This window comes from Barbus barbus (genome assembly GCF_936440315.1).
Source record: "Barbus barbus genome assembly, chromosome: 9".
Classification (NCBI taxonomy): Eukaryota; Metazoa; Chordata; class Actinopteri; order Cypriniformes; family Cyprinidae; genus Barbus; species Barbus barbus.
Window position 1 is genome coordinate 12,928,763 of NC_136737.1, and position 118,300 is coordinate 13,047,062.

General features: G+C 37.3%; 3 protein-coding genes across 5 annotated transcripts in view; 2 read left to right on the plus strand and 1 right to left on the minus strand.

The window, feature by feature from the left end:
- LOC306874531 (DENN domain-containing protein 1B-like) overlaps positions 1-12,435 on the minus strand; it is a 101,846-nt gene extending 89,411 nt beyond the window's left edge. For 2 of the 3 annotated variants that reach the window (XM_079424655.1, XM_079424653.1), the window contains exons 1-2: positions 12,162-12,422; positions 11,441-11,505 (exon numbers count right to left, since the gene is read on the minus strand). In XM_079424655.1, coding sequence (XP_079280781.1) covers positions 11,441-11,505; positions 12,162-12,178 — 82 coding nt within the window. In that variant the 5' untranslated portion in view covers positions 12,179-12,422. Of the gene's footprint in view, positions 1-11,440; positions 11,506-12,161 lie in introns of all 3 variants that reach the window. The other variant, XM_079424654.1, reaches the window with a different exon arrangement.
- A 12,022-nt stretch (positions 12,436-24,457) lies between these two features.
- On the plus strand, positions 24,458-32,140 carry LOC306875198 (LIM/homeobox protein Lhx9). Its single transcript, XM_079425656.1, has 5 exons — positions 24,458-24,918; positions 25,839-26,041; positions 26,735-27,090; positions 30,025-30,227; positions 30,640-32,140. The coding sequence occupies exons 1-5, from the start codon at positions 24,745-24,747 to the stop codon at positions 30,892-30,894; spliced, it is 1,191 nt and encodes a 396-aa protein (XP_079281782.1). The 5' UTR covers positions 24,458-24,744; the 3' UTR covers positions 30,895-32,140.
- A 9,773-nt stretch (positions 32,141-41,913) lies between these two features.
- LOC306874727 (serine/threonine-protein kinase Nek7-like) lies at positions 41,914-111,046 on the plus strand. Its single transcript, XM_079424945.1, has 10 exons — positions 41,914-42,141; positions 62,122-62,201; positions 68,658-68,795; positions 74,990-75,052; positions 80,302-80,412; positions 83,045-83,153; positions 86,430-86,537; positions 93,211-93,305; positions 105,783-105,896; positions 109,275-111,046. Exons 2-10 carry the CDS (start codon positions 62,148-62,150, stop codon positions 109,383-109,385), a joined length of 903 nt encoding a protein of 300 aa, XP_079281071.1. The 5' UTR covers positions 41,914-42,141; positions 62,122-62,147; the 3' UTR covers positions 109,386-111,046.
- Positions 111,047-118,300: the final 7,254 nt, after the last annotated feature.

Below are 118,300 nucleotides of genomic sequence, written 5' to 3' on the forward strand. Positions count from 1 at the left end.
CACACACACACACACACACACACACCGTGAACACACACCCGGAGCAGTGGGCAGCCATGCTGCAGCGCCCGGGGAGCAATTGGGGGTTCGGTGCCTTGCTCAAGGGCACCTCAGTCGTGGTATTGAGGGTGGAGAGAGCGCTGGACATTCCCTCCCCCCACCTACAATCCCTGCCGGCCGGGGGCTCGAACTCGCAACCTTTCGATTACTAGTCCGACTCTCTAACCATTAGGCCACGACTTCCCCCAAGGGGAAGGGGGAAAGGGACGTTCTCTGCATTTAACCCATCCAGGTACACCTGGAGCAGCGGGCAGCCATCAATGCGGCGCCCGGGGAGCAGTTGAGGGGTTCGGTGCCTTGCTCAAGGGTCTCACCTCAGTCGTGGTTGCCGGACCTGAGACTCGAACCCACGACCTTCGGGTTACAAGTCCAACTCTCTATCCATTAGGCCACGACTGCCCCCTAAATTTGACAATGTTGTGTACTCACACACACACATTATATTATAATATTAACAATTATTATTATTATTGTTGACATTATTAGTAATAATAACAACAACAATACATTTGGTTTAGTGCTGTCAAACGATTAATCGGGATTAATCGCATCCAAAATAATATTTTTTGTTTACATAATATATGTGTGTGTGTTGTGTGTATATATATATATATATACACACAAACACACATGCATGTATATTTTTCAAAGAAATGTTATGTTTGTAAATTAAATATATATATATATATATATATATATATATATATATATATATATATATATATATATATATATATATATATATATATATATATATATACAAATACAAATTATAAGAATATAAATAAATACATGTAAATATTTTCAAAATATATACAGCATGTGTGTGTGTTTATATATACATAATAAATATATACAGTACACACACATATATTATGTAAACAAAAACTTTTATTTTGGATGTGATTAATCGTTTGACAGCACTAGTTTGGTTACATTATGTGTGTGTGTGTGTGTGTGTGTGTGTGCGTGCATGTTTATGTGGTTTATGAGGACGCAAATTTGTATAATGACATGGGTATGACAGAGGTATTACAATATGAAGGTGGTTTATGAGGACACTGCCTATGTCCCCGTAATTCAAAAGGCTTAAAAAAAAAAAACATACTAAATGGTGTTTTTTTGAAAATCTAAAAATGCACAAAGTCTTCTGTGAGGGCTAAGTTTAGGTGTAGGGTTGGTGTAGGGCAATAGCACACACAGTTTGTTTGGTATAAAAACCATTACGCCTATGGAGAGTCCCCATAAACCACAAAAACCAACGTGTGTGTGTGTGTGTGTGTGTGTGTGAATAAATGTGTGTATAAATATCATATACTGTCACCCAAATCATTATTATATGTAAATAATTATCATTAGTAGTGTGTGATACCAAAATCACACAATTATCATTATTATTATTATTATTATTATTATACAATGCATTTTCTACTCAAAAAAGAAGCCTATAGAAGAACCTAAGCAACTTTTAGTACATCTTTGTTCAGAGTTGGCCTTTTCGGTATTTGGTGAAGTGAAGGCAAACTTCCTCCCACGGATCAGTTTCAAGCGTTTGAAATGGCATGATGCAAAAATCTAAATCAGCAGGATTAATTATTTACCACATCCTCACTTTTGATGTCATTACACAACCCCAAGAATAGACGTCTTTCCCAAGAAGTCTTTCCATGTTCTAGCAGACGGACTGCAACGCTGCACTTAACCCTCTGGGGTCTGAGGGTGTTTTGGGGGCCTGGAGAACTTTCAACATGCCCTGACATTTGTGCTTTTTTCAGTTGCTTATAAAAATATAAATGGCTAAAGTCTAATAACACTGTAAACGGCACAAACTGGGCTACAATAATATGTTAGCAGCATTTATGTACATGATTGTGTTTTTGAGAAATCAACGTTTATGCGTGGTTAGTGAAGAACTAAAATTTTGAAGTCACTGAAATAAGACCATAAAACACATACAGAACAATTGTTCACAAGACTTTTGAGAACTGGATCTTGTAGCCTAGAATTTTTGCTTCAAAATTATGTGAAAATCATCTTGTTTATTTGCTCACAGAAAACAATACATTGATTTAAAGTTTTAAAGACATGTTTTGTGATCGAAAGCCAATATGCGAGGGCGTGGTAATGTCCTTGAAGTGATTTTCACCTGAGAGACAAAGGGCCCTCCCCTAAAGCTGCTAATGGGCCATCAGTGTGACTGTGACTGAGGCAGGTAAGGGAGTGTGAGGAGACTGAAAAAATGGGTTTTTAAAATTATTTGTATTTTATTTACAACACAGTATAATCAAAACATACATAATGAAGGTCAAAGACACATTATTGTGCACACTGATCTAACCACAGAGATGTGAACAGACTTTGACTCGTTCCTGCAACAGATTCTGTTCAACAAGTGAAACAAATAAATCATACCTGACATTTACATGTTATTTAAGTGTTTCTGCTACTTTCCATGGATTCAAGAAGAAACTGTTGAACTTCTGATGTTGGTGCAGCACTCTCAGAGGAAAACAGTTGGAAGAGACTGAAAGTCAGCAGGATTCATCATCTGTGGTGCAGGTATCTGATTCAATAAAATACAAACAACCAAAAAAAAAAAAAAAAAAACATTTGTGAGCATGTTTATATCAGGAGCATCTATATATATATATATATATATATATATATATATATATATATATATATATATATATATATATATATATATATAGGTTTTGTAGTCATAGACTCATTCATGCTTTGTATTATCGTAAAAAAAGACATTTTATTTTTGAGAAACTAATTATTGTTTAGCACGCTATTAAAATCTATTTTTGAACAGAGTAGGCTATTAATAATAAACATACTTAAGACTCGTAGCATTCATCATGTTACAATGTACTCTCATATTACTTTTATTGTTTTATATAGAGCATGAAAACATCACCACGCTGTAAGAAATTTAAATACAATGAATTGCCCATCATATTCAAAATGTTTTAAAATGGATTTCAAACATTTTAGTCAGGAATTATAGTTTGGGAAAACCCAACTATGATTTTGTAGTCATATAGCCATCCTGAACATCATGTATGATTTTATAGTATAGAAGATATGATTCTGCAGTCATTGACTCACGCATGCTTTGTACTATAAAAGGATGTACTTCGTACTATAAAAAATATATTTTATATCTGAGAACTAATTGTTATCGTTTAGCACGCTATTAAAATCTATTTGTGAACAGATTATTAATAATAAACATGGTCTAAACTTTCTTAGATGCGTAGCATTTATCTTGTTGTAGTTTGGGAAAAACCCAGCCAGTAATGTGTTCAAGTTTATGTCACAATAACACAATAACTAATGCAGAAAATAAACATTACTTACTCATCAGATCGATCTTCTCTTCTGGATGAAATATTGTTCTTTTGAGGGAAATCCAGCCTTTACTCAGCGCGTCTTCTTCCAGACACTAACAGTATAGCAGCGATGAACTCTTCACTCCTGACTCTGTTTATGCTCCACGCGCGGGTCACGTGGTTATTTACATGTGACCGCGAGGGGGCGGGATCTCATTAGAAATAATGAGTTAGACTGGACAGACTGAACGTTGTGTTGGTTTCATACGGATTACTTCATCACAGAATATTTTTATATAGTTTTCGATATGACTTACTTCATTTGAAAGAAGACACTTCAGGCTTTCTATAGATATAACTCTCATGTCTCTGTGTTGAGTATTCGCTGAGTTACAGTTCATTTTAGTGACGCATTTCTGAAAACAGATCGCGGAGACAGAGAAGACCGAGAGCGCACCCTGTTTGTTTTCTTTATTCTTCAAAAGCACAAAGTTTAGTTGTTATTATGAGTGTATAAAAATAAAAGTAGACCCCTTACAGATTCGAATGGTGTATTGCTCTTATCTGAACGATCAAAAATGGCAGAGTAATTCAAGCTCATTTCTGCCTTGTCAGGAAAATCTGCCCCAAAACGCATATTCGCGTTTGTCGGGCTCAGAGGGTTAAACAAGGAAGTCTGGATGGCTGGGAGTGCTGCCTCTCAGATTACACCAATCAGCAGATTCGTCCACGCAAAACACCGGTCCCGTGTAGAGGGAGGCTGTGTGGGTCAAACCACCTGAGAAGAAACAGGCCGCCACCCTGCAGGGCCTGACTGTTCCTGTCACATCTGCTGATCTTCACTCGCCAGCACCGGACACTACATTACTGGCCTTGCCATCCAGCTGCAGTAAAAAATGCAGAGCACAAAACGCTAACATGTCAATCAAAATCAATCATTTGAGAAAAAAAAAAAAAAAAAAAACATTTTTGAGAAGGTTCTCCATTTGCGCGGCAACACGAAGGAGTTTAGGAATCAGTGACTGTCGAACCGTCCTGAGCTGGTGAATTTGGCAAAACTTCCATCGTAATCTTAAATTCATATATTCACAGCCCCAGCGGAACAGCTTCAGACTGTTCACAACTACCGAGACTCTTCAGCACAGCGAGACGAGAAAAAAAGCAGCATGAAGTGAAAATCTGTAACTTGCAGAACTGGAGGTCAATCTGAATTCACTTCTGAGCAGGGGTGGGTGGGATAACTTATTCCGTGGCTTCAAACTAAAGCTTTTCTCCATCATTAAGTTGTATTTTTGGGTGATGCTGGCAAAGGGGGACTGGGGAGGCTTGATTAAGTTGCCCAAGTATAATGAGGGCAGATCAAACCGAATTGAATCTGCATGAATGTAAAGTAAAAGAAAATCATGCGCAAACTAGCCTGTAGACGTTATGAGTAATGACCAATCAACACCATCTTAGGCACAGCGGCATTGTTAGTCTGACAGCGGAGCCCCACCAAAGTGTTAGCTGGCGCTGAACCCGAGACACAGCTGAGCGCCAATCAGGTTATTTAACAAGGTGGGGGTCAAATGGCAAAAAAAGACCCTTGGCTCGCAGACTTGTCAAAAGCTGGTTTGTGAAACTTGAGTCAGGGAAATAAATGTGCTAGGACACTCGTTTGAAGAAAAATAGCTACAGGTAGATTTTAAAAATATTTATTTAGATGACTCAAACTTCACATGACAAAGTCAAACAGGTTAATCTTGTAACCCACGAATGTAACCCGTCTCTAAAGGAAAAGTCAAAATTGGTACAGCTTCTTTTTTGACACCTTATTTTTACCTTACAATTAGAGATGTTTGCTAAAACAAGCTTCAATAATACTATTGCTCACTATTCTGAAAGTAAAGAAAACGAACCGTGATTATTCAACTTCATTTTGCATGTAACTCCCACACCATGTGTGCAAGTGACATAAATGATACACAAATTATACAGTTTGTCGAGTTCTGCGAAATTCTGTCATCCTCATTTTCCCTCACCTTTATGTTGTTCCAGTTCTTGTGTGAGTTTGTTTCTTCTGTTGAGCACACAATGTTGGTAACCATACAGTTGACTGTAGCCATTGACTTCCATAGCATGGCAAAAACTATAGAAGTCAATGGCTTCTGCCAACTACTCGGTTACCATTTTTCAAAATATCTTCTTTTGTGCTCAACAGAAGAAACAAACTCATACAGGTTGGGACCAACATGAGAATGGGTAATTAATGACAGAATTTTAATTTTTGGGTGAACTATCCCTATAAGGTGCTATCATTGCATTAGCAAAGTTTTGGCAAATTTCACAGGCAAAAATAGTCCAGTCAATTTTTGATAGTGTAGCAATGTATGAATCACAGCTCACACAAACCATTTTTAAACCAAGTAGCTTTCTGTTAGTCAACTTGAACCTGCTGCGAAAAAAAATGTTGTTCTTCCGTGAAATTCCTGATCAGGTTCATTTAAGCACTAAATTAAATTTACTGCTTAAATGAAAGCAGTAAAATGTACAGCACCTTTACTTTTTTTTATCCAAGTTGAATTTAAGGATCCCATATTTAGGGACCAGAATATCATAGAAACTTGGATTTATTGATTTTTTTTTTATTTTTGATTCTGACCAGTAAGCAATCACCTAGTAATGCCACATAACACCCTAGCATCCCTTGTCCACAAGCTCTTACATTTTCTAAAGAAAAAGTGGTTACACTTAATTTTGATAGTCCACTTTAGACATTCTACTAACTATAAGTAACTTTGTAGCTACATGTCTACTAACATTCAACTACATGTCAACTAATTCTCATTAATTTGCAACTACATGTCTACTAACTCTCAGAGTAGACTGTTAGGTTAGGTTAAGGGTTAGTAGAATAAGTTGACATACTTGCAAGTTTCTCATAGTCAGTATGTTGTCTGTTGTGGACCCATCAAAATATAGTGTTGGAAGATATTAAATAAATAAATAAGTGGTGTGTGGCCAAATATGGTGATCCATACTTGGAATTTGTGCTCTGCATTTAACCCATCCAAGTGTACACACAGTAGTGAACACCCGGACCAGTGGGCAGCCAATGGCACCCGGGGAGCAGTTGGGGGTTTGGTGCCTTGCTCAAGGGTCTCACCTCAGTCGTGGTATTGAGGGTGGAGAGAGTGTTGGTTATTCACTCGCCCCACCTACAATTCCTGCCAGACCTGAGACTCGAACCCACGACCTTCGGGTTACAAGTCCAACTCTCTATCCATTAGGCCAGACTGCCTCCCCTGACATGTAGTTGCAAAGTTACTTACTGTTAGTAAAATGTCTAAAGTGGACTATCGAAATAAAGTGTTACTGAAAAAGTAAAAAAATAAATAAATAAAAAAATTGTTTGGAAAAAATAACACTTTGTATAAATGTAACATTTTACATCAGGTGACAAATGAAAAAAAAAGTTTTAGCACCAACTTTACCACCTAGCCAAACTGGTCTTTAACACCAATGAAATACACGTGGCCTGTGCAAAAGAGAAATAAAGCTGTTGGTCATCGGTGGAAAATCACTTTGCTAATTGCAGCACAAGTGTAGTTGTAAATTTCAGGTCTATTATATTTTATTGCTTTATTACTGGGTGCAATCTGGATGAAAAGAGGCGGCAAGACAGGTAGCATCTGTCTCCACCTACTGCCTTGGCACAGTCAGCATCATCTGCTGGCTTTGGCACAGGGCATGAAAAACATCAATGCGGCTCACTAGTGCCAAGCACAAGCATGGCAGTCATGCTTAATCCATTCTGGCAAAATATTCATCTTCTAATGTTAGCTAAAATAAGTCACCTATACTCAGTCTCCGTGCCTGTCAACCCCAGACCTGTGTTGGAGAAAGAAACAATGACAGTATCCACTTGACCCTAAAAGTTTGGGGTAAGTAACATTTTTTTTTTTTTTAAGAAATTAATACCTTAGTATTTTTTTCAAAAGTGACAGTAGAGACTATTATGCTTTCATAAGAATTCATTTGCATTTTCTGATCATCAAAAAAATCCCCAAAAAAAAAAATGTATCATGGTTTCCTCTAAAATATTAAGAAGCATGGCTGTTTTTATCATTGATAATAAGAAATGTTTCCAAATCAGCACATGCAATCATGTGACACTGAAGACTGGAGTAACTATGCTGAAAATTCAGCTTTGCATCACACGAATAAATTACAACAGTTATTTTTAAATAGTAATAATATTTCGCAATATAACCGTTTTTACTGTATGTTTTCCATCTCAAACTTCAGCAATCAAAAACTGTTAGATGATGTGACAATTCGATGTTAGACAATTCAAACACATTGTTCATAGCAGGATGCTGAAAAAGTGCGAGATGCAACACAGTGGTTAAGTGAAGTGACATTCAGTGACATTCAGCCAAGTATGGTGACCCATACTCGGAATTCGTGCTCTGCATTTAACCCATCCAAAGTGCACACACACAGCAGTGAACACACACACACACCGTGAACACACACCCGGAGCAGTGGGCAGCCATTTTATGCTGCAGCGCCCGGGGAGCAGTTGGGGGTTCGGTGCCTTGCTCAAGGGCACCTCAGTCGTGGTATTGAGGGTGGAGAGAGCGCTGGACATTCACTCCCCCCACCTACAATCCCTGCCGGCCGGAGATTCGAACCCGCAACCTTTGGATCACGAGTCCAACTCTCTAACCATTAGGCCACGACTTCCCCACAGCGTAAGTGTTTTGTTGCAGTAGCGGTGCTTTAAAGGGAAATTTAATTTAAAGGCACACAGGTTTCACTGTACACACTGTCTAACAGCCTAACTAATACATGTCATCAAACTTTTATATGACTAGTTTTTTTCCAACCTTCGAAAAAAAACTCCCTATACAGGTAGCAAGACAACGTGATGTTGTGAAACTGAAATGCATCACTACTAGAAAATGCATTCCAGTGTAAACTAATGTGGACAAAGAGGGAAATGAAAGATGACACAAAAGCAGAGGGCGGTTTCCTCTAACCATGCTAGCATCTAGTAATAAACTGACCAACACTAACTGAACACCAAAAAAGACCCTACCACTTGCATTGGTCGCTGTAGCTCACTCCACAAGGTCAAGGGTTAGATTCCCACGAACTGATAAAATGAAATATGTAATGCAACTGAAATGTACATGTAGGTCCATTTGATTTGTCTGACTTCACTTTTCCTCTAGAGAAACTGAGCTGATCAAATATCAAATTAGGCCAAATGACACATGAGGTGAGTACAGAGGCAGAATGTCTGATGAGATGCAACGAATGCCCTTGAATGCTTCATGTTACCACAACTGCTCTAGAATCACCCCATTTAGCTACAGAAATAAGCAAACCAAGATGTTTGAACAGCATGAAACTCAAGAACTGGACAGAGTGCAGTCAATCACATGCTTCAATTGGAAACAGGAATAGATCTGTTATTGTGTAAACCACAGCATTAAAATTGTGACAAGATATTGTCTGCAGCTAAAAACCTGTCTGTTATCTCAGGTTGGAGTTGGTTTTGGTCCTTGACGAACTTCTGTTTGGCCCTAAAGCCACTTAACCCTTGTGCTGTTAAAAAAATTCCCAGTGTTCCCAGTCATAAATGGCTGGCCTTTTAAAAAATATCTTGAATCTCTCTCGTTACGCTATTTTATCACTAAATCTTTCAGTTAGCACAGGTTGTATTTCTTTTTGACACTGACTGATCATATGCCTCATTGAGCTGAGCTTATGTACCTACATTTTTGACTGAAAAAAGCATTATTTGTGGATAATTTTTGCAATATTTAATCAAAAACTGAGGAGCATAAGCTCTAGGGGTCAACCGATTATCGGCACCGATATCAAGCGTGTTTATGGTTATTAATATCGGTCATTTTCAAAACCTATTTGCTAATAAAATAAATTTACATTTTATCATTTAAAATATTTTTTATCAGAGCACTTGTTATTTTTACATTAATTTTAATTTTTACACTAGACATACCGTATATTGGTTCAAAATAGGGCTGGACAATAATTCAATATATATATATATATATATATATATATATATATATATATATATATATATATATATATATATATATATATATATATCACGATTAAAAGATTTTTTAAAAATTCAATAACGGTGATATGATTTTTAAACATTTCCGCATTTCGATATATTACTAGTGTTTCCTATATATTGATTTATTTGTGGCAGTTGACTTCCTTGAATTAACATGATCACTGCACATTTCAAAATCAAAACGTAAAGCGGCTGTTTTATATAAATAGCTATATCTCTGAAGATATTATCATAAGCAATTTTTGTAGGCATGCCATTTTTGACTGGGAAAACAAAGTGGTAAAAACAAATTATGAAGTCGTTATACCCTGTCTGAGCAAAGTCAGTAGGCTTTAGTCCAATGCAATAACAAAAATAAAATTTGGGTCAGAATGATGGGAACACAACATGAGGGTTAAAATGATGCTGTAATCCTGAGAGTCGGGGTCAGGAAATGAGACGATCGCCAACGTATGATGATGAGGGAAGCGGGTTATAGCTTATTTCAACTTTCACGTCAGCGGCTGGACCGGAAATATTTTCCTTTTTCGGTCAGAGCAACAGCTGCTTCTGTGAACCACCTGCTCCTCACCTCTTCAATGTCAAACAGAAAGATTAATGGTAGTTTCAGGGTAGGAACAAAAATGGGTGATATTAGATATGCTGAACATATAACAAGAAGTTTTTCATATCCATTTACCTCTTATTGAATCAAAACATGGGAATGTTTCTTTCATAATAGTCGCACTTCACAGCACAGCACAGCAGTCATTACTTGGTCCGTTAAAGCTGCGTGGTTTCTATTCAACCTTGCAGAGCTCAAAGCATACGAGGAGATTGACAAACCGAGATCGATATCACTACCATTCAACCTACTTCTTACACCAAACATCTGCAGGTTTTTCTAAAAGGTAAATGCAAACCATTAGAGTGCTGATCTAAAATGGAAACGCACCCAAGCCAGCCCATCAGAAGATCTGAAAATCAGATCTGGCCACTGTAAGAATCTACAGCAATAATTTCCTCCCTGTAAATCCCCTAGACACAAAACACGTCATATACTCATTCATTTCAAGCACGGAAAACAGCTAAGCACATCAGCCCAAAATTAGAGTTACACAAACAAAAGCTGTCAAAGTTTCACAATAAAGGCTTTTAGATGGTACAAAGTTTAGAGATATTTATTATAACTGATTATAAGCTTAAAACAATTAATTCAGAAAATACACTTTTTTAATCAGTGCTTTTTTATTTTTAGAAATGTTGTTTGTCTCATTTGCCTCATTTTAAGTGGTATTATATAAAATATATTGCCATAATGTTACAAAGATTTTCATGTTGATGTTACAAATATTTTTCATAATTGATGACAAGTTTTATGTGACTATTCTTAAAATTTGGATATTCTCTCTTTTTTGTTAATTTTCAGAAAATTGTTTCTAATAAAGCTTTTTATTTCAGAAATGTTGTTTATGCCTCATTTTGAGATGGTGTTATCTCATGTTTATTCAAATATTTGCTATTTTCATCTCTTTTTATGAATTTTCAGAAAATTTTATACATAATAATTGCTTTTTTTTATTATTTCAGAAGTGTTGTTTATGTCTCATTTGCCGCATTTTCAGACGGTATTGCATAATGTATATTGCCATAATATCATACTTCAGTCACCCTGATCTGTATATTATCACTGACACTAAACTTAAAAATTGTGAAAAACAGCAAAAACTGTCATACATCTTTCTAAAACACCACATATTGCTTAAAAGCCATGAAATATGAGCAGTGTTACACAAGCATGTATAAACATATCTTTCATGCCATTTCAAAGCATACTGACAGCAAGGAAGGTAAAGTTAGTAACTAAAAGAGAGGTCTCTATAGCATAACTGTTTATGAACTTTGAATCAAATTAACTATGCAAACAAAACAAATAACAAATTGAGAAATGAAGGCTCACCTTCATTTTCAGATGATGGACAAGCAACCTGAAGTGCCAAATCAAAAGTTCTCGCAGGTTTCTCGCTGAAAGAGGAAATACATGTCACTAACTTAGCAACTTAAAAACAACTATTTGAGACTGTTTGCACAAAAAAGTGAACATTTTGATATTATTTACTCTCTCGTGTTCTTCCAAACCAATGAGACGTTCATTCGTTTGTTAAAAACATAAAACAAGATGTTAAGCAAACTGAGTCTCAGTCCCCATTCAGTCTCATTGCATATTTTCCATACAACAAACAAGTTATATACGTTTAATTGTTCATTTCTGCGTGAACTAACTTACCCGGTTAAAAGCTCGACATGTCATTAGAGAATACAGTATGTAATCAGTATGCTCCTGATATAGTCTTTCAGTGTGCTATATTACACAACAAATTAATAAATGCTAATAGTGAGACATGTCTACGCCGTCTAATTCCTTCAAAATGAGATATGTGCAGCTGTCAAGTTTAAATGGCTGTAGAGGAATGCGGCTAGGCTAGTTAGCATGTCTGAGGTAAACAGCTAACCGGTCAGCTGGACCTGTCATCTCCTCTCATTAGCCAAATTAGCTATCTAACGGATTTACAATATCCGCTATCTTCATTCAACCACAGGAGAGGCTTTTATTACGGAAACTGATAACGCTTAGTGCCACAAACCAGAGAAATGTGTAAGGTAAACAAGTGTGGACTTACTTTATCCTGCTGTCCATGGCTAAAGCATCGCGTCAGCAGCAGCTCGCGCCGACGGCGGGAAAATAAAACACCGTCGCGCGCTGCCTGCGAACCTTCTAGTATTGCGGCTACCTGACGGAGGAGAGTCGCGGACACTGCTGCATTTCTCTATCTGTCGGCGACGCGCTGCTGACCGTTTCGGTTCCCCTGCCTGTGATCCTGCAATAAAACACCAGGAAGCACCTGGGTGGCGCGTGCGCGAGCGTGAGCGTGCGCGTGTATGTATTTCAGCACCATAGTACAAAAATTAAAATGTCGTCATTATTGACTCGCCCCCATGTTGTTTCATTTTGATGTGAAATAAGATGACAAGCAGAATGACAGTCCCAGTCTCCATTCACTTTCATTGAATGGCATAAGATGCAGTGGAAGTGAATGGTGACTGAGACTATCTAAAGTCTCTTTGTTTGTGTGTGTGTGTGTGTGAAACAAAGTCATTCAGGTTTGGAACAACATGAGGATCAGTAGATGTCATTTTTAATTGGCCTGTCAGAGCATTTCTTTCTCTTGCATGCATGCACAGGCATGTCTACTGATTCTGCCTTGCATGTTATGTAGGATTTTATGGTTTACAAATACCTTTTTTATTTATATATACACCCTCAAATGTGAGGAAGGTGAACACATCTATAGTGCTTAAAAATAGGTTTGTAAAAAACAAGGGCTGTTTAGAAGATAAACAGTTTCTGGCAAGGCAAAGGAAGTATAAATTCACACCGCCCACATGTTTAAAAAATAGCTTTTGTTTCTTATGGGTCAACGCCTAGTCAGTAAAACCTATTGCAATATGCGGACATGCGTTTGTATTTGCCTTTCTGTTTCCTGCGGAAAAATACTACGAGTTTAGTGTGAATGTGGTTAACGAAGGGAACTCTCGGTTGCCTACTTTACTTGTCACTGGTTTGTCATTTCAAAGCGAAATGAACCTGTTATTTTTGCAGATGTTGTAGTTACTTTTTTATTAATACATTGTTTATCCTCTCAAACACCACTTCAGTAAGCACATGAGCAATTTATTATATTCTACACTAAGGATTTAAATATGCTAGTCTGTAGGTTAATGCACAGGTGAGGGTCAACTATATATAATTGCCTGAACTATATTCTAAAAACAAAGATGTTTTTAAAAATGTCAGGTCAGCGCAAGTTAGGGCAAGTTGTCATGTGCTTTAAATGTCACATATATACTTTATATAATATGTAATTTATTTAAGTGAATTATTTATCATTCATTTTATTCATACAGTTATTAAGTACAACATTTGTTAGTCAAAAAAAATGGCATGGCTTTTGTTACCTTTAGATTTGCTGTGTCAAGAATTGTTTTGGATTTCATGATTGTTTAATCTATGTAGCATTTAATTTCACTAAAAAGGTTGAAATAGACCGATTTCATTTAATTTGTGTGTTGTCACAAGGTCAGTGTGTGTTCAATGAACAGTATTTTTGTAAATGTATAGTTGCAGTGGAAATGTTCAACACACTTTAAAGTGGGTGGCTTTACAGAAATTAGCTTAATAATTTAAGCATAATAATAATAAAAAATCATGCACTTAAATATTCGGTATGTATAGTCAAAAATGTGCCAACCCTCTCCCCTAAAAATGTACACTTTTTCCCCCTACTGCAATTCTACAGTCCAACAGAGGAGGCGCTTACATGCATCTTGTGCACGGCACAGAACATGAAAAGCACGTGAAGAAGAACACAGCGGCGATTTTATTTATTTATTGGTGGCAGAGGGCGAATATAGTTTTTCAAAAAACAACATATTATTTTTCTGTAGGCAGTGGTTGTGAGAACTGTTTCTAAACGTCTACGTACTGTCAGAAGTTTGCAAGGAACGTCGTGACAGGACATTTTAGTTTCACTTTTTAGCATGAGATATGCTGCTGCTCGGTTCAGGTAGACTTATAATATTAACACGTTTTAAACACAATCGAATGAATATAATAATGTCAAATGAGGTGTTCAATACGAGAACGCCGCGTTCACATTGCACTGTCGGCGAGAGCGAATCAATTTCGAATTCTCATAATAGAAACACAACCGCGTCACGTGACACGAGCACGCTCTCAGAGGAAGACAGATTCATTCATGAACTCCATATGGACGCGTGCAAGGTAAGAGCAAAACCAAACGCTTATAAACTACAAGTCTAGCAGCTGGTGTCACACTTAAAGAGACTCGTGTAGATAAGCTAGAGAGTCTAAATCAGTGACCTATGTGAGAAAACCTAAACAACATAGATGGTTCAGTAGTATTAGGCATTATTATGGAATTACACATCTAAGGGCATTTTTACATTCTTAAGTAACTAAAAAGAGCACACTAGACCTCTTATTTGCAGACTAGTCTGGCTACTTATGTATATGGAAGACTGGGTCATTTTTGAAAGTTCCTTTTGGCTGTCAGGAGCAATGTAGTTTGATGGCCGAGGGAAAGTTATGGAAGACCCGTAGAGTTGGAGGATGCACAGACAGTGTCAGCTTCACTATGGAGCCAAAGGATGGCATCTGAAATGGCATACCACAAAAAGTGCCTCGGGCCCTTTTGGCGTCGAAGGCTGTCATAAATGAAGCCGGTGCACTCAAACGGTGCACTCACACGTTTGTATTGTGTTTCCACTGTATTTTCATTAATGCTGGTTAAATTTCCAACTTTTTAAAACAATTGCCATCATAAAGTATATTTATTTATATTATACTCATGTAGAAGTTTGATATTTTACCCTGAAATATGTTCTTTACGGAACACTGAGCCTTATAAACAGTCTTATCATATTTTAACATTAAAAAACACATGATCATTTCCAAACTGCATCTGTTCACAGAATCAGAAAAGAACATACATTGACCCTATAACCGGCTACAATGTGTTCACCGAGTTTGCACATAGAAAAAGAGGAAGATGCTGCGGGAGTGCCTGTAGACATGTAAGCTTCATATTTTTCTGCTGTATATCTTTACAAGAGGGCTCAAAGCAAAGCCAGTATTTTATGTATTTTATAGTAAGCATTTTTTATTTAGAGTAAATTTAGTTGGATTTTTTAATGGATTACATGATGCTGAGAAAGGGGAGATCCATTCTGTCAGAAACCCGCAATACATAATAAAAGCAAACTGTCTACATGATGCTATTCTTTTTTAACTTTACAGTACCCATATGTTAACTCTAAACTTCTTGTTTTTCTCGACAGTGTCCATATGGGCAAATTAATGTGGAGGATCCTGCTAAGAAGAAAACTTTCAACTCTTTGTTTTATGTATAGGAGTAAATGTTAAGATCGGCTGAACGACTCATTTTGTGTGCTCCCATATTGAAGTTGGACTTCTTTTAATACACATTCGTCTTACACTCTGTTTAAAATGATGAAATGCGCTACACCAGATGTGCAACCCACACTCCAGGAAATGGTTTGAATAACATCTATCCACTGTGATTTGACTTACATGAGTTGGTGTGCTCCTCTGTCAGATGAATTCCAGTGATGAATATTCATACGGTTACAGGCGATCATAATTTTGACAGCTGTCAATTCAGACTACGTGCTTCCTCCCTGGTAAATGTACGACCAAGAAAACATCATGGAAAATGAAGTCTTCTCTTAAATGTGTGTTGACGTTAAATACATAGGCTTAGAAGGCTTCATTTCATGTTTAAAAAAATATATGCGGAATAAGACAGTGAAAGAGTTCACAGAAGTATTTATTATTTTATGAAACTTAAACTAATTAAAAAATACCTTTCTAAAAGTTCTCCTTGAATTGTTCCATGTTTATGTAAAAATGTATTTTGGTCTTGTACAATTTACATATGCTATATACAGGGTTGTTGTCAATGCCCTGTGTACAAAAGTCCTTAATGGCATACACTTTGAGCCATGAGGGTGCAGGAGATTAACCATAAAAAAATGGTCCTGGGCCCTTTCAGAAATGACTGAATGTTTTTGCGGTTTCGTGTGCATGTTTGTGTATTTCTGCATAAAGAATGGTTTAATTGCATATAAAGATTATTAATTCAAAGTACATCATATTCAGTTGTTAGTGTCTGCTACCTCCTGGCCATTATATGCATCTTCATATTTCCCTGTCTGATTCATATCTCCCTTTGGCTAACTGAGATTGATACTCTGGTCTATTCCATCCACTGAAACTGTGATTTCAGCGCAAACATTGTAAGTACACAGGTCACATACAGATTTTTAGAAATCTCTTCATTTCTAATCATGTGTAGTCATTGTATTTACATGATACTTTGTAGCTATGCAAAGCCAAGTAGGATTTTGCCCCAGGCACTGGCCATCCAACCTGTCACACAGCATTGCAGAGCAGGAACAAGGAAACGGTCTCTGAATGCGGGAATGTGTGTGTAGCAGAGCCCTGTCCCAGCTTTGCCGACTGGCGCCGAGCACGATATCAGGCGGCGGGAGGGTCCCAAGGCGGGCGCACATTTATCAGGAGCAAGGCCCTGTGAACGTCGACAAGGAGATTCATGATCTCAACAGTTCCAGGGAGGACAGGCAGGCCAGGGGCTTTTGGCATCGTTCGTCCGGATGAGAGGCAAATTTATTTGGATAAAACCTAAGATGAGGCAGCGGAGCGTACGGCAACAACATTTCCAGTGGAATGGCGAAGGTGTCACACTCATCAATTACCTGGGCATGCCTGCCACGGGTCTGCTTGTTTTGCCTAGGGACTTGTCTGTCACATTAAAGTAGATGCATTGCCATTCAAGACCCTTCGCAGTCCTAGTGCTTGACCATGAAATAGGCCAACTTTCAAGTCTGCCTTATTCCTCTGCATCTTATGACTTCAGAGATCGCATAGTGTTGTCGTTCTTTTTTTTCCTTTCTGTCCCTCCTTTCTCTGTTTCTCAGTATTTGGTGACTGAGACGCAAACGCTACACAACGCTCAGTCCCTCAGAGCACAGACAGATTTCAAGAAAACTTGCTTTAGCAAACAATTCACAAGCCATGCGCTCGCTAGTCTTGTCATGCGCTAGGATCAGGTGTGGGAATCATAACAACTGAACAAGAAAACATGCAAGTGAGGAAAGGGAAAATGAGTCTAAAGCCTCAAGGGACTACCTTGGAAAGAGAGGAAACTGGTTATGCTCGAGTAGCATCTCCATCCAGGAGATTCCTTTGGTATTGAAACTGAGCATCTGGTGAGATCTGTTTATTTCCTCTGTCAGTTAATTGTGCATACAAGTTGGCCGAAGGTTACAGACTTTATGTAAAATCTGTGGTTTATTGCATGAATCTTTCTTCCTGTATTAGTCATCTTGTTTTTTATATTGTCTTTCCACGCTTTGTTTCATCAGCAGGTCATTAAGGTCAGAAACACCTAGGTTCTGGCTTCAGTCACAGTAAGCTCTCTCACCTGTAATTCCCTCTGAATTGAAACCCACCCAAGCTGCCGTGGGGGCTACAGTTCCTGCATCTGCAGAGCTTTGGAGTCCGTCACCTGACCTTCAGCCAGAGCATATGCTACAGCAGAGTCCATGCACTGCCACTTTTCTAGAGCCATAGAGACAGTCTGCCTGGTCCAGCATCCAAACGTGTCACTGGTCCAGGCAAACCGTCCTTTCCAGCTCATGGGGACTGGGGGCAAACCCTTGCACCCTCAGCAGCATCACGGACTGCTGCTGTTCCTGCTATGCAAGTGCCCAGGCCAGGCAGAGGATGACACGCGTTGGCTGCGAGGAACGGATGTCAGCCGAGTGATGGCTGGAAAATCAGTTTCAGCATCTGGGCTGTCCCTCTGAGTGTGTGTGGGTGTGTCGTCCATAATGCCGTTGTTGGCAGTGTTTGTGTGTGTGTTGAATCAAACTGTAGTCGAGCAGCCCGTCTGGTCATGCAACAGAGACAATGTCATCCAGCCTTGGGGCTGAAGCCTTACCAAAGTGGTCAGATGGACAACCGGCTTCCCTGTGGTTGCACCAGTGCTCCTGAAAAAGCTCACCACATCTGACTGACAGTCACAGGGCCAGATTCCTTTGGACAGTACTGTAAATAGCTGCACAAAACAGTAGGGCATCTCCCCAAGACCTGTCCCAGTGTTCCAGCCACACCGTCTGGCCATATCATGCCATATGTGGCACCATTCAGGCTGGATCAGGTGGTCAACTCATTCAATGAGAAACCTTAACTTTACCTAATGCGAAAGGGTATGGAATGGTCTTGAGATCAGCCAGCTTGATCTCAGCAATGTGGTGTAGACACCTTCCATTCCCACTATGGCTTGGAGTGCCAGTTGTCCTGATTGCCCAATGCAATTAAAACCACTGAAAAATACCAATATGTAGTATGATGTGCTAAATGGTCTGTGCCAACAGGTAAGGGCAACTCTTTGAGGAACTCTTCTTTGCCAACAGAACTGGTAGCAGAAGTTTACTTTGATTGGAATCATTCCACAACAAAGTAAAATGTATCTTGTTGGTATAAGTTGTATACAACATCTCTAGCTATGTTGTAGACCAGTGATTATCAACCCTGTTCCTGGAGACCTCCTCCCCCAACTGCACATTTTGAATGTCTCCTTTGTCTTAAACACTAATTTAAGGTCTTGAATTCTTGAAGAAGCTGATGACCTGAATCAGGGGATTTATCAGGGAGACATTCAAAATGTGCAGTGTTGATTAGACTCCAGAAACAGGGTTGAGAACCATTTTTGTAAACTGTTACGCACATGATTTAGAGCACTGTTTCCCAGACTTGTTCTTAGAGTACCCTCAACGGTACACGTTTTGGATGTCTCCCTTAACTGACACACATTTCAGTTCATGGAGACTTTACTAATGAGCTGGTGGGTTGAATCAGGTGTGTTAGATTAGGGATACATCCAAAATATTCAGAGTGGGGAATCATAGTTCGCTGTCATGAATTTGTATTTTGTGAAAAGGAGTTTGGCCAATGAGAGTCTTGATCCACTAAACACTGGGACATTAATGAATAAAATGCCTACAAACGATTAAATGTACATACTTGAAAAAGTCACTTATGTGACTTGGTCCTGTATTATCATTTTGTATTTATTTATCTGTAATGTCTATTTACCAACAACATCACTGTATAATGTGTCAGAATTGATATCCTGCTCGTATGATTTTTGTTTATTGTGCATCTACAGTGACTCATGAAATGTGCTTGTCCTTTATTTTTGTCTGCTTTAGAGACTGAAGAAAATATGTCAGCATGACCAGGAAATGAACATATTAAGTACTTGCTCACTGGTTTTTATGGTGTATTGTGGGAAATTCTAGTAATCTAGCATTTCAGCATACTGGAGCAATGGGACCAGTCATGAAATGCCTGAAACACTGGCCAGTGCATCGATTACTGAACTATATAGCTAATGGAGATGCACCCTTAAATGTTGAAATTAAAAATTTGACTATCCTGAAAGGTGCTTCCAAGGCAGAAAAATTATGTTTTTTGGAGAATAAATGGGTTGGTTTAAAATTTAGGGTCTGGGATTTGGACGAAGACTTTTCAAGGATTATTAATACTGCCTGCAAGCACTGTAATAGAGGTGGCTAACTTCATTGGGTTTAGTATAGTGGTGCAGGAAGGGGGAAAAAACAAGAAAAGGAAGAGAAGCGAAAAAACTTGGTTAGGCAGCAGTTGGACTGTTGGGACGGGCTATGTGCTATGGAGCCATCCTCCATCTGTCAACACGGGGAGTTGTGATTCTTGCATCAGCAGAGCAGGGCTCAGCATCAAGAGAAAAGGGGTGAGGAGGGAGGGAAAGTGAGAGAGAGAGATTTTAACAGCAGCTAAATTCTCATCAGGCACGCTAGACTGAACGTCCCCTCTTCGAAGCAAAGCACGAAACACCGGTGAGCAGCATCTGCTCTGTGGCTTTGTTGCCTCTTTAAAAAAGTACACCGCGATGGCTCTGGAGAAATGGTTGTCCATCTTCAGTTTGCAAATATTTGTTTCATGATTCAGCCGTCACATATGGTTCATAAATGGACATGGTTACTGTGTAATTGTCTGTATCCCACCATAGTGTTTTTTAGACATTATGAATGAGACATGCTAAAGTATTATGATTATTCTAGATGATTATGGCTGGGGTATTTTTTACATTTGATTGATGTTAACGGATTTGCAGAAAGTGGTCAACAGCACCTGAGCCTGGGAAATTTAATAGTGTGCCTTTGGTAATGTTACAGCAGTTTTTTTTATTTTAAGGTCTATTTGTGTACTTATGCCTAAATCTCCTCCCCTTTGACTTGCCTGGCATGAAAGGTTGCCCACAAGCCAAACTCTCAAGATAAGATGGCTTTCTTCTTACATCAATCAAAACGCTTTCCATTTTCCATGTTTCTGAACGGTGTAAAAATTGATAAGTTGACTTAACTAAATAATAATAAAAAAAAAAAAAGTTAAGTGAATTGTCAAGTTCACTTAACTTATTTTTTTTAAATTATTATTTACTTGATCATTTTAAGGCAAGGGGTTTCCTCAATTTTTTTAAGTTAAGTCAACTTATCACTTTTTGGAGGGAGTCAGTGGACTCAGATTTGCAATATTTAGGATGTTATTGCATTGTATGTTATGGCTTTGATGGCTCCATAGCAAAAACCTTAGGTACTTTTGCCTTGTATTACAGATTTTCTAGAGTCAACAACCAAACGATTAGGTTAATCCTATTTATTTATTTTATTCAGTTGTTAAATAAATTACTCTGAACTGTTGCCACAAAGCTGTGCATTATATTACATTTGTGTTGTTGTCTATCTTTGGATGAACTAGGATGCACTTCCAGTTATACAGTATGCATTTTAAAATACATTTGCAATTTAATTACAAATGGTGCTTTTATAAATGTTCCATGTTTGTTCTGTGCATAGGGGAAACTATGAGTGTTGTAACACATTGTTTCAGTCAGTAACTTTTTTTTTTTTTTTTTTTTTTGTGCTGTGTCTCAAAATGTGATATTCCCATATTGGTCTTATACAATTTAAAGCCGTTTAGAAATATTATACCTCTTAAACTGTGTAAGTTAATGTCAAGTAGAAAGAAAAGTTACAACCGACCTCACTACCAGATGGGCTGTAACACTAATTGAAAACATGAACATCAGTTTTCAAATTTTGTGCATGAATTTATTGTGATTTGCTTGTTCAAAACAATCATGCAGTCCCCAATTTAATGCTAAACATTTTAATTCAAAATGGTAAATGTATAGGAAATATTTCAATTCAAAACACCAAATAAATATGACTGTTACAACTCTCTCTGTCTTTTTAGCAATGCTTTCTTTTTTTAGACGAAAAGCTTGCATAGATCTTGCATATCAAATTAATCGAGAACCTGCTGATTCAGATGATATCAGTTCACATTTCGCATGATCATAAATCTCATTATAAACCAGACGTCAAATTATACTTTCTCGCCTCAAATTTGTGTAAAAATATAAGAGAATTACAGGTCCAAAAAAGACAGTCTTACAACTTCAGATATTGATGATCATGTATGATGATGACTTCACCCCAGTGGCTCATTTCTAATTGGTTAAACTCATGTTGTTACAACTAACCCGTGTTAGAACACACCATGGACTATCTATCTATCTATCTATCTATCTATCTATCTATCTATCTATCTATCTATCTATCTATCTATCTATCTATCTATCTATCTATCTATATCTATCGAAACAGCCTCATGCGAGACGCCTCAAGGTAAGAAAACTGCGTTAACGCAAGTTAGTGATTTAACATTAAGAAAATTCACAGAGAAATGATGAATCTATCCGCCTCTAACAACTCTGGAAAGGGGCCTTGTGCATTAGACGATTGATGTATATTCAGCGCTCGCGCTGGATTTGTCGTAATTGACACTCACGCAAGAAACAAGGAACAGCCCCCATCTGCTGGTAGGATCGCTCGTGTGTCACCCTCACCCATCCCTCTCTCACCGCAGCACTGCTGGGGCTACAGGACGGCGCTCTGCGGCTCACGGTAAAATACCATTTCTATATTGCTTATGTACATGAATATACTGTTTTATCATAATAAACGATCAATTGAGTTGCTTTGCAGTTTCTAAAAGATTATTTATGCATAAAAGGCGAGGAGAGATCTTGAATTTGCACATGTAGACTAGGGCAGGTGAGACAGGTAAAAGTTATTGCAGGCGAAAAATGCAATGTAGATTGAAAATCGAATTCATTGTTAATGTATAGTTATATTGAAGCCTGATCCGGTGTGAAGAATATTTAGATGTTTCGCTATTCATTTAAAATTGACATCTCTTATTGTTAGATCAGTACAAATAAACCTAAATATTGCAGAAGGCTAATTATTAAACTGGTTTTCGTTTGGTAGAGACAAATTTGATGGTCTTTGGAAAAGAGTAGAGAGCAAATAACATCTTAATATCACGGAGGACAACCGGATTCGTTTCTGCTTGTAATAAAATAATACAATTTGCTCGCGTAGAGCTGTGGAACTTACTACTAGAGTAAAATAATTAGCCTAGTTGGTTATAAATATAACAAGTGAAAATTTAATTATTTTGTATAAGCAAAATAATCGTTTACAGTTGCAAATGCAAGGCATTAAACAAACTGACTGTAATCTGCTTCTTATGCAAAAGCAGCAGCTTGCTATAATGCGTTTTTTAATCATCACATTTTTATAAGATTTCATTTGAACCTAATGAACTCACATAAAGCTCATTTGGTGACTTGCAGACATAAAGAAATAAATCTTTTCCGTCGATTTTTTGAAGTGAACCGCACGGTTGTGAACTGTTAGGCTATAGGATATACCTCAAGATTAGGACGAATTTATTAACTTTATCTAATGCGTGAAATCATTTATGAAAATTATTTTAGAGTAGGGCATTGAAAAGACGAATATATTCCGAAGCTAATTAAAACAATGACCTATTTGGACTGACCATAAAGATAAAACGACAAAAGGAAGCGGCTGTCTGTCTGAACTACTTAGATGTTTTCCTGTAAATGACAGGCCAAAAATTAAAAAGATATAGGTCTAATGCTCACACTAATTTCAAATTAGGCCTATATGAATTAATGCATTTAATTAAAGTAATGTGATCATTATAAAATGTAGCGCTTGAGCAATAATTCATAAAACATATGAACGAAACGAGTGTTACGCTTTAAAAGCTACGTGTAAATAAAGAGATGCATGAATATCGCCTAATCCATGCTGCCTTTGATATCATTACTATCACAACTAATTGGATTTAGGTTGCTACCAAGGAGATAATTGTTATCATTTTCTAAAATGTAATTCTAGACCATTAATCGTATGTATTGGTACAGATGAGAAACTGTGGCAATGAGATTCATTTGACGTTTGACATCTGAAAATCAAAGAATGTAAACAACTGCTTATTCCTCCTCCCAACAGCATCGCTCCCTCCTTTCTCTCTTTCTCCCGCAAACACAGAAGAGAAAGAGACCATCACACACACACAAACACACACCTTGATAAAGCAGTCTGACAACTTTTTAAATTATGCCACCACTTTTCATTTAGTTCACTTTCATTTTACATGTCATACATTTTACTCAAACGATTGTTTTACAATTCAAGCATAAAATAGCTACATTATAGCCTACCGTAATTTATGCAGTGAAGATACAAAGTGCAGTGCAAATATATATATATATATATATATATATATATATATATATATATATATATATATATATATACACACTTCAAATCCATGCAAATACATAAACGAAAACATTAACATTAAAAAATGCATTTAGAGGTTTAATGAATAATTATAAGGTTTAATTATACATGACACAAACAGGCATTCAGGTGCACGTTTTGTCTGTAATTCTCGATAATAAACTAAACCAAACCAACTCTGCGATACAATTTTCCAATCAAAACCCAAATCTTACAGAGAGGTCAGATGACTTAGTGTTCAGTGATTCAACACCTAATTCAAACACTTTTGAACCATTCAGTTACACGCATTTGTAGAAGCATAAGCTAAAAGTGACAAGAAAAAAAGAAAGCCTCACAAAAAAGTGGCAAAACACCAGCTAAAAAGAAGTAAAAGGTCTATACCAAGTGCTTTCCATCAGGCTCGTGTTGCCCATCACCATCGGTTTGAAGAGAGAGTGACAGGTCTTTGTTGGTGAATAGAAATCAGTGGCATTGGAGAGAGGGAGGACTCCTCCTACCCAATTACCCAAGCTGGGCAGGCGTTTGCTCTCTTCACAAATAGGACACAGGATTTCTAACACACACAGTCCCAAACCTGACTTTCAAGCATTAGGATCCCCAGTAGGAGATTGGGACTATCTGAAAATCTACGTTTAAAACATCCTCCAGACTTCAGCTTTGCCTTATATCGTCCGGACTATACTTTTTTCTCCTGCCCAACAAGACGTTGGAGAAGTGGACTGGTTCTCCTGCCTGTTCCTGCGCCGTCCATCAAATCCCACCGGCTTTATTTTTAAAATATTGATTGCATTTGTGTGAATTTGTTGGTGTAGATCCATTCGGATGTTTTAAGGATCCGGAAAGCTGTATATGGAAGTTGTGGGGTGCAAGGCGAAAGAAAGCAGTTGCACATTGCGTCCAGCAGCCATGCTTTTCCACGGCATCTCTGGGGATCATATTCAAGGGATCATGGAGGAGATGGAGAGGAGATCTAAATCGGAGTCTCGTCTGGCTAAAACCGTTCAGATGAACGGACGAGAGACGGTAAGATTTGCATTTTAACGTGTGTTTTCCGTTGGAGCAAATCTCAGCACCCCAGAAATCTCGTCGCACACAGTTTGTAACCCACTTAAAAACACAGCGACGAAAATTAGTTTTTAACATACGATCCTCGTTTTGAGATATTAGCAGGCCTCGAGAAACACGAAAAGTAAAGTCATATTCAGACAGATGTCAAAAGTAGGCTATAGCATTTAGGCTATCTGGCGAGGCTACAATTATCATTTAAAGTAAGATGTATTTCATTAAAATGTAAAGGGAGGAACACATATGAAAAAACGTTTGTATGCCAACTTACTATTTTATATTTTAGAGCTATTTTTTTTTATCAATAGCCCTATTTTAAATTTTATTTGAGCAGTTTTTACAACACAACAGGATAATTGTTATATTTAATTGCCACGAAAGATAAAACTACTAAAAAGCAATAGCATTTGTATACTTTAGGCATATATATGATACTATTAAACAGGCAAAAACTGTAGTAGTAGTAGTAATAATAATAATAGTAATAATTGTTGCAAGTATTGTTATTATATTTACATGCTTTTAATGTGTAAGTGTAAAATTTAAAATAGAATAGGCGACAGTATTATATTGTTGTTATTATATTGGCATACTTTTAATGTGTACATTTTATCTTTTAGAATATACCACACAGCTACACGTCTTAGGAAACCCAAAACAAACGCTATATAACTTGTATAAACATCCATTAAAGCAATTTTGGCTTAATAAGTCGCTATTCACTTCGCACTCTGATTACATTTAATAGCCTAATTTTTTTATTTTTTAATTAACAATATTTTGTGCTATATATGTATATATTATTTAGTTGTAGTTATATCTGTTGAGCGCATAAACGTTCACTCACTCCATCTCTACATGTTTTATTTTGTTTGAAGACGATGCCCTCCATGAGCCCAGAGAAGCCTGCGCTGTGCGCCGGCTGCGGTGGGAAAATCTCCGACAGATACTACTTACTCGCCGTTGATAAACAGTGGCATTTAAGGTGTCTCAAGTGTTGTGAATGTAAACTGGCCCTTGAATCCGAGCTGACGTGTTTCGCGAAGGATGGCAGCATTTACTGCAAAGAGGATTACTACAGGTAAGCTTTCACTTAAATTTTAGGCATTAGGCCTTTTTTACTATAGGCCCTGCATTGTAATAAGCTATTTCTACCTGATTTAACTCATATAAATTAGTTCTGTTGGTATACATTTGTGTATATAGGTTGGCTCAACATGAGTTTATTTTTTCATTTTAATAAAACCAGTTAATTTAGATTTTCAATTTGGTTAGTAACTTCTTAAACACAAAAAGAACTGACATCAGAGGCAGCCATTGACCCATGTAGTGATATTTAGTGACTAACTGACATGCTTAAATTAATCTAACAAGTCTAATTAATTCATGCTGAATGCACGTCTAAAATGTGTTTTTGTTTCTAAGTTAAAAAATATTTTTGCCGTTCTTTTTGTTTTTTTAAGTTTTTACTGCCACCTTTAAGTTAAACTAGCAATTGTTTAATTTAGGCTATAAAGGAAATAGGAAATCATTTTGTTCTGGTTTCACTATAAACACATTCAACTTTGTTTATAAAGTTAAACAAAATGTTGCTTAACTGTCTTAATTTTTTAACAGATTGTTCGAAAATAATTATTTTAAGAATAGCTTCACTGATTATTTATTTCTATATGCACGCGCTTCTGATCTGTTCAGCGATGTTTGTAAATGACCTAATTAAGTTGTCACCAATCTAAGTGATTAGTTTGATTATAAATGACTTGTGCTGTTCCAGAAGGTTCTCCGTGCAGAGATGTGCCCGCTGCCACCTTGGCATCTCCGCCTCGGAAATGGTGATGCGCGCCAGGGACTCCGTGTACCATCTGAGCTGCTTCACCTGCACCACATGCAACAAAACACTGACAACGGGTGACCATTTCGGCATGAAAGACAACTTGGTTTACTGCCGGGTTCACTTTGAGACCCTTATTCAGGGAGAGTATCACCCTCAATTAAACTACGCTGAATTAGCGACCAAAGGCGGAGGGCTCGCGCTGCCTTACTTCAATGGCACCGGCACGGTGCAGAAAGGGAGGCCGCGGAAGAGGAAGAGTCCGGCGATGGGGATAGATATCGGCTCTTACAACTCAGGTGAGATGTGCATTAAGAGCTGCTCAAATGGACGCCTAATTTTTTTTTTTGTTGTTGTTGTTGCACTTTATATCTTTCATTGTTAATGTTGTAGGCACAGTTTAATTAACTAGCCTACATAAGGTGTTAATAATCGGGCTTTCGATAAACATTGCTTTGATTTTTACCATTAGAACTAAGGGGAAAATTGACAATGCGTTTAATTTAATTGCCGTTTATACATCAGCGGACAGCCAAATCCTAAAATCAGCAATAATTATCACAATAATATTTATAAATAATAATGCAATGCATTTATCAAATATATATTGCAAAATTGCATTGCATAATTAGCGAGGGTCTGTTTGAAGTGGGGTTTTCGTAGCGATCCAACAGAAGAACCATGTTTGGTTCCCAAAGAACCTTTCAGCAAACCGTTCTTAAAAGAACCATTTTTAAAGAAACGTTAAAAAAAAAAAAAAAAACAGTGTGAAGAATGTTTTAATCACCTGAAGAAACTTGTTCCACTATAAAGAACCTTAAGATTCCATCGATGTTTGAATGTTCTTCATGGAACCGTCAATGCCAATAAAGAACATTAATTTCAAAGAGCGTAGATAAAGTGGGACGGGGTCTTTCAGGGAAAGTGGGACACTTTTAAAACTTGTCCTGAGGGATTATAATCATTAGCCTACTCATCATACTGTTATGGGCTAACTTGGCATAAACCATGTCATACAAGGAGAAGAGCTTGCGTATTTCCTAGACTTGATAATGGCATAGACGTGAGATTACATATGCACTACTCCTCTGATTGTAGCTGTTGGTTGTTTCATGGTTTCAAATTGGACCATTCAGGTCCATTAGTTGGTCCAACTGGTCTAGATAATGAATCAGATGAATTATCAGGTGAAGCTTTTAGATCATCTTGAACGAACAAACCAGCTATGATGTTCTGATAACAATTTTGATTGCTATAAAGATATTATTTTTAAACTATAGCCTACTTTTAAAGTCACAGTCCCACTTTCAGTTCAAGGGAAAAGCAGTGTTTTTAGTGTTCAGATGCCTATTGTTATCACACACGAATACATTAAATATGGTTTTATTATATATTTATTTAGGATGCTTGTAGCATCAAAACTGCCAAGAGTAGCCTAAAATCTGTGCTCTATCGCGAATTTACCAAAAAATGCCATACATCTGCATAGTTCAGTCTACATTGTAAGTACTGTAGTTTATAAAATAGTATAAAATATTATAGGCTAATATACTAAAATAATGGGATTCGTGTAAAATAGACGCTGTAAGCTAATGTAAAATGTTAACCTTAATTTTTCGTCATCAATTGTTTGATATGACTTTTTTGTTCCGATTTTATTTCGGCAATATAGTACAACTTATTGCGCGTGTCTTGTTGATGATTGGATTTGATTAATTATAGGCCTCGCTCATTAGTGCGTCATCAAATATCTAATTTGAAATTCTCAAAGGAGTGAACCCGTGACCCAGCCCCACGTGAAGTGTAGACCCCTCGCCTATAGGCCTGTATCTGCCCTCATATTACCAGACATTATTTCACATTCCTCGCTTTTTGTCTTTCATTTTTCTACTTTTTGAATTCATATACGTCATAATGCATCCCCGCTGCGCCTGTTTTGTTTGGGCTGTTACTATTACTGTCTGCTTGGAAAAATGTGGCTTTGTGTGCCAAGTTTCTGCCGTTCTTCATGAATGGAGAGAAATAAGGGTAATCTGCCTGTTAATTGTTCTCCGTTAATTGCGCACATCAGTCCGACTTTAAACTCTTTCGGGTTTTTTTAAATTTTTTGATCCTGACACTAACGCGTTTTGAAGGTTGTAATATTTTATCAAGACCTAAGCTGTAGTTTGTCGTACAAAATTAAACGGTTGTCAGTTGTAATCATTCTCAAGTTATTAGCCTAGGACTTCCATATATTATTGACGCTTTTGTTTTTTAAGCTATTATCATTGTCGTTTTCGGTGTTTTTAGTAGCCTATTTAAGCATTTGTTTTTGTTTGTTTCTACTCCTATTTTTGGTGTAAAGTTATTCTTCGTTTTTTCTATCCTTTGTCTGCACTTTTGTTTTTCTGCTTTCATGTTTTAATTATTTAGGCTACTTTCCATATAGAGTTATTAGGTTTTAGATTGTTTTTTTATTGCATTTCAAAATTATATATAATTTTACATAACTCCATATATTTCTATATTCGTTAAAAACATTTCAACAGTAGACTTGTTGCATAAACATTTGTAGATAGAGACCTCTGGTGGCAAAAAAGAAATCTAGATCTGGAAGTGAACGCGTGAGAACATTTTGTTCTCCTTACAGCTAAATTCATATTACTTTGCATTTTTGTTGATTTTTACGGCTGTAAATATAAAAGTAAACAGTGAGATGAAATGAGCATCGATCTCATCAATTACCAAATGAATCGAAGGAAGCAGCGATTTAAAATGTGAATGTTTTGATTACAAAATCGTTTTAGCTGTTTTTTGCTGGTGGTTTTATAGCGATATTAATGTTAATACATTTAAACACCATAAATTATCAAGATTAAAGATGAAAATGAGACAAATCTCAGATTAATATGAAATAAACAATCAAAAATGCTTGTCAAACATGCCTTAAAGCAGTTGTTTTGAATTTAGTTACTATATATATATATAAATGCATTTTGGGGGTGGATTGCCAATTTATTCATATTCATTGAATTTAGTCTGGTGTCATGTCATTCTGACGTTTTTATCATTAATATGAAGTTAAATATGACTAAAATCAAGTGATTCTTTTTTTATTGCAGTTGTTTATTATTGTAGCTTATTACAGCACTGTATTTGAATCACCAGTGTAGATCCAGGTCAAAATGAATCCTGACCTTCATAAACTCATAATTCTCATTGCTTGACTTTTGCCCTGTTCCGGCACTCAGGTTGTAACGAGAACGAAGCGGACCATTTGGATCGGGATCAGCAACCCTACCCTCCATCCCAGAAGACCAAGCGCATGCGTACATCGTTCAAACACCATCAGCTTCGCACCATGAAGTCCTACTTTGCCATAAACCACAACCCTGATGCCAAGGACTTAAAACAGCTCGCCCAAAAGACAGGACTGACCAAAAGAGTTCTTCAGGTAAGCGTCGCCACACAGTAGACTCCATTCCACATCCACACCAATACCTTCTCATCATCTTGCTTTCCGTTTCAATCCATTTATCATTTTTTTTTTTTGTTGTGTTCTGTCATGTAGTTACACAAATTTTACTAAATAGAGGGGCAATAATTCAAGGGGCAATACTTGTGCACCAACAAATAAATAAATACAATAAAACTCAATTGGGGAAGCTTGAAAAGTTCATTTGGAACATGGTCCATGTTTTCCAGTAGAATCCCTAGTAAAGGTTGAGGCTTTCGATTCACTTTGGCATTGTTTAGTAGTGATTAAGTTTGTGATGTTAAATTATATGACTTACAAGTAGGCAAAAATATGACATTAATTCGAAGCAAAGCACAAAAAGAGTAAAGACACTGGGATTGGTTTGCAGGTTTGGTTCCAAAACGCACGGGCCAAATTCAGAAGGAACGTTTTGCGGCAGGAGAATGGGGGTGTTGATAAGGCTGACGGCACGTCACTTCCGCCGCCCTCTTCTGACAGCGGTGCTCTGACCCCACCCAGCACGGCCACCACACTAACTGACCTGACCAATCCCTCTATCACCGTAGTAACATCAGTGACCTCTAGTTTGGACAGCCACGAATCCGGGAGCCCCCCACAAACTACCTTGACAAACCTTTTCTAACACGGATTTCCTTTTTTTTTTTTTTTTTGTCTTTTACCCCATTTATTTTCAGATTCTATTTTTATTTTCCACAACAAAAAACCCTTTGGCGACCACAGAAAGACATTTGGATATGTAAGACGAGACCTACTATGTGTAGCATTTGCAACCGTGTGGCAGCTGAGTTTGTAGTACTTGTCAGTTCATTTGTTTTTGTGATCTCTTTATTTATATAGCTTCAATTTCAACCCGCCACGTTTATTAAAACAAAGTGTGTCAGCATACAGCACATGCTATGTTTACTACATATTTTGGTAGTGAAGTCAAAATATATTTCATGACATTTCCAAAAATATGTTCAAATAAGCAACAAAAAATTCTTATATTATGTCCATGCCAAGTGGACGCTGTAACCTCAATTTAGGTCCGTTTTGTCACTGACGCTGGACTCTAATGACAATTTGAAATGTTAAATTTGCCACGATGTGGTGCGAATCCGATCACAAATTGGCCTGGACCGTTTGTCGGGCCTCAACTAGTGGAACAACTGTTCTGAATGAAGATATCCAGAGTTCGGTGACAATATGGTGCCCAGTAGGAAGCGTTATGAGTGATTTGTGAATGCTAAGCAGGAAGTTAATTAGGAGCGAAACACATCACCCCGTTTTGTTCTGTTTCCCCCTGTTTTGCCACCGAACAGACCAAAAAAAGAGAAAAAAACCCATTTACGGCTCGGTTGGAGATCGGTCGGGGCTCCTTGCTAGGGTGAAACATTTCCTTGTGTGATGACAAATTTGTTCTGTTGTAGAACAAAGTGGTACACTAGATCTACTTCATGAAGTAGATGCTTAACTCAGTTCTACTATGTGCCTTATGCGACTTGGACGAGAGTTTGTGAAATTCAGGAGATACATGTTTGTTTGTTAAATGATTTCCATCCTTGGAACGCCTCACTAGTTTTGTACTGTTCTGTTTTTCATCTGATTTTTTCTGAAGATCTTTTTAATGGTGTATTCTGTTACAAGGGGGCGGCGATGTCATAGAAGGCAGTTGTGCACTCTTTCAGAACTAGTTGGTAAATCCGAGAATCATATATATTGATCTTCGTGTTAATAGTACAGTACGTGTTCTATCAAGATTGTCCATGTTTCCTTGTTTCTTGAAAAAAGATGGTGTATAGAAACTATTTCCCCTTAAATATTTATGGACCAAACAGTTGTTATATCTTATTAAATTTGTGTGAATAAAACTACTTTGCTTTACCAGCGTTTTATTTTTCATTACACAAACCATTTTTGTGTTGCTTTCAGATTTAAACTTCTGCTCACACCAAAAACAACACGACATGACAGTTCGAACCTTGTCTTGCTTTCATTCTGACATCGATTTCAGACTTGATTCTGTTTCTATTGTTAAAGTAATGCCCCATGGATTTGAACTAAAGCCCTGTAGTCAAGAAATAAAATGCTTTTTAATGCATGAACATGGCTACTTTATACAGAAATACCAAGCACAGGAATGCTAGTACAACTAGTAAACATAAACCTCTCAAAGCAAGGTTGCGCTGTAGTTTAATATATTGTTACTTTATGATTTTTTTTTCAGGGAGAACAAATCTTGGGGCATTACAGCCAAACTTCACGACGTTTGAAAATTCCCTAAAGTATTAAAAGAAGCTTTGATCGGAATTCTTCACCATTGAAGACAAAGACAATATTAGGATCAGATTTTAGAGTGTTTTAAAAAAAAAAAATCTGCCAAAAATGTATTCCAAAATTTCTTTCTCTTTTCCTTCCAAACAAATTGTTGTACTGAATGTTTAAAAACCATCTTTGTAAGAGAATCCACACCAAACGGGATATTTTTCTTACCACCAAAATGAGGCAGAAAGGCAAAGAAAAATAAACTGTGCGGTATTGTAGATACAAAACAGAGCAACCTTGCTCCAAGAGGCGACTGCAGGAGACGGGATCTACGCACGCATGCATGTCTACACACACACACACACACACACACACACACACACACACACACACACACACACCTTGTAATTCTGCTTGCTGTAAAACATTCCTGTGCAACAAATGTCACTTATCATGAACACACAGCCTTCCTAAAACTTGGCAGCAAAATGTCTGACCAAGAGAAGCTGGAAAGGAACACCATATGGCTGTATTTAAAATGAAAACAAGTAAAAAAAAAAAAAACTTTTTTTGCATGCACTTCAAGTTGTTGACGGCAATTTCAAATATTATTTTATATTGATGTTTTATTTGTTGTCTGTTGTATTCTATAAACTTTAAGGGAATTTTCCTTGTGAATCCGAAATCTTAACAGTTAAAAAAACAAAAAAAAAACATAAAAGCATGCTTGATTTGACAATAAAAACTGCTCTTAGAAAATCTTAGAAAAAAAAATATTTTGGGTTCCCTGATTTTCCTAGTAACACATTCTTGCATTGTGGTTAAAAAAGGAGGGAAATATTCCCTCATTTTTCATTTTAAGGTTGATGTAGTGGTAAATGTTTTAAAATACTATGTTCAATTTTTCCTTATTGTATCCAAAAAGAAAGCTTTAAAACAAATCTTGTGTTATACTCTGTTAAGCATTGGGCCACATGGGGGCCTAGTAAACAGTAAAGTGTTGAATTCCTGCTATGCCAGACATGTCAATGAAGCTTCCAGCTCCATCCATCACAAAAACGTTTAGTCAGGCAAGATAAAATGTGCTTCATGTGGTAACATCTAAGTCGCATAATGTGACTCAATCAACCTAGATGCTTTAAGTCACACCAACATAAGGCACATTTTCAGATTTTATAGGCTTATAATGGTTATTGCACAGTATAGCCATTAAAAAATATATAAAATTCCTCACATTTATACAGTACGTCACATTCAGTAGTTGGTTGTCCTTTGGGCTAAGTCAGCAAACAAGAGGCTCTTAACACCCGTGACCGCAGGGAATTCTTCGGAAAACAAGGGACCTTGAGAGTTCAAAAAGAGGCGCTGATGAGTCACGCTGGAGGAATTGTTACACACTTGAAGGAGTGGATGGTCACCATAACCAGAGGCAAACTGGAAGATGGACGTCGTCCTCCTCTGCAGACTGCGATTATAAGAAAATCACACACACAAATATACACGAGGAGCCGAACTGCATGAAGAATCAAGAAGGTTTGTGATTATTATGTTTCCATGAGCAAGCTCGATTACTGGTTTTATGTTGTAAAAACTTTTCTTTTTTTTATTACCTTATTACCAAAACTTATTACCAAAAAATGACCATACTATTAAAGATATATGTCACCCAAAACTGAAAATTCTGTCTTCATTTAATCACCCTCATGTTGTGTCTAATCTGTATAACTTTGTTCTTCTGTGGATCCCAAAAAAAGGACGTTTATGCTCACAAATGTGCAAAAAAACGATGGACATCAGCCCAAACAAAATAGAAACAAAATCTCAATAGTCTCTCCTGGATGGTAATGAGATTAAATTGAGAGCACGTGTTTCTCAAATATCATTTAAGACATTATAAAGTCAAAGATTATTCAAAATCTGCAATTAAAAGTCAGACTCAATTAGAGCTGAAATATTGATCAAATTCTTCCAATGAATGCATGCTAAGCTATGCTAATGCGATGCTATTCCTTGTGAAGTAGTAGTACACGTTATGGAAACTTATTTAAGAATACACTTAAGTGTGAACTGAATGTAATGGTTTCCGACATTTAACTGCATGTTATATTAAATTATATGAAAATGTATTCTAGTTTACATTTATACTGAAAGCTATTAGTGCTTTTTTGACCTTCTGTTATAATTGAAATATGGTTAAATACTGATGAATGTACTGACATGTATATTACAAGCATTTATGGTAAAATATGATTCAATGTCATTTCTGTTGACACTTGTATTTAAATATATTTGAATGAAATAGCAATTTAGTACATTTAAAATCCATAAAATTTATTATCAAATAATAACACACAGTTAAAGTTATAATCAAGTACTTTACATGTAGCGTACTTTAGTAGCGTGACAGTATTATTAAAACAATTTAAATTGTATTTTAAAACTTTGACATTATTACAGTGCACTTTTTAGAAGTGTACTTAAGTGTTAAACATATACATGAAAGTGAACTCTCCAGAGTTTTATTATTTGTACAATTCTTTAAGATTTACACTACAAGTGAATATTCAAAGCGCACTTCTTTTTCCACAAGTGATGCTCTTCACGTCTTCACGTTCACTTTATGCCCCTGTATTCTTACTGTATGTCTCATTTGTTTATTCGTTTCTTCTAAGTAATTTTAGGCAAAACATCAGAGTCAAAGTTGAAACGCTTAAGTGAAACGTGACTCCATTAAGTCTCCTGAGCCATGAAAGAGAAACCTCTGAGCAATGAATGTTCCTCTGGGATTCTCAATGGTGTCTCTCTAGTGAATATCTGTGGTTCAGAACACAGGATGGTGTGTAAACAGCTGATGTGTGTGATGTGGACTCAGGTGCTCGTGTGACTGACACGGTAGAGTGAGCCTGAGCGGGACACACACACACACACACGTACACACACATGTACACACACACAGACAGGTACATTGCACATACACTGCTGAGACGAGAAAGCAAGAAGCCCGGTGTCAGCTGATGTGTAAAGTGTGCTGTGTGTGTGTGTGTTTCCAGACAGTGGCAGTTCCACACCAGCACCTTTTATCCTAGGAAAGTATGCATATCACTGCCTCCCACTCTGTCAAAAGTACATGCTCATGTAGCGGTCTGCTGTGAACATGCACACAGACTCTGTGACCCTGAGCAGCAGCAGCAGCAGATGCAGAAAACACATCGGAGATTTGTGAGCATAAGGGTCAAAGGTCAATGACTTACATGCAGGTCAGGTAAGTAGGTGAAAAAACGCACATGTACACAAATGCACATTTATACAGGTGCGCACACTCATTTACAATAGCTATCTATCTATCTATCTATCTATCTATCTATCTATCTATCTATCTATCTATCTATCTATCTATCTATCTATCTATAATTTTTATGATACATTTTGTGGGTAAAATAAAATTTATAGGTTTTAAATAAATATTTAATTAAATTTTCTATAGCTACACAGATTTGATTGTCAGGGAACAGTTAAAATGTATTAACATGTACAGTTTTACGTCTACATTCACAGATATAATTGTAAATATATAATTAAATTTTTCTTCTGAAATAGTTCCATAAACCTAGCTACATAACGTTATACATTTACATTTACATTTACATTTAGTCATTTGGCAGACGCTTTTATCCAAAGCGACTTACAATTGGGGAATACAAAAAGCGATTCATCTTGAAGAGGCAGTCAGACAGAGGAAGTGCTCGTAACACCAAGTCTCAGTCATTGTTCAAATAAGTACAAGCTAGTAGGTGGAGAGAAAGATAGAGGGAAAGTTTGTTTAGGATGAAGAAACCTTTTTTGAGTTTAGGCGGTAGCACGTTATACTAGAGAAAGATATTTTAAAATATCAAATCATAGATAAACAGCACCTTAAAGGAACACTCCACTTTTTTTTTGGAAATAGGCTCATTTTAAAACTCCCCTAGAGTTAAACAGTTGAGTTTTACCGTTTTTGAATCCATTCAGCCAATCTCCGGGTCTGGCGGAAGCACTTTTAGCTTAGCTTAGCATAGATCATTGAATCGGATTAGACCATTAGCATTTGGTCATCAAAAATGACTTAAGAGTTTTGATAATTTTCCTATTTAAAACTTGACTCTTCTGTTGTTACATCATGCATTAAGACCGACGGAAAATGAAAAGTTGCGATTTTCTAGGCCGATATGGCTAGGAACTATACTCTCATTCTGGCGCAATAATCAAGGAACTTTGCTGCTGTACCATGGGTGCAGCAGGAGCAGTGATATTACGCAGCACCTGAAAGTAGTCCCCAACTATTTCATAACTAGTTACCTAGCTGAGGACTACTTTCAGGCACTGCGTCATATCACTGAGCTTACTGCACCCATGGTACAGCAGCAAATTTCCTTGATTATTATGCCGGAATGAGAGTGTAGTTCCTAGCCATATTGGCCTAGAAAATCGCAACTTTTCATTTTTCGTCGGTCTTAGTGCACGATGTAATTACAGAAGAGTCAAGTTTTAAATAGGAAAATTATCGAAACTCTTAAGTCATTTTTGATGACCAAATGCTAATGGTCTAATCCGATTCAATGATCTATGCTAAGCTAAGCTAAAAGTGCTACCGCCAGACCCGGAGATCGGCTGAACGGATTCAAAAACGGTAAAACGCAAATGTTTATCTCTAGGGGAGTTGGAAAATGAGCCTATTTCCAAAAAAAGTGGAGTGTTCTTTTAAGGTAACATCTTCCTCTTTTCTTTTTTTTTTTTTTTTTGGTGAATGAACACTATTATAAACAAGCTTTGAAAGGTCTTTTATAACTATGATTGAAACAGAAAAATTGTCTTTGCTTTGTTTGCTATTTTATTTAGTATTTGGCCTTTTAATATGCTCTTTTGTTATTATGATTGACATTTTCTAACTGTACTGTACATGTGCAGACTCATAAAATTGCCCAAAATGCTATAATTCTGAAATCACACAGGTTAATTGACAAGCCTGGTTATTAAATTATAAATGTTATTAGTGTTAGTGCTTTTACAGCTGCATATTTCTAACAACTTGCCATTTACAGCTTTACATAAGTTGTAGTCAATGCTGAAATAGTGCATTTTCAATGTAATTAAATAATGGATGATGAAATTTTAAGATTGAGATTTACCTATATGAAAAGCTCAGCTTGTATGTTTCAAATTTTGGATGCATATGTGTGCATTCATGAAAACATAGAAAACAAAATTCCACAACTGCAGACACACAAGCAGACAAAAGCACGTGTAACTGTGTGTGCATGTTTACATACCCGTAGAGATGAAGACTTGATTTGAATAACTTTTTTTATCGACAGCTGCATTAATAAATCAAATCAAGCTGGCTGTTTCTTGTTCTACTACAGCGCGACCCTATTGTGCACTGCCAAAAAAGTTCACTGTCTAGGGGTAAAGACAAACAAGACCCGAAAAAAGACATGAGGAGGCTCATCTACATTCCAGAAAAATACAAAATCAAACAAGGATTTTGGCAAAACAAATATCTAAAAAAAAAAAAAAAGTTAATATTACGGAACCACCGCCGTTCTACTTTTAGAACAATCGACACAATCTGATTATTGCACAGATTTCAAGACAACAGACTGTGGTGTTGAACCAGAGCTCCTGTGTGCAGTCGCAAGAGCTGCCTCTTATCCATCTATCTAATTATTCCCTCAGAAACCAGAAATTTGAAGATACTAAAGACAGTCCCTATCTGTCATGAAGCAGCATTGATCTCATTGAGAGCAAAATGTGGGTGTTGAGGGGGCCCAATATAACTCATGCCATTAAATTCCAGCTTGCCGTTATTCACCAACAGAATTGACAGATTTTCCGCAGACGTTTCTTTTAATCTTCAACGCTTGTTCAAGAAGAGGGGAAAACACACAGTGTGTGCTTTACCTTTCTTATATGGTATTTGTGAGGAGGTTAGCAGAGCTGCTATTGAAGTGTCAAGACAGAAAAAAAAGAAAGAAAAGCAGCGCACAACACTTGTTGATTATCAACTGTCAAAATGTAGGAGAAAACATTGTTACTTTCCTGATACGGAACAGAAAATGCTCCCCTCAAATGCTCTGATTGAATGTAATACTACTGTATAGTATCACCTGAGCGTATTTTGGCAATTTTACTGCTGACAATACATAATATTGTTTTTATAGATAAAATCTATGAGGTGGGGTGTAAACAAGATAGCCTATCTTTTGAAATTCATTTGACACTTACTAGATATGCTGATATGATTAATGTAACTAAATACAAAGTGCATTTATGCTTCACTAACAATCTTTGAACTTGCAGTCACAGGCAATACAGGCCTATCAACATCAAAATCAAGGAAATTCGGTGGATAAATAAGGGTTAACTGTGCTGTTGCGCACAATTAAGGAAATCAAAACAAATTGTGAGGTTTATGTTGTTTGTAAAAGTTTTCCTGATAAGATGAGAATATTAGGCGTTAATGGCCATGGAGAAAACTGCAGGTGACATTTATAAAATAAAGCAAAAAATAAATGATTTTATATCTAAACACACTATATGGATGAAAGTATTGGAAAACCTGATCTCCAATCTAAATACATAGACATTAATATGGAGTCGGTCCCCCTTTGCAGCTATAATAGCTTCCACTCTTCTGGGAAGGCAAGTTTTCTGTGGGAATTTTTGGCCATTAATTCAGTAGAGCATTTGTGAGGTCAGGCACTGATGCTGGACGAGAAGCCCTGCCTTGCAATGTCCACTGCAGTTCATTCCAAAAGTGTTCAGTGGGGTTAAGGTCAGGGTTCTGTGTGGGCCAGTCAAGCTCTCATCCAACTCACCCAACCATGTCTTTATAGACCTTGCTTTCAGAAAAGGGCCTTACTCAAACTGTTCCCAGAAGGTTGGAAGCTTGGCATTGTCCAAAATGTCTTGGTATGCTGAAGCATAAAAGGGATAGTGAGAATATGCTAGTCTCGCGAGAATCGAGTTTTGTTTACAGCAAAGGAAATCCAGAGGAAATATCCCTTTAAGATTTCCTTTCACTGATAATAAGGGGCCTAGACTAACCCCTGAAAAACAACTCAGTCAGGCATGTTCTCCTGGCATCCGCCAAACCCAGACTTGGCCATCAGTCCAGTCCATGCTTTACAGCACCCCATCCAACACTGCACTGCAAAAAATGATTTTCTTACTTAGTATTTTCGTCTTGTTTTCTAGTATAAATATCTAAAATAATTCTTAAATCAACATGAATTTACTTTACAAGTAAAATGACTTAAGATATCATGTCTTGTTTTCTGAAAAAAAAAATCTAAGTTTTTGCTTAAAACAAGCAAAAATATCTGCCAACGAGGCAAATAAAATAATCTTGTTTAGCCTCTGAATTAAAATAATTTTTCTTACCCATTGGCAGATATTTGCTTGTTTTAAGCAAAAACAACATTTTTATGTTTTTAGAAAACAAGACTTAATATCTTAAGTCATTTTACTTGTCAAGTAAATGCTTGATCCACGAATGCTTAGATATTTATGCTAGAAAACAAGACTAAAAATCATGTTTTTGCAGCTCGGCCATGGAATATTGAATATACTGTACATACTCCATGAATAATTCATTACATTTATATAGCGCTTTTCTGCTTTTCTAAGCCCTCAAAGTGCTCTACATTGTGAGGGGTGGTGTCTCCTCGTCCCCCAGCAGTGTGCAGCATCCACCTGGATGATGCGACGGCAGCCATAGTGCGCCAGAACGCCCACCACACACCAGCTTACTGGTGGAGAGGAGACAGAGTGATGAAGCCAATCAGTGTAAGGGGATGATTAGGAGGCCAATGGGGAAATTTGGCCAGGATGCCGAGGTCACACCTCTACAAGTTCTGAAGTTCCCGCTGCACAGTTTTTGCACTGATATTAATGCAGGTGAAAGATTGTACTGTATCAATTCAGTTGTATCTAATCAGTAGAGAGTTTGCAACTTTTATGCACCACGCAACTCCTTATTCCTGAGTTGCTGCTGTTTCTAAACACTTCTACTTTCCAATAATACCACTTACAATTGACTTGAATATCTCACAGGGATGAAATTTCACAAACTAATTTATTTCAAAGGTGGCATCCTATCACAGTCCCACACTTGAATTCCCTGAGCTTGAAACATTGCAGATTTTTATTAAAGTTGTAGTGGCTCTGGATGTGCATCACTGTATTTGTACTATGACAGCAGAGGGACGGCAAACTATAAGCAATGTGCTGCTAAAGGTGCTCTGCTGGGTAGTAAAATCTTATGGACCTCTTTAGATGTGTTATTTACCCTACTTACCTTGACAGTAAGTCCATGTTCCCACATTCCAGGGGTTATTTGTTTTTATCGTTTGCTGTATGAAACTTCTCCTTCAGCAAGTCTTGCACTAGATGTGTATGATAATGTTCCTGCAGGGTTAGTCTTTAAGATTGTAATTCTAATAAATGTGTCTATTTACCTATTTAACCAATACAAAATATTAACATTCAAACATTGGAACAGAAGAGATATGAATAGAATGAAATAAAATGAAAGGAAGCGTGTTGAATAAAATAGATGTGAACTGATATAGCAGAATAAAATAGTAGTGATGTAAAACTTGAATAGAAGTGAGGTGAAACAGCATAGTGTATAATAAAACTGAAGTGAAACTTATAGTATAGATGTCAAACGAAACAAAGGAATTATGTGAAAAAGAATAGTTATAATCAGTGAAGTGAAACAGAATAGAATAAAACAGAATGCAACAAAACCAATTACAAGAGAAAAGTGGTGACATGAAACTGAACAGAAAGGAAATGAAATTAAACTTGCCAAATAGAATTACGCTGAAGTGAAACTTACATAATAGAGCTGTCACTGGGGTGGTACCTTCTCAAAAGGTGCATATTAGTACCTCAGAGGTACATATTAGTTCTCAAATGATACACATTAGTACCTTTAGAAAAGGTACTGTCCCAGAGACAGAAATGAGGTAAAACTTTGAAAATAAAATGACATTGAAGTGAACAATAAAATAAAAAATTGTATGTGAAACATACAAAATAGAACTGAAGTAGTCAGAACAGAGTGAATATTTCATAAAAGAGAATAGATTAGAATAGAAATGAGGTGATTGCTGAATACAATAGAATAGCCTACTGGTGAAGTGCAGCAGAACAGAATAAAATAGAACTGATGTGAATCTTCCTTGGAGAATAGAGCAGAACAGCATAGAAAACTTGGAGAATAAAACAGATTAGAGTAGTGTTAAGGGAGATAAATAGAATCAAATAGCATCCTTCCGTATTTCTTTGCTGTTTTTCTGTGAATGTTAAAGTTACTGGCCTGTGTGAAGTTTCCCGCCCCTCTCCAGCGAGCATGCTGGGATGTGTGTGTAAGTCACACACACACACACACACACACACACACTCTCTCTCTCTCTCTGTAGGTGCGTGCGAACAGCTCGAGTGTGTGTTGCGGCGTCGCGCAGGAACTCAACAGGAGCTCGACCTTGACAGACTAACAGACTGAGAGACCATCATCCTCCTCCTCATCCTCGGCGCGAGCTCCAGTTAAGCGCGCGTGAAGCTCAGCTGGCACTTCCTGGTAAGAGTTTAGCTTCATTCCCTCCTGTCAACTTCAAAACAGATTATCGTGCCACTCTTCCGGTTTACTGCCACGCAACAAGAACATTGTGAGTCGACGAGGAAGTGCGTATCCGATAAATATTTTTTTTTTTATGAGGCTACAACAGAAAGAGCTGAGGAAAAGTTGACAGAACTTTGGGCTAGTTTGAGTTAGCACGCTAGGCTAATGCTGCTGTGGCGGTAACGTTAATTCACCCGAGACAAACAGCCAAATTATTTGTTTTAACGCTTAAAAATGCTTTATTCATTCTGACAGCAACTTACTCAGTTGTGAAAGTAAGTTTGAAGCTGTTTTACAGAGTGTCGGTTGTGTTTTTAGCAGTGACACGGCACGATTAGTGCATAGTGGCTAAGCTAACGTCTGTCAGTGTGACACATGCACTAGAAATGCGAGGAGAAATTCACTTGAAATTACTCTGACAGTGGCCAAATAACCTTAAACCCAGACAGCAAAGGCATTTAACCCTGGTTTTCTCTACAAATGTGAAAAATAAGCCGTTTATTGTGTGTGAGTGAGGCAACTCTTTCTTACTTGGGCAACTCTTTCCAGCTGTTGACAGCAACGCGTTGGTACTTGTTTGTGATCTTGATGAACCCTGTTCGTAATTTTAACAATGACATAAGTGAATTTGGAGGAAAGTTCATCATTACGTCTTTTTTGGCACTTACATTTTTAATGACGTTAGAAGAGGAGATTATAAATTTGAGCAATATTTTACCTTAAAACCCCAGTTGAAGTACAGTGGCTTGTAGTTTAACGTTAGTGGAATCAGGGTTTGTCAAATTCACATTGAACAATGAATCAGCACAAAATTTGAAACAATAATGGCTTTGGCTTAGCTTGCAGCACTCCAAAAGTTATAATTTACTCATTCTCATGTCTTTCCAAACATGTGCTATGTTTCCGTGGAACACAAAATCTCATATTAGAATGGGAGACTGAGTCATTTTTAGTGTCCTTGTATGAAAGAAGATGCAATGAAAGTAAATGGGCTCCAAAGCTGTCAGTCACTACATCGTGCCTAATGTTTTTGACTTCCACTGAAGGAAGGAAGTTATACTGCATGATGCAACTTGAGAGTGTAAATTATGACACAATTCTCAATTTTTTAATGTTCACTCAGATATGGAGTGATATAAATAAAATAAATTAGTAAATAAAATAGACTGAAATGTGTGCATAAGGACTTACTTAACTGTGACAAGATGATTGACAGGCCAGTTTGCGTTGATGGGATGCAACAGCGGCATCCATTAAAGACACGATTATAATGTGGTAGTATTTACCAAAACTTGCTTATTTGTCTGTTGCTACACACTCTAAAGTTCAAAAGTAAAGCGTAGTATAAGTCAGGCGAATTGGGATGCTGCGTGTTATATATCAGCCTGTTAGTAGCCACAAACCTCAAAGGAGGCCGATAAATAGAAGTGACCTCTTTCCTGTATCAATTTATAGTCTTTGCATTATTACAGATTTGGTCTTAAAATTTAAGTTATTTATTCAATTATTTTTTAATTGTCCTAAATAGTCAAAAAATGCCTTAAAATAAGTATTGCGTAATTAATTTAACCTGTCTGTTTTATTCAACATCATTAATTTGAATGATTTATAATATAGCTTTATACAGTTGAAACCAGATATTTACATACACTTCAGAAAAAAACACAACATATTTTCTGCATTTGTTAAATGTCAGAATCGAGCAAGGGAGAATTTTTATGTATTTTTTTTATCACTTTCATCAAAGTCAGAAGTATACATACACTAAGTTTATTGTGTCTTTAAACAAAAAGAAAACTCCAGATGATTCCATTCTGAGCTTAAGAAGCTTCTGATGGGTTAATTGATTCAATTTGAGTTAATTGGTGGCACACCTGTGGATGCATATAAAGGCACACCTCAAACACAGAGCCTCTTTCTTTGACATCATGGGAAAATCAAGAGAAATCAACCAAGACATCAGGAAAAGAATTGTGGACCTCCACAAGTGTGGCTCATCCTTAGGTGCAATTTCCAGATGCCTGAAGGTCCCACGTTCATCCGTTCAGACAATAATATGCAAGTATAAAAAACATGGGAATGTACAACCATCATACCGCTCAGGAAGGAGACGGATTCTGAGTCTCAGAGAGGAACATTTTTTGGTGCGAAATGTGCGAATCAACCCCAGGACAACAGCAAAAGACCTTGTGAAGATGCTGGCTGAAACTGGTAAGACAGTGTCCTTATCCACAGTAAAACGAGTCCTGTACCACCATGAGCTGAAAGGTTACTCTGGGAGGAGAAAGCCATTACTTCAAAACCACCATAAAAAAGCTAGACTACAGTTTGCAACTGCACATGGGGACAAAAATCTTAATTTCTGGAGACATGTCCTGTGGTCTGACGAAACAAAAATTGAACTGTTCGGCCATAATGATAAACGGTATATTTGGAGGAAAAAGGGCGACGCTTTGAAGCCTCAGAACACCATCCCAACTGTGAAGTATGGGGGTGGTAGTATAATATTGTGGGGCTGCTTTGCTGCAGAAGGGACTGGTGCACTTCACAAAATAGATGGCATCATGAGAAAATAAAATTTTGTGGATATTGAAGCAACATCTGAAGACATCAGCCAGGAAGTTAAAGCTTGGACGCAAATGGGTCTTCCAAATGGACAATGACCCCAAGCATACCTCCAAATTAGTTACAAAGTGGCTTAAGGACAACAAAGTCAAGGTATTGGAGTGGCCATCACAAAGCCCTGATCTCAATCCCATAGAAAATTTGTGGGCGGCACTGAAAAGGCGAGTGCGAGCAAGAAGGCCTACAAACCTAACCCAGTTACACCAGTTCTGTCAAGAGGAGTGGACCAAAATTCCAGCAAACTATTGTAGAAAGCTTGTGGAAGGATACCCAAAACGTTTGGCCCAAGTGAAACCGTTTCGGGGCAATTCTACCAAATACTAAGGAAGTGTATGTATACTTCTGACTCTGATGAAAGTGATAAAAAAAAAAAAATATATAAAATTCTCCCTCGCTCGATTCTGACATTTAACAAATGCAAAAATTTTTAATATTTATTGATATAAAACAGAAAAAGTTTACTCTGATTTAATGTTTGACAGTAAAGAAAAAAAAGTTTTTTTTTTTTTTTCTGAAGTGTATGTAAATATCTGGTTTTAACTGTATATCAGCCACTCAACACTTTCAATGTTGCAATATTCAGGAAGTCTTTCAGTATTGCAACAGGTCTATGTGATCTTTTGATTTGAATTCTAATAAATGTGTATTTAACCTACAAAATATTTCGATGCACAGTTGGTACTACATTCCAATGCAAAACTGTCAGTTGTGTAGGCCTGATTTTATAAGCTTTGCATTGTTAGACAATTGGTCTTAAATTCTTTAAAAAATGCAAAACAAAATAAAAATAAATCCTAATGTCTAATCTTCTTTTTAAAAAATAGTTTTATTTATTGCATTAAGAAATTATCCTATTAAATTAATAGTTTTTATGTGTGTCTCATTGGGCATATTTAAATTTAATTATAATATATTGTATCAGCCTCTCAACCCACTAGATATCATATTGGCCATTGCAAAACTTCAATGCTAGATGTTTCAACATCAAGGATAGATATTATCTGGTCTTAATCATTGAAGAATGTGCTGTTATTTGAATAAATCCATTCATTTTAGATAATTTAGGCCTAGTTTACCCTCATATTTGGCCTTGCATTTTCATGATATTGTCTTTATCAGCATGTAGTACTTTAGGCTGATCTGACAATTTGTGTTTTCCCCTCAACACATTTTTTTCCCGTCATTTTTGGCCTCTTTCTTTGCTTTAAATTTCCTGAGGAAATGAGCTCTTTCATGGCGTAATTACACGATGCATATGCCACTGTAAACAGTAATCGAGAGGCTGACAGCCTGCGTTTGTCACAAAATATGTGAAAACTGGAGTAAATATGTGCTGTGATCCAAAAGAACAACCTCAGTGTCTTTGTATGGCCCGCTATCGGCATTTTTTACATCCTCGCTGCAAACGACACTTAATAGTTCACACAGGATGACATGGAGAGAAGGCAAGAGGCCATTTGTTTTGAAAGCCTGTCTCTCTTAATACGCAATACCCCGAGTGTTGCAAATAGCCAGGCACGCCAGCCTGGCATACTAACACTCATCATCTTTCCGCCGAGTTTCTTCGGCCCAAGGGCTGTCCAGGTCTTGTGGCTGGAGTGAGACGTAACACCCCCTCGTTCTGGGATCTTGCGCGACAGGACCCTGCTCTCTGCACTCAATCAGTCAGGGAAACAAACAGCCGGCTTGAGAGCTGCAGGAGGAAGCTGTGACGCTGTTTTTTTTTTTTCAGAAGTCATGCCAAGTTGGAACTCGAAAACCTTTGGCGGTGCCTTTGCAGGGCAGTGAAAAAAAAAAAAAAAAACTTTACACGTGTCTGAAGCCAAGCCTGGAAGCTTGCGGGGCGTTTGAACTGCTCTGGAAGGTCTCGAGAAGTGGGCCTGTTCCCGGGCCCCGCCGCGAGCAAGCATTGGTGGGGGGCCGAGGGGAGTAAACCGAGGGCGAGTGTCACCATACTGTGAAGGCCGGGCGAGTGGCCAGCATCGTTGACAGTTTAACAGTGAATATTTTACAGCACAGCATACTGCATGCTGTAAACAGGGGTGAGCTACATAAAGGCTGTTTATCGTACTTCGGAATCCTTGAAAAAAACAGCATCTTTAAGCCCCGTATTAGAATAAAGCAGATGGCTTGGGCCAGTGCGGCTCGGGAAAAAGCCGAAGATGAAAGCAGGCCAGTTTCTTTGAACAAGGAGTCTGTGACGTTACTATCTCCAGGTCTCCGGGTCAAACCGTGCACTCTGCCGTGCTTTTTTTCACGTCGGCTTTAGCCAAAAATATCCCAGGGAATCTCATTAATATTGATGTTTTGATGTTGCAAGCATTTTTAGTGGTTGTTAACAGGCCAAATGTGTTTTTAATGCACGATTAAGATCTTTTATGATCTCCAAAGGGTTTTTTAAGTGTCTTTTGTCTTGACTATTCGTCGACTTTGACCACTAAAAGTACAACAGTAGGAACACAAGACAATATCTGCTGCCTTTACTAGTGGAATTGGATAGACTTTAAAATAACTTGAGTTGCTGAAAAAAACACTTTTATTTTCCAAAAACATGAACTAAATAATTGAGCAGAAATGACTTGATTTTGGTAAAACTGTTGCGCTTTTAAGCAGCCAGTTTGGATATTTAAATTAAGTTTTATGAAGAAAGTTTCCAATTATTCAGCTTGTCGTGTTGAAACTGACAGATTGTTTTTAAATTAAATGGATTGCTGTGATGCCTTGTCCTTTTTAAATTATTTGCTAATATACCTGTATATTTTTATATGATTTACTCTGTAGGGCTGAGTATGAACTACAAATTTGACTTTAATTCTCAAATATTTGATTAGTTTGATTTAATTTCAGTGTAGTTCAGTGTTTTCTGTTATAACATATTTTGCTTGCATATAAAAGAAATTCACTCTGCCAATTATATACAGTATACAGGATATTCTTTTGGATTGATTTAATTTTTTGACTATTCATTAAATGAACCAGCTCATCAAAGCCATTTGATTCAGTATTCTGTCTATCCTGGATTCTCTTTATGTTTTGATTCACTAATAAGAACTTGTTCATAAGAGTCATTCATTTGTGAATTGGCCTACAGTGATTCTGCTGCATATTTTTGATTCACTAAAAAGAACGGTTCAATTTTAAGAGTCATTTGTTTGTGAATCTGATTAGGTTTGTTTTTGCAAACATTTAGTTTGAAGGACTCACATTTACAACATGATGAAATATGAGTTCTTAGCGACCCTTGACCACCAGCGTTACAGCAGTCTTCAATGGAAAAATCACTGTGTGAATGGGGCATAAGCCTTCACATACAGCACAGAGCAAACCATGCCTTAAAATCTTCGTACATACAGTTTTGTTTTTATCCAGCACCCTTATCTCGCATGAAAAGGGCAGATCCTTTGCGCCCCATTAGAGATTCACCAAAGACATTCTCTTTAAGTTCTGCTCTGTGTTCTGAGGAAGAAGCTCCGGCTGATAGTAGTATGAGTTGGTTTGAGTTTTACAGATGTATTTTCATGAAAGAGGTGAAGGGCAATTGATGAATAAGCGTAGAAAGGGTTCAGAGAAGGGAAGTCCCTAATGGCCATAATCTCCTAATGGAGAATAGTCCTCTCAGGGTTTCTGTGAGTTCCTAACTGCAGGAACGGCCAACATCAATAAACGGCCCCACTGAGCAGCCCTTTGTGACTTGCGTTAAACATCCGTTCTGCTCTGTTCACAGTCACCATGGCAGAACAAGTATTGGGTAACACAATTCATTATTATTTAGGTTGTTCTTATTATTGAATTAAATATTGCACAATATTGTGTTAAATGTTTATTTTGCACATAATTTTGACACATTTTTTTATAAAACATTTGAGATGTTACATCTCTTTGCGTGACCAAGAAGTTGAAATAGTTAATTGGCCTGAATCATTCAAACTTACAGGAAAACACTTTTCTTTCCTTGACTGAATTGTGATGTTGACGAACTGTTGAAGGCCGCAGAAGAAATCGTGTTATGATATGCGTCCGATTATTGCATCATGAATATTCCAGAGAAATTAAGCATGATCAACATCTGGTGTTTTGGTTCTGAGTGATACAGAGCTTAACGGTAATAATGTAGCATGCATTCAGTGATTGCTGGGATGCCACTGAAATCGTCGCCAAACTTTTAGTCACTCGATACGCTGAGAAGAAAGGACCTAGGAGCTAGAGATGGAGGGATATTCAGGACTGTAGGCTCCTGTTAGCGTGATTGCAGCTGGTGGGCTTGACCTCTGGCTGCGGCAAATAAAAGGAATTTAGCCCTGAAGTGGAAGTTGTCACATCCCATTGTGGTCAGAGGTTAGCTGGAGAACTTTGTGGTCAGTGACATGGCTCAGTTCTCGTTAGACCACGTGAAATGGGGTCTGCCGCATGTAGGGTCATGGGTACGGCCAGGGGTCTGCAGGTCACAAATAACACGCAGTTGTATAATGCAAGAAAACATTTGTTCAGTCTTTGAAATAGTTGGCTGTGAAATATCAGCCTTGATGTCCTACATAGGCTGGTACCTTGAAAGAGCCACATCCTCAAATCAATCCTGATAAGTAACCTATCTTTATAACTTTATTACGTTTGCCAGTATTGACTTAAGTATTGAAAATATTAAATGCAAAATGATTCATCTTTATTTATATTAACTTTTTTGATACATTTCAGTATTAAATGAAGTATCACACAGTTATTGGGTATAATAATGTTTTTATTTTGATTTTATTTTTTAATATTGAATGACAAGTTGCTCAAATATTGGGTAAAATAGTTTTTTTTTTTTCAAAATCATATTTTACTATTCATTATTCAATGGAATACTACGCACAAGCATTAAATAAAACCGTACATATTTAGAACTTTTTTTTACTATGGGGTCCTAGCCTTTTTTTAAAGTGTTTTGAATGAATGATTTGAATGTGCACAAAATATTCAAGTTAGATTGAGTCTTTTAATTTATATTTTGTAATGTTGAAATTGCACTTATATTTGGTAAAATAGTGATTTCTTTTTTACTTTATTTACTTGGGGTTAAATTAAATATAAGTATGCTTATCAGCATTTTTTTCCCCACTGAACTGTGCATTCTGGGAAGAGTACATGAATCGCTTCCTTAGAATTGGTGCTAGATGAGATCTCATTCAGTATCACCTTTTAGATCAGAGCTTTTGTTTTACTGAAAATAGTTTTTTTCCCCCTCAATTCTGTTCATGATGACACTTTTTTTTTTTTTTTAGACAAGACGCTGTCAAAGCAGGTGCCTGCAGGTGCGTGCGATCTAGTTGAGATCTATCAGTTTAACATCTTTTATGCTGTGCTTTCTTCAGAAGTCAATCAGGAAGTAACATTGATTTACTTGACAACTCATTGACTCTGTTTTTGTCAGTGCATTACGTTCAGTTACAGAAGGATATCAAATGGTTTTTGTAATGTAAGTTTGAATAGTTTTTGTGGCTCTGCAGGGCTGTTCTTGACTTTGGCGCAGTCAAATCAACTAGTTTTACCAGATGTAAGGTTGTCAAGTTAAAGACACAATCATTGTTTATTGTAGAGTGAAACTTTGTGTTAAGAAGTGCTGTATATCATCTATTCTCTGTTTTTCGGCTCAGTGACTTTATTAATGTGTTTGTGTCAGTGAATGGCAATCTGGTATGTTCTTTCTAGGGATGTAACGATTACCGGTTTGACGATAAATCATGATAAAATTCCCCACGGTTAGTATTACCGTTTCATATTTTAATTATCATTAAAACCGTATTCGATTAACTTACCACGATTTGAACAACTCACGATAAATAAATACTGTCCGGCATAAAGCAGAGTGTAACAGTGTCACGAGTGCACGGCAGCAGAGTTTCATTCTGAGAGAAAACGGCGGAAAAGCTGGGAGGTTTTAAAAGAGTGCTGAGGGAATTATGCAAATGAATATATCAGTGAATTAATTATATGAATGTACCTCTGAAGGATCTGACTGTCTTCAGAAACGATTCGATGGCATTTTGTTTTCATCTTAGCTCCATATAAGACCTAAAGGAAGTGTTCTTAAACAATACTGCTTTGTTCGCGGACTTCAAGGGAATCAGCTGTAATTCAGCTTTTCCGTATAAAGCGCCACCTGCTGTCAGAGACTGGATTTACAGACACTTATTTACATTCAGTCTGTGTGCAGTTTCTGTCTGGACAAAAAACGGACCAAATCTGCATGCCCTGCTGTAAATTTTAACCGGTTGATGAAAAACAAGCTTATGTGGATTCTACACATTTAAACAATTCAGTTTACCTTTATATGAAACTTTTTCAAAGCTTTATTTGAACATTTACATTATTTATTTGAACATGCTATTAAACTGGTGTCAGTCAAGTTGTCATTTAAAATCCAGACCTCATTGGTAATGTTATTGTTTTAGTGATTATGCAAACAAAAAGTCATTTTATTTGCTGTTTGTTGATTTTTAAGTATAAAATTTGGTGAAGTGATTTATGTGTCGGTACGTTTTGAACATCTCCAGCACATTTTAACAATACCGTGATAATACTGATAACCGTGATAATTTTGGTCACTATAATCGTGATGAGAAATTTTCATACCGTTACATCCCTAGTTCTTTCATAATTCACTTTTAAATCAGGTTTACGCTCTTAAAAGCTCATAGAAGGTACCACGACAACTGGAACTCGCATTAAAAAAAAACAACAACAACTTCCTGTTGGCCTCAAATGTGGCAGGTGGGTTTTTTTTCACGTTAAATATCATATAGGCCATCTATTAAAGTTTCCTGACACATAGCCACTCACTTTTTCCACTAGTGCCACCAAAAGTTGTTTTGTACTTGTTATACAATGACGCTGTGTGTCTGTGCAAAAATATAAAATATCTCAGTATTGATAAATATATAATGTAAATGTAATGTAAATTCAAACATTGTATATAAAATGCAAATTAAAAACAGCCCTTGTATTGTATATCTAAGAAATAAATGTAGATATACATTAGAAGGGCTGTGTATTTGTTTTTAATTTTATATTGTTTTATTTTAGTATATATTTGGTGTTATTTTAGTATCATTGATATACTGTTACAATTTTTAATCATTTTTGTTTATATTAGATTTTATATTTTCTGTTTTCACTGTTGTTTGTGTAGTATAATTTTATTAGTATTATTTATTAATATTATTGTATTTTTTTTTTTTTATTTGTTTTAGTATTAGTTTTACTTATTTTAGTACTTAAAGTTAAATGAACTGAAAATGACAAAAATGTTGTAACTAGCTGAAATTAAAATAAATTTAAATTTATTTCATTTATTTCAGGCAAGTCATGTTTAAAAAAAAATAGTTTTAGCTTTTAGTTTTAGTTAATGATAATTATCCAGTTACATTTAAATTAAATTTTGGTTCTAAATTGTAGACAGATGTAAAAAAAAAAAATACGTCATTAACTATAAGAGGTCTAAATATTTTTAAAGCATTTGGAGGAAATGTTTATTCCGCACCCTATGTTATTCAAATCGGTCATCTTTGCGCAGACAAACGGGCTAGTCAAGTTACCTCTAATGGATTATTTGCATCACTTTAGGACTCCCTTCACTGCGCTCAAGCTCTGCACATCAAACAGCGTTCGGGGAGATGTGTGCCCCTGCAGGGTAATTAACTGTTCCCTTTCAGACCCTCCACTATAAAGCACCTGCAGGCTTGACAGCACGCTCACAAAAGGCCGAGCCCAGAACTGATTCATCAAACTGGCTCTCGAGAAGACACACACAATAGGCAGTAGGCCGAGGTGGCTCGAGTCTATTGCTGCCCTGCCAGCTCCTCTGAGCCCCGTCCTTTTGACTCAAGGATACGTAAAGTGGATCATTACACCTGCATGCACTCCAGCCTCCTACGACACACCGAATGTTTGTGTGTGATGATTGAAGGAGTCCGACTTGGACGAGATACAAACGCACGCACGCCGTTATTATAGCACGTTTCCGACCCCAAAGCAGAGCGGTAGCACATCTGTAGTGCTCTCAAAAGTGCGCTCCTCTGAGTCCTGCCGTAAAATAGTCAGGTATTAAAGGCAAAGGCCTGTGCACTACTTTGTGTGTGGGTATAAATCAAAGCTGGCCCTCACATGCAGAGGCCATTTGTGCTGTGCTATTTACTTCCGCTGAGAAATAATCATTACCCTATAAAATGTGAAAGTGAAAAATGTAAAGGAGGCCTATAAACAGGTGCCGAGCAGGAATATGGATGGCCGGGCCAGACTCCCTCAAGACCGCAAGACTGAGTTCCTTATGGAAATGCAATGGTTCCAGGCTAAAAGAAAACAACCTTTTAGATGAAGTAGTGGTGTTTGGCATTTTTCATGACACTTTTTCCCGAATTGATTCCATATTGACCCCCCCCCCAAATATGGCTTAAAATTTGCAAAGCGGTAATTACATGTAACAAATGTAAAACAAATTTATACTTACAACATGACAGACAGCATGTTGAAGCTGCTCGGGTCGGCATTTTCTTGTCGGAAATGCGTTACATAAGGTGCATCCCAATCTGCGTACTTGTGCACTATTCTATGCCGTTTTGTAGTATAAATAGCGTGAGTAGCGCATTCACACTGAAATTTCCAAATAGAAAAAGTGCACTTTAAAAACATTGGTGATGCACAGTGGATTTTTGGACACTTCATGCACTCAACTGTTGCAGCTTTAATTATTTAGCAGAGGGGGAGGGGCTATCAGACCGTGATTTATAAATGACAAAATAACCTTATATAATTCATACACTACACTAGTGTTGTTTTTGGCGGCCTGTTTTAATTTTAGTTTTAGTCTAGTCTTTGTGGGAAGCTGTCACTTCAGTTTTTATTAGTTTTAGTCACGTTCATACTCTTTTTAGTCTAGTCAAGTTTCAGTCAACTAAAAGTCTGAGCATTTTAGTTTTATTTTAGTCAGAATTATCCATGACTATTTTCGTCTAGTTTTAGTCGACGAAAATTACATTACCATTAGTAATGCAATTCTATTTGACTCAGTCAATATAGTATAAGTACCTAGCTAGTAGTATAGACAAAACCAAAATTTTCTTTTAGCCAAACCCATTTCAAACAAGGTTATCTTATTATATTATTGTTACCTTATAGACTCAAGAATACACCCATTCCGGACACGGAAGACGCTCTGAATTGAATTTACAACATTTATTTTACCAACCAAACACGTTAACATGTTTGTCGTCTTCTAAATAATGCCTCCAGTGGGGCTTGAGGAAGTGACGTCACCTGCGTCTGCGCAGTGCAACCTAATGCGGCTCCTGAAGTGAGACACAGGAAACAGAAATACTGCAAAATAATAATAATAATCGCGCGATTAAACGAGACGAAATAACGTTATAACATTTTGTCTCGTCTCGTTTTGGTCAATGAAAATGAAGAGACATTTTAGCATAGTTTTTATTTTGTAAACCACATTTAGTCTCGTTTTTATTCGTCAACAATATTGCATTATATATTTTATTATAGTCACGTTTTCATCACGTGATAAAGGTTCGTTGACCATGATATTTAGTCATAATTTTCGTTGACAAAAGCAACACTACACTACACAGTTGAGTACATAGTTCATAAGTACATAGAGTATAATCAAACTATAATCAAAACCTCTGATAACGTGGGTTTTCCAGGAAATGCTAGTACACACTGGATCTCTGTTTCTTGTAAATGCTACTGTGTATTGTGCGCGTTATTTTTTGACAGACATCAATGTAGTGATATTCAAAGTTTAATGATTTGAAAACAGGAGGATTGTAAGGTAATAATTATGCATGCATTTAAGTTATTGATTCCATGTGGGTGTTATGTAAAATAATTGAAAAGCCGAAGTTTTTGACAGATGTGATCAGTGTGTGAGGGGTAAACTGTTTGATTTTTGGGTTTTATAAAATGTGCTGGAGACATTCGAAATGCTCTTTGCATAGTTCTTTATACTAGGGATGCACAATATTGGATTTTTGTCTATATTTGATATGCCGATATTTTTCGACTCATTTTGGCCGATATCCGATTGGACAAGTCAAAATTTATAAACGGCATCATTAAATAGCTGGAGAATCTATAGGACTGTATCCTGAATCTTCAAACACATCTTGAGCTCCTTCATGGCAACTTGCACTTGTAGGCTCATGTTTCTTTTCAGTCTGATTTAAATAAAAATGTGCAGATGGCGGTCCTTTTTAATTTCAGACTATTCCATCATTAATGATCAGATGGTTTTTAGCTTCACTGTCATGAAAAAGGTTTCTTATAATCATGGCCACTGCTTTTACTGTATTCAGAGGCTCAAAGCTGCCTTTCATGTGCCGTTTCTCTTCTACTGTTGGCGTTCGTTTCCTTCAGGGCACTCTTGAATCAGTCTGCATATGATCTGGCCCACGTGAACACCTGTAAGCAAAGGCTAATTTAAGTCCAGAGCCAGTTAACATCCAGACTCCTTGATCCACAAAAGATTCTCCTCCCTTTCTTGTTACGTCTTTTTTCATACATGAAGAAGGAAGCAGCCAAGAATCCAGGAATAAAGAGATATAGGGCAGCCTGCCGTCACTTTCATCACATTAAGTTGTCCTGTTGTGCTTGCTAGGCTACCGATTAGTGCGGTTATGTCTGCTTTTATCATTCTGGACACGGGAGCACAGGGTGAATCTATTCTTTGATGAACTTTTCCTGCTTTTAAGAATGCAGAAGTCTACAGTCCATGCATACTCACTAGAAGTTTGATATGAAATCACTGCAGCCTCCAGGAGTTGATGCCTTGTAAAATTGCCAGTTACTCTTAATGTCCATATAACTACAGGCTGCATTGATTCATAATGGACACCCACACACAATGAAGACGTCTAGGACTTCAAGATTAGAAATATGAGTTAATCAATATTAAGCAACATATTTAATGAGGTAAAATCTCATAATGTGAAGATTAGTAACGTAAATATGCAAAATTTGATAATTTCTAGCCTTATAACTGTTGCAATGCCAGCAAGTTTCCTCATGTTTTATTTTAAGCCTTTTTGCTGAATTATATTTATGGAACAATATGGAAAATGATGAAAGGAGTGATTGTAGGGCTGTGAAATGCTTTTTATTTTTCTAACTTTTTTTAGTTAATTTGTATTCAGTATTAATAGTTTTTTTTTTAAATGATAGGACAGATCAGAGCTGTCAGGAAGCGAAGTGGGGGGAGGATGGGAAAAGGTCCTTGAATTGGGATTTGAACTCGGGACGTCCGTAGCGCAACTGCGCTGTATATTGAGGCGCTGCACACAAGGCTATCGGCGCCGGCCAATTTGAATAGTTTTGAATGGTTTAAATAAATGTATGGAGTACATCAAATTAAAATTATGAAATGCATACAATTTAACAACAGCTTATTAAAGTTTAACAAAAATTACATTGTTAGGGCCATATGAAATCCATTGAATTTTTCCCAGATTTCTTGTTTTCTGAATTAATTGTTCTGGATTCCATTTTAATGATTTAAGTAAATTCAGTTTAAATTTAAGTGAAAAATCAAAAAGTATGTCTAATAAACCAAATTCATTGTTTATTTAAATTTGTACAAAAGTAGGGCCCCATTTTATTTTTTCTGGATTTATGATTTAAAACGAATTTATTATCAAAAATGGCATTAATCCCGCAGCTCTAGAGATGAAGTTCACGTGGAATTCTGCACTAAATTCCATTTTTATGACTGGATTCTTCAATTTAGTTTACGTTTTCCACATCGCAGAAATCATAGGGCCCTAAAATAAGATAAGGAATATTCCAATGCTGGATTGGAACTTTCCAGCATGAGCACCATGTCTCCAAGTGTAGAACCTCTAACCACCAAGCCTCTAACCTTCTTTTATGTTTGATGTTAGGGATGTAACTATTCACTCAGCTCACGATTCAATTCAATTCACAATTTAGATTTTTTTTTTTTAACAAAATCTGACCATGGACCACAAAACTTCTTAAGTGTCAATTTTTCGACATTGAGATTCATACATCATCTGAAAGCTGAATAAATAAGCTTTCCATTGATGTATGGTCTGTTAGGATCGGACAATATTTGGCCAATATCTTCATGGAACATGATCTTTACTTAATATCCTAATGATTTTTGGCATAAAAGAAAAATTTATAATTTTGACCCATACAATGCATTTTTGGCTGTTGCTACAAATATACCCAGGCGATTTAAAACTGGTTTAGTGGTCCAGGGTCCCAAAGAGATTGAAGACATTACACAGTAAATGAGAAGGTGCCCTTTTATTAGGCTATTGTTGCACGTTTCTTTGTGAAATTGAAATCTAACAAAACTAAATAAAAATTTGAAAACAAACCCCAAATCAAATAAGCAAGTTACACAAATAAAAGAAATCTCTTACTATAAACAAACTAAGGCTTTGTCTGTGCTCTTTCCATTTAAAATGAGAGGCAACCACTGCAATTTAATCATGATCCAAACAAAGATGCAGCATACATACAGCATGGGCAGTTTTTAATCTAAATTAGACTGTATAATTTCGAAATTTGAAGCAAAAACAGAATGGTCTGACTTTAGTTTTGTAAAAATATACTACATAAAACAAATGAAGGAAACAGCTGACGAGCTGAATGAGATGCAAATTCACTTTCTGCCAGTAGGTGGCGCTTATGAACAGCAATGATATAGTGTTTCCTGGGTTACATTTACATTTATGCATTTAGCAGACGCTTTACATTGCATTCAAGTTACAGTTTTTACATTTTATCAGCTCTTGCTTTCCCTGGGAATCGAACCCATGACCTTGGCGTTGCTAGCGCCATGCTCTACTATTTGAGCTACAGGAAAGCTGGGTTACCGCTGTAAACAAAGCAGAGCTGCGATTATGAATTCTACTTTAATTTGCATCGTTCAGAGGCAAGATGAAAAGAAAATACCACGTAAACGTCAGTTCCTTCCAATCAGTTCCCTTCAGAGATACATTCATATAAACTCCTACTCCAATTGTATCGTGATTTGTTTGGCATCTCAACCGATTTGAATCGTCACCAATTCGAATTGATTTTCAATCAGCTTATGGTTCATCGTTACATCCCTATTAGATTTTTAAAAAAATTGGGTGTTCAAAAATGTTAATGTCATTGAATATGTAACAGGTGATGAACCGTCGGAAACTTCTGTGCGACTATGCAGCAAAACCGCCTCTTGAGTTGTTAGTCAGCTCCCAAGCCTCTATTTCAAGTAGGTTGCCTACTGTCATCATGGCACATAATAGCCGTTTTGTCATGCTAAGCTATGTATAGCTACTTAGTCTTTGCCGTGGCCCTTTTTCAGTAATTAATTTTACAAGCATGCAGCTGTAAACCACGTGTTACTCGCAGACGCCATAAATAGCCGGTGGAAAAAGTGCAGATGAATGTTTCTCTAGACAGTTGGGTGTTGTTGGCGTGTGTTTTTGCGTGTGTGTGTGTGTGTATACAGTCGTCTCCAGAGGATGCGGCTCCTGTAATCATTCTTGTTTGGGTGCTTGTGTGCTGATATCATGTGGCATGTTTAATTGATTCTGTTAATGAGGGTGTTGCATGGAAACCGCTGATGCCCTGAAGTCATTTTGACACGGAATAGGTCAATCAAAGAAGCCATGCTGCCAGCCTCAATTGTAACTGCTTGAAACTGAAGTAGAACTAACCAACAGGGCAATCCATCTCGTGCTGCCACTGTCAAATACCAGACTTACCAAATTAACTTTTTGACACACCTGCTGGTGCAGAGTGATTTATCGGCCGTGAAAATTGAACTTTACTTCATAATATGTTATATAAAAATTGTTTATTTCGTATATTTTATCATTAAAGTTATTCATATTTAATAATTTATAAAAATGTCTATTATTATATCTAAATTAATAAATTATATTCTTAACTAAATTCTATTGTTAAGTGAATTTTGGCAGAGAGAGAAACAATAAATGAATAAATAAATATACACATTCATGTACATAGAAATTGTTATTTTATTAATATTTAATAATAGATAATTTTATTATATATCATTTTTTTTATTTTGGTTTATTATTATTATTATTATTAGTAGTAGTAGTGTTATGTAAAATAATAAATTCTATTGTTTATATTCTATTAAGTTAATTTCTGCAGATTACACACAGATGTTAATGTATGAATATTTAATATATTAAAATGTGTATATATAATTTTAGATGTGTATTAATAATAATAATAATTAATATTATTATATATTTTATATATTGAAACTAAATTATACTGCTAAATAAATTATTTATATATATATGTATGTATATATATATGTATGTGTGTGTATGTATGTGTATATATATATATATATATATATATATATATATATATATATATATATATATATATATATATATATATATATATATATATATATATATATATATATATAAAATGTTGCGTAAAATTGTTTGTTTTTAAATCATAATAGAGAGACGACAGCAGCATTGTACATCGTCAACAGCAGCGTCCATTGACTGCTGTCTCAAACTGCTAATTAGTGCCCAGAATTATTCACCTCAGTCGCATTTTGAAGTTTCGTAAAGAAAGAACAAAGAGCGGGATTCCTAAGTATGCTTTTTGGGAGCTAGGGTGTGTTTCATTCATTTAAAAACTTACTCTTCCAATACTAATGACATGCTTGTAGAGAGGCTGTTTAAATGTGTGGCTTTAACAACTAGTTCTTCCCCAGAGAAAATGCCATCACACAAGCAGTTTCCACAATCCTTAATCGGAGACAAATTTAGCTAAACTGCAAAAATGGCAAACAGAAACAAATCTTCGGTGGCAACAAATCCTGTCCTGCGCGCATTGCCACTTAAATCTCAGACGTGGGGTTGGTGCTTAATTAGTGTTATTAACCTTCAACAAACCGGGCTGATTTTATTTTGCCATGGTGACAGCTTCAGCTCCGTTTCTCTGTTCACCGGCATGAGGTATTTTAATTGGCTCGAGCTCCTTGATCCACTCAGCCCTGACAACGCGCGGAGACGGACGTTCGCTGCGGTGAGGACATGTAAATGGCCTTTCTATGAAAGGAGTGTTTTTTTTTTTTTTTTTTTTTTAAACCCTCGCTCATATTCCTTCAGTACAGTGAGGACACGGCGAGCTCACCCGAGCTGCGCGCTGCAGTGAAGTGACAACCGAGCAATCATTAAAAATTTTGATGGCTGCGGCACGCACCGGCCCATCTCCCGGCTTGATGTAAGGAAAAGTACGCAGCCGTCTTTTGTATTTGCTCTCTGTCACTGACGAAAGCTCAGGCCTAATTTATTCCTTCTCATCGTCGGCTCTGCAAAGACAACACATCTTCGCTGTTTCTTACGTGCACGTACGCTTTATTGTGCCCACATTAATGTCTCTGTAGGATTTCCAGGAGCACTAGACTCAACTGATACTAGGTGCTTTATGGTTTGCTGTTATTGAAGGTTCTTGTGTGCGTGTTAAAGCAATGAAGGAATCTTTGTGTTGACATTTGTGGTTAAGCGACACTTTTTTTTTCTTTAATTTAATAGCCAAACACCGATATCTAGAGAGCGGGATGACAGATATAATATTATTTAATGACATTGAATAAGGTCAAATAAAATTTGAATTTATTCTAAATTTGAAGTAACATTTTACGCAATACTTGTACCACCAAAAATATTTGAAAACAAAATGTCCGTTTTTCTAAGCTAACTTCGTTCACTGTGTGGAAACAGTTTTTGGCAGATGCCAATGATTAGGATTGCAGTTATTCTCAAAATAAGCACTAGGTTTGGATCACTTTAAGTCCATGCAGTTACTTGAATGTGCATTGAAAACGTTCACATTCCATTTGAGCATTTTTACCAGATTTAGTGAGAAGCATATTAAAAGTGTTGCCAACTACACACTGAAACTGAAGCTCTTCTTGCAGTTTGAAGCCAAAATAAAGCCTTGGGGTTTTAACATTAAATATAAAAGCTATTTTTATTTTATTTAATTTAATTTTAATTAAAATGAAAAAGATTTAAAATATAAATTAATGCAAAAAGCACTGGGCTTACTTTTGGGTCACTGAAAAAGGCATGAGTTGATTCTTTTGAAAAGCACATCTAAGTTTGAGCACTTAAGTATTTTGCTAAACCTGACTTCATTTTTAATTTAGAGTCAAAAGGAATCTGTTGGTAGTTTGTAGTGTTTGTTGAACATACTATATGTGCTGCTGTTGATGTAGGGCTAAATGTGATTTTTCTTGTTGCCTTGATATCTAAACCAAAGCAATACCCCTTCAAAATGTGGGATGATTCACCCAAAAAATTAAAATTGTCATTATTTACTCATCCAAGTCGTTCCAAACCTGTTTGAGTTTCTTTCTTCTGTTGAGCACAAAAGAAAATATTCTGTAGAATGTTGGTAACCAAACAGTTGACGGTAGCCATTGACTTCCAAAGTATGGATGACAATGCTATGGAAGTCAATGGCTACCGTCGACCAAAAATGATGATACAGTAACATTGTGAAAAACTTGTTCAGCTGAAATGATGAGAAGCAGTTAATTGTTGAAGAACTTCACTAGAACACGACACCCTGAACAGTTTAATTATCCAGTTATTTACATTTAATTACCGATTTTTGGATTTTGGCTAAATGCAATCTTTTAATTTCAGCTTCAGTAAAAAAATTAAGAAAATCGTTTTAGTTAGACTTAATCCGTTTCAGTTCACAATGCTATCACAAATCTCTTAATTGCCAAATTTGGGCAGATATATCACTAACTGACTAATTTATAGATCATATAAATAGATTATAGATTATAATGTTTTTGGTGGTGGAACTGGTACTCTACCTGCTGTAGTACATATTGCCCTATACTGTCTTCCTCTCTAATTGTGTCTCTTTAGTGTTTTGACCACACTGTATTTGGTTACACACATCCAATGTTTTTTTTTGTTTTTTTTTTTCCTCTTCCCCCCAATAATTTTTAACAATTGAGTTTTACTATTCAATTTGAAGGGTCTTTGACAGGTCTCATTAACACAATGGGTGTCGTGTTCTCAGCGGATCGGGTTCCTTGGGTGAGGTGACGCACCGACTGTTTCCACAGCAGCGTGTGATTGTCAGGAGCGCTGCTCCAGACCCTCATTCTATTACCAGATTCACACGTCTACGTTCACTGGAGATTATTACAAGAAGCGAGGTTTGCTCCTGTGGCCATGCCGGGAATGGTCGACTCATCTTATTTTGTTTGTTTTTGTTTCGCAGGGGTGTAAGGGACTGCTGCTGTCACGATGGACGCCCAATCACAAGGCCAGCAGCCGCCGGTGCCAGTGTTTCAGCCACAGGTTTGTGTGCTCTCTCTCAAACATAAACACAAACACACATACAGTCTAGCCAAACTTTCTTTGTAATCTCATTATATAGGCGTTCTACAAAGCCACTTGAGTTTTTTTTGCCGTCTACCATTCCTGACTCACCACCTGCTTGCTTAGCAGCATATAGCACGAGCCTGTCACCCTCTTCCACATCCACATCTGCCCCCGTCAAATCTCCCCGTGTCTGTCAATCCACCCGCAGAGAGACAGGCGGCGGTCTGCTCTGGCTGTCTCTCCGCTGTGCTGGGTGAGAGGTGATAATGAGATTCTGCTCTCTGCACAAGCAGCGTTTCCTGCACACAGGAGCCATCATGTGTTTCCAGTGCCAGAGACAGAGGTGTTGGAAATCTGCTGCTTTTAGCAGTCTTTTGCTCTCTCTCTCTCTTCCTCGTTCGCTCTCTTATTCTCTCTTTTGACGTACTTCCTTTTCACACCCTCCAATCACCCGACTCCATTATTGTAAGTCGTCTTGTGGTAGGTCATGAGTTGTTCAAATTAGAGGTTGAACGTTTATTACGGAGTAATCGCTGCCGATAAAAGCTTTTTGAAGATCAGATACCAACCTTTGGTGTCTTCATTTATTTATCAAATGCATACATTTTTATATTGTATTATATTAATATGACAGATATAACCACTAATGTTTAAGTCCTCGTCTTTTTAAGCTTTGTTAAAGGTCTTGCATGAAAAATGCATGACATCGTAATTTGTTTTCATTGGAAGAGAGAAGTCTTTCAAAAACTGTTCTAGAATCAAGTTATTAAAAATTAAATTAAGATTTTTTGTTTCTGTTTTTTTAATAATTTTTTAGTTTCTGAATAAGAATCGTACACAATTCAGATTCTAAGCATTTTATTCTTTTTCACAAAAGTAAAAAACTTGACTTTTAATATTTGCTGCTTTTTTTCCCCAAGAAAATAAGTGTAATCCTTAACCTGTCATGAAGTAATCCATTGCCAGACTTATGTTGAGCATCGCATTCAAACTTTGAATGTCAAATGTCTTATGTTGAATTTTGCAAAGACCGATAACTTATGTGGGGAAAAATGCTAAATCCAGTAGTTTTTAAAGTCGGTATGTAGAATGTTTAAGTATTTTAAATGGGATGGAACGACTCAAGAAAAGAGACTACTGGAGTCCGATATATTATGAAATTCCAGATACCATGAACTGATTTGGTTCCCAATTACTTTTGGGAGTATTGATTACACAATAAACTGCTTCTAGGATTTTATATATTCTGGGCTCACATAGTCTCTTGAAATGTTTAAATGTACTAATTTTTTAAAAAGGTATTAGCCGATAATTCGGAATGAGGCTTTTTTTTTACCTTAATTGTTAGGCAAAATCCAATATCGTTTGACCTTCCGTGAGACATTGAATGGTCTTGTTGTGCTAAATTTGATAGTTGTCGAATACAGCGAGGTGGTGAAAACTACATGCCCGCCGTCATCAATAAACCATGAGAGACATTTGACATTAGTTTGAACGCAACACTCAAGGTAAGTCTGGCAATAGATTACACCGTGACAGCTTAAGAGAATGACTTTTACAAGACTCTCAACAAGCATCCAAGATCGACTTGTATTCCCTTGAAAGAAAAAAGAAGCAACCAGAAAATGCTGAATTGTGTATGCAATCACGCATACGGCGATATCATATCTTAAAGTCCCCAAGGTTTGATGGATATACATAGGAGATGCCGGATGAGTCGGTAAGGCTTGCATATTTGATGGCGCATTTGCTCTCCGAGCGAGTGGGAGTGCGAGATCTTCAGATCCGATTTAATCGTCACGGCGGATTTTTTGACGAAGCAAAATCCCCTTGTAAAGCAAGGGCTTTAAATACTGGAGTAGATTGAAGAGGAGCGGGGCGAAGGAGGTATAAATATTGCATGGGCCGGGCCTGGAGAGAGATGTTGATGAAAAGGATGCGAACAGGATCTCCTGCCTTGTTCCCCCCCACCACGAAGAGCCCCCCTCCAGCACCCACCAACCAACACCACCACCAAGCGCCGTCTTGCTACTCTACCACCTTTTCAGCGCTTCGGTTGTCCTTTCCTTGGCAGCCGCTGGCAGTGTTGTGCTGTCAGCTCACACCTAGTCTCCACACTGCTGCCGCCCCGTCCTCCGTCATTCTCCTCCTCCTATCTCACATCCCCTGTCATGCGGCCGCACGTCTGCATTTCTCTTTTTACACTTGTGTCACCAGTGGCCAACCCTCCATCCTTTGCTGTTGCTCCTGTGATGTGTTGTCCCTTTGAGTCATTTACCCAGCATGCTCTGCTGCATCTTCCATCCCCTCTGACCTTTTTTCTTATTTAACCAAAGCGACAGTTCAAGTCTAAAGCTCAAAAGTATACTTAATTTTTCTTTTTTTTTGTACATCAGCATGGTACATACACTTACTGTATGTGCGCAGTTGGATTTTTCTAACAAAATCTGCATGAACGATGCCTTTTTTGGCATGCACTTTGAGATTATTATTATTTTTATTTTTTTGCATTAGTTAGTTTGTCCACAAGTTGGTAGCAATGCAATGGCCTGTCGTTTCATAGTCATAAAAGAAACTGAGATGGAACAACAATGGCAAAGTACTGGAGAAGCAATAGTACTAGTCGCTCGTATTGACAAGCTCTTATGTAAAGGGGTAAAGATATATGCTCAACTTTAGATTAAATACGGTACAGAGACATCTTTTTCGATCATGACTTCTGGAGAGAAATAGCGCAGACATTAAACAAGGATCGAAACTCTAGTGCGCATGTTTTAAGTGCTTGTGTTCGTATTTTTTGAAAGGCTGTTTATTTAGCTGTACGCTGTGCAAAATATAAGTATACTTTGGGCTTAAAGATGTGGCCAAATTTAGCTTTGTTTGTCGAAATTTCACGGGGGCAGAATGCAGTCATTCCAATAGGAATCAATGTGCTTGGGAGTTTTGAGATGGGGCGAAAATGTTCCCTTTGCAGATTTTTTTATTTTTATTTTTTTTGGGGTCATGTGAATTTTCTGCATTGGCCAAATGAAGTTGCTTGCTACACAAGTGACTTTTGCATGAGCTGTGCTTTATTATTGTTCGCTAATGTGACCGCATTTGCGCTGAAATTGTCCCGCATCCCAATTTAAGACATTCTTGGCCCGTTCTTTCCTACAGTACTAATGTGCTTCATTTTTTTTTTTTTTTCACTCATTTTTTCGCTCATTTTCAAGTTGGTCACACATTGTCATACTGACCAACAGAAAGCGGCTTGGTTTGAAAGTAACTTCTATGTGAGCTGTGCTGCATGCAACAGACAGACTTTTTGCCCCTAATATTTTTACTGACCGGATCTTAATTAGGGATGCGGCGATAAATCGATTCATTGTTCAAATCAGTGATTTTCCCAATGAATCGCGATGCTCTCTGGAATCAATTCTGTATCATCTGCTGTTAAAAACTAAGCTCCGAATCAATTCCAGAGCGAATGCATTTATAAAATTGCAAAATCGATCCATGAATCGATTTATTGTCGCACCCCTAATCTTAATGAAAAGCTTTGCGTGAAAGTTGTTCGGCATCCCAATTCAAGTCGTTCTTGGCCCATTTCCTCCCACCTCCGTGCGTTATTTTTGTTTTCTCCACTTCACGCAGAGCTGCAACAAGCCCTTTGAGCTCCAAAGCTGCAATCTGTACAAACCGCGTCACGCCACTGTCGAGTGACCCCGGCGGTCGTGGAGATCCTCGGCTGCTGCGGTTCATCTCGTGTCAGCTCAGTGCTCTAAATTGTGTGACAGCGCAAAGCCACGGATGAGACAAGCTGTCAGTCAGGGCGCCCCTGCTGCCCTTTGAAGGCGAGGCCAGGGGGCAGAAAGGTGCCGCAAATGGCCTGTGAAGTTTACATACACTGCCCACTGCTAAACAGATTACCTCTAATGAAGTGTCTGGAGCTCAGGCCGCGTCAGGCCTAATCCTGGCTGGCAGTGCGTCCCTTCGGCTGCCAAAAAAGCCGCCACCCTCTGGCCTCCTCCCGCCGCTATGCCGGCCTCCCCGGCGATGGGAGGTGCCCGTCGTTAATCAGGCTGGACAGTGCGCGAGCTGACACGCAAATGTAGGTCATTGCATATGTAAATGTGTGATTAGCAAGCCGCATGCCAGAACACATTAGCTCGACTTTGCTCTCAGCATGCGCTTGTCATGCTGCTTTAGAGGCTCATGCTAACATTTGTCAAGCGACCATGCGGGGAGTGAAAGCAATGCCTTGGCCCTCTGCGGACCATCCGCTGCTGACCAAATCAACACCATACATATGTATCATCTATGGGTCAATGACAAATAAGAGTGTTTGCAATCAACAAAGGGAAAATCATTTATTAAAATCATTTTACATAAAATCCAGTTTACAGTACATGTGCCATATGTGGGTAACATATGGTTTTGAAAATTATGTATGCTATTTTCAAAAGTTTAAATTTCATGTGTCTAAATCACTTGGTGTAACTTAAGAATAATGTAAATATAGGTAAAATGTTTTTTACACACATTACGTATTAACTATGAATTAATTCATATTATATGTATAATTAATTCCACCACATGATGTCTGCATGGGTCCTCTATGAGGTAATTTCCTGTTTTCCTGCACCACATGGTTTTTATTTGGCTAACGAAAGTGTAGCAGTTATTGATTATATTATATAAATATATATTTGTATTTTTTGTCGTCAATAAAAGTAATTTTAATACTTTAATCCGTGTTATTTTAGCATTATTTATACTATTATAATATTTGAAGTTAGCTTTTATTTTACATTTTCAGTTTTAATTTTAGTTTCAGTGACTTTTGTTATTTGCTTTTGTCATTATTTGTACTTTATTTATTTTTAGTAATTTTAATTAGTTGCCAAAGCAACATTTTTAATTTTCGTTGTGAATGTTTTTAATATGATATTTATTTTATTTCAGATTTGAATTAACAAAAACTGTTTTAATAGTTTTAGCTTTAGTAAACGATAACAACACTGTTCTTAATTAACAAATACATTTATCATTGACCCCCTAAGCTACCCTGTATTTTTTTTTTCTTGGTTTGTATAAGCATGAAAACATGAATTTTCCAACTTGTTATTGTGTTCAAATAACCATTTTTTTCATAAGCCTCTGGATTTGACACAAAATAACTACACATTGGCGAGAAACCTGGTGACTTGGATATTAGCTTGATATTGTTAAATTTAGTCAGATCCAGCTTTCTCTCTTCGCTGCTTCTGCTGCACCAGATGTGTCTCTGGAAGAAGGGGCTGAGAGCGTGTTGTCACATGGAAAAACAAGCTCTACCTCAGTGTGTTAATTGGATGGGGCAATTCTTTGGCTCACACCTTTTTTTTTTTTTCTCTTAAAGCTGTCAAGTTAGAAAACAATGAAATTCTTAAATTGGTCGCCCCTTGATCTACATCCGCCCCTCTGGCATCTAGTCAATTTGCAGTGCTTCCTGCAACTCATTTCTTTCAGTTCAACCCGTTATAAATATCAGACAGTTTTAAACAATAATGTTGATGGATCTGACACATCGTCCAAGTATTCTGGTATTGTAAGAAAGACAGAAAGAAAGTTTCCTTTCTACGACTACGGCTGAATATCCTAATGGATGAACGTTTCGAGGAGTTGAGCGAAGCTTAATATGGAACCATAATATGAAAATATATTCCATGACTATAAATAAAAGAGATTTAGCATGTTTGCAAGAATACGATTGTGTCATCCTTCCCCTTCCTTTCGCATCTTCACAATGTAATTTGCCTTCAAGGCCGTCTTATGGCCATCCTCGGGTAGTTCTCCACAACATGACATTGCGTTCCACTATCTGTCACCTCCAGTTGCCAGAACGTTTGCGGGATTAAAGTTTACACTCGAAAAGCCTCTAAAGGTCAAAGTGTTAATTAATTCATTTATTTGCTCACACCATCTCCGAGGGGCTAATTCCGGGTTTTGTTTAGATTTTTAATTTTAGAGCGCAAGTGTCAAGGCGCTGCACGGATTCTTGGGAAGAGCACTCGGGGCGGTTTGTCACTAACTGGTCCAGCATAAGTCACTTCAGAAGTAGGGATGTCACCACTTGCCTGATTTGTCCAGACAGTATACTGCAAAGTTTCATATTGTGCTTTGGATTCAAAGTGTATTGTTAATGTTGATTCGTTCCCACACTCTCTTGCCCTGACATATCGCCCTAATGACACCTATCCCATATGCCCTCCAGAGTTTTCTTCCTTCTCTTGGCATATAAACAAAAACAATCGTGGAGTTTGGCTGGCAATGGCCGATCTGTGGGGACAGGTTTATTTTGATTTTATTTATTCTTTTTAAGTTTAAGGCGAATGGAAAAGCATGGAACGAAAGCTGTGTGATGTGCATTTCGCTTTCTTGAAATGTTCTTTTGTTCTTAATTTTCAGAAAATCCAACAGGATGTGGGTTATAACAATTTAGCCAATTTTCACATTATTAAGAAGATCGGAAGGGGACAGTTCAGTGAGGTTTATCGAGCTACATACATGCTGGACCATACACCGGTAGCTTTGAAAAAAGTGCAGGTAAGAACTTTTATTTATTTGTGAAATAAGTATATTTTCGTATCTCTGCAATTTATATTTTTAGTGAATGTTATGTCAATAAATTCTGGTGTAAACATTTATTTACCTGAAATAAAAATAAAGTGTGTGTATATATGTGTGTGTGTGTGTGTGTGTGTGTGTGTATATATATATATATATATATATATATATATATATATATATATATATATATATATATATATATATATATATATATATATATATATATATATATATATATATAACTATATATATATATATATATATATATATATATATATATATATATAACTATATATATATATAACTATTTTTTTTCTGCTACTTGTCACAGCAACTAAAATAAAAATGAATAAAAACTATATAGACATTTAAAAAAATCTTTTCTTTTTTTTTTTTTTTTTAAATATTGCGTTTTTATGTGCAATATCGCATTCATTATCGATGGCAATTCATCTACGATAATGAAAGCGATATTGTGTAGCTTGTCAGTGATCTACGGCTCCATGTATTAAATGCCGCTCCATTTGAAAACAGGTCATGGAGAATGGTGGATATTTAGGCCTAAGTGGGTGAAGATAAAAATCCTTGTCATTATTCTATCTTTGTTATTAAAAATAAGAACAAAGATACACATTACAAATACACATAATATACAAGTAAAACAAGCAGTGCTTTATTTTCAGGTACAATAAGCATATTTAGCAGGAGCATTCAAGAAACTGAATGAACAAATATAAAATTAAAACACTATATAGATTGATTCCTATTTGTGGAAAACCAAACAGTTGCTGGTCCACAGTAGAGGGCTGCATTGGGATTGGGACCCGCCGGGTCCCGCGGGACCCAACGCAAATCTCGCGGGAGCGGGCGGTTTGAACTTTGCTGCGGGCGGGAATGGGCGGCTAAAAAAAAACACTGCGGGATCGGGAGGTAGCCTAGCGACATGATGTCATTGTCAACAAAATCAAAGTACTTGAAGTCTAAAGAAACGCGCGGTAGCCTAAGCGTTTTAGATGTCCCCGATAGCCCAGGCTATATTCATCTTCCCTACCAGTGCGTCAGAATACATGCAGGTCAGGGAAAGAAACAAACATGAATCTCTTTAATAATAGCAATACAATACGTTTTTTTCCCCCCGCGGGACGGGAGAAGACACACAATCAATGCATCTCTATTATCGTGCGGGAATAAATTCTCAGAGTTTTGCGGGTGCGGGCGGGAGTGGACATAAATATTGCGGGAGCGGGCGGGAGTGTAACACACACGTTGCGGGAGCGGGCGGTAATGGTCAGAAATTCGGCGGGCGCGGGCGGGAGCGGGATGAAAAAAACAGTCCCGCGCAGGGCTCTAGTCCACAGTGACTTCCATAGTATTTTTTTCCTGCCATCAAAGTCAATGTGTACAAGCAACTGTTTGGTTACCCACGTTCTTTAAAATATCCTCTTTTGTGTTCCACACAAGAAATAAATTAATACAGGTTTGGGACAACATGTGAGTGAGTAAATAATGACAGAAATGAAATTTTAGGGTGAACTACCCCTTTAATGACAGTGGGCAGCAGGTCCCTTTATGACCTGCGCGCATCTAACAGGCACGCATCCATTTTTCTCTCAACTGTTTACTTTCATTTTAGACATAACCAACCAGTCTATATGTAAACCTTGTGTGCTTTGACAGTATTAGCGCAAAAGATAACTTAGTTGAGTAATCAGGCGCTATTAGACATTAGGGCTGGGACAATACATCGATGCATCTCGAATTGCAAAATGATTCTGAGATTTTCCGAATGCATCGCGATTCCTCTGGAATAGAGCCCTGCACGGGCCTAAAATATAGGCCCTAGCCCGGCCCGTGTCCGACAGCTTATCAGAATTACCGGTCCGAGTCCGACCCGAGCCCGTCTTTTTTTTTCCCCTTCTCCCAAAACAGCTTATACGGTTTCAGCTGTTAAAATACTTCAGTTTTGTATGAAATGGCAAAGTGATTGTATTTCGTTACTTTATTAAGTTAATTTAGAAAAACGTTTGGAGCATTTATTTTTATTTGTTAAATGTACGTTTTTTTGTTTTTTAAAGTAAGGACCCAGCGGCAGACAGTGAGTTAATCATAGCCTATGTTTGATATATTTAGCATTCTCAAATTATCACGACTTGTCTAAAATTAAATCTATAGTTATAAAACAGCTCCACAATGTTAGTTTAAAGGCTTAACCTAGGTTAATGTGCACTGATGCATATCCAGTCGTTTGTGCGGAGAGTGGAAGCTGAAGCGCGCTTTACAGGAAATGGACGCGCCAGAGTGATCACTTGCATTGGAAACATTTCAAATACGCTGTTATTTTTGCTCATAAAGGTAAGAGTAATAGGCTTCATTGTTCGGAACTGTAAAGGGCCTACTTTTGTTTGTGTGCACTCAAAATATCAACAAAGCATGCAATAAAGACATTAAATAAAGAGGAAAAAAGCAGTTTCGGTTTTGAGCGCTTCTGAAAAACTCTGAAGGCACATCCATGAGGAGACGGTGAGTCAGGATCATCATCAAATGCATGGATAATCCAAAATGCAGCTTTTCCCGAAGCATTGGGGACTTTTATTAGTAACCACGCTCCAAATTCTCCCCCATGCTCGGTATGCTAATGCGTGCGAATATGCGTTGTGTATTGCGCAGGCGATTGTGTAATATTTATAATACGTATAATCAGTATTTCATACAGTCGCCATGTGTGCTCTGCGCATAATTAAAGGAGAGAAGCTAAATGAGCCAGAGTCCGACCCGAGCCCGATCTGTAAAAAAAAAAAAAAAAAATGACCCGAACCCGGCCCGAATAGACTCAGCATGTCAGGCCCCGTCGGATCCCGACGGGCTTGCAGACCTCTACTCTGGAATCAAGTCTGAGCTTAGTTTTGAACAGCAGATGGCGCTGCATGCTTTAGAAACAGCCACACTCTGCTTGTTTCCAAATCCTTACACTCACTTGAACCTAAAATAATCATTCATAAAATTAGAAAATGTTTAAGTGAATTACAAGGGTATTCACAGTGGGCTGTTTATATATTAATTTTACGTCATAAAAGCATTCTGAGCCGAGGTGAAATTACAGACTGACCCTGCGTTTCATTCGAAAGGGCTCATCCCTATGCCCTAACCCCTTCAAAGTGTTTACCCTCCGGAGTGAGAGCTTCAAAGGGTCTAGGGGTCCAAACAACTATTTTGAGCACTTCGGTGGGCGATATATCCCGTTTGTCAGCCGAACGCACAAGCGCTCTTCAGTGCTCTTCTTCATGAGCATTTGAGTGTGCGGATAAAACTAGATTAAAGCGCCATCTGCTGTTAAAATCTAGGCTCAGAATCGATTTATGAGGACTCGCGATGCATTCTGAAAATCTCAGAATCGATCCAGAATCGATGTATCGTCCCAGACCTATTAGACATGCTTTTTAGTGTGCATGCGCTTCAGGTGTACAGGCTCAGAAAAAGTGCACGTCAGGCCAGTGCGTGAAACGTTTAACCAGCAAGGCTTTTAAAGTCATGTAAATAATGTACTTTTGTGATTGTGAATATGTGCAGTGTCCCGTGAGAGTTACTCCGCCGCTGAGTTAACACTGATATGAATGTATGTGGCGTTGTACAGTATATTGATACGGCAGCGCCAGAACTGTAACTGATAGAATGTGCGCTGTAGCCCAATACTACGATATTTCTTCAAAAGCAGATCGTGGAGACATTTTTATCGTCCACGATCAAAAATCGTTATATCGCACACCCCATATATATATATATATATATATATATATATATATATATATATATATATATATATATATATATATATATATATATATATATATATATATAGTATTTTAGTGAAACTAAAATAATTGTCATTATAGCTAAATATATTATGCATGTTTAGCCAAAATATATATATACATTTATTTTTGAACATTTTACAATATTTCTTGCTGTTTTTGGCGATGTGTTTTATTTTATTTTATGTAAACATTTTTAATTAAAGTTATTGTAGGTGAATATATTGTAAATATTCAGTTGCTATTAACAATTTTAAGTCTGTGTAATTAATAAAATAAATGAATATTTGTTTTTTTATTAAATGCTGAAGCGTATATCTGAACCGTCCAAAAGCCACTTTAAGAGATTCATGTTTGGATGGAAGCTTGTTGTATTTTGTGTCTTGATTAATAACGTTTGTTCTGCTGCAAACATTATTACACAGATGAAGGAAATTGTAAACACTTTTTATATGACTTTAATCCAAAGTCAGTGGCTAAACAAATCTGGAATTTATTTATTTATTTTGGAGCATTGAATAATGAATTTCACATAACAAAAATATTATTATAAGATAAAACAGTACTGGAAAATTGAGTTTAAAGTCAGTGGCTAATCAAATTCGGAATTTTAATGAAGTTATTAATTAATTTATTTGTTTATGTTTTGGAACATTGAGTCATGCATTTCACATAGCAAAAACATTATTATAAGATAAAACATTACTGGGTTGGCTGATTGGAAAGCAGCAAAACCCTCTTTTTATAAACACAGCCATCAATACATTTGTGCAAATTTAGTTTGAACAGAAACAGGCATCTGATTGGCTCTTACGCTGATAATCACGATTGAATCGGTTTCTTTTCCTGCCATAAAGCATATTCACAGACACAGCCAGCACATAAAAAAGCTCCACAGTTTCCTCCGGATGTGCAAAGCAGACGTGCTGGAAGAAATAATTGGCAAGCTCAAGATTAAAAGAGCGGTGCTCGGATACTATCGCTTCTGCTTTCCAAGCGCACACAACAGCGGTCGACTCTGTCGCCACCACTGACTTTATTAACACTAATGATGAGCCCAGAAACAATTGGCATTTTTGTATGTGCCATTAAAAATGACAGGTAGTAACAATCTTGACTCAGTGAATATATATCCCATAATGCAGTTCATTCATGCCACTTGTTGACTTGAAAATTCAAGATTTAGAGCTTCATACATATTGCAATGCAAATCAACTTTAATACATCGGATTTTGTACATGGTTCAAAGCTGTCAGGTTGGATGTCCACCATGGGCAACATTTCCACCTTTGGTGATTACGGTAATTATTATATTCAATGTTTTCTCATGCAAATTGTGTGCAACCCTGATTGCATGAAGGAAGAATGTAATATTTAGACTAGTTTCACTTGCTTTAGATTTGAACGTTTTAGTCTGATTTTTAGACTTTTGCCTTGAGATTTTCTGTGTGCTGTTTACACTGTGCTTTATTATAATCAGGACAGACATGATCAAAACCGTGTTTTAACAGATACGTCTAACATACTGTCGGCATAATCAGCTTTTGATATTCTAAAACGGCACAAACAAACTTGTTTTACAGCAAGTAGAACATAATGTAAAGTCAGACGGTTATAGCAAAAATAAATTGTGCTGTTACGAATGAGGACATGAATCTTTTTATATTTAAGTAATTAAATATTAATTTAATTATATTTAGGTAATAAATAAATAAACATTAATACAAGTAAATTAAAATGTATATAAATCATAATTTTTAATATATAAAAAAAGATAATGCAAATAAATTAATTCAGTAACTAAATGCATGCATTAATATAAATAAAGATGTAAATAATTAGTAATAAATTAAAATGTTAATAAATGAATACAAATAAATAAATCAAAACAAGCTTGTATCACTATAAGTCATTTAACAGTAATTTATTAATAATTAATAAATAAATTGAAAGATAAACACATTTTTATTAGCAAATAAATTAAGTCAACTTAATAAATTTAAATATAAATTATTTAATGTAATTAAATAGATTTAGATTTTTGTACTATTGGAGTATTTTGGAGAAACATTAGGCCTACATAAAATTGGAAGAACTAAAAATGAACCCTGTTTTCTTGCACAGTTCGCCTGACCCATTAACACAGGTGAATCTGGGAAAATAGGGATGCTTGAGGCAGGAGGGGTGTAGATGTGGTGGGGCAGGAGATTGGGGGTCCTGGGTTTCAGTGTGACGTACCCCCTCCTTGCTCTACCACCCTGTACCAGTAACATATTTTTTACTTGCTTTTTCTTTTTCTGTCTTTATGCCATAACTCGCTTTCTCCTTCCTCTTTCTCTCTCCCTTTTGATCTTTTGATAGATATTCGACTTGATGGATGCCAAAGCTCGGCAAGATTGCATCAAAGAAATAGATCTCCTGAAGGTAAGAAACCAGAGAAAAGAGAGACAGACACCATGTGCCGCTATTAGGATCTCTAAAGGTGCCTCTGCCGAGACCCGATACCAGAGAAACGCAGAGAGAGAGAGAGAGATTCAGAAACAGAAAACAATTGATCTGGATTAGACCTTCAGCTCTTTCTATCTCTCTCTCTCTCTCTCTCTAGGCAAGTGCAGAACACGGTCCTCTTTGTGTCGTTCCTTCAGGCCAAGATTGACTCTTGTTTTTTTCCTCTATGCGGTGCCACAAAATACATTTTTTCGACAATAAGCATTTCAGACCAGCAGTTTTAAATATTTATTTACAATACATGCCTTGCCAGCATTTTAATTGGCCACGAAGCCATAAATATGATAGATGGCTGTATGCTTTTGTGTGATATTTAAATAATAATAATAAATAAATACATACATACACACACACACACACACACACACGCACGCGCGCACACACACACACACACACACACAGTGGTGTGAAAGTGTTGGCTCCCTTTCTGATTTTTTTTTTAATGATTGTCACACTTTAATGTTTCAGATCATCAAACAAATTTCAATATTAATCAAAGATAACAAGTAAACACAACATGCCGTTTTTGAATGAAGTTTTTTATTATGAAGGGAAAATAAAATCCAAACCCACATGGCCCTGTGTGAAAAAGTGCTTGCCCCCTAAACCTAATAACTGGTTGGGCCACCCTTAGCATTGCAACAACTGCAATCAAGCGTTTGCGATAACTTGCAATGAGTCTGTTACAGCGCTGTGGAGGAATTTTGGCCCACTCATCTTGGCAGAATTGTTGTAATTCAGCCACATTGGAGGGTTTTCAAGCATAAACCACCATATTTTACTGTTGGTATGATGTTCTTTTTCTGAAATGCTGTGTTACTTTTACACCAGATGTAATGGGACACACACCTTCCAAAAAGTTCAACTTTTGTCTCGTCAGTCCACAGAGTATTTTCCCAAAAGTCTTGGGGATCATCAAAATGTTTTCTGGCAAAACTGAGACGAGCCTTCATGTTCTTTTTGCTCAGCAGCGGTTTTTGTCTTGAAACTCTGCCATGCAGGCCATTTTTGCCCAGTCTCTTTCTTATGGTGGAGTCATGAACACTGACCTTAACTGAGGCAAGTGAGGCCTGCAGTTCTTTAGATGTTGTTGTGGGGTCTTTTGTGACCTCTTGGATGAGGTCATGGCCCTGTGTGAAAACACTTTTTCACACAGGGCCATGTGTGTTTGTATTTTGTTTTCCCTTCATAAAAAAAAAAACCTTCATTTAAAAACTGCATGTTGTGTTTACTTGTGTTATCTTTGGTTAATATTTAAATTTGTTTGATGATCTGAAACATTAAAGTGTGACCAACATGCAATAAAATAAAAAATCCGGAAGGGGGCCAACACTTTTTCACACCACTTTATATATACACACACACACGCGTGCGCACACACACACACACACACACACAGTTACGCACATAAAGAAAAAAAAAACAAGGTTTTTAGAGAGAGAAACATAAGTCGCATTTTATTATTTCAATCAGAAATAGGCCAACGTGAATTACAAACATTATAATAAACACTATAAACATAGCTAGGCTATTTTAGTTCCCCTCACTCCGCAACAAATCTTTTCAATTAACAGTAGGCTATTTAGAAAAGTAAGAGAATTAAAAATGTAATAGCTATAGACTATAAACGACAAACCAAAACACATTCATATAGGCAAAAATGAAACTGAAACCAATGTTGGGTCTCTCGTTCGACACAAAATCAAATGTTTCCGTATTCGCGATGTATTTGAATGCCAAAATAGCCTGTTATTTACCTTTTATGAAGGCCTACTTCACTCGCGTTCCAATATCCACGTAAAACAAAATGTTTTGCATAACTTCACGGCGGTATGGTGATAACGCATAACGGCACAAATTTTACTACATAGGCTAGGCCTTATTTAAACCAAGCAGTGTGTTTTTTCCATATATTTGATTGTTTTTTTATAATGAAAATGAACAGGCTGCATTGTCAAGGTAGAATGCTTAACTATGTGCGCGCATGCGGCGCTGGTGCAATCACTTGATTTTTTTTTTTTTTTTTTTTTTTTCCTTCTAACAGTTGAAGCAAATACTCCTTTTAGTCATGAAGATAATCGGAATTGTAAAAGGTTTGCTTTTATTTGTATACATTCACAATAAAAACAAATCTTTGCGCTTTTGTAAAATAAGCCTAAAAAATAGGATGCCGATTTCTGCCCTCTGGTTTACTTTCGCGCAGCACATAAGTGAACCGAAACTCTGCATTTGCTACTTGTTGCATAGTTTTTCTTTTGTTTTCTTAAATTATTAAGTGAAAATATATTTCTCGTGTGTATATACACATACATACATACACACACACACACACACACACACACACACACACACACACACACACACACATGTATATGTATATACAGGTATATGTATGCATGCATATACATACATACACACACACACACACACACAATAGTTTTATGCATATTTAATATTTATTACTATTATTATTATTACTACATTGATTTATATTTGTAAAAAATATTTAATTTATTTATTTGTTACTATTTACTCAACTCTGTTTGTATTTATGTATTAATTTATTTATTCATTTATGTATGTTAAGGATGAAGGTAACACTGCAACATAAAGGAAATTTAGCACTTCCATTTTTCTTCCTTTTTTTTTTTAATCGTTTGGAGTTCATCAAAGCTTAAACAGGCTATGACTTGCAGTTGCACAAGCACTAACGAAAGTTAATGACAACTCCAATAAGAGCTGACGTCTAGCTGATCTGAGGTGTCTGAATTCTCTCTCTGCTCTCTGTCTTTGTATCGGTTGTCGGATAAGCCTTCCTTGAACACACACGCAAATGCACACTTCTATCTGTGTTGTCATGTTAATTGCTTCAGCTCGATTGTGTCCATTGCAGAGCCAGTTCGCGTTCCATCTCCGTCTGTAGGCATCATCTTTGAGACAAGATAAAAGCCTTTTTCACCCTGCTACTTTTTCATATTCTTGTTCTTTTGTATATACACTAATAATCTGACAAAAGGGCTGTTCAGGCTTACAGTGATCTCCTGCGACAAAGTTGACCAATTTCGGCCATGTGACAAAGTTGTGACTTCAAATGAGCTTCAAAAAGGATTCGTCTTTGCCTACATGCTGGAATATCATAGATTTTTGAATGATTTTTGTAGAAACCGACAGTACAGTGACCCGCCGACCTCCAGACTCTTTATGAGAACATAAAGTAGAAAGACGCAAGGTAGCACTTTCAAGCCCCCTGAGATACCTTCAACTCCCACGGGAGGAAGTGGACGTGGCGGGTGAAGGGGTCACGTTGCTGGCGGGGTGACGGAGGTCACCGTCATGCTCCTTAACGACACTTTGCCATCCGAATGCACCGGGGTCAGAGGCTGCCGCAACGCTGGCTCCTCCTCTTCATGTCTCTCACTCGCCCCTTTTTATCTCCTTTACACAATCATTTCTACTCCAGCGCTAATGAATTCAGTCGTTATAACCAGCTCACCTCAAGCCGCTAACAAGCCGATTGCGTGGAACACAGACTCGTGTCTTCTACCTCAGTGGACAAAGCTGGAGAAAAATACAAAAGAGTCGCAAATCAAAATAATGAGCGAGAGCCGCCCCTCCCCGACATATCTGTCTATTTGTTTTACGGTCACTTAGAAACCCCTCCCGTTTTCCTTCGTAAACATAATTACGCTGTTATGCGGAAATGTTTTGCTCCCAACAGAAATCGCAAATTCCTCCTCTACTATTGCAATCCATTCGAACTATATTAACATTTCGAGACTCAAGAGGAAGCAACGAGATTGCAAAATCGCTCGCAGGACCCACATGGCTTCTCATAATATAATTGTCACTGTAATCGGCCTCGTCGTAAACAGAGGGTGTGCTTAATATTATTCCCAATGGAAAACAAGAGTGAAATTACAGTGTTTAACGTGATTAAAGTCAACATCATGCCATGTTTCATGTCCGCCACATTGGATGTGCCAGCTAAGGGGAAGCAAGAATGGGGATGACACCGCCGGCTGCACTCGCTGCAGCTGTGTGATCCAAAAATACATCTAACGAAAGTCACAGGATGGCAACAGAGGCATGCATGTCCTCCCCTATATCAGCGCGGGGCATGAACATTTCTTTAATAACCCCCTCTGCTGTGTCACAGCGCGTAGCGGGGGCCCAACACCCTCCCGCTCGTGAGGGTTTTTGCCTGTCTCGCTTCTCATTGATACTCTTGTTTTCTTTTATTTTGCGACCCCCCCCACCCCACCCCTCCAGTCGACTTCAGTGCAAGAAGCGATCGCGACTCATTGACCAACCAACAGGAAACAACGAAAAGCTGAAGGGCTGGGGAGATCGTGCCATGCTGCCATGCACTGCTGCTGCCTGGCCTACAATGTTAACATCAGCTAGAAAATTCACTGTGTTTGTTTTCTTCTGTTTATTAGGGGTGTTTGCTAAGACAAGCATCACTTTTGCTATTGCTCATATTTAAGGGATGTAAACAAACCCATTGCCCTTTAGTATTCAACTTCATCTTGCACTGTTTGTGCTAAATGCCTTATGCAGGGATGCCAGGGTGGGCTTTCTGACTTTGGACTACCCAGAAGACCATTTAGCAAATGCTCAGAGCTTTAGCTAACTCAAATATTTGTGAATATTTACACTCTCACACACACACACACACACACTCTCTCTCACACACACACACACACACACACACACACACACACACACACACACACATATATATATATATAGATATATAGATAGATAGATAGATAGATAGATAGATAGATACACACACGCACACAACTGGACTGGAGGAGATTATCTGACTTATTTCATTTATTTACATTTTTTTATTTAATTTTTTTTATTTCATTTTTTACCAAACATAAACACTATATATGTGCATTATTTGACAACCATTATTTTTCTGTCATTTCTGATATAACCACAGTTGTCATGAATGTGTTCCATTCAAGTCGTTTGATTTTGAAGAGACCAGAGTACCTCAAACACTAGACGATAATGTCATGTTTACCTTCATACAAGCTTCTGCTTTGGTTTCTGCTTCCGTCTTATTTGCAGGCTTTCCTGACCCACAGTCTTGTTAATATTTAAACAGTCACTGACATTCTGCCTTTTCCCTCTTTCCCTCTTCTCCACAGCAATTGAACCACCCCAACGTAATTAAATACCATGCGTCATTCATTGAAGAGAACGAGCTAAATATAGTACTGGAACTCGCAGACGCCGGAGACCTCTCACAAATGATAAAGGTAAGGACACATGCCGATTTGTCAGCAGTTTCCTTTTTCCTCCCTCAGAGGATTCCCACCGTACCGAAAGCTAGATGTCCGAACGAAGGTAAAATGATCTACATCCCGATCACGTTTTTAGGATACGCTTTGGTTTGGCTACAACAATCGTATTGTTTATTAGAATCATGCACGTTCGATTCGCTCAGCCATCCTGTTTCCTCCTGACAACCCCTGCAAATGATGCTCCACATTTAATGGTCTGCATGTAAAACCCCTCACCGCCAAATCTCCACCCTCATAAATCATTCCCAGCGCAAACAAAGCGTTTGCAGAAGGATAAATGAGGAACAGGATGGATTAGTATGACGACGCTTTCGACAAGTGCATCATAACGCACGCTTGCACAAATATCCCAACTTCGGTCTGCTCCACCGCGCCGCTGGATTTCTCTGTCCTTCTGCTCTGCAGCGCTTTAATTAGTTTATTTTTTTATTAAACAATGTCACTCCAAAGATGTATACAGCAGCTAATCCCCTCAGCATTGTACGAGCGAACATTGAGCCATATGTAAAACAGAAGCTCCGAGTGCATAAATTTTACGTCTTTTTAATTTTTTTTTATTTTTTTTTGAGTCAGCCCCCTCCCCAATTCTCTCTGTCCATCTCGGAATTCAAATGAAATCAAATGGCCCCTTCATTTGCATGCACTTACAGAATATTGCATGTGCCGTGTTTGCTTTTTAAAGGCACAGAGGGGGCTGCCGCTCTCCCTCATTGACATCAAACAGCCCTCTGATATGCAAATAGAAAGGCAGGGGAAGAATAGATCCACCGGCTTTGTTTGGATCTGGGCCAAGGTTTTCTGTGCTCGAGACCACACGCTTGCTGCCGTTCTGTGAAGAGGTATGGGTGAGGACGAGGCTCAAAACGGCCTGAGTGAGTGTTCGCATAATGAAGTATTACGTCGCGCTAAAATAACCTGTTTTGTTTTGTTAATCAATTCGCGACCCCTTTTAACTGCCTCGACAAGAAGCTTTACTTCATAATTATTGAGACTGGATGTGAAAAGGTCATAATTACGCAGTCGTTTTGGCTAGGCAAGCTTCATTCTGTCTTAATTAATAGCGTAACGTCATATTAGTTTCTGCTTTGAAGCGAGGTCGTGCACTCGCAGACCTCTAAAGTGACCGCTCTGGACAACACGGTGCTAAAAGCTCTGAATCACTGTAGAATTTTGAAAAGGATAATTTGATGCTGTATCACACTCGGCATTTTAGGAGAATAATAGATGTTGGTTTTATGAAGTAGCGTCCAGAATTGTCAACAATACGAAAACATCTGTTTGATTAAAACAAATGGTGCGCTTTGATCTCAAATTGTAATACCAAACGCACTTGAAATTTGTGTTTAAGAGATTAAATGATATTCATGTCAAGAGATGATTGGTCAGTACAAATATGTGTTTTAAGACAAATCCCACTGCGTTCACAATAAGTTAACACAAAAGAGTTGGAGTCAAGGTGATTCCTTTGTAAAATCTTTATCTGTTACTTTTACAGTGGTCATGGAAAACAATTGTGCAATTACAAAAAACTAAAAACATTACATTGGATATTGCATCTGATTCGTGAGCGAATTGTTTGAGTTGATACTGTGAATTAGCATTGGTTCACAAATTGTTGATTTGTGTCGGCACCGATAGCCTTGTGGGCGTCCCGAGTTCGAATCCAGACTCAAGGACCTTTCCCGATCCTCCCTCTCTCTCTCTCTCTCTCTCTCTCTCTCTCTCTCTCTCTCTCTCTCTCTCTCTCTCTCTCTCTCTCTCTCTCTCTCTCTCTCTCTCTCTCTCTCTCTCTCTCTCTCTCTCTCTCTCTCACACAATAAAAGGCAAAAATAAAACTTTTCAACAATTGATTCATTAGGGAACTGTTCTGATAATGGATTTGCATAAAACTAGATAAATGGATTAATAACATGTTTACCATTTCTTTCGGAGTAACACCTAATAAAGGTTTGAATGTAAACTATGATGTTTAACATTCGTTTTTGGCTAATTAATATTCAGTATCAACTGATAAAATCACAAATATCAGCCAGTAACTAATGTTAAAATACTCGCATATCCGTAATGTAAAGATCTTGTTGGCATAATCTAAGTGTATTCTGTCTGATTCACGGAGACGTTTCTCAGTGCTTGTATGCTGTAATCCTCCTAAGCATGTGTGCATCTTGAAAGTCTCCCCAAATGTTTTTCCCCATGAGGCTCCTGCTGTACTCACAAACTTCAGATGTTTTCCATTGCAGTTGCTTCAAATGAAAAGGGAAGGAAAGTTTATTGAGGGGTTTCAATTTAGAGCCTGCATCAGATTATAGTCAAACCCAGAGCCCTTCACATTCATGGTCATTCTGTTGTGCTCTTTTTAGAGCTGCAGGGGTTCATGCTGGGCTTTTGCGAAAATGTATATCTTAAGACTTCTTAAATCTTAAAAACTGTGTGCCTCTAATAGTCATTCAGCAGGTTGAGCAGTTTGACTGCTAAACATTTAGAATAAAACATTAATGTTACGGGTTAACGAAGATTGCATGCGTCTATGAAAAGTCTGGGCTGCCATCACAGCATGTTTATTTATTTATTTGTTTATTGCCTGCAGCATTTCAAGAAACAAAGACGGCTGATTCCTGAGAAGACAGTATGGAAGTACTTTGTTCAGCTGTGTAGTGCACTGGAGCACATGCACTCCCGCCGCGTCATGCACAGAGGTACACACACACACACACACACACGTATTGTGACATGTACATGTAGAAACAGACTTTTAATATTCTACACTTCTATTACATATTAAAACATTTTTCTGTCCATTTTTTTCTCACACTCACTGACCCTTAAAGAAATATGTCACCTATAGGAGGAGTTTCTTTCTTCATTGGAACATATTTAGAGAAATATAAGATTACATGGATCCTCTGCAGTGAATGGGTGCCGTCTGAATGAGAGTCTAAACAGCTGATAAAAACAAAACGCTAATTCACAAGTAATCCACACAACTTAAGTTCATCATTTAACCTTTAGTGAAGCAAAAAGCTGCATGTTTGTAAGAAACAAATCCATAATTAAGGTGTTTTAATTTTAAACGGTCACTTCTGGCCAAAAATACAAATCAAAATATATGTCTGTAATCCATTGAAATGCTTCCCCCAATGAAAAAATCCACGTTGTCCTCTCACATCAAAGTCCACCGACATACTGGTTTAGAACCATTTGGACTGTTTTCACTAGTAAACGGTGCTTGATCTGTGCATATTTCTCTCCTGATCAAGACAAAATGACTTTTTCACTGGAGAAAGCAATATTATGAATAGATTTCTTTTATATTTTAGCCGAAAGCAATGGTTTAAGAACATCTAAATGATGGATTTATTTCTTACAAACATGCAGCTTTTCACTTCTCAAATCGCGCAGATTTTTGTGGATTATTTTGGTGTTTTTATCAGCTGTTTGGACTCTCATTCTGACGGCACCCATTCACTGTAGAGGATCCATTTGGTGAGCAAATGATGTAATGCTAAATTTCTCCAAATCTCTTGCAATGAAGAAATAAACTCATCTACATCTTTAATGGGCTGAGGGTGAGTAAATTTTCAGCAAATTTAAATTTTTCGGTGAATCCTTCCTTTAAAATTTTCTACACCAAAAGGTTGATTTTTCCATTGTATTAGTGTAGCTATGTATAAAGCACACAATACACGTTACCAACTTGAACTCGTTTCGAAATTTGTGTGGTGAAATCCTCACCATCATGCAAAATTACTAATCTTGTAAATTCCTATTAAAATGATTTTAAATTTTACCGGGAAAAATAGAAAACACTGGTAAATGCAGTTGAAAGTCTGACAGAAGACAGTTAATAGATGGATAAATAACATTTACCATGTATTTCGGGAAGTAGAATTTAGAATAAAAATTTTGTTCATAAAGGTGGACTAAGTCGCTAAAAAGTTGATAGATTTTGAAATGTAAATATTTCCATGTGTTTGTTGATGAGGAAAACTGCCTTTTTCAAAATTGACTAGTTGATGGGTTATCTTAAGATAATCTTGACTAATCGGAAGTTTTATTTAATTAACTAATCGGACAGATTTCTTAAAGGTGCATTTACATAATATGCCTCCTTGCGTACAAAAACAACTGTGCAACTGTGGAAAAAAAAATGTTTTTTGGTAACCAGCTAATTAAATTGTCAACTGTTGGATGACTAATCAGCCATCTTGACCTATCCCAAATCTTGACATCATTGACCCCCCCTCCCCACACACACTGCATCATCCTTGTGCTGTATTGCATGTTCCACTTCTCATCTGCTTCTCATCAGCTCTGAGATGAGACTCTAAAGTCTTTGCTATGCACAAGCTTGACCAGACACACTACAGAGTGCATTGCATCATCCTCTTGCCATTTGAAAACAAGCAAGATGACGCAACTGTCCATTGCGACCCGAGACAGTCTTCCCCAGTTCCCATGTAACTCTTGTCGAAAGTATTGTAACATATGAGTCCTGTGTGAGTCTGTGTATTAGCAGTACTGGTAAAGGTTACAGCAGGCCACGGGTTTACATTCAGATCATTTCCCTTGTTGATTGTAAACTGTTGGGGGCAGTCAGTTCAGATCTTGTTCTTCTTAACCGCCTGGCCTGTATGTATATGTTACTGTTGGAAAAGTTCATGTCCAGAGGTGTCTGACATCAAACACGAGCACATGCTTCCAGAACCGTCATGTCTTTGCTCAAATGACTTTCAAGAGACCAGCCAAAGTGGTGCGTAATACCTCGCTAATGGTAACCTTTCCGTTAACCTTTCCTAACATTTATACAGGCCATTTTTGCATCTGCATTAAATGCTGCTTCTGTTTGACGTGTGTGATTCTGGTCCACCCGATCAACAGGTTCTCACACAATCACACAAGTTTAGCAGGTTTCCATAGAATTTGAATGCATGTCAAGTTGTATATTTGCCTCTTTTTTTTTTTTTTTTTTTAAGAGCTCAACAACAAGGAGTTTACAAAAAAGTACTGTTTTGCCACTGAAAATTCTACCACTATTGATCTTGTGCATGCAATTTTTTTGCACATGCTGATTTTCGGACAAGATAATGTATTCTACCTGGCTAACATAGCCATGATTTCCTAAAGCATCAGTAGGAATGTGTTGGAAAAAAAAGATAGATTACTTACAAATAGTCTGAGTACAGATTACATGAAGAAATTTGTAGTTAGTAGCGTAATCTAGGTTACTTGTTTTAGATGTAATGTAACATTGGTATAAAAAAGTAAAGAGAAGGAAAACATTTTCCTTTTTTATATATTAGCATTATAAAATGTATTAAACATTACAATACACCATGGTTTCCCAACTCTGCTTAAATGTAAGAACTGCTGTGGGTTTGTGAGTTGATATAAAGCTAACAATTAATTAAATCATACAAATGTAAAATAAAAATCATTTAAATGCTTGAACAATTAAAATAGAAATATTTGTTGGCCTGCATGTCAATGTGGCCATTAAGTTACAATGAACTGTACATTTGCAAATGTGAATGAAGAATTAGGAAGAATCAATAAATTAAGAATGATTTACTGCCACAGTGTGTGTGTAATCATGTAATCCATAAAAAATAACTGTAATTTGGTTATGAGCATATTTCTTGGAAATATACATTTAAATATACATATTTCTTGGAAATCTAAAAATGAAAACTTGGTTATTTTTCTTCTGTTGGGGCCATTGAAAATGTTGTCAGGTCACATAAAATCAGATCTACTCACCCAACTGCCAGGAAAAATCCAAATTGTTGTCGTTTATTGAATATTTTGCTTCAATTTGATCATGCTTTCAGCTATTAATAAAAGTATAGTACTCTTAGTACCAGCTCAATTAACCTTCATTTTACCATATTTAAATTCATTCTGCAGAACATTTGAAAAAAAGGTTGCAGATTCAGTTTGATTTTCACTAAAACTCACATTTACTCCCTCCACAGACATTAAACCCGCTAACGTCTTCATCACAGCCACTGGAGTGGTGAAACTGGGCGATTTAGGCTTGGGACGCTTCTTCAGTTCCAAAACAACCGCAGCTCATTCTCTAGGTAAGCACTCCTCCCTCCCACCTCCTTGTCTGATTCTTTCTGTCCTTCATGGAAAACGAGAAAATGAGTATTGAATGCTGCGGAAACGGTACTCAGTAGGGCCCGGATGTGTTTCATTAGGGCTGGCTGCGAGCAGAACCATGTGTCTGTTATAAAAAAGCGCCTTTTCCGACGGCACCTGGGGCCAGTTGAAAGCAAAGCGTGCCAGTGGCTGTATCCATTTCATTGGGCGGTTGGCCTTTCCTGTTGCCTTGACCCCACGACCCCGCTCCGCACATATGTCTGGAGGAGGACAGGATCTTGAATCCCTAACGATGCTAGGCTAGGACATCCTATGGTGACAGAGCAACTTTTTGCGAAGTTGCCCGAGGAGGTGCTGCTTTTAACACGCCTTATATTCGAGATGACCTGTTGTTTAAAATCTCATTTCAAGAGTATACAAATTTGTTAACAGCTTGTCCTCTGCTTTATAGCATATCAGTCTCTCTCAATTTTTTTTCTTTTGATTTGAAAATCATGAAAACACTATTGTGGAGTTTTTCTTTTGCTATTTGAGCAAATGGGAATGAAAAAATATATTTGTGGTACTCTCCCATTCACTGCTCTCGATGCTTACCCAACTATGACAAGTTCCGCTTACCCGGAAATGTGAAAAAGGTCTATTTTGAAATAGTTTTTATTTTTATACTTCCCATCTACTTTTTAATTTTAATTAAAATGTTAGATATTAGTTGCTTGATATTTTTAAATATGCTAATAGTTTTTTTTGTTTTTTTTTCTGTTTGTTATTTTACTATCAAGGTAAGCAAAAAAAAAAAAAAAAAAAAATATATATATATATATATATATATGTCTCTCTATCTGACTGCCTCACATTTTCCTTATGAAGTGTGCAAATGTACTTTAAATATTAATGTGGTCATTTCGATCTAATTACGATTTCCGGACTTCTATTTCTGCATTTACAATTATTATGCTGTTGCTGACAGGTTACTGTAAACACAACACAATTAGCACACAGGAATAGATTATAATAACTACTGTCTTGTATTCAAGAACAATATGAAACAGAAAATAAATGGCATATAAATCCAGTATGCGTATGTGAAATGCGCATCTATGTGTAGGAGTATAACAGTATGTTTTTATGTCCGTGCTTGATGAGTATGATGTCGACAAATTTAAAAAAAAGTGTTTTGCAAGTGTCTAGAAATTACCAAGTTCACAGCATGTCTTATTGCAAGCGTCTAGCCTTCACCTCAACTGCAAACAACACTGTGAAACACATGAAAACCTGAACTTACAGCGCCCTCTACAGGACGCTCCGCTCCCTCATTCAGAAGTCCAGCTTTTCAGGATGAGCTACAATCTCTGCAAGGGCTTAATCAGGGCTGTCCTTAATCATGTCTTAATGGCGCCTGCGTCACCTGGGGACCGGAGGAGCCGGTGGATCTGTACGACCACATCATCCATTCCAACCTGCTCTCGGGGCCGGTGCCACACGGTATCATTTACAGACTGCCATGTTAGGGATCCCTAACAAGGCTTTTTTAGGACCCCAACATGATTTATAACTACTAATGCATCGGCGAATCGTACCACCGCAGTTGCACTTGTCTTTTGTAGAGTTATCTACCTAGCTACCTCCCTACCTACTTATTTATTTATCCGAGCGCCTGGAATTCTTCTCTCGGGATGTTTTAGTATTGACAGTAGGAATGTACAAACGAGCATAAAGATGCCCAGGTAGGTACAGCACACATGCGAGAGAGAGTCTCCTGCGGTTCTCTGTCACCTGTCCCGTTGGCTCTGGCTCTCCATTCGAAGGCTGAAGGTTGAGCCGTAGCAGGGTATGAAATTCATGAGTGTCTACATGGCGGGTTAAATTCACCCATGGGCAAAGAGACCTTCGATCTGTGTCTCCCTCAGGGCGGGCAGACCAAAGCTTCCCGCTCCCATTCTCGCTCGCTCCTCGCAGTCGCTCGCAGTCGCTCCCCCTCTCCGTTTCTCTCCCTGCATGGGGGTGGTTTGGGGTGGAGGGTGCAGGGTTGCTTCGGTACGGTTTGGGGGTTGACAGTTCAGCCTGTAATGAGACAAACCACCACGGTAGAACTCTGGGATGCGCATTGGATGGAGGTCCGGGAAGTGCTGTTCCACGGCTGTCAATTTTTCTCTTAAGAAGCCGAGCCCTAGCCTTTTAACTCTGTCTCCGAGTGGCTCCGCAGCCCACAGATACAAACAAAAAGCGCAAGACTGAAAGAAAGGAAAGATAGCTCTTCTTTACGTTTCCCGCCAGAGGCTTACTAGCCTTTAAATTAAGCAGGGTGGCGAGCTGAATGAGAGGGGAAATCGGAACAAAAAAGTCGGGAACAGAAATAACAATTAAAATAAGGAAAAGCGAGTTAATCCTGAACCTTCGAGTTCTACCATTAACGCCAAGAGCGGTGCTAATTAAGTGCTAGCGTCTCATCCAAGGGTTTTGAGGTGACTAGGAGAGCCGTTCTGACTCAGAAGTCTGAGGAGTTAACGGGACCGAACGGATTTTTCTTTTAATCCCTCACTTTGCGCAGTTTACACTTCTTGTTTTGTAATTAAGCATATTTGTGGATTAGCGTACTGTTGAGAGTCTAACCGTTGAGCGTACCGTTGAGTAATCTCTTCTTTTGTTCATAAAAAGATCTGTCCCGTTTTTGAAAGAATGTGTCGTAATGTCATAATTCATAATAATGGAATGAATCCCAATGCAATCTACAATTTATTTTCATGAATAAGTAATGCGCACTTAATTTGACGTGCTGCTGAGTAGTGCTAGGCTTTTATGAAACTATTAGCTTGAGAGGAGATGGGATTTTTCAGTGCTTTTTTTAAGTTAAGTATGTGATGAAAGAGTGTTTCTATATTTTTTTTATTTTTTTTTTTACACCTTTATTTCTTTCGGTTTTAAGATTTTCGGAAATTATCACTTTTTTTTCGGAAGCTAGTGTCAACTTTAAGTAGACCATTTGTAATTGTATTCCCACAAAAAGTGTCAACACTTTTTGATGTTTTCAAAGCATTGCTTTGTTTTAGAATCCTGCAACATAACAACACTGCCTCAACTAATAGCATGAGTTTGGAGGCGGGGCTTTATGTGCGACCAGTGGCAGATGGGTGGAGTGTTTCTAATTTTTTTGTTTTGCTTTTTTACAGATATTTAGAGATGCACAATAAATTGGCAACTTATTGGTTATCAAACAATATTAGAGTTGGGATACATTGATTAATAACAGTTAAATGGATAGTTCACCCAAAAATGAAAATTGCCATTTCACCCTCATGTCATTCCAAACCTGTAAGACCTTCATTTTAGCTTCGGAACACTAGATATTTTTGATGAAATCTGAGAGCTTTCTGACCTTCAGTAGACAGCAACGCAACCACTGATGTCACATGGACTATTTTAACAATGTCCTTACTACCTTTCTGGGCCTTGAATGTGTCCGTTGCATTGCTCTCTATGCAGGGCCAGAAAGCTCTCGGATTTCATCAAAAATATCTTAATTTGTGTTCCAAATATGAACGAAGATCTTACGGGTTTGGAACGACATGAGGGTGATTAATTAATGGCAGAATTTTCATTTTGGGTGAACTATCCCTTTAAATGTAAAATTTAGCAAACTTCAAAATCAATATTCATTTTTATTCTTTATTTATTTTAACACCTATGGCTTTTTCATATCGGATCGTCCCTGGATGTAACCATACACTGATGGCTATTGAAGTCAATAATATTGAATGGTAAGATTCCGTTGATGCCATTTGTAATTTCTCATAGGCCAGCTCTATTTGACTTTGTTTAACGTGGGTTAGTTTGACACACTGATTGCATCATAGGGCGAGACGGTAGGAGGGAAGGGCCACGTCTTTGCTTGTGTTTTTCTCAGCAAGTGTTTCAACCTCAGCCCTGCTACCTGCCCAACCATCCTGACACTGTTCAGTGTCTAGACGTTTCGCTTTGGCTCTTGTTCTTGCCACCTGAGACTTCTTAATGCTTTGTCAGATCTGAGCTGTTTGTGCCAAGGCTAAACTTTCGTAAACTGAGCATTTGTCAGAATGTTTTCATTTTTTTTTTTCTTTTTTAGCCCTCTGTCTTTCTATCATCAGTCTTTCACGCTGCCTGGCTGGTTGGCCACAGTCACTGAGCAGTAAGGAGCTTGTCACGGCTTCAGGGAGTACAGCGCAGGGAGTTTGACTGGCCTCTTGGGTCCTGCTCTTCTGCCTGATGGCTATTAGTCACTGCCAATTACCCACAATTCTTTGCAGGGCCACAGACTAAGCGACCTGACGCTCTGTTCAGTCTCACGTCTGTCACAGTGCGATTCTCAATGCCTTCCAGCATATGCAACATCATGGCACGTAATCATTGTTTACATTTGGCCGGCTTCCCAAACATTTCCGCTCTCTTCCATTGGTCGAGCAAACAGACAATCCTGCCCGCAGTTATACTTCAAAATAAAACTACAGAAATGATATTTAGGAAGCATGTTTAGAACAAGACCAAACCAGTATATGTTTATGGTTAGCCGTCAAGCATTAGCCTGCGCTACAGTGTGAAATCATCAGATAGGACCTAAATTTTCCTGTGGCACAACTGGTAGAATCATCGAAGATGGTTTTGGTACAGTGGATGTTTTGGTTTTATCGAATTTCAAAGACTGTCAAAGAGTGGAGTGAGGAAAAAAAAAAACATGAGTGAATTGATTAAAGTTTCATTTCTGGCCATGTTGAATGGCTCCTGTTGTAAATCATTGAGGTTCTCTTGTAATGAGAAGTGAACGAAAGGTTTGAAATCTGCTCACATGTAAACTGAGATTTTCATTCTCCAATACACATACTTGTAGTCTGACCCCCCCCCCCCCCCCCCCCCAGCTCTCTAAACCACCCACCTACATGCCTTGATGAACATTCACATTCAGCTCCATCTGTAAAAGTGGTTCTACAAATCATAATCTGAACGTCAAACCGCTGCTATTCCCAAATTACACAGGTTGTTTTTTTTGTTTTTTTCAGAACAAGCTGGTTATATCATACATCCCAAATGAGTGAGGTTTCATTACCATTGCTCTAGTAAATTGTGTTTGTATTTAGTATCATTTCTGTTTTGTTATAGCAGTAGTTATTTTTTTAAGTGTCTTTTAAATAATTAGGGTAAATAAGTTTAAATGTAATGTTTGTTGGCGTAAGATGTTCAAAAATGGAACCGTAATTTTTTTGAAAAATGTTTAAATGATTTAGGATGTACAATAGGTGTACGTTGAGCAGAAGTGTGTTTGTTTCTGTGTTTCTCAACTGGGTTTTCAATTAAATCATGGGAATCGAGAACCATATGTACTGGTTTGTTTTTAATGTATCAGTCAAAGGGACTATGCAAATCAAAGCAGTTCTTATTGAATAAGTTATTGCTAGTGCTGTCAAACGATTAATCGCATCAAAATAAAAGTTTTTGTTTACATAATATATGTATATGTACTGTTTATTTATTATGTGTATATAAATACACACACATACAGTATATATATTTTTTTATATTTACATATTTATATTTTTATTATATATATGTATGTGTATATATATAATATAGAAATATAAATTTGTTTCTTAAATGTATACATGCATGTGTTTGTATTTATATATACATAATAAATATACACAGTACACACATTATGCAAACAAAAACTTTTATTTTGGATGCGATTAATTGTTTGACAGGACTAGTTATTACACTCACTCATCCACGTGGAATTGAGAAATAAGTTTTGTTTGTAATAAATATGAAAAAAAATAAATAAATGGGTAGCAGCAATCCATAAATGACAGGATACTTGATCCCAGGAGACACACTGGCTACCAAAAACTGGTGTATAAACACACGCACAGTGTGGAAATAGATACATTGTTTTCTCATATTTATTACAAACAAAACTTATTTCTCAATTCCACGTGGATGAGTGAGTGTAATAACTAGTCCTGTCTAACAATTAACAATTATGTGTGTGTATATATATATGTATATGTGGTTGCTAATGATGCCCATTCCTAATTTTTCCATTCGATGTTTGAGTAAATACTTTACTGTCAATATACACTACCGTTCAAAACAATAACATTGTATAATATTTAGAACAATTTAAAATAACTACATTCTATTTAAAATGATTTTTAAATGTAATTTATTCCAGTGATGATAAAACCGTTTACTTTAGTCTTCATTGTCACATGATCCTTCAGAAATCATTCTAATATGCTCTGACTTGCTGCTCAAGACACACTGCCTATTATTGTCATTGTTAAAAACAGCTTAACATTTTTGTGGGAAAACATGATGCTTTTTTTCAGGGTTCTTTAAATAAATGCTGTTCTTTTGAACTTTTGTCAAAGTAGAAATCGTTTGTAACATAATAAATGTCTCTACTGTCACTAGCAGTATACAAACGGTTTAAATGTTTTTCCCTCCACACTGTACACATGCATCGCTGAGTTTGTTGTTAGCAACCTCTCTTTAGTCATCTAAAACTCCTCAGTCTGAAACCTTTGTCAATGAAGCATCCAAGGATGAACTCCTCGCCTAGCAAACCAGACAGCCTAACTCTCTCTCTCTCTCTGTCTCTATCTGCCTTTTTTTTTTCTGTTCCAGTGGGCACCCCATATTACATGTCTCCGGAGCGAATACACGAAAACGGATATAACTTCAAATCTGACATCTGGTCGCTAGGCTGCCTGCTGTATGAGGTAAGGTATAGAAACCCATCCCATCACTCCCCCTCCTCTGTTTATGCACCCCAGCCCTCCCTAACTCTCCTATTCTCTTCCTGAGCTTCTGCCAGCGCTGTTCGTCTCCTTTTGTGAGACGCAATCCTACACCTTGCGGTCTGTCGTGAAAATTACAATATGGTTTTGTACTCTGAGGTAAATGGACTCCGCAAAGGATACCTGGAGTATGTTCCCAAGCTGATGAGGAAATTTGAATGACATTTACATGTGTTTTAAATAACATCCACTGCTCTTGCTACGAAATGATACTGACTGCTTTGATTAGGCTTTAATAGCATACGCTTCTCCACGACACAGCGAACCAGGATCCATTAGACTCAGAGCAGTGGTTTTCTCTTCAGCCTAAGCTTCAGTCTAAATTCAAAATGAAGTTGCAAGGAGGTCAGCTATATTTTTTTCCGGCTGTGATAAATGTTTAAACGTTAAATGGATAGTTTAATCACCCTCATGTCATTCTGAAACCTTTTTCAGTGAAACACGAAAAGTACATTTTTGAAGAACATCCGTGTCTCTCTTTTCAATATAATGAAAGTGAATGTGAACTGGGGATGTCAAGCTTCAAATGACAAATAAACACCACAAAAGTGGACTATTTGACTCTGAAGTCATGTAGTAACTTTAATTAAATTTAAGTTGCTATTCATTAATAATTTTCACCTCCAGTGATCAATGAGTCATTGAGAATAGAGGGTGACACGGGAGTGGATTTTCAAACCTCTCCCGTCCCACTCCCACAAAAAAAATCTCATCCCGTCCCAATCCCACGAAAAAACTGGGGGAAAATCCCGTCCCGTTCCACTCCCGGAAGAATGACTCCCATTCCCTCCCACTCCCGTGTTTTTTTTTTTTGTTTGTTTTTTGGCCGAAATCTGTCAGTTACAGTAAAAATATAGTACAAATCACAGCGTGCCCACCTTAGTTGAATAAAAACCCAAAATGTAGTTTTTTATTATTATATTGACCTGAAAGCCAGCTTATGCACAGTGTTGCACACATTACATTTCATGTAAATCATCCATGCTAACACACACGTTTTCTATTTGGAATTTTTTTTTTTAAAGTAGTGAAAGTAGACATTTCACTCTCTATAGATATATTTTTCAAAGACGGAGTTTCGAAGTTTCTCGCTCAAGTTCACAGAGACCTAAAGCGCATCCTGTTTGCTTTAAAGCACAACATTTCGTTGTTATTCTGAGTGCACACAAATAAACGTAGAGTCTTTACAGATTCGAAAAATGTATTTGGCTACTTTTATCTGTATGACAAAAAATTATACGGAGATTTTAAGAGCAAGTGAGCGCACCGGCGCCTGTCCTGAAGCGAGCGTGCTATTCAGCTTCCACTCTCCATATAAACACTTCAATAGCGCACATTTCTCTAGGTTAACATCATATTGAGCGGCCATGTAAAGTTTCTACTACATCTTTCAGATGGAAAAGCCATATTTGAGGTCGATGAATGATAGGTGAGAGTTTGGATATTACCACATAGACCAGCCGTTAATAATCTGTCCGTCAAGCACTGCGTCATTCACTTAACCATCCACACCAAAGCAAACAGGAGGAGAGCATAAAGAGACAGGGCAACTAGAATTGAGTTCAGAATTAAAATATACAGTTTATAGTTTATTTATATAAACGGTATGTTTGTGTATAAAGTTGGGTATATCATTACTATTCCTGGCCCCGCCTACTCCCGTCCTAATCACGTGATTCGTTGCGATTTTGTTTCCCATCCCGCGGGATTCCCGAAAAAATGGCAGCCTCTAATTGAGAACCAAATCAGTCGGTTTGTGAATGAGTCATTCAAATAGATTTTTTTAATTTATTTTTTTTAAAGATTATTACATTTATTAAAAATAATAATTCATTCACACATTAAACTCATATTAGACATTACTACTTCTTGATCTCAGAAATGGTTCAAGGACAGCTACAAAGGTGATTAACTGTTGGTTTTGGTCTGTTAAGAAGAACAGAAAGCTTCAGAAAACCATATGAACCATTTTTAGGATACTTTAATGTGCTCTTTTGTCATTTTGAAGCTTTAAAATGTTTTGATAGCAGTGATTCTCAATCTTTTTTATGTCAAGGCCCCCCCTTTAGTACTTCTGTTGTAATAAAACTCAAAAATATGTCAGTTTACTGTTGTATATCTTAATTTTTAGTGGGTTTTGTTGCTTTTTTAGCATTTTAATTAAGAAGTGTGTTTAAGGGATAGATAACCCCAAAAATTGTCATTTGCTCACCCTCATTTTGTTTCAAACCTGTACGAGTTTCTTTCTTATGTTGAACAAATAAGAAGATATTTTGAAGAATGCTGGTAATCAAACAGTTGATAGTTCCATTGACTTCCATAGTATTTATTTTCCTACTATGGAAGTCAATGGGGACCAACTGTTTGTTTCTTCAAAATAACCATCTTTTGTGTTCAACAAAGAAACTTATACAGGTTTGGAATGACATTAGGATGAGTAAATGATGACAATTTACATTTTTGTGTGATCTATCCCTTTAATATAACTACATTTAAATAATTTAAAAACTAATATGGTCCCCCTGGATTAAAAGCACTGTTTTTATAGGATTCAATAATGTAGCTTAGACAAGAAAATAAAGACAAACTATTTCAGACTGTAGAAAGTAACTGAAAAGGAAAACATTTCCATGGATTCATGAATGCTTCATTCAGAAGTTTCTTTAAATTGAGAAAAAGGAAAAAAATACAGACCTGGATATTCTTCAAAAATTCTAATTTTGTGCTCAACGAAAGACAGTCAGTCTTTGAAATGACATGAAGGTGAGTAAGTGATGAAAGAATCGTAACTTTCAGGGGAACTGTCCCTTTAAGCATCCGACAGTGTGAGTACTTGCATAACAGATCTTGCAAAATCGCAGATCCCTGTTCAAAAGTGGGCATTTTGTGTGTTTCTGTGTTTTTTTGGTCCTGGTTTCCTCTTAACCAGGTGACTTGGGCCACCTGGAATGGGTAGCAGCAATCCATAAATGACAGGATACTTGATCCCAGGAGACACACTGGCTACCAAAAACTGGTGTATAAACGCATGCAAGCACGCACAAATTCACACTCGCACAGTGTGGAAATAGACACATTGTTAGTCCGGTACCCGGTCTATCCCTTCAATCCCCAGAGTGTGCTTCTTTTTTTTTTTTTTTTCTCTCGCCACTTCGTCTTTGGCCTCTTTTTGGGGGGGAAGCTTACCAGTAGCTACACCTCCCAAAGTGCCTGGGGCTGAAAAACAACCATCTGAGTTCACCGCTGCTTGGAGACAGCATTTCTTGGCACTAATTAGTCTCCCATAATGCACCAGGCCCATCAGTGTGATCAGTCCGCCCTGCTTAGCAGTGGCCATGGGTCAGCCAAGTGCGGGGAGAAGGCAAACAGGGAACAGTTGTGATCTCTTAAGCTTCTGTTAAAGCCAGGTCCAGGCTCGGCCTCGAACAGATCGGTGCTGTCGCCCCTTGGTACACGAAGACTTTTGTCTTGTCCCACTTCCAGCAGGTCATGTGACCTGCAGGAGGCGGGGAGCTGGGAGGTGATGAATTGACATCTATTTGAGTGACAGGTCTGATGATCGGCAAACCCGCCGGCAGTTGCTGTGATATTACAGTAACGGAGGACTGTGGACTGTTTTTATTTGGTTATTATAGAGTTTTGAAGCTTTCAGTCGATCATCTCAATGTTTATTCATTTTTTTAACTCTAAAAATCAAGACAGCAAATATTTTATATATATATATATATATATATATATATGAATATATATATATATATATATATATATATATATATATATATATATATATATATATATATATATATATATATATATATATATATATATATATATATATATGGCATGTCCTCTAAGAAAAAAATAAATTTTACAATCAACTTACATTTTTCAAGTTTTTACAATTTTTTATTTAATTTGTGACTTAGTCTATATGTGGGTCATTGGTGTGTCCTCAATATAAAAAATAAATTAATTAAAAATAAGAAGAGTTTAAGAAAAAATGTACAATAAAATTACTTTTTCAGTTTTGTATTTATTTGTATTTTTAATTTTGTAAACAAAGTTTTTATATATATATATATATATATACACACACACACACGTTTACAGAATTACAAAAATCGTTTTTTTATTCTCATTTTTGCAAAGTTGCATCACAACCTGAACTAATTTAGAAGTTTGTTAGATGTTAATAACGTGAAGCAGGTTTTTTAAGCTTTTGTTCTTCATTATAATATCAGAACAGTTATATCTGTCTCTGAAATTTTACCCCAGCATAACCAAATGAATTATAATTTAGAAACTAAAAACTTGTTCATCATAGTAGAGATGTATTCAAGCCACTGAATGTGTGAAATCAATTTTTAAATAATTTAATAGATGGGACAAAAAGAATGTTGTGTCATTTCATCGACTTTCATTTCATACATATAGGCCCATATATTGTGTATGTCCAGTTTCATTATTTATTTTGGTGTGTGTGTAAACAATCGAAAGCTAGCTGCAGTGCTGAATTACTGAATTCATAATTTGCAGACTTGTGCCATCTTCCATTGATCCTCATTGATCTAGTTTGTGTGAAAGGCCTATATGTGTGCATGTAATTCCTTTATTCTGAGAGCATGAATCTTTCAGTCGATCTGTTATGAGGGATTCGAGGAGGGCGGGGGCGGTGCAAGCTGTTGAGGTCGCGAGACCTCGATTGAAAATCATCAATACCTGTGCATTGTATTCCTCAATATGCATCTGCTATTCCGTTTGATGCCGATGCTCTCAGTTGGAGCTCATTTGGTCAGCTGATGTGGCTGGCCAGCCATCCTGTGATGAATAGGAGGGGTGCAGGACAAGGCCAAAACTGGGGTTGACTCCCCAACGGCCTTCACGGCAGACGGGACACGTGCTCTCCACTGTGCATCTGTCAATAGCACTGCACTGTACTGCACGGTCCATCTGCATTATTGACAGCTCTCTGCAACATAGAGAAAATGAAATGTGTGGTTTTTGGGTGTTTAGTTCATATTTTGGGCGTTCAGCAAAGTACCTAATAAATGTTTTAGTAGGCTGAAAGCTAACTGCTGTTAAAAGTTTTTTGTAGTTTTTTGCAGCCATTTACACACATCCACACGTGTGTATGAAAAAAGTTAGTGAAATTAAAAGTTATAGAAGTTGAAGTTATGAAAAATGACCAAAAATACTAATTTCACATTTTTTTTATAAAATATTTATTTTCCAAAACATGTTTTGTTCTAAAACTAAGAGAAAATCAAGTCGTGTTATAAATTTGAGGTTGATATCTCAAAAACTGAGCTTTATGTAAGATTTAGTTTGAATGCAGTACCAGATGTTTCCACTAGATGATTTGTTTCCAATGCAGTCTAGTCGTGACGTATTGTCAAGTATGGTGACCCATACTCGAAATTGGTGCTCTGCGTTTAACCCATCCAAGTGCACACACACACAGCAGTGAGTAGTGAACAAATGCACACACACACACACACACACACACCGTGAACACACACCCGGAGCAGTGGGCAGCCATGCTGCGGCGCCCGGGGAGCAGTTGGGGGTTCGGTGCCTTGCTCAAGGGCACCTCAGTCGTGGTATTGAGGGTGGAGAGAGCGCTGTACATTCACTCCCCCCACCTACAATTCCTGCCGGCCGGGGACTCGAACCCGCAACCTTTCGATTACGAGTCCGACTCTCTAACCATTAGGCCACGACTTCTAAACTTTCTGAATCATGTCCATCATTTTTTAAATTGTATTTACCAAGTTTTGCACATTTCCAATGAAAATTAATAATAATAATAATATAATTTAAAAATACATAAATAATTAAATAAATAAAATGTAAATATTTTTAGGTAAAAAAAACAACTAAACTTTATTGTAAGTAGTTAGTGATTTGTTAGCATTTTTAGCTTTATCTTTATTTTGGTTTTAGTAATTTCAGTACTTCAACGGAAACTTTTTTTAAATTTAAGTTTCATAAAATACCTAGTTTAGGTTTTTCATCTAGTATGTATTTATATAGTCCGTATTTATTTTGTTTCAGTTTTATTTTAGCTAATGAAATTAATTTTTAATTGATTTACTTTGTTAACAATAACTGACTTTGATGCGTGTTAAAGTGCGGACTGGAAAAGAGCATTTCATTGTTTGGACCGACTGAACAAATATGCTTCCTTCAAAGCATGAGTTAGTTAGTGTCTTGAGATCAAAAGGACACATATTTATGATGGTCATGCTTATTGGCCAATAAAGCTCATTCTCATTCTGATTCTGATGCTTAAGCACTTTTTCTGGATTCTCTTGATAGACTTATATGCAAATTTTAATGAAATGTTAAAACTAGTTTCTTTTAGTGAATCATTTAGGTAAATGAGTCTTGCTGAGCTGATTCACATATTTGAATCACAGAGTTGAATCAATGTCCCCACCACTACTGTGCAGTGAATACAGCTTTCAGTTGACTCCATTTTAACCTTGAATCAGACCACAAATTTTTATGGATTCTCTTCTATATTTTTCTTCCCCCAACCATCAAGACCATATCCTGTGGCTGTATTAGCCTATGATCTCCTAACGCATCCTTGGAGCACTCATGCAATTGGTTTTGAGTTTTATGATGCTGAAAATGAAAAGATCGTCTCGAGCTACCCAGATGGCCCTCTCTGTGTCCTCGCCATTTCCGCCCCGCACCGTCTCCTCTCTCTATTAAAGACAGACCGAGTTCATATTGGTGGATCTCTGTGCTCACGGTCTGGCCTGGCCTTTTGAAGTCCTCTTAAACCCCTTCTTAATAGCCGTTCTCAAAGGTGTTTCAGATTTATGTTGGCATAAATAAGAGGCCGAGACCGTTGCATCTCCCTTCATCGCAAAAACACGAGGCCAGGTTTCCTGCTCCAGGTTTTACAATTAAAACCGTGAAGTTTTGAATCTTCGTTTATGACCATGTGTTTTCAGTAGAACGTCGGAGATGAGAACCGAATCGGATTAACAAGAGCGTTAAAAAGTCAACAGATTAGCATGCACAGCATGCAAGAGGTGTGTTGCATTTTTTATATGTGTTGCTAATGATATTCTGTCATTAAATAAGAATGCTTTGTCCGTAGTCACTGGGATGCGGTGTATCACTTCGTTTTCAGAGTTTGGGAGGTTTATATATTACATTTTTAAAGCAGATTTTTTGAGAAGTGTTATACCACACCTGAATAGTAAACATCCATCAAGACGTTTGAGCTAATTAAACCCGCCCCGCATCCTATTCAAATATAGATTACCCAGTATACCTTGGTGTCTTCTCACCAAGGATCTCAGATTTTAATTTGATAGCTTAGTGAATTAATTTGGCCCAGCCATGTACAGCTGCAGCATACTCATGTTCTTTAAAGATGCTTTGGGAGAGCGGCGTACGTGAACGCCGGCATCTCGGAAGAACTCTTAACATTCTGATGAGCCGCTGCACCATTGTTTTGCTAATGATGCACACTCATTCAGCAAATTTACAAACATAACACGTGTCTGAAACGTTTCTTCTTGGGGTGATGGTGCTACTAAGAGAAGAAGTGATGATTTTTCTCTTCTCATTTGTTCAAGAGGAAAACCCAGAGAGCTTAAACATCACTGTGTGCGCAGGTTAGGCATTCGTACAAGTCAGTGCCTGTTGGTGGCATCAGATGGGGACTTTTCAAGTCACAGAATATGGATTCATATTTAATTGCGTTCCTTCCTTATGCCTGTGCCTCCATTTGATTAATATATCATTAAAGAAGAGTGTGAGAAGGATGAGCAGTATAAAATAATGATTGAGTCTCAGATATTTGAACTCTGTGGCCCACCCCACACCCAAGCGTGTTTTTTTTTTTTCTGAATTTGTGTCTGCGTTTGCATAGAGAAAAAAATATGCTCTGTATTTAATGTTATATAAAAAATATAGTTTGGCCTAAGAGGTTCACCCATTAAAAAGGTATTGTAGCAAGCCAGGGCGGTCACATTGTATTCATGTAGGTATTAGAAAAGAGTCTGTTTTTTGTCTTCCTATCTGGGTGGCCATATGTGTTTATCTTTTTTAGTTGTTTTTCGTTCCTGTTGTTGTGATATTGTGAGCATCTATGTGTGTGTGTTTCTGAGCAGGTGTGGCTGTTTTTACATGTCTGGTGTATATTTGTGTCAGCGCACTTATGTGTTGGTGGTTGAGATTCTGTTTAAGTATGCTCCTCTGAGCTTTGGTGTCTGTATGTGCGCGTTTTTTCCTCCCTCTTTTGTGTCCGTGTGTGAGTGTGTAAACGCGTGTGTCTTTTGCCACCGTGCACCGGTAGCCGAAGCCCCGCAGACAGACAGCAGGCCAGCGTGGTGTGGGGTGGACTCCTCTAGAATACCAATGAGTGGAGCTGCTGGGCTCCGGGGGTCAGGGAGCAAGTCAATCATCTTGCCCATCGCCTGGGCGCCCCGAATCAAATTAGCCTGAAAAATTCAGGGGCCGGGAGAACGGGGCGAGCAGCTGTCAGGGCCAAGAGCTCCCAGGCACTAATGAACCAGATGAATAGTGCAAAAACTCCAAAATAAAAACAGGACAGTTGACATTTTTCATCTGTCAGAAGCAGAAGATGCATGAAAATATGGTGGTCCTTGTTTAACCCTTTGCTGGCTACAGCTGCTACTCGCCCCTGACCCCCCTCTGCTGCCACACTTCCACAGGTACGCACACCACATGTAAACAGTCAAAGCCGATGCTGCGTTTTCATCTCGATAAATGCCGTTCTACGGTACTGCACGTCGCAATTATCCTGAGGAACTCATCCCAAGAGCAGCGGCACGCTGCCGAGACAGATGTTGCTATGAAATTACTCTATAGGTATATCATCTACTGTATATGAGTGGAAAAAAAAAAAACATCTAGCCTTTTGTTGTGAAGAATTTTTATTTTAAATTTTTTTTTTTTTTTTTTTTTTTTTTTTTTTTTTTATACACTGGAAAACACACCAAACGCCGTCTGGCCAAAACACACTCATTCACAGAGCCCATTACTGTCACACACACACAGACACATTCCCATTCCTGTAACTGATGGAGGAACAAGGACCTCAAATCCAGTATTTATCTGCAAAAATAGATTAAAAAAAGATCAGAAGATTAAAAAAAAAAAAAAAAAACTTTATTTTTAATGTAATATTTTGTGGTACTTCTTGAGGTTTGTTGAGTGCCACTTTTACCAATGGATTTAAAGAAAATTGCCCTGCACCACACAACTCACATTTTTTTGTTATTCATATTTCAACTTTTTATTTTTCAATTTTCATTTTTTCTACTTTTTAAGCCACATTTTACAAGCTTGTTTCGCTTTTTGATGCACCAAAATGTATCATTTTACATTCTCAGTGCAACCACAAAGTGCAACAAAACGGTCGTCTATCTAATGTTTTCTCCTTTCTACTCTCTTTTCGAATATAACGCAGTGACCGTTCATTTTAATAGCTTGAATCAGTGGTGTGCGGTGGTGTTCTGAAATAAGATTTCAGAATGAAATTTTTTAAATTCAAATGTAAATTCATGTTCCAGTCACATTTTCTTAGTTAAACTATTTAAACTATTAGGAAAAAAAAAATCTATTTTATATTTAAGTCAAGTATAAATCTCATCTAGTTAGTGTTTTAAGCATTTTATATTTATTCCAAAATGATAAATCAAAGCAGTAACAATTTAAACAATATATTTTATTTGTGAACTTTCGTTCAGCTATTCTTTTTAATAGTTCATTTCTAACTATTTTTTAATTTTTCATGTCATCAGTCATCAAAGCTCAGTAAATATTGGTCACATGAGATTTGCTTCATTTCACCAAATTGATTTCTCACTAAAAACTGTTTACTTGTTTACTTTTTAAAATTAGTCTTCCTATTAATGCCATTAATATTGTTTATTCAGACTGATTAGCAAATGCGGAACACGCACAAACTCAAGAGGTGGGATTTAGCGCATGAAGCAATCACAGCTAAACATAACCAGTCATATCCAATCATATCACAATGGAGGCATTGCATCCTTACACGACTTTCCCCCATTCATTCTCAATTCATTCCCCCCACCTAACTCACCACACACTTTAGGGGGTCTGTTAAAGCTCAATGGGCTCAGGGGAGGCAAGAGAGACGCAGACTCCTGCTGTACCTGCTGATTTTTTTTTTCTCATCCAGTATCTTGAGGAGGCACTGCCTCCCTTGCCTCCTCAGAGAAAACACCGCTCATTTGAATACATATAATATATTATTCAAATATATAAAAACAATTATATTATTAATATATAAATGAGTTCATCTGTCATATTTCAATTAATTGACAACAGCTTTGAATGTTTTGGAGCTGTTTTGATAGAAGGCAGTGATTGGATCTAAAACTTTCAGATTATATAACTCTCATTTTTGTTTGTTATTTATCTCTTTTTGCTTCAGCAAAGTCATGCCTCGTTTCACAGAACATCTGCTGAAATGTCACTGTCCTTTTTTGTATCCTTAGTTTTTTTTTTTTTTTGGTGTCGATATGCTTTCTTGGGACAAGAACCCTACAAGAAAAAGCCCAACACCACACAGGCCAACCAAACTTTCTCAAATACAAGTGTGAATCTTAAAAATTTAAGTGATTTCGGTTATAGAATTCGATTATTACTTTTGTTTGAATGTCACTTAACTGTATTTTTGTTGCTGTGTGAATGCAGGCATTGACACTTAGGTGTGGTCTCTTTGGACTTGCCCTAACACAATACCCCAACGAGTTGACGAGTTTTGCTCTGGCACATTTAGTTCATATACAAGAAGTACTGGTGGAAACATCCCAGTCCTCCCAGTTCCAGCACTGGCAGTGATTAGAGAGGGACTCCCCCTTCTTTCCCCCGCCCCTCCCATTCCCATTTGGTGCGGAGCAGCGATGAATCCGGCTCTGCTCCATGAGTTCTGCCACTCTGCGCTCCTCTCCTCCGCTCCTTCTCTGACAGCCCAGACCGTCGTTTCGCCTCGCTCGATCACACCCCCCCCCCCCCCCCTCACCCTCACCCCCGTAAACTCGCTCGCTGTTTCCTCTCTGTCCTTCTATGTCAATTTAATTGAATTCTCGTCTAGTGTGCTTTTGTGGTGTAGTGGTTTCGTGCGAGTACTGTGCGGCTTGCATGCCTGGCATCTGGAAAACTTTTTTCTTAAAATGTCCTCACCCGCAGTCAGTGGATTTGCTTGGGGCTGTTTTTGCCAGTCTGCTTTTGCAGTATCATAATCTCATAACGTCATCAAAGCATCGCTTTCCTGGCTGAGCGGGATTGCACAGCTCCAGGCTACCAGGATGCACTGCATGTCTTCAGTACTGCCGTGATTTATGTCCTGGAATTGTGACGTCGACAGTGTTGTTCATCTCTTTCTGCCTTTTTTTTCCACAAAACATCTTCTGAAATGCTGAAATGTCCTTTTCTAAGGCTTTATTGAGACAGGAAATCCGTATTTTTTTTTTGTAAGTGTCTCAGACCAGATATAGAAAGCTAATTGGCCATGAGTTGGCAAATGTGTCCAAATTAATGTGTCCAGATTTATTACGACCAACTTAGTTCATGCACATTTTTAAAGTATTGGTTCTATTGGAGATACTTACCATCTGTGGTTAGTGGTAAAGCACGTCATCAGTTACTCATTCTCATGTTGTTCCAAACCTGTATGAATTTGTTTCTTCAGCAGAACACAGAAGATATTTTTAAAAAGCATCTCAGTGTTTTTATCCAAACTGTGAGTCAATAGGGTCTGATGGGGTTGTTTCCATTACGTATATGGACAAAAAACAGTGATCCACCTCAATTATGGCAATAGAAAATATACAGTCAAAACGGCAAACAAAAAATATATAAATTTTCCGGTTTCCAATGAAGTCTCTGACCAAAGCAGTGAAGTTTCCAGCTGTTTTTATCCCTACATTGAAACTCAGTGGGGTCCAAAACAACAACTTTGGACGCCATTGACTTCCATTGTATATACAAAAAACACTGAGATGTTTTCCAAAAGTCGGGTCTGGAAAGACATGAGGTTGAAAACATGAATTTTCTGCCAAAAAGTTTAATTAGCTTGTTTATGATGACACTATACACACAACATGGATAGGATGCAACAGGTAAACGTGAGCAGTGTGGACTCACTTCACCTTGATTTAACAAATGATGCATGAGCAGCAATTTTTCTAATTTTTTTCACCAGAAATATGAAGAACTGGCTCGTTGCCCAAGTTAATAAATTGAATTGAAATGATCATGATATGAACCTTGCAAGATTGTTTCATATGAACTTGTAACCCATTTTTTAAGCTAACAAGACACCTGGAACCAAACGTCCTTCTCTCTAAAAGTGCCTTTCACTTTTTTCTCTTCACATAGATGGCCGCCTTGCAGAGTCCATTCTACGGGGACAAAATGAACCTCTACTCTCTGTGTAAAAAGATTGAGCAGTGTGACTACCCGCCACTGCCATCTGACCATTACTCTGAAGAGGTATGTTTCAAGCACATTTTTACACGCTTTCTCACTCTTTGGTATTTCATTATTCTGAAGTTACAGTAACGTTTAACGTACAGCAAATTTTCACAGACAAAATCTAGTCATTTCAGTAAGAATCCATGCAATTAGGAATGCAGATTTTGCAGCAATTTCAAGTTGTTCATGCAGATTTGCTGTGATATTTCACCAAAACGTGACCTCAACTGGAGAGCTTCACTTCCAGAATGAAAATTTCATGATCATTTCTTCACCCCCATGTCATCCTAGATGTTCATGTCTTTCTTTCTTCAGTTGGAAAGAAATTAAGGTTTTTGGGGAAAACTTTCCAGGATTTTTCCACATATAGTGGACTTCAATGGAAGCCAACGGTTCAAATGGAAGGTTCAAATTGCAGTTTCAATGCAGCATCAAAGGTCTTATCTATCAGAACGATCAGTCATTTTCTAAGAAAAATACAAATGTATATTTATTTATTTATTCAGCAGACGCTTTTATCCAAAGCGACTTACAAATGAGGACATAAGAAGCAATCAAAACCAACAAAAGAGCAACAACGTGCAAGCACTATTACAAGTCTTGATTAGCCTAACGCAGTACAGATAATTATTTATTTATTTTTTTTAAATAAAAAGACATATAGGTAAAATAAAATTAGAATAGAGAGTGCTAGAGTTAGAGGGTCAAGTAAAGATGGAACAGATGAGTTTTTAGCCGTTTCTTGAAATATGAACATTATGAACATTGAATTATATACATTTTAACCACAAATGCTTGTCTTGCACTAGCTCAACCTCACTCATTACCTAATCACACACACTTGATGTATGGGGAAGTACCACCCCAGTGTTTACAAAGTGAACGTGCAAAGAAAGTCAAACGTCATTTACAAAAAAAGTAAAACAACAATGTTGGACGATTTTGAAGTTGGAGGAGTTTTACCCTACCTTTTTCAACTGAAGTACACACAGACGAAGAATTAACCGTGCGTGACCTTTCCAACGTGAAGTCGTGCATGGCAGAGCTGGTGCAAGATGAGCATTTGAGGTTAAAAAGTATACATTTTTATATATTTTTTAAGAAAATGACCGATCGTTTCACTAGATAAGTCCCTTATTCCTCTGCCGGGATCCTGTAGAGCCCTTTGAAGCTGCATTGAAACTGCAGTTTGGACCTTCAACCAGTGCATCCCCATTGAAGTCCACTATATGCAGAAAAATCATGGAATGTTTTCCTCCAAAAACCTTAATTTCTTTGCGACTGAAGAAAGAAAGACACGAACATCTTGGATGATATGGAGGTGAGGAAATTATCAGGAAATTTTAAGTTCTCCTTTAATAGTTGTGACTACATCACATTCTGTTGTTGTCCTTAACAGGATAGTTCACCCAAAAATGTCAATTTTGTCATTGTTTACTCTGTCACTCTTGTGACAAGATACTCTGAAGAATGTTCCAACAGTTTTGTCCATACATTGAAAGTCAGTTGGGTCCAAAACAACAACTTTGGACCCTATTTACTATCATTGTATGTACAAAAAAAAACACTGTCGTTTTTTTTAAAAGTCAAACAGGTTTGGAACAGCATGAAGGTGAGAAAATGATGACAGAATTACATTTTTAAGTAACTTGTAGTTCCCATGCTTGTGAACAGCAAGTTCATACTAGTCCATCAAGTAGACCATCGCCAATTCAGCTTGTGAATTTCCAGCACTGCCGGTCTTTCCTTGTAACATGCTGTCACTCTCTGATGTCAGCCATCGAAATCCTCCGATAGATCCGGCACGTCCGACCAAAGCTGCCATTATTATTATTTACAAGCCCGGCACGACTCATCCTCCATTCAGCACTTCCTTCAGCTTTCCAGAGCTGCAGGAAGGCCTGCCTCCCTCCCTGTCTACATGTAAACAATGCTCCTGAAGGCGAAAGGCAAAAAAGTGTCAGCCGTTCATCTTTGGTGTGTCATTTACCGTCTCCTTGTATCTCACCTGACAGACAGCCCCCCTTAAAGCGGGGGAAAAATCCACGACCATCGAACCCCCCGCATTTCTCTCGTGCAAAAGCATGAATATTTTACATATCTGCATCCTTACTGCCCCCCCCCCCCCCATTTCTTCTCCACTAATTCTCAGACTGTCTGCATTTGCATTTCACATGCCGGGCTGATTAGGAGACGTACCGCGCCATGCAACAGCAGCCAGGCCCCAGCAAGAGAGGCGGTTGCCATGGCGATCTGACACAGGGGCATCTTCTTTCCTTTCGCTTTTTTTTTTTTTCCTTTCCCCCCACTTTTAATGATGCTGCTGCTGCCGCTTGTCTGGGTTCAGTTTATTTTTCAGTGCAGCATCACGACTCTCAATCCCATCCCTGACTTGCAGGGACTCTGTTTGTGTGTTTTGGATTTTTTTTGGTCTAGAAAGTTTGTAGCGGAGAATTAACAAACATTCGCAGGGCCAGAGAAGTTACATTGCTTAAAGCCTATCCCTCAGCTCTGCTGTTCACTCTGAAATGCTTGCCATTTTTGTCAATCATCTTGTTCGTCTTAACCTAATGACTATTATGGGGCTCCAGACTCTGACTAAAACTGTTGTACATGTGATGACAAGTGTATTTTAATGTTTTTATTTATTTTTTATTATTATTAATATCATTATAAAAAGCTTGTTCTTTCATTTTACTACTACATCTTTTAATAATAATAGTATTTTTTTTATTATTATTATAGGTTTTATTGTGCGTTGAATATTTTTCAAAATGTAAAAAATATTTAGTCTAAATTAACTAAATTATAAAATATAGTCTACATTAGCAAAAGTCCAGAAAACTTGTGTACATTCATATATTACATTATATTAGATTAGATTTTTAATTTAAATATGTAAAAATATGAAAATATACAAGTGTAAATAAATATGTAATGTATATTATACATACAGACACACACACACGCGCACACACACACAAATAAATAAATGTTGATTCCAACATTTACTAACACATTATTAAGATGAAAAGTTGTAACCATTTATGCTGCTTAATGGCCCTGAACTAACATGGACTAACACTGAAGAGTTTTTTATTAAGAAATGTTAACAAATATTAATAAATACTTTAACAAAGGTATCGCTCATTTTTTTGTAAATCTAGTTAACAAAATGGAACCTTATTGAAAAACATTACACACACTGACGCTTTGGCACCAATATAATCAGGATGACCCCATCAAATGGGAATGAACTACTTTTCAAAAACTTTGAGTAAACCTGTAATTTGTCTACTGTTCAGTGGCTCATTTGTCTCTTTTTTAATGTGGAGCTCTGTATTACGGATCTGTATTATGAATTGTTAACGTTTTTTTTTTTTTTTTCTCCTCAAGCTGAGAAAACTGGTAGATATGTGCATCAACCCTGACCCAGAGAAAAGGCCTGACATCACCTACGTATATGGCATCGCCAAACACATGCAAGCCTTGACTATCGCAAACTGAGTCTGGGACCCGATTCTTCTTGCTTCTACTTTTAAGACCTTCGTCTGGCCCACAAATGTCATTTAAAGCTTGTTTTGCTCCATCGTAATGCAACCTGGCATCTTTCAGTAGAAAAAAAATACAACATATGACACAAAGCATGGCCTTTGGGTTACTAGAACTACGTCAAAAAGACAAAAAAACGACCTTTACATATAGCACTTCTAAGAAGAAAAAGGAAAAATAAGCAGTGTTGTAAACTGGTTTGACTTGATTTTTGCTCTTTCCGATGTTGGTACCATGCAATGATTGCAATATTTAACTCCATTTGTTTTTTTTCTGTCACTAGCATGAAATGTAAATCTGATATGCTTTTGAAAATCCCACAACAGCCGCTCCAAGAACTTTTACACAGCGAAACCTTACGAGAAAAACATCTCTATAAAAAGAGAATTAAAATTCCCCTTAAAAAGCAACTTAGTTGCTTTTCGAAATTTCAGAGGTTTGTCTTTCTATTAAAAGAGCATGAGATCATAGTGGTATTTGTCGCAATTTCCAAGGACTAAATAACTAGTCCATATCTAAACCTTAAAAGCATGCATTAAATCCAAGTATTTCCTGTCCGTCCTTCCTGCACCGAACCATTTATTGCAATACTTCTTAGGAGTTTAAGCCTTAGACCTTTTGAAATGCATTAAATAAATTCTAGATCATGACAATACGTTTGCATTCGCCAGATTTCTTTTAACGCACTCCGGATGAAGTCTGTTTCTCAAAGGCAAGTCCTTCCCAGTATCCGCACCTCTACGGCTGGTACTTGAACTTTAATAAATGATTAATGCAAAGGCCTCACATGCAATGCAGTAGCTTTTCATACATCCTTCATAGTGCCTTGTTCCGTACTTCAGAAAATGCTAAAAACAGTGCCTTCCTGTAAACCAAAACACGTTTTTATACAGAACTGGCAACAATTACATCACTCAATCGGTTTTACGACAACCGAGCATCCTGAAAGAGGTACGTTTACAAATGACGTTTTCCAATGCAACGTTTGAGTCTGAACAATTCCGCTATGTTCACCGAAACGTCTTGACCTCTTCCAGACTGCGCTGCTTTCCAGAATGTGGCTTGTGATCTTTGGCAGACTTGGTCTAATATGAGTTACACAAGTGTATGAAGTTATACTATCCAGATAGCAGCTATTACGCAGCACCTTTTGCAGACAGTATGATTTGCTGTGATAGTACCAAATATAAAATGGTATATTTTTTGTAACTTTAGTCGAGAGCATTTTTAGTGTTTACCTTTTTCTTTTTACTGTATTTTGCAATAATCCCCCTTTTCTTTCGTCTTTTGTTAACACAGTAACAGATTATGCTTGTTGCCTTATCGATAATAGTATGTATTTATCTTGACGAGGCACGCAAGGCCTGTTCCAGCGAGATCTGGATCCTTTACTGCGGTAAAGCACATATGAATCGGACACTCACTGTCTGCCAGACTGTACTCTCTCTACTTTCGCCCCAAATCATTTGGGAGGGGAAGGAAATGCAACTTTTTATTTATTTGTCTTTTTTGACGGTTTATTTGAACATGTTTAACATTCTAGATGCACATGAATTCTTTATATGCTAATTGAAATGGAAAAAAAAGAAATAAAATTAAATCACGTAAACCCTTTACTCTGGTGTTGTGGTTATTTAAAGTTTGAGTTGACAATGTATATGCAAAATTTGCATAACGTAAAAACTTTTAACTATAAAACTCTGCTTTGCTGCTTTCAGAGTCGGTTTAATTGCACATGCCAATCAATCCCCCAAAGCGTCGCCCACTCGTGTTTATTTGTATTCTTTTAGCGACTGTCTCCACTTTGCCCTGAGCTTTATTAGCTGGCAGTGTCGCGCTCGTGCCCTAGGGTCCACGTCCGGCTTATTCCCTCCAGGAAAGGCATCGGCAAGGGGACTATTTCCTCTCATTCTAATGAATTCCTCAAGGAGAGCAGTTCAATTTCATCACTGGAAATGACTCCCTTGAAACTGGCAGAACAACGAAAACAAACTTAAGTAAACATCACATTTGATATCGGGCTTTTTGTAAGCTGCTATCTTTACCCACACTGGTCTAGTGTCGATACTAGTTGTAAAAAAAGGCTTTTGGTGAGATTCTTTTTTGTTTGTTGTCTGTGCATTTTGTGTATGTTTTACTGTTAGAAAACAGATGCAGGTATCCATCTTGTGGCGGTACAGTCTAACTGCACTACACTGACTGTAATAGATCTGAATGGAGGCTTCTTTCTGTGGTACAGCTTTCATATCGTTAGACTCAGGCATTGATAAAGAGTATATACAATGCAATTAGGGCTCAAAATCTTATATATATGAACCTGCTCCATTACTGTAATTTTATTAAAAATGTATTATTTTTCTTGATGACACAATGCCATGTAACGTTTAACCACATTGTATTTTTTGTTTAATCATAATGTTTAAAACGGTACAGAATTTTATTTAAAAAAACACTAAAACAGCAAGGCCCCCTTTTATTATAATTTATCTATAAACGATCAATACAAATAACATTTCACAGTCAGTAAGTTGTTTAAGAAATTGATACTTTTATTTGTGATGCAATAAAAATTGACTGTAAAGACATTTATTTTTATTTTCAAATCAGCATATTAGAATGATTTCTGAAGGATCATGTGACATTGAAGACTGATGCAATGATGCTGAAAATTCAGCTTTGAGCACATGAATAAATTATTTTTAAAATATATTAAAATGGAAAACAGTGCTTTCAAATTACAAAAAAAAGTTTACTGTATTTTTACTGTATTTTTGATCAAATAAATGCAGCCTTGGTGACCAAAAGAGGCTTCTTTCAACAGAAAACTTCAAACTTTTCAACTCTAGCATGTTTTTGTAGCTGCACTTTCTTTGTCTCTCAAGCCAATTTATGATTGAATCATTCTTTTGAAGAAGAAAAAAGTTAATATTTTTTTCAAAAAATTTGTTGATTTAGTTCTCAAATCTGCGAGTAATTAATTAGCAAGTTGTCCTGAATCAATGATTCATAACTGGAACGGCCATTAAAATGTGGTTGCATGTTTTCTAAAGTCCAACAATTGCATCAGTTAGTCTCCAGAAATTGAGATTTTTTGTTAGCTGTTCGCAAAACATGCTCCAAAGCGGTGTAGACCTGTTATTGAACAGTATGCTAGTTGTTACCCACTGATCCGTTTTACACTTTGTCGGCAGACTGCACAGACACTGAGATGTCACTACAGAAGCCCAACTGACTCAGATGTTTTTACCTTTTGCACCAAGGCCAAATATATTCTCTTTCCTTAAGATTCAGGTGCTTGGTTCAGCTCTCTATATCTGTCTGTTGCCAGAGGGACCAGCACTTTTAACGTGTCCCTTCTGCATTGGCAGCAGATTCAGCTGCTGGCAGCATTTTCATAGATTTTTTTTTCTGTATTTCGGCAAGAGAAACGTGCCGTTTCTCTTTAGCTCTGGTTCCTGAGGCGAGTTTTGCCTTGTTCTCGGCATTTGAAGTGGCCAGGAAGCTGACGCTTTATTGGCCGATTGTGTGGTCAGCAGAGAGTGACAGTCTTTGAGCCAAACTTTGTCCAAGTTTGGAGTTGTGACTGCAGCTGGGACAACAAATAAGTCATAGTCGGGGCAAAAAAAACAAGTAGACAGAATCCGGGTTCCTCACTGTTCATTTCCCCCTGTGGACTCGCATGGAGGAAAATAGCTAGTGCATCTCAGGCGTTTTTTTTTCTCTTTATTGAAAGGATTTGTGCTTTGAAACATGAAATATCAATAGCACGCAGGTTTGAAATAGCTTGTGGCGCATGCTTGGCAACTTTAAACCAATTAGTTTGTGAGGGGAAGAGAATTATCAAGGGATGATCTCCAAACATCCACCATTCAAACCATTGCTCTTTTTTTTTTTATTTGAAAAGTTTTCTCCAAAATGCTATCTCTGGCAATATCTTAGAACTGCGGTTTCTAAGGAAAAAAGAACAACAGCGAGTAAACTCTGCCTTATGTATTGTTAATGAATCTGTTTTTACTTTCCGTTTCTTCTTTATTGGGTCATTCTACAAAACGTGTTCCCCTCACATGAATAATGAATATCTGATTCCAGCTTTTACTTTGTTACTATATACATTTTCTACATGCATCAACAAAAATATTTTATATATTTAGTTTTTTTCCCTACTTTATTTTTTTTATTATTTTTTTGATCGGTTTCCACCGGTGTGTTTTACATCGCCTCGCTACACTGGCATTTTTTTTAGGAAAATAAAATATGGAATATGGAAATAAACATTGTCTTTATTATATATATATATATTTATAATTTGGTTAACAGACTGAAGGACTAGGAGTTATTTGTAAACCCTGTTACCATTTAATTTTAGGTAAACAGGCAAGTATCTGCTTTTTTTTAATGCTTTATCTTAGGTTTTATAATGTTTTTAGATTGGAAGTAGTCGTAAACAATTGATAACATAATTGTGATATTTCTACAAATACACACTTTTCGAAGGACGTGTCATGTTAAACTAAAAATGTCAACCCTGTTACTCTAAACCCTTTTACTTTTTTGAAGTCATTATGCATGAACGTGTTAAAATTTGATTATAATAAAATGTAATCGCATAAGATTATTTTTTGTTAAAAATCATCTTAAAACAACCATTAAAACTTCCATTTACTTACATGACAGCAATCTACAAACTGACATTTGTAGGCATACTACACAAACAGTGTTGTTGTCCATGCACTCTATATATTATGCATTTTTTCCTTCCCAGAGGAAGCATGGGGAAATACATGGTCATCTGTGGTAGACCTTAGCTAAGCTAAAATGAAAATAAAAAAAGGCTACCCTCTGAGCAATACCCATAAACATTTGAACAGCATCTCCTGGTATATTTAGCACATTTTGCCCGACCAAGGAACTTTTTGGGGTTTTTCGCAAACTAACTATTGGAAACAAATGCTAGGTTGAGGTTTCAAAAGAAATCTGATCCAGAGAGTGTCTTTACAGGTGGTTTTTACCCACAGCTGTTTTGAATTCTGAAGCCTTTCCAACCAAAATGTCACATCCCATCCTGTTGCCTCCCTTCATCAAGCTGCGAATAAAAAAAAAAAAAAAAGTAAATAGACTTGCTTGAGTAAGCATGAAAAGAGAGAATGTGTGCCATTTATTTTCTTTTGACTCCAATCTGGAGTGTAAAGTAATTAAAATCATTCTGAGTCTGAACAAAAAAAAAATTAACGAGATAGACGTGTTCATTGTGTAACTGTATGTAAATAGTAATGGCGAAGCATTGACGTGATTTGTTTCTTTTTATGCAAATTAACTGATCATATTTGGTTATTAGGGTTTTATGTCATTTGATTTGGTTTATAGTACTTATTTGAATTACTGATGGCATGCTTATTTTTTTTTAGACTGCACACACAAATGAAAATTTAAAAGAAACTGATGTTCATTTTTACACATCTTTTTTGTTTTAGGCATAGTTTTTGTCTTTTGATTTAAAAAATGCATTAAATTTAGTCTTATTGTAATATTGTGTCGTCACATTTGTTCATTTTTGTTAATTTTACTCTTTTACTGACTATAAAATATAATATAATGGATAAAAATGTAACGCATCTAATTTTAGGAAAAAAGTGCAAATGAAACATAAAAATGAAAAATGTCTCCTAAATCTTAGAAAAATTGATTTCCATGTGTCAAGGTAAGTTCTCCATAAATAACCACTCTTGTTTGCATTTTGTCATCACTTTGTCTTCTTTCTTTAAGGACTTTAATCATTTGCATTTATTTGCATTTATGTTGATTTCTGAATTTAAGTTCGAACTTCATAAAAAAAAATGAGCTTGTAACATGATGTGATGTAGAATTATTATGCAGAACTTATGTTTATGGCTTGTAATGCAAAGAGGTAAGTTTATTGCTTGTATGTTGCCATAAACATGTGAGATGTGATAATGTGATATTCTCGTTTCAAGTGCTATTACTCTGATATGAGTTCTGTTATCATTGGAAATCTTTTTTTTTTATTTTTTTTTTATTGAAGATTCATACAGAAAAACTCATTTGATCCAGAGCATTTACTCATGGTCTCATATCCTCTGAAATGGCAAAGCACTCCTGGATGCCAACCGCTACAACCGAATCCTTTAGACTGCCTTCGCCTACGCATTAGAGCCCTTTGGACTCGGGCTCCCACCGTTTTCCAGTGCTGTAATGTTGTGCAGGTCCCTAGTAAATCAAAAACGCTACCAGATGCAGGCGTCCTAAGAGCTTTGCCTCCCGAGCCTCACTGAATGAAATACTCTGTTTTGGGGCCTTGATTTACGCGGCAAGCGTGCGACCACAGGCATTCCTGCATAAACCTGTGGCCTCGCTGCACGCCGAAGCAAAAGCCCACGTCTGCCTGTACGTTCCCACGCTTTCCTCTGTACTGCCTGCCAGCGGAGGCTGTACCGCTGGTCTCCGGTCATTACTAGAAGAAAGACAGGCTGCGATGCAGGGAAGGCTGAAATTGTCGGCGGAGTCGCCGCCGAGATGCTTTTCATTGGCTGATGACCTTGTGAGTCCTTCGTTGGGAAGAATACAGCTTTGAAATCACATTCAAAGTGGTTTGAAGTTGACGGCAACACAGATGTAGATAGCTGAAGTTTGTACTGACAAACAAAATTACTTTGCATGTACTCCATTACAAGCAACTGCAACAGACTCTATATATATTTAGAGGTGAAACATCTGTTTTGGACCAATTCTTTTGCCCGGGGAGAATGCTGGGAGCGAGCTGTTGTCGGCTCTATTTGTTGACAGCTTTTAACGCAAGCGAAGACATCCTGTGTTTTAAAAGTAGTTTGCTCTGACAGCAACGAAAAAACAAAGTGGCATGACCTGCCGCATCTGTAAAAACACCTCGCTTTTCTCTTCTAAATGACAAGTGCGTGCATATCTAGGCATAAGGGTGGGGGGGGCATCATGTCGGACTACTGTTGACGCGGGCTTCTATCAGAGGGAGTGCTTAAAAATGAAGCTTAGCTCCACCTCCATGTGGCATGGCCAAAAAAAGTGTGAGGTTTTGGAGGTGAGATGCTGGCCTGGAGTTTTGTCGGCGATAAACAAGCAGACAGCATTCATTTTGAGGGAAAACGGCAAGGGAAACTGTTGCGGGAGGATTGAGCTGCCTTTTCCTGACAAACGGCTTGGTGTGTTCTTTTCCCAACTCTCGGCGAGTTTTTTTAAAAATTTTCTTCCAAACAACACCTGTCACACTGTTACTGTAAAGCCCAATTAACACAGTCGTCCTAGCCGCCCTCCTTCCCTCCCCCGCCTCCTCTCTACCTGTTCTTGTCAGCCAGAGCTCAGGCTTTGTCTTAAGACCAGCCCACCAGGAATAAGGATAACAATAATGTGTTGAATCTTCAATGCAATTGGTGATCAGTGAAGAATTTGTGAAGGATCACTGTTTGTGTTGGGTACAATGACATTGAAAAGTCCATCTCTTTGCATTGGTCGATTGTTGTGATTGTAGTTGCATCTAGGATCACTTTATTTGTTAGCAATTTCAAGGGGGCATTCTGTTTTAAAAAATAAGAGTGTCCAAAAAAAAAAAAGTTTAAAAAATCTGGTTTAAAACGCATGCCAAAATCTATTCATGTCGACTTCTAAAGTTTGTTTCTAAATTGCAATACTACTAAAATTTGAAATTATTGCATATAATTATAGTGATGTGTAATTTCGTGGAGATCATTGCCTGTTTTCTTTTAGATGTCTATTTCTATTTTATGTTTTATTTTTATGTTAATGTAGATGTGTTATCCTGCATGTTGGTTGCACCATATGAGTTTGATTTGACAGACTGGTTTTTAAAATATTAATAAGCAATGAAGCAATTTTATTAATATTTGTATTTTAGGACTATACTAAAGTATATAGAAATATACTAAAGTAACTGCAAACTACTTAAAAAAAAAAAAAAAAAAATGAGTCATTTTCATTGATGTAAGGGCAGTTTAATCACCCTTGACTTTTTTTTTTTACTCAATTGTAATGTACAGTAGGCTATAATTGTAAATATATAATACATATATCAATAAATTTTGTTTTCTAAGTCAAACTAACACCTGTAGTGTATAAACAGAATACTTTTTTGTTCTTTTTGTGTGTGCTCAGGCTCCATTCTGTGAACTGTATGAGGTACAGCAAGTTAATTTCAACTAAAATTTGTATCACTCTTTATGACATTTTGAGGTGTTGAGTGTGAAATGCATGTAATATGCATTTATGCAAATACATGAACATGGAAATTATTCCTTGAATTCATTTAAAGGCCAACATTTGCATACAGAGTCATAATTAACTATTTACAACTTCGGTCCCAATGAGCATACTGAATGTGAATATTTCTTGCAATGGTCCACCAACCCCCTTCCAATTAAGTATGCTGCATGAAATCTCTTCCACCGCAACAGAGCCTCAGACTCTCCCTGTGTTTGTTTGAAATGATCCAGAGAGTGCAAAGTTTGAGGCGAGGCACCAGAATTGACTCTGAGCGCCTAACCTTTCCAACAATTTCCCCTGTGTGTATGCGAGAACGGGTAAAAAGTTGCCCTGATTAGTTTACAGTTTGCTCAAAAATCAGCATAATAAAGCATTTGAATAGGATGAAGAGATCTAACATCCTCTGCTTGTTTACGATTGCTCGGCAGAGATGCCATGTCGCCTCCTCTCTGACCCTGAGGCACGGAGTCTCTTAATGCACTGCGTTTCCATCCTGCGCTCCCATTTCGCCGGCAACCAGCAGCGCAGGAGATCCCGATGGAGGCCGGATAGAGCGCAGCCCCTCCAGGCAGTCCTGGGGTGCAGTTACCCCCGGCATGTGTCTC

Bases quoted from the DNA above. Each gene is read 5' to 3' on its own strand.
- LOC306875198 (XM_079425656.1), top strand. From the start codon at position 24,745: ATGGAAGTTGTGGGGTGCAAGGCGAAAGAAAGCAGTTGCACATTGCGT. The intron at 26,042-26,734 runs GTAAGCTTTCAC...GTGCTGTTCCAG, and splicing joins TGCAAAGAGGATTACTACAG to AAGGTTCTCCGTGCAGAGAT. The intron at 27,091-30,024 runs GTGAGATGTGCA...TCCGGCACTCAG, and splicing joins TATCGGCTCTTACAACTCAG to GTTGTAACGAGAACGAAGCG.
- LOC306874727 (XM_079424945.1), top strand. From the start codon at position 62,148: ATGGACGCCCAATCACAAGGCCAGCAGCCGCCGGTGCCAGTGTTTCAG. The intron at 62,202-68,657 runs GTTTGTGTGCTC...CTTAATTTTCAG, and splicing joins TGCCAGTGTTTCAGCCACAG to AAAATCCAACAGGATGTGGG. The intron at 86,538-93,210 runs GTAAGCACTCCT...TTTCTGTTCCAG, and splicing joins AACCGCAGCTCATTCTCTAG to TGGGCACCCCATATTACATG.